Source organism: Mobula hypostoma, chromosome 3 (assembly GCF_963921235.1).
Source record: "Mobula hypostoma chromosome 3, sMobHyp1.1, whole genome shotgun sequence".
In the NCBI taxonomy this organism is placed as follows: domain Eukaryota; kingdom Metazoa; phylum Chordata; class Chondrichthyes; order Myliobatiformes; family Myliobatidae; genus Mobula; species Mobula hypostoma.
Window position 1 is genome coordinate 94,310,461 of NC_086099.1, and position 100,964 is coordinate 94,411,424.

A 100,964-nucleotide genomic window follows, 5' to 3' on the forward strand; every position below is an offset into this window, starting at 1 on the left:
AGGAATAAACTCCCAACCTATTCAACATATCTCTATAACTCAGGCCCTCAAGTCCTGGCAACATCCTTGTAGATCTTCTCTGCACCCTTTCAATCTTCTATCCAAGCTGGTATCTTTCCTGTAATATCACGAGCTCTTATCTTATTAAACAGCCTCATGTGCGGCACCTTCTCAAAGGCCTTCTGAAATTCTAAATAAACATCCACATGTTTCTTTGACTATCCTGACTTATTTCCTCAAAGGGTTCCAACAGCTTCATTTGGCAAGATTTCCCCTTAAGGGAACCATGCTGACTTTAGCCTATTTTATTGTGTGCCATAAAGTACCCCAAAACATCATCCTTAGTGATAGACTCCAACATCTGTCCAACCACTGAAGCCAGGTTAACTGGCCTATAATTTCCTTTCTTCTGCCTTCCTCCCTTCTTAAAGAGTGCAATGACATTTGCAATTTTCCAGTCCTCAGGAACCATTCTAGGATCTAGCGATTCTTGAACGATCATTTCTAATGCCTCCACAGTCTCTCCAGCTACCTCTTTCAGAATGCTGGATGTAGGCCATCTGACTTAGCCATCTTCAGACCTTTCAGCTTCTCAAGCACCTTCTCCCAAGTAAATGTACTCACTTCTGCCCCCTGACACTCTCGAATTTCTGACATTCTGCTGGTGTCTTCCACAATGAAGACTGTCAGTGTGACTGAGTTGAATAATCATGTGCGGTTGCTGATTTGTCCCTAGGCATGTGACAGTTGCTATATTAACACCAGTTTAATGGGCTTCTAGTTGGGCTCAAGTCCTTCCATGTTGTGACATAGGAGGAACAATTCTAACTCAGATTTTCTGCCCCATTTTGTCAAGGAGGAGATTTCTTCTGATCATGTTTTCGTTCTGGTTAGGTAGTGGTATTCTCTGATGCAGCTACTTCTGTGGAGGTCAACCGAAGGTGTTACTGTCTTTTTTTAAAATGTATTTTTTTACGATCACAAGACCCTGATGGACATTAATTTCAACCACTGCAGATCTACCCGATCAGTGAGTTGCTCGTTCGCGGATAAACTGAAGGGGCTGAACTTGGTGTGGGCCATGACACTGCCATAACAGAGGGGCAAAGGAGGTGAGCAGACCAGCAGCCAGTGAATGCCCCAGACACTTCTCTTGTGATCGCAAGACCCTTTTGGACATCAGTGCTGTGGAATACTGCAAGTCCAACTCTTTGGCTTAATGGTGAATGGGGGGGGGGGTGCGGGTAGTGAATCACAGGGAGCTACAGAGCTTTAACCAGAGCAAGAGCTAGACCTCAAGCCACAGTGTCACCTGTTGACAGCTGCCCAGGGGGAGGCATCGGAGTTGGGTACTGCACCAGAGTGCCAGAGGCAGTGTGGTGCTGTGTCCATGCTGGAACTGGTACTGCCCCCTGCTGTTCACTCTGCAGAAGACAAGCTGCATTGTGTTGGACTGCAGACTGCTACAATATTCATGGACCCAGGGACCTGGACTATATGTATTATTTGTGTCACTGTATTTTACTGTTGTATTGTATGTGTGCCTTGTGCTGTGTATGACTATTGGTACTGCATTTTGCACCTTGGTCCTGGAGTAACATTTTTGGCTGCATTCGTGGGTGTTCATGTTTGGCTGAATGACAATTAAACTTCAAAACTTGAACCAGAAAAACAGCATAAGTGGTCAGAGAAAACCATGTAGGAATATACCTCAGGGAGAGTCAACACTCAGAAAATGTTTCAGCAACATTTCCTCATCTTTGACTCTGAGTCAAACCAGAATTTCAGACATGTCTCTGAGCCACTGCTGATTTACAGAAATTATCTTGCCCAAAGACTTGGTTGGGAACTGCAAGGCTGGGTCATGTGGGTGGGAAGCTTCAATCACCGCCTGCACCAAACAGCCAAAAGGCCTCAGGCTCAGAACAGTTCAAAAGTTTGCAGGCATGTTCACTTGGTTGCTGATTCAATCCCACGTCAAAAGGTTATGGGTTCACAACCCCATCATGAAGCAAGCACAAAAATTCTAGGCCGCTATCCCAACGTAGGAATGAGGAAGTGTACGCCTTCAGCAGAGCTGTCTGTCCAATGAAAAGTTTAAACAACAGTGGGTGCAAAAGATCTCATGACTCTGCTTAGAATAAGAGGAATTATCTCGGGGGGGAGATGGTTTCCTATATATATCCCTCAATATTGTTAGAACAGATTATAGCATTATTGCATTTATGAATTAGATATTGACAAATTGTCTGCCACTGTGACTCATTCCCCCAAACTACCAAGTGTGTGGGGGTCTCATCACTGTTTCTACATTGCGCTCGGAACACAATATTGTGACAAGGTTTACCAGAAGAATCACCACCTTCCTAAGGACAGTTAAAGTCAACAATTGCAGACTGTAGTAGCAATGGCTACATCCCATAGCTGAAAGTTTAACAATGGTGGACAACATTAGGTGAACAGAACAATAAAAAAAAAGAGAATGAAAGAATAGTAGAGTGGATAATTAAAGGAAATGAAACCTTGTGTTTACTTTGAACGGGGTTAAATATTATTGTCATAAACTCAAGAGATCCTGCAGATGCTGCAAGTCCAGAGGAACAAACACAAAGTGCTGAAGGAACTCAGCAGGTCAGGTAGCGTCTATGGAAACAAATGAACAGACAGCAACTGAGGCAAAGACCCCTTCATCAGGTAGGGAAAAGGGGAAGAAACCAGAATAAGAAAGTGGAAGCATGGGGGTGGGGGGAGGTACAACCAGCTGAGGGGAGAGATAGGTGAATGGGGGAGGGGGTGAAGTGGGAAGCTGGGAGGTGATGGGTGGAAGAAGTAAAGAGCTAAAGAAGGAGGAATCTGACAGGAGAGCAGAGAGGACCATGGGAGAAATGGAAGGAGGAAGGTGATGGGCAGGTGAGGAGAGAGAAGAAGAGAGGAGCCAGAATGGGAAATGGAAAAAGGGGGGGAGGGGGAGAAATTACTGTAGGTTAGAGAAATTGCTATTTATACCATCAAGTTGTAGACTAGCCAGACAGAATATGGGGGAAATATTATGTCATTAGGAAATGCCGTGTGTTATGATATTAAGGTCTTCTAATCTGTCATGTAATTCCACTGCTTATCATTTATAGAGTTATGGCATTAATGAAGATTTATCTATGTCAAGAAACAACATTACAGTACGGTAGGCTAACACAAACCATGTGTTTGCATTTGGTAAAATCTATAATGTCAGCTTTTCTATTTTCTAGCTTCCTAATCATTCACCAGATTTTCATGGGCTATTTTCTGGCAGATCAGAATCAGAATCAGTAAGACGAAAGAGCTGATTGTGGACTCCAGGAAGGGTAAGACGAAGGAACACATACCAATCCTCATAAAGGGATCAGAAGTGGAGAGAGTGAGCAGTTTCAAGTACCTGGGTGTCAAGATCTCTGAGAATCTAACCTGGTCCCAACATATCGATGCAGTCAAAAAGAAGGCAAGACAGAGACTATACTTCATTAGGAGTTTGAAGCGATTTGGTATGTCAACAAAAACACTCAAAAACTTCTATAGTTGTACCGTGGCGAGCATTCTGACAGGCTGCATCACTGTCTGGTATGGAGGGGCTACTGCACAAGACCGAAAGAAGCTGCAGAAGGTTGTAAATCTAGTCAGCTCCATCTTGGGTACTAGCCTACAAAGTACCCAGGACATCTTTAGGGAGCGGTGTCTCAGAAAGGCAGTGTCCATTATTAACAACCTTCAGCACCCAGGAGGTCTCACTGTTACCATCAGGTAGGAGATACAGAAGCCTGAAGGCACACACTCAGCAATTCAGGAACAGCTTCTTCCCCTCTGCCATCCGATTCCTAAATGGACATTGGAGCTTTGGACACTACCTCACTTTTTTCAAAAATATACAGTATTTCTGTTTTTGTACTTTTTTAAAATCTATTCAATATACGTAATTGATTTACCTGTTTATTCATTATTATATTTATTTTTTTCTTCTATATTATGTATTGCATTTAACTGCTGCTGCTAAGTTAACAAATTTCACGTCACATGCCGGTGATAATAAACCTGATTTTGATTCCCTAAATTATATTAAGCACAAATGAAATGATCAGTTAGATAATATATTCGCAGGATAGTCTGAATTAAAATAATCTGATAAATCTTTTCACCATGTCACCACTGCTGCATGTTTTTGAATCACGATGAATATTCACTCACTGATTTATCTCATTTTCAGATATATTATTAGTGCACTTCAACAAAATAATTTACACACATTAAATTCCAACCCATTATATAAATTATCTCACTGATAATTGCCTAAGAGGAAAGTTGAATCCCAGCCACGCATAACAGAATTTTTTTTTAAATCAGTAAGGTAGATTAACATCACAACAAAAGGAAAATCTATGAAATAACCCAACAAAATTTATGCAAATATAAAATGCAACAGTTGCTGTAAAAAATTACAGCTCAGTCAGATATATTAAATACATGAGACATAACTAATCAATTTTCAGATGCATTTTTACAGATCCGTTATAAGTTTGCTTGAGATCTCAGAGAAAAGAAAATCAGATGTTTATAAAAATTCATTCATGGTATGTTATGTCACTGACAACGGCTGCATTTATTTCCATGATAGCCCCCTGTCTGCCCCAAATTGATGTGGCGGCTGGGAGCCAACTCCATTGGAGGCACAACAGTCAGAAACAAAGATGTCTGCCTTCCTTTCATATGAAATTGTTCTTGGCTGGTACAAGGTGATGACCTAGCAGTGAAGTTCTCACTCTGCATTTCTCAATGATTTGAATTTGTCTATGAAGAGCTCTGCCAATGTATTTCTGAATATGACTGGCCTCTGTTTTGCATCTTAAACTCAATGATCTGTCTCTTTTCATGTGTGATGTGTCATGAAACATACTTTCTCTGGAGGTGGAACAGACTTAAGTGCTAGAATCTCTTGTTAAAAGCACTCAACGAGGTATCAGTGATGTTTTATAAGAGAGAGTGAAACCCTTGGCATTCCATATACCAGGGCAAGGACTCCAGTTATTGCAGTATTGGTATTTGAATTTCAGAAACAAGGGCTTGGGCTAGTTATCAATGATCCCAGATAGCTACCAAGAATTTGATAACAGTGCCTTGAGTCTTCACTGCAAGGTAAAGGGGTGATGTTGTAGTATAAGCATCCAAAGATTGAAGAATGGTAATAAAAGGGTTCAAATTATTTCCTAGACGGAATGACCTAGTAGCTTTAGGATTAATTGTTCCATTAATACCCCTCATTTTGGCTTTCAAAATATCTAGTCCACTCCAATGTGCATATGACTGTTTGGGTATGTAACCTGACCATCCTGTCAACTCCATATTGACAGAGTCTCACGTCTACACTGAGACCCACGTAAACCGAGATCATTTTCAACCTAGTCTTCAGAATCTTAAAAACAGTAATCAGTACATTGATCAGCTTTTTTTCCATCAATACATTCATACAACATTTACCTATAGTTCTCAGAATCAAAATCAGGTTTATTATCACTGGCAATACATAATCTGGGGGGGGGGGCAGAGAGAGAGAGAGAGAGAGAAAATAATAAATAAAGCATAATAATAATAAATAAACAAGTAAACAAATTATCATCAATATCTTCAATATTTTTGTTCTGTTTTTTTTTCAGCTGACAGCAGGTACCAGTTTTTGTTATTTAAAATGTATAGATACCCTTTTTCTCTTAAGTATTTTTGATTTGTGATCCCTTTTGTGAAGTTATTCCATTTGTGCAAAATCCCTTTATTCAGTCAAATACCCATGGCACATTTAAGACATACGAAACATCAAAATCAATATACTGATCAAAGCGATGTTGATTTTTTAAAATACAATTACAGCATTTTCATTAGTTCAGTCTGTGGCGTGATCTGTGTTAAGAGTTTAGTATCACTGAATTAAAGGTATTCAAGTGTGCTGGGGGGAGGGGTGGAGACACACAAACCCATTCTAAACAAAATGATAAATACTTTGACCGACAGATGAGGCATGGCATTACAATACAAAGTGTTAGCAGTACGTGGCAGAGTGGAGAAAGAAACAGAATTCATTGTTTGAACAAAGTAAGTTGGAATGCTGCTCTCTATGATACATAACCCCGATCATACTTGTGAAATCTCTCATCCCACCAGTGTTTGTTAAGTTTATTTGTTTAGAGATATGGCAGGGTGACAGGACCCACCACCCAATTACACCCATGTGACTAACCCTTCGGTAGGTAGGAGGAAACCGGAGCACCCAGAGGAAACCTACATGGTCATGGGGACAATGGATAAACTGGTTATAAACAGCGGCAGGATTATACCCGGGTTACTGGCGCAGTAAATGTGTTGTGCTAACCGCTACCCTGACATCCTTAATGTGGTATCTTAACTTCATAAACCATGTCTGGTTACACTGGAGTACCAGACAGCTTTGTGTGATACATGTGGCAGCAAAGTGCACCATCTAAAATTTCTGTTTCTGGTCAGTGATGATTGTTTTTGCTCTTAAACACAAGGCAAATTTCGGTTGCTATGATATGGTCTGAAGGTCGCCATTTCTGAGTGTTTGAAGTCTCCAGGTTACACTGAGGGAACCTAGTTTGGTGAAGCGATCATGTTCATTAGCTATCGATACAGAAGTCAGAAGTTCTACAATCCTGCAGGTTCACTGGAATTTGGATTTGTTGACATATTAATAAATTTATATCTATTCTCAGGATACTGAAAACAAAATTTTAAAAATTATTTTCACAAAACCTGATCTACATTATCAATGCATTGCTGGAATAACCTCAGATTTCATGACTGTACCATATCAGAAAGGAATCAAGGGTTCATGAGCATTTGCTTTAGCTGAAGCCGGAGCGATTATCTTCAATCGTTCCATTTATTGCAAGGGCGAGCAGAAATACACATTTTCCATTTCATGGGAACTGTGGTTTTTAATTATAGGAAAAACAACTGACTTTGTTTGATGTAACAACAATCGGAATATCACTTTCCCACAGGTATTTTAAGTATATTGAATATGAGCATTGCTCTACAGCACTGCTCCAGTAAGTTAGTAACAGTGAAATTCTCAACTGTTCAAGAGCTTCAATCCGTGTTTAAAATTCACTATTTGCTTTAGACTTTGCCCATTCAAGAAAAAGTTCCGGTAAGTAACAAGGAGGACTATATTGAATTGCAACAGGTACTTTATAATACCATCTGCCAAAAATACAATCAGTGGCCACTTTATTAGGTACAGGAGTGGAACCTGGTGTGGTCCTCTGTTGCAGTAGCCCATCTGCTTTAAGGTTTGAAGTGCTGTGCGTTCAAAGATGCTCTTCTGCACATACGCATTCTAACACATGATTATTTGACTTACTGTCACCTTCCTGACAGTTTGAATCAGTCTGGCCATTCTCCTCTGACACTCTCATTACAGGCCATTTCTGCTGCTCACTGGATTTGTTTTGTTTTTTGCACCATTCTCCATAAAATCTAGAGATTGCTGTGCGTTAAAATCCCAGCAGGTCAGCAGTTTCTGAGATACTCAAACCACCCTGTCTGGCACCAACAATCATTTCACAGTCAAGGTTACTTAGATCATATTTCTTCCCTATTTAAATGTTTGATTTGAACAACTTCTGAGCCTCTTGACCACGTCTGCATGCTTTTATGCATTGAGTTGCTGCCACATGATTGACGGATAAGATATTTGCATCGACAAACAGGTGTACCTAATAAGATGGACACTGAGTGTACTTCTCTGGTAATCAGCTATCTTAACAGCTATGAAGAATTAAAAGAATACCAAAAGGCAACATACTTAAATAAATTAATGTTTATTTAAAATAAGATGAATTTTTAGGTGTGTTTCCAATTCATAAAATTGAGCAGAGAGCAGACAAGCTTATTGGAGTTCTCATACAGGTAACGCTGCATTGCAAGCAGCTATTTCGACTTTTCCCAGAGCCTTGGTCATTAATTGAGTATCATCAAGTCCTCATAATATACTCTTCCACTCTATGTAAATGCACTGTGCTAATCACAGACCTGTGATCTACAAGTCACCAAAGTCAGTGGGATAAACCTGTATTATCTCATATTTTGATCAGACATGCATGTAGTTGGATTAAAACAATACTGTGTGGATCCCATTTGTCCTATATAGGTCATAACATTTCATTGGTTTATTTTTAAAAAAAAATATACAGGCAACATAGATTTAAAAGATCAAGGTGCATTCCCATTTACATAATTTTATCAGATTATATATTGGAATGTTTTGCCTCGTTACAGAAGACGCTATGGAAAAATGCAACGTGGATCGAAGAAATTGTCCAATCTACATTTAACCACGAGTATTCGAAGGGTCTTTGCTTAGATTTTCACATCTAAGTCAGCATAGGTTTGGCCATCATTGCTTTTCATAAAGTATATAGCTGTCTTTTCAAATACATTTTGATATCAAACACCTAGTTTATTAGCCTGGGTGAGGACCACCTTCAGGATCGGCATAAATGCTGAGATCTCACTGAAGTTGCTGGTGCTCACTATGTGTGTGTGTATGCTTAACCCTTCAGTGTAGTTCTGGCTTTCAATGCTCCTCGCTATGTTGTGCAAACCGCCAATTATGACTGGTGAGAGCTGTAAGAAAGGAATAAATTATTAAAATCAACATCACATTTTCTTGAATGCAAAACTTCTCTTGCAGCTAATACAATATTAATAACACCACTTTAACTAATGGTCTTCCGGCCCCTTCCAACAGAATTTATAGCAGGGTCAGCCTGAGAAGACATGGATTCCTGTTCAGAAACCGAGATCAATCCCAAACACAAGTCAACTTGTAGGTTTATCTCCTTATTTTCAAGAGTGAAATAAGTCACAGTTTTAAAGTGAAATTTATTGAAGTTCTGGCATTTTTGTATTAAAATACACTGCACACTTTGCCAGAAAGAATTAACGATACAAATCCAGCACTTGCATTGGACAGTGCAAACTCCCCTAGCAAAGAGAAGCCGGGACAATGGACAGAGAGGTAGTGTGCACAGGGAAGAGGGTAAATAGTTAGAGAAAATATTTGATGGATTACTGCAGCGGAAGGTAATATATGACTAAGCTTCCACCAGTTACAAGTCTTAACACGGCAGCTGTGGCATCTTATTACGGCTGCAGTGAGTCACCAAAACAAATTTCACATCCAGCTGGCCATCTACTGAAATGTGGCGCGCAGCTTTCCTACGCATCTTTAATGTGGGCATCCTCTGAAGGGCTGCATCTGCCATGCAAACGCTAATGGTCCTTTGAAACAGGTCAGCTGGAATGAACACACCAGGACTTGGTAACAAGCAGGAGACTTCATTTCTGACTGGGGGCCACAACTGTTAAACCATATAACAATTACAGCACGGAAACAGGCCATCTCGGCCCTTCTAGTCCATGCCAAACTCTTACTCTCGTCTGGGCAGAAACGAGTGTACGTGAAGTGGTCTGGACATGCTATTTATTTAACACTATTTTCATTCACATCATGCAGTAAAAGGGCTGAGATACTTCTCCTAATGAATTTTTAAAAATATTTTTGGGAATACAGTTTTTTCTTCCTCTCACACAGCACTGGGAAGCCAGTGGCAAAACAGTCTAATATCGATGTCTGCCAGAACCACTACTTAAAAAGTGAACCAAGTTAAAGAAATAATACTTCAAGAAGAATTAACTTGCAATCAGTACCAGCAAAACCTCTGCATATACTTATTCTGAGGAAGAGATACGCCATTTCCTCCACTCACTTAGTAACCCTGACTACATCAGGACTAGTTTTCAAGTCTGGTGCTTATAGGAATTGTACTTGTGTTTTGCAGCGCTGGGGGTGGCTGGACTCCAGTTCAGGATTTAACTCTGCCTTTCACCCAACGCCAGGGAAATGCCTAATTCCTCCTTAAAATGTGGCCCTACTCACTACCCAGGGTGGGGCCACGGGGCACATTTGCAAGATGTCCCTGTTGATGAAATGGCTGGACAATGCTCCCTTCCAGGGCTTGTATGGAGGGAACAAGGGTGCTCTCAGCCAACAGCCTGTTCCACAGGAGCTGCACATGAGCAACTTAGAGAGGACTGCGCACTCTCTTGTGACTATTAATTGCTGAAATGGAGGTAGGAATGTGATGGATTTTTACAGTCCGGGACTGGGGGCCTTTTTGCCCAGCTCAGCTTTCCAACACAGCAACCGAGTCTTCCAACGGTCAAAGAGTTGTTTTTGAGTAAGTTAAACTTCCAACCATTATTCTTTGCTCAATCTCTTATTGTAAACAAGTGAACAATAGGATCGTCATCGGTCCATTATTTATTCAACAGAAAACAATGGGGTCTGGTTCAGCTTAATTAAACAATACATTCACCTGGCCTGATGAATGTACTTAATTAACATCACATGCGTGTGAAGACACCAAGTAGCAAAAAACAGTATAAATGTTACAGAGCAGTAAGGCTCATAAGGAATGGTCAAGAAACGACAAGAGGAATGACAGAAAGACGAAGTGACTAGAATTCATTCCTCCTCCTTCATTTTCTGCAACAGACAACTCGTCAGCATGGTTTTTTAGCTTATAGGAATTGTACTTGCGTTTTGGAAAGCCTTTGTTTTAGAAATGGTTTGTAATTTAGAAATCCTTTTTGAGATAGAATTCCCCTGAGTTTTAAATGTGTTTTAAAAATTTTATCTAAATTTAAATTTAATGTTTAAACTACTTCATTAGCTGGCAGTCTCTCTTCCGTGGTAGGGAGGGAAGACCCGCAACTCAAGTAGTGAGCACTGGCAGCTAAAGCACGCTGTGGAGGATAAACAGGGAAGTGATCTAGCCTTTACAGAGTAGGTGGCCACAGTACAACCTCTTTTTAGTGAAGGTACCAGTAGCTATCTATATTGATTAGGGCTTAAGATAATTGTTTGAGTTCAGAACCTCACAAACAACAAACCTAACACTGTCACAGGAAAGCATTCCTGGAAGTTACATCTGCAAAGAGTGGATTTTAAGCAAATTCCACATGGTGAGAAGGTTTACTGATATTTTTTTGCAAAGTATCACTCTGCAGGATTTGGGGAAATATAAAAATGAAAGTGGTATTGTATAGTAAAGATACAGAAAACATTAGAATATATATTTCTTTCTTCAAATAGATTTTCATTGTCAAATCAGGATGATTAATGGTTACACAAAACCCGTAACAGGATGCAGCATGCCATACAGAAAGGAAACTTGGGTTCGGTCACTCACCACTTGGTCCCGTAGCTTGTCATACAGGGATTCTAGTCGCTTGTTAGCATCATCCAGCTTTCTCTTGGTTTGCTGTACAAAAGTTTTTTTAAAAAATAATCTAGTTAGCAAAAGATAGCAACGGCAGAATCTTTAACTAAAGTTTACTGTAATTTTCCTGTTGCTATTAATGCACTTGCAGGCTCAGCGGCAGTTTCCCTTGCAGGTTGCGCAGCACAGGATGCCTCAGAGTACTGGAAAGCCACTTTCCTTCCTGACTTGGGCTATTATCTGTGTGAAGACTACAAGCTCTTCTTGTGACAAACAAGACAAAATCTGCAGATGCTGGAAATCTAGGCAACACACACAAAACGCTGCAGGAACTCAGCAGGCCGGGCAGCATCTATGGAAAAGAGTACAGTCGACGTTTCGGCCTGAGACCCATCAAGGGTCTTGGCCTGAAACATTGACTGCACGCTCTTCTTGTAGCTGCACAGGTATGCCCCATTTGACAGGCTAAGGGGTGAATAAAAATTATTGTAATTACAGACGAGTGGCAGTAGAATCAAGTTGGGTGGGCAGGAGGGGACACAAGAGGAAAAGCGAGATTGGTGCTTGATGGCTGGCATAGACTTAATGGGCCAAATGGCCTGTTTCTATGCTTTGTGACTCTACAACCCCACGTCTCTTCCTTATTAACTTCAAGTTTTCACCTGCTTAATTTTCATGACTTGTTGTCATGGGGTGATTCATTTGGAGTTTGGTTTGGCAAACCTTTCCCTCTCTTCCATCATCATTCTGTAATAATAACTCTTGCTCAGTGGGAGATTGCTGTGTGCAAGTGGGCTGTCAGTGTTCCTACAGTGCATACACTTCAGAACTGACTGAGTGACCGCATACACCTGCCTTTCTTTGTGGTTTAGTGGCAATCTGGTATCTACAATGAAGAGGTGGTCACAGGGCACCCAGAGGTCTTGTTGACCTCCCTTCTCCATCGGGATAAGGAGGCAGTTGCAACACTGGTATCATGCTTCCAGCTTAGACCAGCAATATAGGTTTGGGACGCAGTTGTTGGAAGCCCACAGTCTCAGGCAGACCATGCAAAGCCCACAGAGGCCTGCACTGGGCCTAGGTCACTCTGGCTGCAAAGCAGCGGCTCCCTCCCCTACACCTCTGTGCTACCCAAGACTGTCATAATGACACAGCTTCACGTTGAGTGTCATATGCTTTCAAAACCAATCCAACCTTTGCAGTGGAGCCCTACGATTGTGAATGCTAAACTGGTGGCTCAGAGATCAATCAGAGCACAAACACATCACAGGATCGTGTAAGGAAATTCACCAGTCCCCCACAAGAGCACTTAACAAATTAGCACAGTTGGTATGTACCGGATCAGTGGCTGCACTCATACATCGCTCAATCAGTCCTTCAAACGTGATCTTCAGAATCGCATGCTCTTCTGGAATGGGTTTCTTGGCGATTTTCTCAGTTGTTACTGGTTGCACTGGCTGAACAAGTTCAAACAACACACAACTTTCAGATAAATTCAACACCAACTCTGACCTTACCACTATACACCTCTCAAAGTTTCCAGCATGGTACATTAAGGCTGTCAGTCAAGAGGAGCTTCAGCAACTGAGTCCAACTGAGGCAGCTACGTTATTCATTACAGAGCTACCACATGATGAGCTGCCTAGGGCAACTGTGCCCCCAAGGTCTGGCATATTATGCCAAAGGCCAAATTTATTCGGTAGGAATAGAAACGTTTGCCGTGATGTATCTGAAACTCAGATGCCAAACTGTGGATATTGTTACAAAACAGGATTCTGTGAGTGCCAGATGTCAAAGACAGAAGAGGTCCAGCCACCTACAATCAGACCAGGGTGTTGCAGTCGTGTCATATCCAGTCTCGAAAAGTGGGGTGAACAATTCAGACAGCTAACAGGGACTGGGGCAGAAGGAGCCTTGTTCAAAACGATGGCAGGATATGATGGGGTGGGGAGGGGAGAGGGGGGAGAAAGAGAAACAATGTTAAAGTGTTTCCAGTAATCTTCAGCCTGGAGTACCAGCTGGATGTCCCAGCCTGCTCTCCACCATTACAATTATCCGACTTCATCAGGTGTAATTTGCTTCAAGGGATATGAAGAAAGAGATAATACACTGGGCACAATGATAGCTAAGCTTTACTGTGAAGGTATGCTCTGGAATTAGCTGTTTCTCAGCCAATCTGAGCCAGTACAGCCACCTGACAAAATGGGAGGTTGCTCGAAACTGTAAGTAGCAGGACAGATCTGAGGCAGCCAGCTACTGGCCATTCAATAAGGAGAAATGCCCAGTTCAGCTTCCACTAGAACCGTGGGGCCTTAACCACAATGTAGCCCTGATCCAATGAATGCACAGCAGGAAGGCGAGCAGGCATGCCTTTGAAATCAAGGCAACACAGACTGCAATAGAGAGCAGAAACAGGGAGCCCAGTAAAAGGGAAGCCCATGGAAACTGGGGACAGGGAGATATCTCTCCACTGGTTGGAGTCATACTTACCACAGATCTGATGGCTTATAGTTTACAGTGGGCAATCCCTCATGCACACCAGTATCCAGGGGTCAAACACTATTTCACCAGACTACCATACGTTCAGTAGCAAGGTTCTCTGAGACGTAGGTTCATAGAGACCTGCAGCATGAAACAGACCTTCGCTCAATCCCAGCTAAGATTCCCATCTAAGCGACCCTCATTTTTCTACATTTGGTGCATATCCCTCTAGAGCAGAGCTTCCCAAACCCCTGCTCCAAAGTCCTTGTATCCATATACCTTTGTTTCAGTACTTAGTACCGGCCTCAGCTACTTCCTCTGCTATCTCATTCTATATACTGAACACTCTCTGGGTGAATGCGTTGCCCCTCAGATTCCTATTAAATCTCTCCCCTCTCACCCTAAATCTATGTTCTTGATTCTGCAACATGACTAGGCGCATTCACGCTATCTATGACCGTAAGACGTAAGATATCAGACCTTTCATTCCTTCGAGTTTGCTCTGCAAAATCATGACCCTCATGATTTTATACACCTCAAGAAGATCGCTCCTCATTCTCCTACACTCTACTGAAAGAAAATCCCAACCTGCAGGACCTCTCTCCACAACTCAGTCCCAATGTCCTGAATCCCAAGTTGCACAATGTTTAGCCCCGTCACCTTCCTGGTCAATGGGAAAGTACGTGCTCATATAGATACTGCCCAGACCCAGGCTGAAGAGCAAATGATCAAATACACAGCATTCAAGAGCGAGGCTCCACCCCATCCTTAGAATTACAATCACCAATCCCTCATCAACCTTCTGGAGATCATAATGGATCCAGAACTTAACTGGACCAGCCATTACAAATATGGCTACAAATCAGAGGCTGGACATTCTGCAGGAAATCCTTCACCTCCAGATTCCCAAGCTTTTCCATCATTAAAATACATGTTATAAGCATTAAAGAATTCTCTTGACAGGTTTGGCATCAACCTCACAAATCCATCGCCAATATTACCAAGGATTAGAATGATAACTGACAACTAACTCACACATTACACGTTATCCTGACCTGGTAAAGTGCCATTCTTCCCTTGTACCTCAGGGAATACCTTTACCTCTCCCAGTGCTTCCGAACAACAGCTAGCAGCTCCCCTCTGTCTTCTCAAGAGCAGTAAGGGCTGGACGTGGATGAAAATGGCTGGTCCTGCCATCAACAACAACTGCCAGTTGAAATAGAAAGCACTATAAAAATAGATACCTGCCACAGCCAAGAGTTTATGTGGAGAGGAGCAGTGGCATAATTGGGACAAGAAATTAAGTGAGGAGACCAAATTTGGAGAAACCTTTCTGTCGTACCTAAAACAGAGCACACATAAAGCACTCAGCTTATGGCAAAATAAATCACCACATACCCTGAACCAGCTTTCCTTCTTTCTAAATTAATCTTCTGCATTAAAGTACAACTTTACCAGCGTTTATAGACTAAACAAACATTTGACAGCCAATTGTTTTGCCCCCTCAGCCTGGATTGTCCGTGTGACTAAAACAGAGATATGAACTAATGTTTAGATTACAACTGGCCAAGCCACCCTTTAGTTAATATACCCGATTCCACCTGAAAGGAGACACAAGGCTGGAAGTGACCTGAAGATTCAGCAGGTTGAGCTCAATCCATTCGGAAGGTGAAACCAATGGCTGTGATGGTGGCAGGTGTGAGATTATACAGCCTACTTACATTGTACATGTTTACGTGGAAGTTTGCAGTACCTGAATAAGTTTACCCATTTTGACTCAGCCAAGTTGGCCCTGGATATGATACAGGAACAGGTATAGAACACGAGAAAGCTGTTATACCAGCATAATGTCACCAGTCGGAGCGCCGGGTGCTTCTTCCGTGCTATGCTTCGGCACCATCGTCGGAACTGCCGGTTGCAACATTCCTTGATATGGATTCTGAGCTCCCGGTTGGTTGGGAAGTTGCTGGGAGGTCTGGAACGAAGTGTGCGGCGGAGCAACAGACTGCTGGCTCTGGATCGAGGCCTGAGGGTCTGCAACTGGGTTCATTATGGGAGCAGTGATGGGTGCAGGAGGGGTGAAGCTGCCGGAAAACTGCAAAATATTGTAAATTAAAGCAAGAGATAAATGTTGAACATATAAAAAAACACAGACCGACTTGCTTAATGTCAAAAATCCAAGAGTAAGGCTAAGGTACATGTAGTGGAAATCCATAACTTTGTGGGATTCAGAGATGTTAAACCAACGGTTCACACATGCAAACACGTGTGCATATACTTATGCAAATATACATGCAAATGAATCACCAATGAATACATGCATATTTAATATTGTTACCAAAAAAACTAACAATAGAAACACAGCAATCTGAATGCAAAATACAGAAGAGAGTAATATTCATCCTGCAATCTGATATCATTAACAGCAAATTCCTGACAACCACAGAGGCAAAATTGCTAGAATCTATTACGAAAGAAATGATAACAATCCACTTTTAATACAAGAGGATAGGGGCAAAGTAAAACAGATTTACAAAAATATAATCAAGTTTGACATTTTAAATTTAGCAGATAGGTCTGGAGGAATCCAGTGGACGTTGAACATCTGGATTTTCAGAATACCTTCGATAAATTGCTATTAACTGTGGATCACCAGAAGAAAATTAAAGGGTGAATTTATTTTTAGGTTGGGAAGGTAATGGGGTCCCAACTATATCCTAGTCTATATCCAAGGAACCCAAGTGTAATATATCCAAGTCTGTTGATCACAGGTGCCAGAGCAAGTTATAGAAGGGTGCAGAGTAGTTTCAAAGGGATATAGACAGGCTTTTTGAAATGGGCAAGGACGTAGTGCATGGATAAGAGGGGATTCTGCAGAGATCAAGCCGACTAGGCCGATACGGTTTGTACTTTAAAAAGGAAGGAAGGTGATCTCAGTAGGGCACAGCAGCATAATCTTGCTTCTGTGTTGCTGACTTCACGTGGGCTCAAGCAGTGAGCTGCACGTATTACATGGAAGCCCATCTCATCGTTTCTGAATGGCTGTCACCTTCAACTAACAAAAGTCTGTAACAGTGCTCCTAGCAGCGACAGATTTCACTTAGAGAGTCCAACTGGGTCATCAAAATTTGTGAAGGAGTTTTGGCTAGGTCAGAAAAACACTTCAGTGGTGATGTCTGTTATCTGTCAAGTAGTGGACCGTGCACAATTCTGATTTGATGGAGAGACAGACGTGAGAGTACAAAGGAGCATCTGGAAACTTCTGAAATGCCTGCTTCGCTGCCGCTGTTACTGTGTAGTAACGGGAATCTCCGGAGCAGAAGGCGCCGAAATCCTTGGCTTTGCATGTTTCAGCGGCCGGGGCAAGGTCGAAGGCGCTCGGCAGAGGATAGCGCTCGGGAGGCTGTATCAGAGGGGCTGGTCAGAAGCTCGAAGTTTTTGGACAGATGGACTCAGTGTCGGCTGTGGTCGGCTGCTTCCAAGGTATCGGCAAGTTGACGGTGCCTGGAGGTTTATGGCAGGGAGTTTCTCCCTTTTGCCGCCTGCTATCGGGGACTCGGGAGTCGATCAACTCGGGGACTTTTGAGACTTTATTTACCGTGCCCATAGTTTATTCTTCATCCAATTATGGTATTGCTTTGCACTGCTGTAACTATATGTTATAATTATGTGGTTCTGTCAGTGTTAGTCTTTGGTTTGTCCTGTTTTCTGTGATATCACTCCGGAGAAACATTGTATCATTTCCTAATGCATGTATGCATTTCTAAATGACAATAAAAGAGGACTGAGTGTTCTCATAATCTAAATCTAAACTTCAAGTTTTTTTTTCACCTGTTATACATCCCCACATTATACTTAAATAACAATTTTGTATAAAGTCACATTAAGAGTTTAGAATTTCCTGACAATTTGTCTTGTTTACTATAATGTCACTCTCCCTTTAGAAGCACAGTGCAGTAACTATACATTTCTTTGCCATCAGATTTATTTCAGTTCCACTAATCCCTTATCTTTTCTCCCCCCATATGCCGGTCATCCCTTCCTTCTCACATGCCCTGGTCCCACCCTAACCACCTTGTACAGTGGCCATTTAATTGAACAACCCAAGCATCTGTAGTAAAAATGGAACAAATTAGAGCATTTGACATGTGAGGGAGAAAGGTGCACCGAACAGCAAGAGTGAACTTGACACCAGAAATCAGGATTGGATCCACATTACTGCGGCTGTGAAGCAGCAGCGTTTGCCTGCTGTGCTGCCCCAAAACGGAAAGGTATAATTACTGTCTAACGGCTGGCTTACACAGATAACACCATTCTAATTGCGGACAAGTAACTGCAACGGAAACTTAAAATCAGAAATGCATAGAACAGCTCAGTCTGTTGCCTGGCCTAATTAGAGTTTGGCCGCTAACACTGGCCCACCTCACATACAATATCTGGCACTGATCCCATGTTCTAGTTAAAAATATTTAAGGATTTGTTAAATTACCATTTGCTTCTTCTTTGTCATCCTACTCAAAGCTGGAGGGTCGTTCCAACCATTTTGTGGTCCTTTGAAAAAGAAACAGCCTTTTTAAAAAATTATTATTTGACAAAGACAAGAAATTACCTGAATGTCCATCTAAAAAGCATGCATCAATTTTTTGCCCCCAAATCCCCAAATGGAGAAACTAACACGGAGGAGTTACTGATCTTGAAGTCAGCAGAATTGAGAGTTGGTTGGTTAAGATCAGTTGCCAGATTTTACTTAGCTATTTCCCCCTTAGTGATGGTGAAGACAGTGCTTCTAACAATTTGTCAGTTCTCCATCAAAAACCTTAAAATAATTCTACATCCACTGACTAAATACGCAAAATTTCAAGCGAAGCTGGATTCAAAAATGACTGTACTGAACCAACAAGTCAAGTAATTTGATATTTAGCAGCAATGTAAGAGTTTACAAAAGTTTTCATGCCTGCTCACTGTTCAACTGCTACAACTTCTGATCTTTTAAATGCCATTGAAGCACACTGAAATGTATTATATATTTCCACATTACATAAATGACAGAGGCAATGCAAAACAACTCCTTTACTATGTGGTTTTCAAATTTTGATTTGCTCTTAACAATTCCTGTTAACCAAGATGCTTTCCAGTCTCCTCTGAAAGTCCTCAAACCTTGCTCCAGCAAAATTACAGTTTTGAAGGTTAAACCTACTTCCTGATTCTTCATATTTATTCTTCAATCATTACACATTCTGAATCATACATCAACAAGCACACTTGCTCAAATTTTATGCTGCAAGCTGCGCTTTTTTTTAAAAGCCTTTACCCTCTTATTGCAATTTAAGGAGAACAGAATTCTAGCAAGGTGACAGGACCTAACCAATAGTTACAGAAATGGGCTTTGAATACTGAAATATGTCAAAGCCACCTCTGCTCCTTATCATAATTTGACCACCTTAACATGCAAGTAATGAGCACTTTGCATTGAAAAACAGGTTCCACTGGACGTAGCAGAAAAAAACTGATGTGGCCAGCGTTTTACTGGTACCAATGGACAACACTGTAATAACCCACAATCATCCACGACCCATGTGAAAAAAAATTGCCAGTTACAAATACTTGTGTTAATACAGCGTCGAAGGGAAAATGAAATTGCAGTGTAATCAATTAATCTCTTGAACCTTGTGATCACTGAATAAAATTATTACAGAAAAACTCTGCATTATGTGATAGATTTTAATCATTAACTCCAGGTGTAAATGGAACGACTGAGGAAAATAAAAATGTCAAACACTATTAGCTAATGCTAATACTAAATACGACATGTTTTGACTGCTACTGCAGTCAAATGCAGCTATGCATTAACTGGAGAATTTGCAGCTGAACACGCAACAGCAGTTTTTGCTCTTTGACCTTGACTAAAAAAAACCTCTTCACACCTCACTAAGTGTGAAATGCTTGAATCCAAAAGCAGAAATATTGTTATTTTATGCAAAACTTCACTGGATTAAAATAAAATTGAACCCAAAGCTTTGCAATTAAGTAACCCTTGCTACACAGAACAGTGCCTGCAGTTTTATTTTCCTCAAGTAGAAGCATATTTAAACATAACACAGTGGTGTGGATCATCATGGTGCTAATGAAATCATACATAACCAGTTTCATTTTAATTAAAAATTGGCATCATTAGGATTATGTTTGAATTTTTACAGATTATTCTCAAATCAAATCAAATCAGATTTCCAGAGTAACATTTCATTAACTCTTGTTCACCTTCTAAGAAAATAATTTGGTCCTGGGGATACACATCTCCTGTAGACAAAAGCAAAGTCAATTCAGAACCAGAGACACACAAATGTAGCTTACCGTTTTGTTAATTGGGTGATGTTAGAACGATTTTGGGGTTTGGGACATATACATTTAGCATTTGGCTTTGGCTACCGGTCTTCACATCTGAATATGGATTGTACATTTAATTTGGAGTGCAGCTCTGAACAATGTGTTCCTAAAAGCAGTGAATCCCAGTCCAGGCAATGCTGATTAAAATTAATTTGGATGTCTGCGGTGTGGATGTGAATCCGGAGGTGTTTAGGTTGTACTTAGTTTCAAAGAAAGCATTGTCCACACATTGTAAATATGGAATTGTCCTTTGATGTTTGGCACATAAAGTACCGAGCCTCATTTTGGCCCAGCGAGACCTTTCCACTGAAAGCACCTCTGTATGATGCCTGCTGTAGCTGGTTTTCTCGAATAAAGAAGCTGCTTTGTATCTACCAGTAATTTTCTCTGGTGACTTCATTCACGCAGCAACAGATGATCTCAATTAGTTTAGTAGTAGGTTGACACAATATGTACATTTACTGGGCACCTAAGCCTGTCAGTGCTGTTTGTGTCTCCTACATTTCTAAAGCATGAATATAAAGGTTAGTGTTTCAATGATCAATCAGCCTGCAAAGTATTCTGCCTACACTGGAGTAATATGTACAAACAGTAACAAACTGGAAGCGTTACAGAACAAAGAGCACAGGCCCCTGACTCCCTGCTTATAGGCTGGTGCTGTTTACACACCACATGGTGACTCTGGCAATGTTTTGTTTGAAAATACACATCCGTTAAGGGCTCCAGTCACACCGCAAAAATCTGGAAGCTGCACTTCTTGGGATTACTTCTAAATTGAGCAGGAAATATAAATGAATAAACTCTTCTCGGGCTTCCAACCGGGTACAAGTGTCCATTATAACTGACATTTTGACGATAAACTCTGCCATCTTCTTCAGGGAGCAATACTGCCCTGTAAAAAACCCAGATCTGGAGAAACACCAACAGAAGCTCCAAAGGTGTCTAAGGGTGAAGTGCCGGAGAATTGGAGAGTGGCTCATGTTTTTCCGTTGTTTAAAAAAGGATCGAAAAGTAATCCGGGAAATTATAGGCCGGTGAGTTTAACGTCAGTAGTAGGTAAGTTATTGGAGGGAGTACTAAGAGACAGAATCTACAAGCATTTGGATAGACAGGGGCTTATTAGGGAGAGTTAACATGGCTTTGTGCGTGGTAGGTCATGTTTGACCACTCTGTTGGAGTTTTTCGAGGAGGCTACCAGGAAAGTGGATGAAGGGAAGGCAGTGGATATTGTCTACATGGACTTTCAGTAAGGCCTTTGACAAGGTCCCGCATGGGAGGTTAGTTAGGAAAATTCAGTCACTAGGTATACATGGAGAGGTGGTAAATTGGATTAGACATTGGCTCGATGGAAGAAGCCAGAGAGTGGTAGTAGAGAATTGCTTCTCTGAGTGGAGGCCTGTGACTAGTGGTGTGCCACAGGGATCAGTGCTGGGTCCATTGTTATTTGTCATCTATATCAATGATCTGGATGATGATGTGGTAAATTGGATCAGCAAGTTTGCTGATGATACAAAGATTGGAGGTGTAGTAGACAGTGAGGAAGGTTTTCAGAGCCTGCAGAGGGACTTGGACCAGCTGGAAAAATGGGCTGAAAAATGGCAGATGGAGTTTAATACTGACAAGTGTGAGGTATTGCACGTTGGAAGGACAAACCAACGTAGAACATACAGGGTTAATGGTAAGGCACTGAGGAGTGCAGTGGAACAGAGGGATCTGGGAGTACAGATACAAAATTCCCTAAAAGTGTCGTCACAGGTAGATAGGGTCGTAAAGAGAGCTTTTGGTACATTGGCCTTTATTAATCAAAGTATTGAGTATAAGAGCTGGAATGTTATGATGAGGTTGTATAAGGCATTGGTGAGGCCGAATCTGGAGTATTGCATTCAGTTTTGGTCACCAAATTACAGGAAGGATATAAATAAGGTTGAAAGAGTGCAGAGAAGGTTTACAAGGATGTTGTCAGGACTTGAGAAACTCAGTTACAGAGAAAGGTTGAATAGGTTAGGACTTTATTCCCTGGAGCGTAGAAGAATGAGGGGAGATTTGATAGAGGTATATAAAATTATGATGGGTATAGATAGAGTGAATGCAAGCAGGCTTTTTCCACTGAGGCAAGGGGAGAAAAAAACCAGAGGACATGGGTTAAGGGTGAGGGGGGGAAAGTTAAAGGGAACATTAGGGGGGGCTTCTTCACACAGAGAGTGGTGGGAGTATGGAATGAGCTGCCAGACAAGGTGGTAAATGCGGGTTCTTTTTTAACATTTAAGAATAAATTGGACAGATACATGGATGGGAGGTGTATGGAGGGATATGGTCCGTGTGCAGTCAGTGGGACTAGGCAGAAAATGGTTTGGCACAGCCAAGAAGGGCCAAAGGGCCTGTTTCTGTGCTGTAGTTTCTATGGTATGGTTCTATGGCTTCCTCCCTGGGAGATGACGGATATACAAGGAAGATGGTCTACACCCTGAAAGAACTGCTGGGGTGGAGGCCTCTGGCAAGCTACCCTCAGCAGCCTATGCCCCAGTAGGGGTGATGGGCTTAATTTCATCCAACCATATGGAAGAAAGTTAAAGGAATAGATTGAATGTTTTCATGTAGCCATTGAGTCATACAGCCCTGAAACAGGTTCCACAGCCCACAATGTTCATGCTGATCATCGAGTACAATTAGCCCATAAACTTCTATATGCCTTGGCGACTCAAGTGCTTCTACATAGATCGATGTTAAATCTTGTGAGAAACACCAGCCAATCGGGCATACTACTGAAGTTTCACCAGTACTTCCCACACTAGTGTCTGGGATCTGCGTCCGACATGAACTGAGTTAATGCACCCAGCAGCTTGTTCAACTTCTCCTTCCCCATCAACTGAAAGCCTTCTCCTGTGTGGGGAGCATAGAATATCAGACCCATGGTCACCCACATCGTTGATCCCCCCTCAGATCTGCAACAGTGGAGCAATGAGAGACAGAGCTTTCAAAGAAAAAAAAAAATGAATCCCTCTTCACACTTAATTTCTTTTCATGCAACACTGTACAACCAATACTTTATCTACCACCAGCTTCAAAAACTTACTATCCCTCAACCAACAGGCTCTTGAATAAAAGGGGATAACTTCACTCACTGCACAACTATTGATCTCACTTTAAGGACTCTTATCCTCTCCTTATTTGTTGCTATTCATTTATATTTGTATTTGCACAGTTTGTTGTCTTCTGCACTCTGGTTGATCTTTCACTGACCCTGTTACAGTTACCATTCTATAGATTTGTTGAGTATGCCCGCAGGAATATGAATCTCAGGTTGTGTTTGGTGACATACGTGTTCTTTGATAATAGAAATTTACTTTGAACTTTGAAGGCCTTTATTCAGGCAATATGTACACATTTCAAACCAGGCTACAACTGGAGCTCTGGTTGGCAGATGAGGTATACCCAGATGTTGCCTGGAATGGATCCTTGAGCTGTGAGATAGGCTGGACAGTTGACTGTGTTTTCTTTGGATTGGAAGAGATTGAGGAGCAAGCTGACTGAGGCATACAAAACGATGTGGGCGATGGAGAGGGGAGATCTAACTTCAGCAGGGATACCTGTAACCAGATGGTAAATGCTTGGAGACTTGAAGGAGGATTTGAGGAAAGATGTTTTGCACCCAGGGTGATTGCTGTAATCTGCCGTGACCTGACAAGATGGTGGAGGGACAGATTCTCACAACACTACATATTTATGCGAAACATCTTGACGTGGAGGCAAATTGCTGGGAAGTGATATTAGTGTAGATTGGTACTTGCGGTCGGCCAAAGGTCTGTTTATTCTAAAACTCCAAGACTAATTCATGTCAATTTCTCCTCCAGTTCATTAAAGAATGAGGACCCCAGCACTGGTTAAATATGTCTTGGGGGGGGGAAGAGGGAGAAGCAGGAGGGGGAGTGGAGGGGGGAGGGGGGAAGAGGGGGAAGAGGGGAAGGGGGAAAGGGGGAAAGGGGGAAAGGGGGAAAGGGGGAAGGGGGGAAAGAGGGGGGAAAGAGGGGGAAAGAGGGGGGAAGAGGGGGGGAAGGGGGGAGAGGGGGGAAGAGGGGGAAGAGGGGGAAGAGGGGAAGAGGGGGGAAGAGGGGGGAAGAGGGGGGAAGAGGGGGGAAGAGGGGGGAAGAGGGGGGAAGAGGGGGAAGAGGGGGAAGAGGGGGAAGAGGGGGGAAGAGGGGGAAGAGGGGGAAGAGGGGGGAAGAGGGGGGAAGAGGGGGGGAAGAGGGGGGGAAGAGGGGGGGAAGAGGGGGGGAAGAGGGGGGGAGGAAGAGGGGAGGAGGAAGAGGCTACAATCTGGAGTTGGGGCAGTTCCACACAAATCCAGGAAAACACTTTTGTAGAACGGTATATGAAAATGTGAAATGTGCTTGCCAGAAAGCCAGTGACTTCAAACAGATTTAAAATGTAGTTGGAAGGAGAGGCAGAAAGAAAAATAGAGAAACGGTGAGAAATTATGAGATCCGGCCGTTGTGGACACCGAAGGGAATGCCACGGATTTGATGGACCAAGTATTTGCCATCTATTCTAGTTTTAGTGAAAATCCAACCGAGTGTGTGTCTTTGCTGTTGAAGTGGAAATGCAGGAGTTAAAATAAATAGGAATTAGTTGATGGAATTATAACTTGGACTCATCTGTCACGGTGCAAAGGGCAACTACCAAACCTGCAAGTTTTTCAGAGTCAAAGTGCAACAGAGAAATGTTCTATTTCACTTGCTCTTGGACAACTATACAAATTGTGATCGTGCTCTAAAGCCATGCCTCACTCTTGCATTGCATAAATCATGCAAGGTTGTGTCTCGATGCAATACGTGTTTGCTTGTTAATGAAGATGGGGCCATATTGAAAAGGTCAGGGACAATGCACAGTAAGCTGTTACTGCCTTTATGGAGGACATGCTTCATCTCCCTCCTGCATATCAACTGCAATGCCACTAATCATACAACGTTAAGTGCAATTCCTGTTGAAAGGAGAGAACGAAAGCCAACGACAAGCCAACGACAGCAGACCTGTTCTTTGTGAGGCAGGCAGTCCGATACTTGCAGCTGCTGTACCTGGTGGTCCTGTTGATGGTGGATAGGCTGCAGAGGACGCTGGAGCTCCTGGTCCGCCATGCTGGTAGGATGCTCCAGAGAGAGTCGGAAAAGCGGAGGCGGGGCTGGAGTCTGGGGGGGACACCTGAGGCTGCCCTGGGTACCGAGGAGCCACAGCCGAAGGCAAAGAGTGAGAAGGAGCAGGAGGGAAATATGCAGACGGGGCTGAAGGTGCAGAGTGTTGATGAGGTTGATAGTAAGCTGGGCCTCCAGCTCCGTGAGGGTACTGCTGTGGCTGATGAGCTATGGAACAAAATTACACCATTAACAAGCAAGGAAGAATAATCAATTATATTAACATCCCACAGTTAAACTGAGAACAAAACCCACCATCCAACTGCAGTACATACTTTGTATTGAAGTGAATCCTGCAAGGGGTTGAGCTTACTGGCACACAGTGTCGGCAGCAGCTGCTGCTCTTTCCGACATAAAGTGCAGCAAATGCAACACTGTAAACTGTGTTAGCCTCCACGTTCAGTGAATATGGAGCTCAAAGCTTCAGCCAAGGTCCTTTGGTAACTCTACACAGCAGCAGGAAAGAGAACCGTCCACCCTGATTTTAAAGGGATCAGCCACTTGTGACAGGTGAATTGCTGGTAAGCACTATTCTTCTAAAAGTGTTTGATGTTTTCTCCGATCATTACAATTTATTAGCGTGGATGAGGCAGATTCTGAGGGGTTTTTGTTAGCTTCAAATTTCTGCCCTCTCAGACACTTGTAGGCACCTTCCTTGGCACAGGGCACAATTAGGAGAATGATCAGAGGGCAAATACAACCGTTAGAGCTGCTAGAAGAGAGAAGGAGACTCTCACCCCAACATCACATTCACCAATGTTATTAAAGGGGAAATTCTCCTGCACAACCCTCAGGGTGCAACGCCACCACTTCAGGCAGTTCACTGCCAATATCCATCAAGGTATTTGTGCAGCTTAATTAAACCAGATGGGTTTGGTTTCTTGGAGCTGGATTCATCACAATATCATTGAGTCTGCCATCTAGTGTCTGTGTAAGGGAATTGCAATTGAAAAGGAGTTAACTACATTCTTCCTGTTACCACATTACTATCTTGACTTCACTGGGTAACAGGCATATTCAGGGATCCCAGATTGCTCAAAAATGCATACTCTCTTCATTGCTACCGTCTGGCCCGACTAAATTTCAATCATTCACTGAATAATTTCCGTGACTTGTAGCAGAGAGAGTGCTCTTACTTGGGGGGAACACCTGACGGGATCCAATCTGGGAATAGATGTTGTATGCAGTGGATGTTGAGTTCGGTGCCTGAATCTGCCCAACAGGATTTGGAATTGCCTGCAGCGCGAATCCTGGTGGTGGGGGGGCTTCACCCTGAGGAATGAACAAAACAGCCTGTGAATATACGGAACCAAACTTTGATAAGATATGTATTTATTAAAGGGATAAACAAGATGTAAACAGCATCAGTCTTTTAGAAAGCTGTCCGATTTCAGATGCCGTTGAATGGGATATCACGGGCTAGCCCTGTGAGCAATTTCATTCAAACACTGACAATGTGGCTTTCTTCTATCAGGTACCAACTTTAAAATAATCTACATTTGTAAAGCTTCTCTTGTTTAATATTGATCTCAGAGCAGCTCTGGCCAATGCAGGCACTGAGTAGGGACAGGAAGATTTTGGAGAAGAGCCAAAGGATAAAGTTCTATTTTTATTTTAGATTGATATGTATTTATTGAAGTGTGCATGGTAACAACTCCGAAGATTCATGGAGAAGAACTGCTGAGGATTTGGAAGCATTAATGGAAACTGAGGGACAGAAGTCCTATCAGAAAATCAAAGTGAGTGCAATTGAAAGTACAAACGCTTGTACTTTGAAAAGCTGTGCAAGTTTGGGTCCAGACAGACAGCCATACAAAATGTATTTTAAAGTTTCTTACAGAGAGCTGAACTGCCATTCCACTCACACTACTGCCATAAATCTAGTTCATTTTATTTTTATGACTTAATATAAAATGGAAACCAAAGTCTTTGTGTAAAGGAACTACGAGACCTTGGTCTATCACCATGGAAGAGCAAGTTACAACAGAAAAAAAAATAGATTTACTGACAAACCATTATTTTTACTTGACAAAGTCTAGCCACATTACTTGAGTAAAGAAATGCAGAATATATTTAATTTGCAACACTTGTCAAAGATCATGTCTCAAACATTAAATATGAAGATAATCTTCCTTTTCACAAATCTAACACATTAAACTTTAAGATATGGTCCGATTTGGAAGACTAAATCAAATTCAGACATTTGTGCATTAGGGGTGATATCTGTGAGTTTCAGTCTGTGCATCAAATTTCATTCCTAAGTGTACAGATGTTTTAAGTCAAGCCAGCATCTTACTTCCCTTAAGCAACACACATCAAAGTTGCTGGTGAACGCAGCAGGCCAGGCAGCATCTCTAGGAAGAGGTACAGTCGACGTTTCGGGCTAAGTCAGGACGAAGGGTCTCGGCCTGAAACGTCGACTGTACCTCTTCCTAGAGATGCTGCCTGGCCTGCTGCGTTCACCAGCAACTTTTATGTGTGTTGCTTGAAATTCCAGCATCTGCAGAATACCTATTGTTTGCAATCTTACTTCCCTTTTTCACATCCATTTTCTCAATTTTTTCTAGATAACAATTTAAACTAATTGTAATTGGTTTAACAGTTTAACAAAACTGTCCCTGAAAAGGAAAGATTTCTAAAATTAAAAAGAGAATAGCACCAAACTTCTGTGGCTTTTTAAAAAAATCTAATCTGGGACATCTTCCAAAAGGAACTTGGAGAATATGGATATTAGAAACTGGATTTCTTTCCGTGTGCTTCAGAACGACTGACAAAAGACTAGTTTGTTGCTCCATCTTTTCACTGCTGTGTGGAATTATTTTTGCGTTCAACAAAAGTGTGCCAATGTGTTCAAGTGTGACCTATTTTTTTTGAGCTCTGCAAAAATAAAATCATCAATAATAGGAACTTGAGTACAACAACTAACAGCTTCTCCAGTAATCAAGTTTAGTAACCTAATTAATGAGACCTTCGCATCGCAGCAGCAACCGAATTTTTCAAGTACCCTCGGCACGTCACTTCTTCATTTCCCTCTGGCATCAAATTCCCTGTATGTGTCCACATACTTGGCGATAATAAAGGATTCTGATTCTCAGTCAAACATTGCTAAATACTTGTCATGGCAAACCAAGCGGGTGTCAAATTCTCACCTTAAATTACAGTTAAATTCAATTAAAACCAACTTAAATACAATTAAATTCTCACCCTAAACAGAATCTCCTGCCTGTCCCTGTGAAGTAAGTTACTATCATGAAAAGTCACAACAATAAGAACAATTGGTCTTAATTAATCTTATTTTAATATTTTTTTTATTTTTCCCTTGTTGGTGTTTGGTGTACTCCAGGAACAGCTGGTGCAGGGCATCAAATCCTCAGCCGACTCCCTAGATGTGATCATTTGTCCAAAGTCAGATGGCTGAATACTAAACCCGCATCCCCCCCGCCCACAAAATTTAAACAAAATAAAACTGAGACCATGCATCACTAAACCAGAAATAGAGCTTAGTCAGTGGGTGAAGCAAATCAAATTGCTAGGACAGAAATGTCTGTTGGTCGGCAGCAGTAAACACAGGATATTGGATCTCACGCCAGGCCCTCAAGTTAACAAATTTCACGACACATGCTGGTGATCATAAACCAGATTCTGATTCTGAAGTTGCAAAGTCTCTGTTTCAGGGCCCACAATTTGACTTCACTTAGGAAGATGGAATTTACTTTCGGAAAACGTGTTGCATTTATAGAACGTGCAACCATTTGGCTTGTTTATTGCTACCGGCCAAGGATTAAATTCTACCACTGGTTTCTGCCGTGAAAAGAGGCTGCTAAGTGAGAGAGCAGGAGATTAACATGGTTGTACCTGTGTGTTAGATGCAGAGAGTGGAATAAAGCTGGGGAGGGCAGTGCATGTTTGATTACTCCATGATGTAACTGTGTGGGCTGCTTTAACCTGCAGCAAACAGAGATAGACACCAATAATGGGGAAAAAAAATAAGGAATCACACAATATACATACAAAAAATAAAGGATGGCATAAAAGCTCCCTTCAGTAACACACAAACAAAAGTAAATAAAGACCAACACTATTAAGACACTTTCATTTGAAGATGAACAATTTTACTGAGCAACACACACAAAATGCTGGAGGAATTCAGCAGGCCAGACAGCATCTATGGAAAAAAAGAGTACAGTCAACATTCTGAGCCTGCTGAAGGGTCTCGGCCGGAAACGTCAACTGTACTCTCTTTTCCATTGATGGTGCCTGGCCTGCTGAGTTCCTCAGCACTTTGTGCGCCTTGCTCGGATTTCCAGCATCTGCAGACTTTCTCTTGTTAATGATATTACTGACCACATTTGAAAGATGTTTAAAAATATTGTACTGCATGCATTCTGTTCAAATCACCACTGCTTTTCTCCTGAAGACACACACTAGCAATTGCATTACAGTGTCCCATAAAGTAAGAGTCCCAGGTTTGGCACCAAGCATCTTCAAATATTCACACAATACTCACCAAGGGTAAACTGTCGTAACCTTTCCCCTCACAACACGGTATCAAAAGCAAGGCGCCACAGGTCTAAGGCGAGATGGGAGTTTTAAAGGGGAATAGAGGAAAGAGAATTTGTTTTTACACACGGAGAGTGGTTTATATCTGGAAGGAACTGCCCAAGGAGATGGTGTACTCAGATATAACCACCACAGTTAATAGCTATTTTGTTAGGCACATCCTCCAAGAGGACCTCAACTTTGCTGTACAGGTTGGAGGCTTGCGTGCCTCAATGACCCGGAGAGCTAAGTCGGCTGGAGTCAAGGCTTTATGGTAGGGTCACCCATGCCAAGTAGGTCAAAGGGTAGAGGTCAGACTAAAAGTGGACCATCAGTCCTCCAGGTTCGGGGGTTCAGCTCAGGGTTAACAACCCTGACTGGTAAAACAAAAATCGTTATGGAAACAGCAATGAAGAATCCTTCTACATCTGAGACTTCACCCGGCTAACTGTAGTGAAAACCGAGGAGAAGCTACTGGCACGATGAACAAAGCCCTGAACACTGCCAACACCAAGACCAAAATTGGTTTTGATGGTGAAGGTCAGGGAGAGAGATGGAGGACCTTCATTGCTGCCCAAAACAGCAGTAAGGACAAGGCTGACAGGCACTGAAATATGCAAAGCATTGGATAGGGACCTCTTGTGGGCAAATGGGATTAATGTAATGAGGGTTGGCATGGAGACAGTCTGAAGGATGACTGTACGACTCTGACCTTATAGCATTTGCTGATATTACCATGTGTGATCAACAAGGGAAGCCAATGGGGCCAGAGCAAACAGCAGATTTTTCAGTGTTAAGTGAGACTTCCAAACCTCAGGAAGTTGTGGATGGATGAAACTCTTGCAATAGAAAACACATAGGTTCTTGATAGCCGGGTCACACGGTGCAGTTCAGGGATAAAATTGGATCCAATCTGCTCTCAGCCAGTGTAGAAATTCAGTGGACTCTTCCCAACTTAGGAGTTAAACAAGATGTATTACTGTTCACCGTGCCCATGAGGAAACCGGACACAATCTAGTCCTGGATAAGGAATGTATGGGCTTTATCCGAGTATCCCGTCCCCAGAGAGATGAGACAATCGGAGAAGAGGGAAATTGCTGCACCGGATTCAATACCTGGCTGCTGACCGGTTTGTTGACCAGCAGGGCAGCGCTGAGGTTACAGTAAGGCAAACTTCCCACATCTCTAGGCCAGGCAACACATTTCCAGCCAACATCTGCTGGAGCTGAGGATATGATTGGATCAAGCAGACCTACATGCACTCAGGTTAAACAACCTCCCAGGGTTTGCCGACAAGGGTCAGACAGAAATTACAGCCATTTCGCAAGGCTTCCCAGACTCTGGCAAAGAGTAGCCTAAAAAACAAGTTTCACTGTATTTCAACATGGTGCAAACTTCTCCTGTCAGACACTTCAGCTGTGTGCAGAGTGATAGAGCAGTAATACAATAGAAACATCCTGTATTTTGAACAAGCATCACCCAGCAGCCAAGCAGATGGAACCAATTCAAAACATATGAACAATTGCTTTTCATATCAAACTGAAGGCACTACTATGCAACGGTGGAAGTGATCATTGAGTGTTTTTAAAGCTGACCACAGAAATTCACCCTCTCTTACAACTGCTCAGCCCGTGATAAGAGCACCATACAGGTCTTGAACTTTGCTCCCAAAACTCAGCTCAAGTTCCAAAGGGGACCAAGTTTCGGAAGCAGAGTTCGCAGCATGCCCTTATTCCACAGAACTTTCAGGATCAACGCTCCCATCTTGCAACTGTCGGTGAGAATGCCTTCTCCCACGGGTTTAGCTTGAAATGTGTCCCCAAACGGCATCAGAAAAAAGGATATAGTAGAAAGGCTACACTGGTTTTCCCTACCTCAGCAGAATATTTAGAAAATAAGAGCAGTAAAAAAAGTCGCAGGCCAGGTAACCCTGCTGGAAACATGCTTCTAGTCCAGACAGCATATACTGGGAAACGTGGAACTCTGTGGCTGCATCTTTGAATCAAGCAGGGGAGCAATCTCTCTCTCTTTTTTAAATCTGGTAGTGCTTGAATCTGCTAAATGATTCCACCAGCTTCAGATTGGTGTGTTGCCGAGCATCGCTGACGGAAATAAAGCCAAGAACGGACTAAGGAGGACCTGTGGTTGCAGAAAAATGTAAAAATAAAGAAACAAATTCAATCATCACAGGTAGGGATGTCTGGGCAAAGAGGTGGCAGATGGAATACAGTGTCGGGAAGTGTATGGTCATGCACTTTGGTGGAAGAAATGAAAGGGTTGACTATTTTCTAAGTGGAGAGAAAATACAAAAAACTGAGGTAGAAAGGTATTTGGGAGTCCCTGTGCAGGATTCCCTGAAGGTTAATTTGCAGGTTGAGTCTGTGGTGAGGAAAGCAAATGCAATGTTAGCATTCATTTCAAGAGGACTAGAATATAAAAGCAAGGATGTAATGTTGAGACTTTATAAAGCACTGGTGAGGCCTCACTTGGAGTATTGTGAGCAGTTTTGGGCCCCTTATCTTAGAAAGGACGTGCTGAAACTGGAGAGGGTTCAAAAGAGGTTCACGAAAATAATTCCAGGATTGAACGGCTTATCATTATGAAGAGTGTTTGATGGCTCTGGGCCTGTATTCACCAGAATTCAGAAGAATGAGGGGTGACCTCATTGAAACTTATCAAATGGTAAAAGGCCTCAATAGAGTGGAGGTGGAGAGGATGTTTCCTATAGTGGGGGAGTCTAAGACCAGAGGACACAGCCTCAGAATAGAGGGGCTTCCATTTAGATCAGATTTGAGGAGGGATTTCTTTAGCCAGAGCGTGGTGAATGTGGAATTCTTTGCCACAGGCAGCTGTGGGGGCCAAGTCACTGGGTATATTTAAGACGGAGGTTGATAGATTCTTGATTGGTCAAGGCATGAAGGAATATGGGGAGAAGGCAGGAGATTGGGACTGAGGGGGAAAATAGATCAGCCATGATTGAATGACGGAGCAGACTCGATGGGCCAAATGGCCTAATTCTGCTTCTATACCTTATGGTCTTATGGGACGTGCAACCAGTGGGGAAAGAGGTAAATTTCCCTTAGGCAAAAGTGTAAACACGATTCTAGAAACATCTTAGCAGTGTGTTACCATCAACACATATAAATGACCCTTTACCCATGAGACAGAAATAGATAATAGGTGCAGGAGTAGGCCATTCAGCCCTTCGAGCCAGCACCAGCATTCACTGTGATCATGGCTGATGCAGCAAAGCAAGCTGTATTCTTCAATCAGGCCCGCTCGTTAATCCTGTCGGAGCTCACACAGCCAGAACGACGGGACCTTAACACTCAGCGGTCATCATCCGAATGTTCTGTCTCAGGTTAAAAACCCAAACGGTGATACATCCAATCAGGAATTGCAACCCATCGCCAAGGAAAGCTTTGGCCACAGGGCAGGGAAACGAAAAACGAGGTAGGAAAAACTGGCCAGAAAAGAAAAATCTGCAAATCTTTTGAGTTCCTGGGTGAATCTAACATTCCACAAAAAGACTGACCCAGATGGCAGCCAGCCTTGCTATTGGCTCAAATTACTACTTCCCCAAGAGCCAATAGCTTAATAATCCAGAGCAACACACACAAGATGCTGGAGTAACTCAGCAGGCCAGGCAGCATCTAGGGAAAAAAGTTTTGGGCCAAGACACTTGTGTCTTTTTAAGTAAAACTTCTGAAGATACAAGTGACCCCCGCTTTTCGAACGTTCGCTTTACGAAACCTCGCTGTTACGAAAGACCTACATTAGTTACCTGTTTTCGCTAACAGAAGGTGTTTTCACAGTTACAAAATAAGGCAGCGCGCGCCCCGAGCAGCCAAGCTCCTCCCCCGGAACTGCATTCTAGCCGGCATTGCTTAAACACGTGCCTGTGAGCAGCCGTTTGCAAGATGAGTTCTAAGGTATCGGAAAAGCCTAAAAGAGCTTGTAAGGGTGTTACACTTAGCGTAAAACTAGACATAATCAAGCAATTCAATTGTGGTGAACGAAGTAAGGACAAAGTGATTTTGGCTTGTGGAAGCTGACAAAGATGATGTTGAAGAGGTTTTGGCATCCCATGACCAAGAACTGATAGATGAAGAGCTGATGCAATTGGAAGAGGAAAGGATAACAATCGAAACCGAATGTAGTAGCGAATGGACCAAAAGTGAAGTCGACCAGGAACTGAACGTGAAGCAACTGCGTGAGATTTTCGCTTCAATGATTGCAGAAAAGTACAACTTTAATTTTGAAAGGGTACGTCCATTTAGGGCATATTTGCAAGATGGTTTGAGTGCTTACAAAGAACCGTATGATAGAAAAATGCACGCGGCTAAGCAGTCAAGCATACTGTCGTTTCTCAAACCTCCCACATCAGCCGCAGCAGACGACGAACCTCGACCTTCGACATCGAGGCAGGCAGACATAGAAGAAGATGACCTGCCTGCCCTGATGGAAACAGACGATGATGAGATGACACCCCAGTGCCCCACCACCCCAACCCCCAGGCCGCGGATCGAAACATGGCCACGGAGAATGCAGCGGTAGCCAGGACGCACCCTGCATTCCACTGCACCACCCCAACATCCAACGACTCAGCCTAACACACCATCATCAGTGTGCTTGGTGCTGACTTCTCGATTCCTGTAAGTGATACTACACTGTACATACATTATTTCTACTTTATATAGGCTGTGTATTTTTATGTGTTATTTGGTATGATTTGGCAGATTCATAGCTTAAAGGTTACTGGAGAGAGTGTTTCTGCTGAGAGCGCTTGCAAGAGATTTTCGCTATGGAGAACAGTGCGGCAATAATTGTAGAAAAGTATTTCTACTTTATATAGGCTGTGTATTTATCATATCATTCCTGCTTTTACTATGTGTTATTTGGCATGATTTGGTAGGTTATTTTTTGGGTCTGCGAACGCTCACAAATTTTTCCCATATAAATAATTGCTTCTTCACTTTACAACCTTCCGGCTAACGAACCATTTCATAGGAACGCTCTACCTTCAGATGGCGGGAGAATTCTGTACTTAGTCCTATAGAAAATAGTAACTTTTCACTACAAGGTCTGACATCCGAATATTTTACCATCAAGAAGGATGCTAAATTTATGGAAACGTGGTCACTGCATCACATCGTTTTGATGGTGAATGTTTAAAAGATCAGCAAGTCCTTATATTATGCAATTGTCAGAAAGAACAGCTGGGCCAGGGTCTTGTAGCTGTGAGAAAACCACTGTAGTTGCACAAAAAAAGAGTTTGGTGGTAAGAACAGGAAGGCAGATTACTATCTGAATAGTGTCAAGTTAGGAAAAGGGGAAGTACAATGAGATCTAGGTGTCCTTGTTCATCAGTCACTGAAAGTAAACATGCAGGTACAGCAGCCAGTGAAGAAAGCTAATGCTGGTCTCGACCAGGTTTTAAATCAACCGCTCCTTCTCAGCCAATGTCCTCACTCACTCCTTCAATTGTCACACCTCGGCTGACCTCCACAGTTTAAGAATAAGGGGTAGACAATTTAAAATGGAGTTGAGGAAAAACTTTTTCACACAGAGGGTTGTGGTTCTGTGGAATGCTCTGCCTCAGAAGGCAGTAGAGGCCAATTCTCTGGATTCTTTCAAAAAAGAGTTAGATAGAGCTCTTAAAGATAGCAGAGTGAAGGGTTATGGGGAGAAGGCAGGAAAAGGGTACTGATTGTGGATGATCAGCCATGATCACAGTGAATGGTGGTACTGGCTCGAAGGGCCGAATGGCCTACTCCTGCACCTATTGTCTAAAAAAGGAGTCAAGTTCACAGCGAGGAGAACAAAACATAGATAGAACTGTCAAAGTCCAAAATAAATAAATCTGGAGGACCTGCATCTACATAGTGAGATGTTATAAACGGCCCCATGTTCCCAAATCTCGAGTAGTCACTCCCAATTACAGGCAATTCACTGTTGTTGCTATGAAATGTTGCTGCTCGGTTGGTGGAAATGAACATTATACACTATGCATCTATGCGACGTTTACTCCACTCTGTGATAAACTCAGGCTGAAGTTGTGGGCCTGCTCCAGGCTTCGTGTCTGAGGACTCACTTTCATTCTCAATACTACCTGCTTACTTTTACTGTTTGCACGATTTGTGCTTTTTTTCCCCTCTATGCACGTTGGGTGTTTGTTGTTTTTTTTAATGGATTCTTTTGGGTTTCTTGTTCTGTGGCTGCCTGTTAGGAGACGAATCTCAAGGTTGTATAATGTATACATACTTTGATAATAAATGTACTTTGAACTATACAGTAGTTATTCTTGATTCAATACTCTCAAATCCAAATATGTTGAAACACAGTACTTTATCATCATCAACCCCTGAAAAGATCTGCTAACAGTCCACAATTGAAAACATGGTGTTATTCAAACAGGTGATTTATGCGTGATCTGGTAACACACCAAGATGGGGAAATAAAAGGAATATTGGCAATTACATACAAACTTATCACAAAATAGAAAGGACTTCACATAATGATTGGCTGCGAATCACGGGTAGGTCTGTGATTGAAAAGGGAAACCCGGACCTGGACCAGGACTAGATACTTGTACTTTCCAGAATATGATGCTTTGAAAGTGAAGGTCATATAAAACAACAACCTCAGATGAGCAGAACACGTGCTTGGAAAAGAATCTCAAAAAGAAATGTAAAATAAGAGAAAATCTGCAGATGCTGGAATTCCAAGTAACACACGCAAAATGCTGGAGGAAGCCAGCAGGCCAGGCAGCCTCCATGGAAAAGAGTAAACAGTTGATGTTTCAGGCAAAGACCTGCTGAAGTCCTGCTTAAGAGTCTCGGCAAGAAACGTCGACTGTACTCTTTTCCATAGATGCTGCCTGACCTGCTGAGTTCCTCCAGCTTTCTATCCGTGTTAAAAGGAATGTACTTTGTTCTTAATCTGTGAAGGCAAAAATCATAGTAAAGATATTAAAAATACTGGAGTTGTGTAAGTAATCTCAATTTGTTAGCTTTGATACACAATTGTCCAGCTCTCCATTTAATGAGAACAGATCAGTTGCACAGCCTGCCAGTGGTGTAGTGGCATCCACACTGGACTTTGAGGTGAGTGGTCCCGGGTTCGAATCCGGCCGGCCCCTTGCACGCTTCCCTTCCGTGTCAGGTTCAGCGTCGAGCTAGCAACTCGGCCTTGTGAAAAACAGATAAACGCGAAGGAAATGGCAAAGTTGCTGCCCAATGTGCCACAAAGGCACAGAGAGGAACGACGAGGAATCGGTTTGCAGTGACGGCAGGAAGGAAAATGAAACGGGGAATTAGACAGTGCGTTTCATTGCTATCACAGTGGGTGGCACTAGTCTACAATCTGTCAGTCTGGTAACATCCAGCTGCCAATCTACACACCTATCTGATTCAGTCAGTGCCCCAGAGGCTCTAATTACAGCACCAAAAACAAGAGATTTAAAACAAAACGAAGTTATCAACAATAATAAAGAATCAAGGCAATGATAAAAAAAACAAAATGACAGCATTTTCCCTGGGAGTGGGGGAGAGAAAAATGGCCTTATTGCTTACAGCATCCCTTCACAAACACAGAAATGCAGCCCGAGGAAGTCCCTGTGTCTATTCACTCATGTCTGAACAGACCCAGTGGACCACTTAAACAAGAAAGTCTGTAGATGCTGGAAATCCTAAACAACACACACAAAATGCTGGAGGAACTCAGCAGATCAGGCAACATCTGTGGAAATGAATGAACAGTTGACGTTTTGGCCTGAGACCCTCCCTCAGGACTGAGAAGGAAGGGGGAAGATGCCAGAATAGAAAAGGCGGAGACAGGGGAAGGTGGACAGCAGGACTGGGATGGGTGAAGCCAGATGGGTGGGAAAGGTCAAGGGCTGGAGAAGAAGGGATCTGACAGGAGAGGAGAGTGGACCGTAGGAGAAAGGGAAGGAGGAAGGGATCGAGGGGAAGTAACAGGGAGAAATAATTCATCTCACCTGTCTATTATTTCCCCTTGGGTCCCATCCTCCTTTCCTTTCTCCTATGGTCCACTCTCCTCTCCTATCAGATTCCCTCTTCTCCAGCCCGCTTGACCTTTCCTACACACTTGGCTTCACCTATCACCTTCTCTTCCCCCCACCATTATATTCTGACGTCTTCCCCCTTCCTTTCCAGTCCTGAAGAAGGGTCTTGACCCAAAACATTGAATGTTTATTCATTTCCAAAGATGCTACCTGGCCTGCTGAGTTCCTCCAGCATTTTGTCTGTGTTGCTCAGGGTGAGCCATTTTCCTGTGAACAAGTGTCATTTGCACTAATTTTTTTTGCCATTTATGTCTTTGCACTGTATGTCAGCACAAATCAACCAATTTCCTGTCATCACGTCAGTCTGATTCGGATTCTAAATTCTTACAGATGCTATATAACATCTCTCTAACTGAATTTACTACGCCAGGATTTTATGTCATGCTTATAATAGTAACGTTCTACAGGAAAAATCCAAGCCAACATTTACTAGAGCAACACACACAAAATGCTGGAGGAACTCAGCAGGTCAGGCAGCATCTTTAGAAATGAAAAGTCGATGTTTGAGGCCGAGACACTTCATCAGGAAAACTTGCTACAGCTTTTCAACTTTCTGACTGGCTTGACAACTCTCGTCTCATTTATCAAACATTTCGATGTTTCTTTGTAAGATGCTGTTATGTACTGTGTCGATGGTGACTTGTTCATTCCTGTTCCCCTATAAGTCTCCCTACAACTGAGCTGCTGGTAGATTATGCTAAATAACTGATCTTAATACTATTGCGGGGGAAAAAAAATTCCATTTCAAATTATGTTCCTAGGTTGAATTAAGTCTTCAATACACAATAAAAACAGAAAATTCAGGTCAGGTAGAATCTTTGCAAAGAGAAACTCAGTCATCAGAATGAAATGTTTAGTTCCCCTTTCCATAAATATGGCTAACTCGCCAAGTGTTTCAAGCATCTGCTGTTTTTTTTCCTCTCTATACGTAGTTGACCTGCTATACATTTATCTATACACTCCAGGCATTTATCTAATGATTATTAGATAAATGATTGAACTAAACAAGAGATGAAAAGACTACTTGGCTCTTCGTGCCAGCCCAGCTCTTCAAAAGAGCGGCCCAATTAGTTTCAGTCCCCTCTCCTTTCATTACAGCATGGCAGAATGTACCCCTTCGATTATTTATCCCTTTCCCTTTTGGAAGTTAGTAATCAATCTACTCCCAGCACCACTGACGGCAACGTTGAGACATGCTCCGATAAGAGTGAAAGCAGCTGGAGACACACATGCTCTGCTGAACTCCAGCTGTTAAGGTGCAAGTTAGCAGGACGAAAGCAGCTATTAAAACATCTTACAATCGCTCGAGGTGTTCAGTAAGAATCAGAGCTTGGTTATTGAAATAATCGGATGATAAATAAGGATGCTGAGTTCCTTGCGAAGGCAAAAGACCCTGCAGCAGATTGCAGCAAGATCTGCGTCAAAAACAGAAATAAAAATTCTTCAAATAATAACCAGTTTTCATATGGGAGAATAAATCATCACCCTCCAGGCGACAGTTATTTCACAATCCTCTCGGGTAGCTGGTCTGCCTGTTCTTCATCTAGATTTGATTTCATTAAAGTGCGTCAACCTTTTTGCACAAATCCAGTGTGTGATAAACTTCTGCACAAAATGAAGCAATCACTGTATGACTGAGCATCTCGTGTTTGAGGTAAGGGCTTTAGGGAAAGCACATCAGTGTTGCACTTGGGTTACTGGAGGTTGAGAAAGGGGAGGGCAGAGGTCATCCCCACCTCTCTAACTACTGGGCAGGAGCCTACAAGTTGGTTTCCTGATGCCTGCCTGATCTTGCTTCCACCTCCAAAACCAAATGGCACGAGTAACTGAGGGCAAAAAGAAAAATCTTTAAAATTTTGAGATAATATTGAAAATGATGCAAGCAGCATTTTCAAGAGAAAAAGGAGGTTAGCAATCTTCCTCAGATCCTTCATGGAAATTGTTCTTGGTTGGATAGTCCGAACCATCTGACTCACTCAACTGTACAGGGTCTCAACGGGTCTGAACAGCAAAAGGCTTCTGGTGGCAGAGAAGAGGTTCTTCCCCAAAACTTCCCCTGCTCAGCCCCGCCTAATGGTGGGAATGTTGTATTGTTATTGTCAAAGGGGAAGCCTTTTAGGACCGAGATTAGGAAAAACTTCTTCACACAGAGAGTGGTGAATCTGTGGAATTCTCTGCCACAGGAAACAGTTGAGGCCAGTTCATTGGCTATATTTAAGAGGAAGTTAGATATGGCCCTTGTGGCTAAAGGAATCAGGGGGTATGGAGGGAAGGTTGGTACAGGGTTCTGAGTTGGATGATCAGCCATGATCATACTGAATGGCGGTGCAAGCTCGAAGGGCCGAATGGCCTACTCCTGCACCTATTTTCTATGTTTCTATGTAATATGTTATTGACTTCAATAAACAACTCCAGCATTCAGATACATACAAATCGGAATGAAAGCAAATGATATAAAGCATTTAAAATATGAAAACAAAATATAAAAAGCACATGGATTAAAACCTTAAAAATAAATAAGTTATTGTCCTCCCTTTGCTTCGTACCTCAAGCCCCAGGGAAACGGAACCCCATGGCAATGCCTGGGAATCTCCGTGAGACCAGGCCCCGGGGTTGGTATCCTTACAGCCGAGCCAACAGGCTGGCTCAATCCTGGGAGCCGAGCGGTCAGTTCTATGCTCCAAAGTCAGTGACTTGCTTTGGTTTCGACAGCTGAATGCTGGTGGTTCCAAGTGGAACCCATACTAACGTCGGCACAATGTGGCCTTCTAACATTTACCCTTTTGATGTGATCGGTAATCCACAGTGCACTTACGGAACAGACCGTTTCAATGTAATACAAGCCTAGCCATTTTCTTTAAGAATAAACTACTGCTGAGAATAAGCTTCATTGAATTCCTCAGGTGCTTTCTGTGACCTTCCATCCAAAGAACAGCAACTTACAATCTACTTTCACTGAGTTTACCAATTATTTGTCTTCACACTCATATTTCATGAAACTTCCACTCCAGCAGATTATTAATAAATATTACTGTATAAAATATGTAAAAACTTAAAGAGAAAATAATGTCAATGTGAAATACCCCTATTAATAACATTATATATTACTTAGTTAAAGGAGATCAACATTTTTATACCAAAGAAAACATATCCAAACCCTTTTTGACTGCCTATTTTTCTGTCATTTGGGATTGTTTAAAAACTCTATACAAGTTGTCATTTCATTACTTCAGTAATTTTCCTTTGCATCCTTTCCATGGGCCTGACATATTTTCTAAACTAGTGAACACGAATGCGCACAATATTCTGTGGTTGAATAGATGGTTCACTGACGGTTAGGATTACCACTGTTACTTCAGAGGCCCATTTTTAAATATGTTCATATTTATCCTTAATTTCTCTCTGGCTTTTTGGGTTTAACAACGTCATATAAAACTTTTATTCTCCTTTCCAACATGTTTCTGTTGAATTTCATCTGCCTATCCAGCATATTAAAAAAAAGTTTAAGGCTCTTGCAACAAATTGTCTTCAAACTTCATACAATCAGCAGTCACTGTTTTTTCCCCTATCAAGCCACAATTTTCTCAAAACAAGCCAATCTATCCTTAACTAATCCACATTTTTCAATACGAATGCTCCTCCTACTTTGTATTACATCTTCCAGAACTTAAACACTCACATTCACTTTGTTGATCTAGCTATCTGATCCCCATTTCTATTTTCTTTTTAAACAAAGCTCAAAAAAACAGCCTCTCTTCTGTGGAGTCTATCTACATTTCTTGTTGCTTCGTAAGGCATCCAATGTAATGAAAGACCTCACTTGCCTAAGGTATGCTCTCTTCTCTCCCTCCCAAAAGCCTGAAAGCGTGTCCCATTGTGATAACACAACTGGACGATAAGATGAGCCCTTGACCACGGTCTACCTCGTCATGGCCTTGCATCCTATTGCCTGCCTGAACTACACTTTCCCTGTAACACTTTATTCTGCATTCTGCTTTTCCTCTTGTCCTACCTCGATGGAAGATATGGTGATATAATCCACGCAAACACGAAGAAATCTACAGATGCTGGAAATTCAAACAACACACACAAAATGCTGGTGAACGCAGCACGCCAGACAGCATCTATAGGAAGAAGCACAGTCGACGTTTCGGGCCGAGACCCTTCGTCAGGACTAACTGAAAGAAGAGATAGTAAGAGATTTGAAAGTGGGAGGGGGAGGGGAGGGGGAGATCCGAAATGATAGGAGAAGACAGGAGGGGGAGGAATGAAGCTAAGAGCTGGAAAGTTGATTGGCAAAAGGGATACAAGGCTGGAGAAGGGAGAGGATCATGGGATGGGAGGCTTGGGGAGCGGAAAGTGGGGGGGGGGAGGGGGGAGGGAAAGATGTCCACTTCCAACAGGATCCCACCACTGAGCACATTTTTCCCTCCCCCGTCTTTCTGCTTTCTGCAGGGATTGCTCCCTACGCGACTCCCTTGTCCATTCGTCCCCCCCATCCCTCCCCACTGATCTCCCTCCTGGCACTTACCCTTCTAAGCGGAGCAAGTGCTACACATGCCCTTACATTTCCTCCCTTACCACCATTCAGGGCCCCAGACAGTCCTTCCAGGTGAGGCAACACTTCACCTGTGAGTCGACTGGGGTGATATACTGCGTCCGGTGCTCCCGATGTGGCCTTTTATATATTGGCGAGACCCGACGCAGACTGGGAGACCGCTTTGCTGAACACTTACGCTCTGTCCGCCAGAGAAAGCAGGATCTCCCAGTGGCCACACATTTTAATTCCACATCCCATTCCCATTCTGACATGTCTATCCATGGCCTCCTCTACTGTCAAGATGAAGCCACACTCAGGTTGGAGGAACAACACCTTATATTCCGTCTGGGTAGCCTCCAGCCTGATGGCATGAACACTGACTTCTCAAACTTCTGCTAATGCCCCACCTCCCCCTTGTACCCCATCTGTTATTTATTTTTATACACATTCTTTCTCTCACTCTCCTTTTTCTCCCTCTCTCCCTCTCACTATTCTCCTTGCCCATCCTCTGGGTTCCCCCTCCCCCTTTTCTTTCTCCCTGGGCCTCCTGTCCCATGATCCTCTCATATCCCTTTTGCCTATCACCTGTCCAGCTCTTGGCTCCATCCCTCCCCCTCCTGTCTTCTCCTATCATTTCGGATCTCCCCCTCCCCTGCCCACTTTCAAATCTCTTACTAGCTCTTCCTTCAGTTAGTCCTGACAAAGGGTCTCAGCCCGAAATGTCGACTATACCTCTTCCTGTAGATGCTGCCTGGCCTGCTGCGTTCACCAGCATTTTGTGTGTGTTGCGTGATATAATCCATAGGGATGGAGTGCAAAACAAAGTTTTTTCCCACTTTACCGCAGTACATGTGACAATAATAAACCTATCCACAGGCTTAAAGTGACCTTCCAGTCTCCTGGCAATACTTTCAAATCCAAAGCCATCTCTGAGATTGCAACTCAAAGCAGCCTGTTTCCATTATCACTAAGATGCACACTATTAGTCCTATTTCGACTCGATCTTAATGCATAATAATTCTCTTGCCCAATAGCCCCTGTGTCCTTCCAGTTTTGTAAATGTATTCTTCTGTGAAAACTGGGAACATCAGACAATTACAGACAGAAGTGACTTAACAGGGGCATCAGCAAACAAATATATTGGGACCTAGATTTATAATATCACATAGCTGGAGTTGGCAGCGCCTAGACATTAAGCTCGATTCATTCAGTGTAACTGGATATGACACTTCACCTTATTCATATATCACCTCGAATGAGCACACGCCCGATTCTCACAAGGAATTTCCACCAACAGAAGACGAACATTTTCCCATTTCATTTACATCTCAGAGAATATAAGAAGTTCTACGTAGGTTGTGCTAGCCTCGGGTGAAAGAGAGAGAAGCGGTCTTACCTGTGGGTAGTACTGTTGGGTGGGGGCTGAAGGCTGCACCTGTCCTTGGTTGAGTGAGTGACCTAAACCAGCACTGCCTCTCGGAGCTTGATGCTTCACGTAAGAGGAAGGAGCCGATTCCTGCCCTGCTACTTGTTCACCCTGGGCACGGAACAGTCTGTCACGTAAATGTAGGATTGTCATCTTTAATTTTAAAAAAAGAGAAAAAAAACTCACATTATCAAAATTGCATAGACCATCTAAAGGTAGTGGTGTTTTCTTTTCGTGCTAGCAAGCTTCAAAACAGTAAACAAAAGCTTCACAGCAATAATTTGACAGACGACCAATAAAAACAAAAGATTATTCATTGTACTTTTGGTTGCAAAATTATTCCATATTGAGCGGCAGACCAAAGTCTACGAATGTAGTAACGTGTCGACTTGCATCAGTACCTGATTTGCGTCAGTAGGCAGATAAGACAAAGCAGCAGCTAAACTTCCCTGGGCTGCCAGCAGACTCGCATACTGACTCATCTTCTCTGCTAGGACGGCCCCTACTCCGTTGTTGTGTGCTCCCTGGGTAAGTTCGATGGCTTTACGCAAAATCACCACTTTCTCTATGAGATCCTGAAAACATGGAACAAAATAAAAATGTACAATGTCAAGATCTTGGCCATGGAGAAGTCTCCTCCTGTTAGATCATCGGTTGGAATGATGCATTGGGTAAGGCATAATGTCAACATTAAATAGAGTATAGTATAGGAAGGCTTGACCCATTTTTATAACACGCCCTTGCAGAATTCCTGATGCACAGGACTGCACACTTTCATTATGTTAACCCCGCAGTGTCATTAACTGCTGAGGTGATCTGGCCAATACACAATGCAACTATGACCTGCTAAGGCAGCTGGTCTTAAGAAACTTAGCTCCCATTCCATGTGCAGGCTCTCAGTCTTAAGAGTGCTTCTTACCCACACATCAGTGGTGAAGAGTAGCCCAGACCACTGGCATCACTGCATCAACCCCTCCGTGTAAGCAGAAAAGTCCACACTAAGACTGGAGAGATCGTAGCCAAATTACGTTCACACCGACCTTTTCCATTTGAATAGGAAAATACATTCTTCTATGACTTAGCTTCTCAAATACAAACCTTTTTAAGAGACCCTCCATACTTGGAACTTATCACACTAGTAGTCAACTCTGTAAACAGTTTTTAACATTCCAACAAATACTTTCTTGATATTGAAGTCCAATCCAAAATAAATCAACAGACGAGAGCTACTAACATCTTGTTCAATTGCAAACATTACGTTGCAGAGTGAAAAGTGTTGTCTTTCAGAAAGCCTATTTTTTTAAAAAAAGAGTCTCCCATTACCTAGCAGCTTGGGGGAATTTTAAAGAAATTATGGCATAATTCAGAGAAGTGAATTCTCCCAGCAAACCAATTATCTTTACTCTCTGAACCAGTCCAACACCAACACATGAATTTGTCACTCACGCCTTAACCTTTGTAGGTTTCTTGCTAAGTGGAAAAAATTATCATTACATTCTAACACAAGATCAGAGCTAAGAGTAAGTAATCAGGGATGTTGGAGAGATACCTAATCAGATATTGTGTAAATACTTAACACAGAGCTGTTTTCAGCACTGCAAGAGGCCAATGCACAGTGCCGTGGAGTGAAGGGGTAACTCGAGCTTTCAATTCTAGCTGCACTGCTGTTAGGAAAAGCGAGGAGTGAAACCCCACAATCTTCCCGAGGAAAAGATTAAAGAGTGGGACTGGAACGTGAGACAACAATAGGTTTTGAAATCTTCCTGTCTGGATTTGCACTATGGCTTAACTTAGATGCTAATATTATGTCATCTAGTCTGTCTTTAGCCAGATGTCACAACTAAATCTTCTCTGGGAAGATGAAGCTGAAAATCACAGCTATTTCACACCATTTAAATAAATGATCATTGAACACGAACTAATAAGGATGAGCAGTCATGTGTGAAACCAGTTTGGAAGGATATTTTTCACCTTAGCAAGTCAAAGGTAGTGCCATCTGGGATCTGCACTGAGATTTTTTTTTTCTTTTACAAACTAGGGAAGAAGTCCCACTGCAATGAAATTCGTCAAAACATTACCTTTAAAAGAAACTATCACCATCTCCTCTTGGAAAATTAAAAACAGAACTGCATCGCCCAAAGGAATTTCAGCCAGACTAACCTGGAGAGCATGGGGAGAGTTACCATTCTGAGCTCTATCCCAGCAGGCAACCAGCTTCTCCACGTTACCGGCACAGATGTAGCACAGGCAAGCTTGAGCTTGAAGGCTGTTGTCCCCTTCTCTCTCCAAACGTGCACCCAAATAATCTTAGGTGAAACAAACAACAAAGTTTTTTAAAATATCCGCTTTTTGTTTAACTTACTTTCAATTTGTACATCTATCTGAGAGAGCCATTCCCAGATCCGTGGCTAAGAGTGTAACCACACGGGTCCCCGGCAGATTAGGCTGTTTTCCAAACACACCCCTCCTTTCAGCTTCTGCAGTGTATTCCCCGAGTGAGTGGCCGACCAACACAGGAACCCACTTCACTCACTGCACACCGAGATTTAGAGAGTTCCAACAGACCAAAACATTGACATCATGACTGAAGTCTGCACTCCGAGGAGCAGTGCGAGTGAGAAGAGGTGCGCTGATCCAAATCTCTGTTGGTGTTCTTAGAGAGTTATACAGTGTATCTTTTAACTGCACTCAGCTGAAGAACTTTTACTTTTAACTCAAAAGGCAAATTTTACCTCAAGTGAAGCGACCTCTCCTAATTGTATGGAGGTACAGCTTGGAAAGAGGCCTTCAAGTCCACACACACTAAAGGCTGATTCATACTTGTGTGTCAAATGTACGCCGTAGGTATGGCATAGCAGCGTACCCTACGCTGTACTCTACGCCAACCCTATGCCGTAGCCTAACGTGCACCTCTCCCAAAATGTAACTACGCGTCGTGGCGTCGCAGACTGCAACAACTGTGATTGGTCCACTTGGTAGCATCGCATTTCCTCTACGCTGCAATAGCTTCCCATTGGGCGACTGAAGGGCAGGGAAGGAACTCTGGCTGCAATGCTTTCCATAATGCTTTACAGACCTCCGAAATTATGGAGGACCCTGTGCTTGACACCAGTTTGTAGCTAGCTGCTACAGCCTGTTGACCTCCACCTGAAGCTAAAAGTCGAATGGTGATTGCCAGTCTCTGATTATACTGTGCATACACAGATTGGAAATAAATGGTTGGAGACGATGAACCAAATCGTCAAATCTACCCGCCGACATCCAAAAATATTTGAAATGCATTTCCTCATCCATGTCTCTCAGTGGCCGGACAAGCACAGAAAATTCACCCTCCTTCAGTTTCAGTCGCCATTGTTTGAAGTTTGAGTTTCTTTGTGTTGAGTTTCAACACGAAGAAACTCAACACAGTGGCATAGAAACCCCACCGCCAACTAGCCTCTTGGCGGTGAATTGCAGAGCGACTCAGACACACCAACGCACAAGTATAAATCAGCCTTAATCCCTTTCTTTTATTTTTCTCACCTTCTCATCATCTTCTGCAGATTACACACCCCCACAATTAACCAACTAACCTGCATGTCTTTAACAAGCGGGAGCAAACTGAAACCCGTGTCACTGGGAGAACTTGCCAACAGGACCCGAGGCAGGGACTGAACCAGAGTCATTGGTGTGTGAGGCAGCGTCTCAACCAGTGACATCACCACGTAGCCACATCTAACTGACTCACAAATAGGAAGCTAGCACCTTGGAATTTAGGGTTCAATATCACATCAGCAGATCCATAAAGCATCTGGAGGATATTCCCATTTGACCTGTATCCTGCTGTAGCCTCAGACAAGCCCTTCCAATCCACAAACTATCATTTTTTTGTGTCATTTTCCTACTGTACCTCCTACATCCACAGCCAAGTCACTAACATACATCAGAACAACAAGGACACCTTAGACACAGACAATTTGCCCATTACTAATCCAAACTTGGATCCAATTAGTCATCTCACCTGTGCCTTAAACTCCTAGACGTGGGGTCTTGTCAAATGCCTTACACAGATAACACACACAGACCAGCCCTCATCTATCTCTTTGCCCATCTCCTCAATACCTCTGGCAAATTGTGACATGGCGTTTAGGACAGCAATGAAGGTCCTCCATCTCTAGCAGTGTCAGGGCTTTCTTCACCGTGTCAGTAGCTTCCTCTTGGTTTTCACTACTGACAGCCGAGCAGAGACTCAGCAATACCGTCACACTCAGATGTAGAAGGATTCTTCATCGCTGTTTCCATAACGATTTTGTTTGACCGGTCAGGGTCGTTAGCCCTGAGCTGAACCCCTAAATCTGGAGGACCAGTGGACCACTCTTAGTCTGTCTTCTACCCTTTGATCTGTTTGGCATGGGTGACCCTACCAAGAGCCAAAGCATGAAGCCCTGACTCCAGCCGACAGAGCTCTCTGAGTCATTGAGGCACACGAGCTTCCAAACCATGATAAGGGTGTGATCCTCCTGGAGGACCTCCTCAACAAACTCACAGATTTCCCTGACAAAAAGCAATGCTGGCCATCCTTGTCGCTGCCACAAGCTGAATTACACAGGGACAGTTTGTCTTCTGCAAGCTACCGTCATCCACACAGGCATCGGAAATAGTGATACCAGAAATTCTGAAATAAATACAGAAAATGCTGGAAATACTCAGCAAGTCAGTCAGCATCTGTGGAGCAGGAAACATTAACATTCCAATTGCAAAGAATGAAACTTTATAATGAACATTCATTGTTTACAGTCAGTTAGAGCTAAGATGGCAGATACTTCAGAACACAGGGCAAAGGGACTACTCACCACAAAGTGCAGCAAATTCATCAGGCCCAGCGTACGTCAACAAGGCAGCCAAAGCTTCTTTCCAATTCTGAAGATCACATGACTGCAGAATTTCTTCCCAATCCCGCGTCACCACAGCATCTATCAACTAAGTTTTATATTCAAAATTTAAGAACAAAATTCTGCGAAAGTATTGTAATAAAGAATGACATCAGTGATCAAAAAGAAAGCCATCTCACCCTGGTGATCTTGCTATTTGTTTTGGCAAAGTATTTTTTCTGTGTCTTGGCCAGCAGTTCCTGCCCGCCGGCTATTGCTAAAATGATGGCGTCAGCCATTCGGTTATCATGCAAGCAAAGATCAACGGCCCCTTCAAAGTTGCCCGTCAACAAAGCCTGTGTGATCAACCCATCAACATCTGTGGAATGGAAAGAGTTTGTCAAAATACATCCTTCTCACCAAAATGCCTTATTCCAAGCTATAGACCACTGCCACAGTTTAGCATCAAGCTGAATGATTGCTCCAGTGTATTTTAAAAGAGGCGTTGGGCTCAGTCACCTGTCTGCTCAGGAGGATATCAAAGACCTTGAGGCACGACTCTCAGGACAACCTCTGCCGGTGACCTGGTCAACACTGTCCCCTCAAGTACTGCCGTCAAAAACAATCCACTGTGTGAAGCTCGTGAGACCATAATCTGCATAAATTATTGACTTATGGTGAAGTGTCGAGTTCTAAAAGCAATCCATTTGGTGCACAGCGCCTGTGACATCCCAAAAACCTGATATGCAAATTCATTCCTCCCTTTCCTACACCAACGTTTACACAGATTTGAAGCTGTGTCACTTGCACTATTAAGCTTTGAAACAATGGTAGGCTCATGATACAAAGCCAAGAAAGATGCTCCTCAGCACATAACTGATGAGGGAAGCTTGGAGTAACTTGAAAATCTGCCAACTCTGTGGCTGTCAGAGCATTTTGACTTTCCCTTCTAGCCTCTGGCTCACCCTCAGATTTCATGAAGTCTTCAAAAGCCTCACAAGATGGCTGTCCTGAAGCTGCAGGAAAACTCCTGCTGATAGTCCAACTCCTGCTGTATATTCAGGGAAGGGAGACCAAGACATCTTCTCTAAGCCACCTAACAACTAAACTGTCATTTACTGGGCTGAAGTGTGTGCGCAAGGTTAAAGGAAATAGTCGCATTCACAGAATTTGACCTTTTGTTGCTTGCATAGGAGAAAAATTTTTAAATTAAATGCAATGAAAGACTCAATTAAATCGGTACATTACAAATTTTAGAAACTGATGTTCTGAGGAATTGGTAGTCTGATAACAGGAAATAATCTCTGCCAAGAACATCCACACAGAACCAGTAACTAGTAATAAATGGAGAAACAAAAAACAAAACCACATGCATTTTGCTCGAATAATATTGCACCTATTTTATCTGCAGATATGCAGTTTGTCACGCACAGAGCTTGCTACACAGACCAAGTGGGATTTCCTTTAAATGTTATTACATCAAAAGGAAACTTTACTAATTTAATGATCGTTAATGATGGTGGTTGAATTCTCTGGATTTTATTGTATGGATTTAAAGCCCGAATAATTTCTGGGAAAGCTATTATTTGTTTATTATTCCAAGAAAATTATTTTATGAAGCAGAGGCAAATATTCATTCTAGTAAGAGCTAATGCAAACCCAATGAGTCAAAATGACCTTTCTCCTTGCATGTTATAAATCTGAAAAACACACAGGATTTTCTTGGAGAACCTGATGATTATATCAACCAATTTGGAGATGCGGTTTGCTGGGTTAATTATTGAGCAAAAATGTTAATTATGCAATAAAGCATTAATTTTTGTCCTAACTTTTTCACTCTATTCAATGACAGAAAGTTTACTCTGCCATTACAACTCATCTGAACACAAATCAAACTTTGTACAAACTAATTACCTCCACTAATAGAGATACTGAATTTTGGTTCTTTCTCAACTTGCTTCTTGGACGTTGTCTTATCCTCGTCCTCGTCCTCTCTGTGCTCATTTTCCACCTGTGGGCATCAAATACACACAATATGAAAACAATCACAAGCAGGTTATCATTGGTACTCATATTTAAAACACAATCCACCTTATTCCATTCTCTAAAGTTTTGAAGGGCATGATTGTCAAGAGTTGTAACTCTTGAGATGAAAATGGGCATCTGTTACACTGCAGTCAGAATACAAGGTTGTCAAACACAACCCAACTCCAAATAACAATGTGCAGGCCTAAATGTACAGCCCAGGTAGATTATCCTTTTCCCTGATGGTCAGGCAGTGAGCGTTGGAATCATCAGAGCACTCAAAGAGGAACGTCTCGATTTACAGTTTGATTCCATTAAAGGCTCAAAGGTTTAACTGAGTCAGCCGAGTAACAGCAAAACTGACCTCAGCTAGTTACAGGAAAATCAGCTATGGTTCCCAAACCAGATCACGACCAAGGAATTCTAGTGTTTCCTGCTTCCTGGAAATGTACACAGCAGCAGGAAAAGATACACTTGCCCTAAATGGCCCCTCACGACGATTAGGCGCAAGTGTCATTTACTCGAGGTACCGGAGGACAAAGTAGCCCATCAAAGTGTCAGCATCTTCGTGGAAGGAAGAGGAAGGGGGGCAATCCCATTTGAAAACAAAATATTCAGATCTTGGGTCAATACTTAACGTCTCCAACACCAAACACAGGTTTCTGAACACTAGTACAACCAGCACACAATATTATCATATTCAGATTGACAAATGACAATAGGGATTGATGTGATACCTCCCCCAGGCACTGATCTTCTAAAGCAGGGCTGTCTTCAGCATTCTCTGCTGGCTGCTCAGAGTCCCTGGGAGCCTTAAAGAGGAAGGGTTATATGACAACATCAGAAGGAAGAGCAGGAAGCACAAGCCAAGCCAGAGATAACAACGTCTGGGATCAAAATAAGATTATTCCACAAGTGATACAGATCATAATACCCGAGTCTGTCAGTAAAACATGGCACTCAAACCATTGAGATACTGGCATTCGTTCAGATCATCAACTGTGATGATTCTAAAGACTTACTTAAAAACATTAATATATTACAATGCATTAGCGGTCCGCGAGATGATGGGGCATTGTCTTCCCCCTCCAAACTCAGCTCCATCCTTAGGGGATGTAGGTCAATGGAAAACTATTACTTAACCCAGAACTGCACTGGTATTGATCTTGGAAGGACCATAGGACGGCTGATGTGACAAACACTCAAACCCTAACTGGATTAGTGTCACCACCCTGAGAATGAAATGCAGCACCCAGATTCGTTCTGGATCTTCTCCTGTCGGAGAGAAATCACTGCTGATACAATAACTTCCCTTATATCACTGCACAAAATAATCAAACCAAAAAATAAAACTACATATTTAAAAATAAAATAGTGAGATGCTCAAATAGTGGTAGTATAGTTTCAAACTCAATGCAAAGTTGAATGTGTCAGAACTGTATCTCGCTTCTGAGCTTTAAAACATGATGGCACTACTTAGCGTGTTGGTTTTTATGGAGCTGACATGCTCCACACTGGAGAAGTTTGAATATTCAGTTCAAGTACACCTGATGATCAGCTTCCCCTATTTGGATAGGCCAATCAGAAACAAAATTACTTAATTGCCCACTGTTAACATTGCCATTTTAACCCATTTGCCCCAATTGCAACAGCCATTGAGATGTCAGGATGCCGTACCAGCCACCTTTCACCTCCAAATTTAAAACCTCCTTTGGTACAGCAAAATTTTATGCCCTCGACTCTGCCTTACTATTTACTCTCCCAGAATTCAGGAGAATATTCTTAACTGCACTAATGTACTTTGCCCCGTTTACCACATCAGCCACCTTGGGATGAAACAACCCCAACTCTGTATCATCAAACTCGGATTTAAATTCATAACACAAAGATAAAAGCCATGCCCAATGAAACCGCTGGTTTAAATAACGATTTTCAACTTGTGGAATAATATTCATCCCATGATCTGTTCAAGGATGCTAATATTCAATACAGATCAGACAGATATAAATTAACCACTTTTTCAGGTTACACAATTATTTGATTTAGTAATTGGTACAATTTTTAAAAAGCTACTTCATCAAATCAAAATTATGAACTGAATAGTAGAGTGCTGCGATTGGAGAAAGAAAGTAAAGAGAAATAAAAGGTGTTCAAAATCACACATGGTTTGATATTTAAATAGGGAGAAACTATTTTCAACAATCAGTGATTTGGTGACCAGAAAGCAAATTTAAGTTAGGTTAGAAATGAGATTTAGATTGGAAGTAGTTCAGTAGAATGCTTCATTGAGGAAAAGTGTTGAAATCACGATCCATAATGGATTTTAAAAAGAAAATTAGGAGCACATCTGAAATCAAGAATTTCAAAAGAAAATAAGAAATTATAATCTAATTGCTTGAAGAAGAAAATTCATTCAGGGGTTAGGGACAGATTACACTATCATTCCCTAACCTGCAAAATTATAGAATTTTACTGTGAACTTTCCAACTACCTAAACTAAAACACTGCAAAAATTAAAGAGTACCAACATGTCTTCCCTAAAAATAATTAGGAAACTTTATTTCTTGTAATAGTCTTAATTCCAGGAAATCAATCTTTATTTTAGTTTCAACCAAGTTGAAAGACTATAGTATTGGGTCTATTATTACTGGAGGACATGAGGAGATTAACAAATATGCTGGGATGTAGAGTCACGGAAATATATCGTACAGAATCAAACCCATTGCCACCAATCCTGCATTAATCTATCTTTAACCGTCATCACAACACAGCAATTCAGGCATAACTGTGACCAGTAACCAACACAAACAATGTCTGCCAAAGGGTTTCGGCCCGAAACGTCGACTGTACTGTTTTCTATAGACGCTGCCTACCCAGCTGAGTTCCTCCAGCATTTTGTGTGTTGTTATTGCTTGGATTTCCAGCATCTGCAGATTTTCTCTTGTCAATGACTAATCCATCTTCCTGGTTCTTACTTGTCAAGACTTCTTCCAATGCTGACACCTTGTGCACCCCCTTCCCTTTGTCCCTCCATTGGGAGGTATGTCTTCAGCCTTTTACGCCAACGGATCTGAAAGCTCCCCCCTTTTAATATTCTTAAAAACTACCTTCTCTACCAAGTGTTTAATTATCCCATCTTGTTGACCAATCATCAATGATCTAGCTTCTACAAATCACTGCACAACTCTTAATTAATCAAAGCTTGCACTTTATAGTCGCTGCACAAACTATGTTGATCCAGGCCAACAACTTAAGACACAAATTCTACTTTTCCCTCTGTACCAATACTAACTCAGACCACTTCTCCAACTTATAACACCGAAATAGAGAATCTTCCATTAGCCAAACGATTGATCCTTTTTCTCCCAGTCCTTGGCTTGGGGGTTCTTCCTTGCGATAGTCTCTGGAGTTCTCGCTGCTTTGCATTCGAAGCCCTTCATTCTTATAACCTTTCCTTATCAGTTCAAATGCTGTGCTTCAATCTCATTGGCTCGAGGTCACCTGCCTGACCTGTGTCAGGCTCCCATTGGATGTCATGCAAGACAGCAGCAATTTGTTGCCCCTTTTGCGAGTGGCAACGTGCACATGCTGCTGAAGGGTCTCGGCCCAAAACATTGACTGTTTACTCTTTTCCATAGATGCTGCATAGCCTAATGAGTTCCTCCAGCATTTTGAGTGTGCTGCTTGAAAAATCTGTCTGCAGATTTACTCGTGTTTGGAACTTGTAATTAATGTCTCTTTATTCTGAATCAGCCAGTTACCAGGCTCGAACTACTCAGGTCAGGCACAGTCTCCCCTGTTCATAAACCTGCAAGTTCTATCGTAGCAAAAAACCCCCTCACAAATAACTTCTTATTTGGAAATTATCTCTAGTTCTGCAGATTATCAGAAGCGTCACTGTGTCAACTTTAAAGCACCTTGATAGGATCATTCCTGAGTGCACAAGACAGCTCACAAAATAAAGTTTACAAAACAGCTGCACAAAACAGCAGCCCCCATTCCTTCAAGCACATGGCAAGAACAAAGGCAATTGGTTTGTTTACTTCCACTGTCCTTGACTCATTAGAGTTCAATGCTTTCTTCCCTATTTTAAGAGCTTCATGACCAACAATCTAATTCCTCCTGCTTTGGCTCTCTTGGTATTTCTCGAATGTCTGTGGAGGTGTTGGTTCAGTTTCTGATTGGACAGCCTACCTAATTTAATCCCCACTGAGACCAATGTCTAGGACTACCTGCAGGACACAGAATGAGGCTGAGCCAACGTAATCTATTTTACAATCACAGCAACGTCACTAGTTTAACATAACAACGCAGAATACTCAGAATGAGTGGTGGTGACAGGAATCATTCAAGAGAAACTCCCGTCTGAGAAAGTTGTTAATAAACAGCAAAGAATGTTGCAACTCTAAAGGGAAGGAGGTATATATTTCAAGCAGAGGACTGAGGGGTTAACTTTATAATTCTTATGAAGAGCTGATACAGCTATAATGAGTTGGAGGACCTCTTCAATGCAAGTTGGAAATAAGCAGAGAACAGGACAATAGTTTTCCCATTTCACAGCCAGCACTGGCAGGGATGTGTGCTACATTTCATCCACTTTACACCATCTGTACCTGATCTGATGGAAGCCCGATCTTGCCTGCCCCACTTTGCAGTGCTGATGCAATCTAGAGTAGAAATTTTAAAAAAACATCAGGGTTAAATGGTGCCAACACAAGAGAAATGTGCTCAATTTAACTAGTACTTATCACCTGGCTCTCCAAGTACATTGTTAGCAATTAATCCTTTCACAAATAGACCCAATAATTACCACAATTTTCATCCAGCCTGTCTTTTTAATCTCAGATATTATCAAGAAATATTCTTCTTACCTTTTCTGCAAGTTCTTCTTTTTTGTATCCTAGAAGTTCCAGGTACTTATTGCGATGATCTTTCTCAAAGTTCACCTGCGTTAAAGACCAAGAAGTCAATATGAGCACCTGTATGTCCTACATTCTGAGCTAACCCAGGTAACCATGTTGTGTTACACCAGGGATGGCCAACCCGTGGTGCATTGAATGATTAGAAGTGGCGTATTGCACCCCAGTGATAATAATAAAAAAGTAAGCCTACTCACGCAAGAAGTATTAACCAAAAACCGATTTGTAGAAAAGAAAATCTCTAACAGGAATTCAAGCAGCTTAGAGCTAGAAATGGGTTTTCCTGAGAATAAATCTAAAACTTAGTGATTATTTTTAGCGATGTTATTATTTCATGCACATCTTTTGGCGAACGTTATCTTCTTTCACATTAATCTGTTTTCAATTTTTAAAAAAATGTTTAATGAGTCAAACTAGGAAAGAAGGACTTTTGTTCTGCAGTTGTTCCATAACTGTTCAATACACGTTTGATACTTGTTTGATCCTGAGGCGCCAGGCGTCTGCACCAGTGGTGCATCGCAGGTTTTTGCCAGTCAGTTTACAATTGACACTCGTGCGCTACGGAGCTGTGCTTTGTTCATCCTCTGTGAATATTTGCAGTTTTGTACTTCTTCGAAAATTAAGCCTTGTTTTTACATTCAGTTACCCATCACAGTGCAAAAGAAAATGATCAGAAGGAAAGCAGAAAGTGATAGCCTGAATTCAATGAACAGTGGGAAAATGAGTTCTTATTTATAGCCGGTCCGTCAGGAAAATTGTTGTGCATTGTTTGTGAAAACACTTTCTCACATAATAGAAGACATGCTCTTAATAGACACTATAAAACACAACATCAGACTGAAATAGAAGGAAAACTGAAGCTAGTGCTTGAGTCTAAGTTACGGAAAGAATATGTGATTAAGAAAAACAAAGAAGTCAAAAGAAGACAAAATATATTTGTTAAAAGTCTCATTAAGGTAAGTAATGTTTATCTTGTTTTTATATTAAATCATTATATCATGTAAAAATGCTAAATATGTCTATATTAACATATTTTTACAAGAATTGAATGGGGATATAGGAGTTGTATGGAGCATCTGAACTCGTGCGTGAAAAAGTTAACGCATGGAATGTAAAAGGTCGGCCACCCCTGGGTTATACAATCCAGCTAACCAGAAAATTTTAAATAATGGAGGTCAGCCAATTGCAAATGTTGGATTCATTATAAATAGAAACAGGAGTAGGCCACCTGGCCCATTGAGCCTGCTCCGCCATTTAATAAGATCACAGCTGATCTGACCACGGATTCATCTCCATCTACCTGCCTTTTCCCCATAATCCTTATTTCCCCTACTGTGCAAAACTGTATCTTAAGCACATTTAACGAGGCAACTTCTACTGCTTCCTTGGGCAGAGAATTCCACATATTCACTACTCTCTGGGAAAAGCAGTCCCTCCTCATCTCCGTCCTAAATCTACTCCCCTGAATCTTGAGGCTCTGTCCTCTAGTTCCAGTCTCACCTACCAGTGGAAACAACCTTCCTGCCTCTATCTCATATATCCCTTTCATAATTTGATATGTTTCTAAGACGCCTTTATTTCTTCAACCAAAGTGACCATACAGTTCCCTGCACTGTATTCCATCTGCCGCTTCAAAGCCCATTGCTTCTAACCTGCCCAAGTCCTTCTGCAAATTCCCTGCTTCTTGTCCCTCCACTTATTTTTGTATCATCCACAAACTTCGTCACAAAGCCATCAACTCCATCATCTAGATCACTGACATATGACGTGAAAAGCGGTCCCAACTTCGACAGAACACCTCTAGTCACCCACTAGCAGCTAACCAGAAAAAGCCCCCTTTATTCCTGCTCGTTGTCTCCTTCCAGTCAGTCAATCTTTTATCCATGCTGGTTTCGTTCCTATAATACCACAGGCTCTTATCATGTTTAACAGAGTCATGTGCAGCACCTTGTCAAAGACCTTCTGAAGAACCAAGTAAACAGGGACACTCCATTGTCTAACCTGCTTGTTATTTCCATAAAGAATTCCAACAGGTTGTCAGGCAAGATTTCCCCTTAAGGAGACCACGCTGACTTTGGTCCACTTTACCACGTGCCTCAAAGTACCCCAAAAACTCACCCTTCATAATGGAAGCTAACATCTTCCCAACCACTGAAGTCAGGCTAACTGGCCTATAATTTCCTGCTTTTGCCCCCTCCCTTCTTAAAGAGTGGAGTGACATTTGCAATTTTTCAGTCCTCCGGAGCCATTCCAGAATCTAATGTTTCTTGAAAGATCATTACTGATGCCTCCACAAACTCTTCAGCCACCTCTTTCAGAACCTTAGTGTAAGTCCATCTGGTCCAGGTGACTTATCTACCATCAGACCTTTCAGCTTCCTAAGCACCTTCTCCTTAGTAATAGCAACAACTCACTTCGACCCGATACTCTCCAGTTACTGGCGCACTGCTGGTGTCTTCCACAGTGAAGACCAATGCAAAATACTTACATTAGGTTTATCTGCCATTACTTTGTCCCCCACTGCAACCTTCCCAGTAGTCCAATGTCCTCTCTTTTACCCTTTATATATCTGAAGAACCACCCTCATATCACTGGCCAGTTTCTCCTCATTTTTCAACTTTTCTCTCCTTTTTGCTTTTTAGTTGCCTTCTGTTGCTTTTTAAAAGCTTCCCAATCCTCTAATTTCCCACTAATCTTTGCTATAATATATGCCCTCTCTTTTCCCTTTTTGATGCCTTTGACTTCCCTTGCCTCATCCCCCCTTTAGAATACTACTACTTCTTCGGGACGTCTCTATCCTGTACCTTCCTAATTGCCTCGTGAAATTCAGCCATCCTGTTCATGCCCCGTCCAATCAATTTTGGCCAACTCTTCTCTCATGTCTCTGTAATCCTCATCACTCCACTGTAATACTGATACGTCCAATTTTAGCTTCTCCCTCTCAAACTACAAAAGTGCAAATTCTAATATTTTAAGAATAATGACTCCTAAGGGTTCCTTTACCTTAAGCTTCCTTATAAAATCTGGCTCATTTCACAACACCACATCAAACACCAAAGGCCCATAAATCTTTCCCCTACTGAGGTCAACTATAAGCTGCTCTAAAAGAACACCATCTCTCAGGCATTCCAAAAATTCTCTTTCAGGATCCATCATGAACCTGATTTTCCCAATCTTCCTGCATATTGAAATCCCCTATGACTATCGTAACATTGCCTTTTCTATCTCCCTTTATGATTTGTACCTCACATTCTGTTCAGAGGCCTGTATACAACTCCCATCAAGGTTTTTTATTACCCTTGCAGGTTCTTTAACTCTACCGATGAGGATCCTATGTCACCTCTTTTTAAAGGATTTGATTTCATTTTTTACCAACAGAGCCACCTCAGCCCCTCTGCCTTCCTGCCTGTCCTTTCAGTACAATGTATATCCTTGGATTCTAAGCTCCCAACTATGACTTCCTTCAGCCACGATTTAATGATGTCCACAACATCATACATGCCAATCTGTAACTGTTCTACAAGTTCATCTACCTTATTCTGTATACTGCGTGCATTCAAATATAATGCCCAATCCTGTACTCATTGCCCTTTTCGATTTTGTCTCCCTGTAACACTGCAACTCATCCCACTGAATGCAGTTCTGCCCTACCATCTGCCTGTCTTTCCTGAGAGTCTCACTACACGCTGCCTCTACTCGTATACCAACTGCCCCAGCTTCAGCCCTATCACTCAGTTTCCCATCTCCCTGCCAAATTAGCTTAATCGCTCCCAACAGCTCCCACAAACCTGCACTCAAGGATATTGGTTCCCCTCGAGTTTGAGTGTAACCCGTCCTTTTTGTACAGGTCACACCTTCCCCAAAAGAGACCTCAATGATCCAGAAATCCGAAACCCTGCCCCCTGCCCCCTGCACCAGTTCCTCACCCATGCATTCATCTGTCAAATTATCCAATTCTTACCCTCACTGGCACACGGTACAGGCAGCGATCCAGAGATTGCTACACTGGAGGTCTTGCTTTTCAGCTTTCTACCCAACTCTCTATATTTTCTCTTCAGGACCCTCTCCTTTTTACTTACTTGCATTGTTAGTACCAACATGTACCAAGACTGCTCACCTGCCCTCTTTAGAATGCTGTGGACCCGATCTGAGACATCCCTGACCCTGGCACCTGGGAGGCAACATACCACCTGGGTGTCTCTTTAACGTCCACAGAATCTCCTGCTGTGGAATCCTTTATCATTACTGCAGTCCTCTTCGTCTCCTCCCATCTGAGCCAAAGCGCCAGACTTGGTGCCAGAGACCTGGTTGCTGCAGCTCTCCCCGGTATCCAAAACGGTTACTTATTACCGAGGGGAACGGCCACAGAGATACTCTGCACTGGCCGCCTGTTCCCGTTCTCTTTCCCTCTCCCGACACTCACTCAGGCACCTGCCTCCTGCAGCTTAGGGGTGATGACCTCCCTGTAGCAGAGATCTGTGCCAGGAGGGGGGAGTCCTTGGAGATTGCGGATGTTGAGGGGTAACTTTAAATAATTACTCTTTATTTAAATATCCTGGCTCTTTTGCAGGGAACAGTTACTTCATTCGGACATCAACTTGGACTTCTTCCCCTTTTAAGATTACCCTGTAATTACCAGGGGAAGAAACTGAACGCGGTTTAATCTGATAGAAGATTATACTGAGCAATGGATGATTCCTGACTTCCCAATTAGTTGCCCTGTTGCCCAAGGAGATGGAGAATTCCAGACAATCCACTGTTATGATTTTCAGACACTATGTGTATATACCTGTTCCATTGCTCACAAACTCAAGGTATTCAAACAGGTACTGCACAACTTTCAGGTTTTATATATAAAGAAATACAGAGACTTGGTCCGGACTATAAAGCTGGAAATTTAAACCGTGTGCTGCAGTAGTCAGCAGCCTTCCCCACAGCTACACAACTATATATCAGAGATCAAAGGTAACGCGTCAGGAGTCTAGCAATTCTTTCTCCACTTGTTCTCACCTTTAAGAACCCCCAGACATTTCTCTCAAAGTCCGTCTGGGCAGCATTAATTTTCGACTGGCAGTACTCCACAAAACTTCCCGAATGGATGGTATTCTGCAGCTCGTTGGAGCGGCTCAGGAGTTCCGATTCGGTCACCACTTGGCTAACAAACACTTGGAACGGGACGTCCTGCTGCTGGGGCTGGGGCTTTGTGTGCTGAAACGTGACCAGCTTTCCTCCAAACTTCGCAGCAAAACCGGTGAAACGTAAAGTGAACGAGAGAGAGAGAGAGAGAGAGAGAGAGAACACGCCACTGGTTAAGTTCATTTTACAGCATTGGCAAGTGCAAAACTAGAGGTCAAAAAATCAATTTAAACTACATACTATAGTATACAATTTGAATACAGCTGCAGTTTCACAGCGGCAGAAACTGCGTGACCTTTGGTATTGTCTGTCCAGAGTTTGTACGTTCTCCCTGTAACTATATGGGTCGCCTCCAGGTGCTCTGGTTTCCTCCCAGTGGCCAAAGACAGGAGGGTCTGTAGGTTAATTGGCTACTGTCTGTTGATGATGGCAGATGATGTTGATGATGATGGAGCCGATGGGAATGTGGGTAATAGCAGAGCAGATTAATAAGTGGCACGGCATATAAAAAATACTGAACCCACACAAAGGGTTTGTCAAGCAAACTCACCCCATAGATGGAGGGGGAAGTCTTCCTTCATAACAAAGAAGTAAACTGAGGAAAATCTAAAATGGAAGGTTAGCACTGACTGAGATCAAACGGCATTAAAATGCAACATGGTTGTTTCACTGCTGATTCAGTAACAGTTCAGTAGCTGAGTACATCACGAGGTTTTCTTCAGGAAGGTCCCAGTTCAAGCTACAAAATGCCAAACTCAACAGGGTAGGTGGTGAAAACAGCCTAAGTGGGCTCTGCACATCAATTAGGAATCAGAGGGAGATACAGTACAGAAACAGGCCATTCTGCCCATTGAGGACACACTGACCATCACCCACTCATCTACACCATTCCTACATTAAGGTTTCAATAGGTACATTTAACGTCAGAGAAATGTATACAATATACATCCTGAAATTCTTTTCCTTCGCAAACATCCACGATAACAAAGAAGTGCCCCAAAGAATGAATGACAGTTAAATGTTAGAACCCCAAAGCACCCCCAGCTCCCCCTCCCAAGTACAAGCAGCAGCAAAGCAACGATCCCCCTCCCCCACCAGCAAAAAAGCATCTGCACCCCTCACCAAGCACTCAAGCGTGCAGCAAAGCAACAGCAAAGACACAGACTTTCAGTACCCCAAAGACTACTCGTTCACCCGGTATTTGACATACCGCAGGCTCTCTCTCTCCCTAATAAGGGAAAAAGAGGTGTCCCCGTTTCACCCATTTATTGTAGTTCCCACATTCTCGCCCCCGATTCTACACACCGAGAATTTCACACAGCAGCCAATGAACCTACCAAACTGCACGTCTTTGGGCTGAGAGAGGAGATCAGAGCACCCACGGGGGTCGCAGAGCGAACGTGCAAACTCCAGACAGACAGCTCTCGAAGTCACGGGGTCTCTGGCAGGGTGAGGCAGCGGCACCATCAGCCGCGCCCACTATGCCATCCTGACCAGCCGCATCCACTGTGCCACCCTGACCAGCCGCACCACCTGTGCCACCCTGACCAGCTGCTCCCCCTGTGCCACCCTGACCATCTGCACCCCCTGTGCCACCCTGACCAGCCGCTCCCCCTGTGCCACCCTGACCAGCCGCTCCCCCTGTGCCACCCTGACCAGCCGCACCCACTGTGCCACCCTGACCAGCCGCACCCACTGTGCCACCCTGACCAGCCACGCCCCCGTGCCACCCTGAACAAGCAGAGCTGCTCGTTCCTGGCAGCTGATAAGGACTCCAGGAGTCAGGCAAAGGTGGGAGCAGCCTTAACGTGACGGCTTCGGCAGTCAAATTCTGCCAGTGTTCGTTGCCCCACATCACACACAAATCCTCTCCAGCAGAACACAATTGTTTTTATTTATTGAGATTTCGGCCCTTCGAACCGCATCGCCCGGAAATCCCCCAATTTAATCCGAGCCTAATCACGGGGCAATTTACAATGACCAATTAACCTACCAACCAGTAGGTCTTTGGACTGTGGGAGGAAACCAGAGCACCCAGAGGAAACCCACACTGTCACGGGGAGAACGTACAAACTCCTTACAGGCAGTGCTGAGAATTGAACCAATGTCGCCTGTACTGTAAAGCGTTGTGCTATCCACTGGGGAACAACTAGAGATATTAGATTCATGGTCCAGAATGGAGGAAGGAGAGCTGGAAAAGATTAGGCATGTTCTAAATTATACACCCCGTCGTAGATTGCAGAAAACTTACGGCAAACGTAGCTCCCACGGGACGGCGGATCCACTTGGGTGGCTTCTTCAGGGGCAGCATAGTACTAGGCTGAGTGATGGACTGAGGGAGCTGCAAGGGAGGGAGAGCTTGTCCCGTACCAAATGGATCCAAATTCCCAAAGGAAGAAGAAATCTAACAGAGGGGGGAGCATAAGTGCACAGTTAGCGACAAGGAGAGGTCAGGTAGGAATTCAGATCAATGCTTACACCCAGATCTCTGCTGAATCCTGTACTGATAATGCTCTCGCCTACAGTGCCTCATCCATTCTAGAAGCAAACAGGTGACAGTTAGTAACAGTGAGGAGGTTTGCACATCTTGCTTGGGCAAACTAAACAGCTTAATCACTGCTTTTCACCTGCACAGCGTCTGTTACCTGTCAATAAAAAAACAATCTTAACACAACTACGAAAGTCAGCATTGAGATGCAACCCAGGTAGGGAGAAGATACCGACGAAAGCTGAGATTACACACATCAAAGTTGCTGGTGAACACAGCAGGCCAGGCAGCATCTCTAGGAAGAGGTGCAGTCGACGTTTCAGGCCGAGACCCTTCGTCAGGACTAACTGAAGGAAGAGCTAGTAAGAGATTTGAAAGTTGGAGGGGGAGGGGGAGATGCAAAATGATAGGAGAAGACAGGAGGGGGAGGGATGGAGCCAAGAGCTGGACAGGTGATAGGCAAAAGGGGATACGAGAGGATCATGGAACAGGAGGTCCGGGAAGAAAGAAAAGGGGGGAGGGGGAAATCCAGAGGATGGGCAAGGGGTATAGTCAGAGGGACAGAGGAAGAAAAAGGAAAGAGAGAAAAAGAAATTGTGTATCTAAATAAGTAAATGACAGATTGGGTACGAGGGGGAGGTGGGGCATTAGCGGAAGTTAGAGAAGTCAATGTTCATGCCATCAGGTTGGAGGCTACCCAGACGGAATATAAGGTATTGTTCCTCCAACCTGAGTGTAGCTTCATCTTTACAGTAGAGGAGGCCGTGGATAGACATGTCAGAATGGGAATGGGATGTGGAATTAAAATGTGTGGCCACTGGGAGATCCTGCTTTCTCTGGCGGACAGAGTGTAGATGTTCAGCAAAGCGGTCTCCCAGTCTGCGTCAGGTCTCGCCAATATATAAAAGGCCACATCGGGAGCACCGGACACAGTATATCACCCCAGCCGACTCACAGGTGAAGTGTCGCCTCACCTGGAAGGACTGTTTGGGGCCCTGAATGGTGGTGAGGGAGGAAGTGTAAGGGCATGTGTAGCACTTGTTCCGTTTACAAGGATAAGTGCCAGGAGGGAGATTGGTGGGGAGGGATGGGGGGGACGAATGGACAAGGGAGTTGCGTAAGAAACGATCCCTGTGGAAAGCGGGGGGGGGGGAGGGAAAGATGTGCTTAGTGGTGGGATCCCGTTGGAGGTGGTGGAAGTTACGGAGAATTATATGTTGGACCCGGAGGCTGGTGGGGTGGTAGGTGAGGACCAGAGGAACCCTATTCCTAGTGGGGTGACGGGAGAATGGAGTGAGAGCAGATGTGCGTGAAATGGGGGAGATGTGTTTGAGAGCAGAGTTGATAGTGGAGGAAGGGAAGCCCCCTTCTTTAAAAAAGGAAGACATCTCCCTCATCCTAGAATGAAAAGCCTCATCCTGAGAGCAGATGCGGCGGAGATGGAGGAATTGCGAGAAGGGGATGGCATTTTTGCAAGAGACAGGGTGAGAAGAGGAATAGTCCAGATAACTGTGAGAGTCAGTAGGCTTATAGTAGACATCGGTAGATAAGCTGTCTCCAGAGATAGAGACAGAAAGATCTAGAAAGGGGAGGGAGGTGTCAGAAATAGACCAGGTAAACTTGAGGGCAGGGTGAGACTAGTTTACCCACATCCTCATTTGGGGAAAATTCAAAAAATATACCAACGACAGCAAAAAAAATCCTGTCAACTTTATGGCAGATCTTCAAAAATCCAACCCAAACGTTTTTCCAGCAAGATATGGATGCTGCAAATGTAAGACTCATCACAGCATGATGCAGGCTGAAATGAATAAATACAACCCACTGACAGAAAATTACACATGAACATTGACGAGCTGCTGTTAAAAGCTGAATTGGTTCAATAATCCCTCGGACGTCGGGGTGGCTTGGCCTGACTGCTTGTGTTCAATGGCCTTACAGAAGCTCACAATTCTGCATCATTCAGAAGACTGTATCTACATTTTAGCTCTTGTCTGAGGGAGCTTCCACAAATGCCCACGCAGCATAAAAGTATCTCCGCGATGGGGCAAGTGACAAAGCACACACTACATGGGAGATGTGTCCCTGCTGGCTCTGCGCAATATTTACTTACGTTGTCAACCTGCTTCTGCCTTTGTGCATCCAGGCTTCCACCCATTAGCGAGTAGATGCTGATGTGGCCGTCGAAAGCAGCAGCAGAGAGGACAGCGGGATTCCTGGGGCACCACTGAATATCAAAGCACCACTGTGTCGCTGTGGGCAGCTCGTACACAACCTAATCACAGTCAGGAACAAGAAAAACAAGAGTAAATCACAGCATACGTTGTTTGAATTAAAATCATACAATATACTTTTGATTTCTGATTTCACCATTGGTGTAAAGATAGAAAATAGCTTGCAGGTGTGTCATCGCATCTATAGCTCTGAGTAGTGTGTGCACAATGAAAAGAGAGGCTTGAATCAGGAGGTTCTTCGGAACATACTGAAATGTGGATCCTGTGGTCTGTTTAAAATCATTTAGAGATGAGGAAAAGTGAATTCAGGATGTTCTTAAGCAATTCAGCATGTTACATTATTCTGCAAAAAGACTCTCAATAGAATACATGATTCTGCTTTCCTATTTTCGGCACAGATTCCTATGCTGGGCTCCAAATGACTGCCCACAGGCCTTTTATGTGGAAATGCACTGTCAAAGAGAGAAAGTGAGATTTTTTTAAAAATCTACATTGTTATCAAAGCTCTATCGGACACGTGGGCACGTGGCCAAGTGGTTAAGGCATTGGACTAGCAACCTGAAGGTCGTGAGTTTGAGCCCCAGCCGAGGCAACGTGTTGTGTCCTTGAGGAAGGCACTTAATCACACATTGCTCTGCGACGACACTGGTGCCAAGCTGTATGGGTCCTAATGCCCTTCCCTTGCACAATATTGGTGTCATGGAGAGGGGAAACTTGCAGCATGGGCAACTGCTGGTCTTCCATTCAACCTTGCCCAGGCCTGCGCCCTGGAGAGTGAAGACTTTCCAGGTGCAGATCCATGGTCTCACAAGACTAACGGATGCCTTTATTTTATTATCGGACAGTACCTTAATACAAAAAAATGCCAAAAAATAAGCTAGCATCTAATAGAGCTTTGGAAACTACATAGATTTTCTTTAATCTATCACATTCTCTCTATGACAATCAGTTTCCACTTAAGAGGCCTGCAGTCACTTTTTAAAATTTTATTTATTAATTTACTGGATGTGGGTGTCACCAGCTAAGCCAGCATTTATTGCCCATCCCTAGTTGCCCTTGAGAAGGTGGTGATGAGCGGCCTTCCTGAACCACTGCAGTCCCTGAGGTGCAGGTACACCCACAGTGCTGTTAGGGAGCGAATTCCAGTGACAATGAGGGAACGGCGATGTGCTTCCAAGTCAGGATGGTGAGTGACTTGGAGGGGGATTGCCAAGTGGTGGTGTTCCCAGGTATCTGCCGTTCTCGTCCTTCTAGATGGTAGTGGTCGTTAGAATGAAAGCAAAGGATAACAAAGTGGATGCTTTTCTGATTTGTGGGAAGTAAATTGGGACAGTTTGCGGACAGTCTCAGAATCTAATTTTCACCTTACTGACATGGAAAGTCCTTTTTGATTGCACGTGCTGACCTAGCACTCTGAGACCCCCCTCCCCTCCACTGAGGGATCACCGAAGCACCCAGCGTGACCGACCTCCGCAGTGTTGGGGTTCCAGCAGAGCATGCGGTTGTCCTTGCCACAGCTCAGCAGCAGCTCGGGGTCTGCCAGGCTCCAGGCAATGGCTAAAATTCCTCTGCAAAACAAAGTCAGTTCACAACTGTCAGCAAGAGTGAAATGCTGCCACTTAAAAAGAGCCTCACAATTTTAGTTACACTGTGCAGTTTTCCTCTCTCCTCTCCTGCAGATCTTCTTGGAGCAGCCCAAATTGCCCTCCTGCGCACGACATCCCACCCAACATGCTTGAATGATTCTCCCAATACCACTGAAAATTCTGGCATCAGTAACGTGTCCAAGGTCTGAGTGGGCCTCAAGTATATTGGGGGCGGTGGGGGGGGAACTGCCTCAGAGTAACACCTGGGAACTCTGAGGACAATGAAAGAAAATCAGAAACAAGCCTCCCTCCACAATGGAGAACAGTCGCTGCCGACTGGCTTTGTACGCTGCTGCACTGATGACTGTAACAGAGAACCAACAGCTCCTTGTGGCAGACTCAGTGAAGGTGGCGTAGCCATGTGTTGAGAGGTGCCCACAGCTCCGAGAAACATAACCCAGCACTGTGTCAAAAACAGGGCCGCGGAGAGCTAAATGCAAACAAGGCTGATACATCACATCCACTGAATTCCAAAGAACGCGTGGGATTAACTGGTCTCTCCACATTGCCCCTCGTGTGTAAGTGAGCAGCAGAATCTGGAAGTGAATGAGAATGTGGGGAGAATTGTAAAAAATTACAATATAACTGTGGTGTTCTGTAAAGGGGCAGCCAATGGTGGGTTTCTGACCTGTCTCTTTCCTGCCAAGTTAACCAGATATGCTGAAAATAAAAAGGACATCTTAAGTAATTAGATTTAAAAAAAAACAAACCACCCCTTTCAGAACCCTTTTTTAATAATCTTTTGTTTATCTGTAGAGGAGCGGAGTTAATGACAAATAATGTTCTTATCCGAGGGAATAGGATATTCCAGACTTCGTTTTCTATTTTTTTTTAAGTTTAGAGGGTTCTTTATAAAACTCTTTTTCATGTTCAATTACTCAGAGATTGGGAGGCATCAATTATATATTTTACTCGAATTATGTTTGTATATGTTAACCATTATCAATGTTATACCGACCTGTTTGTATCATTAGTATTGTTATGTATATTAATCTGAAATGTAATAAAAAGATTGAAAAACAAATTGGATTGCCGACAGCAGTATTACCCGTGAGACTCGGTCACGAACACCTACCTGGTGTGGCTCTCCAGTGTCCGCAGAGGAGACGTCGCAAACCGGAGATCCCACATCTGAATCACTGGCATCCGGTCATCCTCCGAGGCCACGGCCATCTGCGTAGCGATGTCGGGATGCCAGGCCAGGCCCGAGCAGTGCATCTGCCAGCGCAGACAGAACAGTCACACGGGGTGGCACATAGATTGTGGCAGCACTGAGCACTGGCAACTTAAAACCCAGGCATTTCCACGTTGGGGGGGGCGGGGGGGAGAGTGCACCGGGAAGGATGGCCAAAAGGAGAAAGCACAGAGAGCCGTGGGTCAGAGGGCAGTCAGGGGAGGGAGGAGGGGAGGGGAGGCAGGGAGACAGCGAGAAAATGCAGGCTGAGAGATCGAAGTGCAGGTCAGGGAAGAGAAACAGGGGCAGCCAGGAAGGCAGGTTTGGGATGAAATGGGACAGAAAGAGAGCTGGGGTGGTGAGGGTGGAGAGGGTGGTGAGGGCGTGGTGAAGAGTGATGGTACAGGGAAATCCAGCCAGATGGTGAAAGGGGAGAAGTTCAGAGCAGTGGGCAGAGTAGGTACTACGGGAATTGTGGCAGACCACAAGATTCAACAACCCTGAAACACTGTCAAGCACTGGTGGTTCAGTTTGCTTCCGCGCCATCCAGCTGATATAAAAAGCAGAGAACCGAACCAGAGAAATGCAGGAGAGGGAGAACCAGCAGCAGCAAGTATTGGGCACGGCTTAAAAGGATGATCAGACTCCATTCTCCCATGCACATTGTCAGAGGTGTCTATGCTCTGTGATTTCATCTAACAATAAAATCCACTGTCTTTCGGCTGTTATTTTACAGAGCGTCTCGCCTACTGATACGTGTGAGTTACACGTACTGAGTTGTGCACCTTAGGCTGGAGGGACATTGTTTCAGTTGGTGGTAGAAAGGCAGAAACTGAACACAAACTTGAATTTCAACTTGGACATGAGTTGTAAAGACTCTTTAAACGAATGCCTGTCGGTGTAGAATCAGTTCAGAGTAGTGGTGAAGGAAGTTATCCACCTCGATTCAGGAGACTGATGGGTGTAAGGTAGTAACGGGTGGTGAGGGGCCTGAGGCTTTCGCACCTCCTGCCCGACTGCAACAGTGAGATTGTTATCTGTTACCTGACGAAAACTGCCCAAATGCTTTTAACAACTGTTTACATATGTTCTCATCTCTTAGAAAGGGAGAACTGATGTTTATTAGGTTGTCCCATTTAGACTTAACTAATTAGATGATTCGAGTCAGGAGCAGACGCCTTGCTTGGGGAGATCCGATGGTGAAGAGTGTGTGCTGTTGCCTCCTTACCCGAGGAAGGATCTTCTTGCCAGGGAAGGGCAACAAATCCATCAACGTACACATGAAAGAATGCCAGCCATCGCCACCAAAACTGACACATGCAGTGGCTGCCCGCATCGCATTTAGCCCACAGATGAAGTGCTGCCTTCCTGTGTTCACGGGGAGCACTGTTCACCAGTCCTTTTCAGTAGACCACTGAAAGCATACTCTCTGAATTCCCTGGATCCCAGTTACTCAGACTGAAGCACCTCACAAGAAGTGGAAAACTGTTCCAATCTACTCTTGCCAAAAAGAAATACACTGCTCACATCTGCTTCGGAGCAAACCCCCAGCAGGCAGGGAACAAGATAGGATCGTGAAAACTGATTTTAAACACAGAGCTCTGATCAAAAAGGTCCTGCATCACTAATCATTTGCCCAAAAATGTTAAAATGGATTAATCTTTAATGCATTTTGTTTAAGACTGCCCTTCAAGGAAGCTGTGTCTGTTAATTGAACTGTGCTGAGTGGCACAGTAGCAATCAATAGCGGTGCTTCTGGAGGTACGAGGAAGAGTGACAGACACAGTACGTTGAGAACTGTTCGATTTTATCCCAGAGAGCACCCTAGGGTGACGCGCCACTGGGTCACAGCATCATTCTCACCAACACAACACTAATATTCTTTGCTGCAATTAAGCCACCACAAGGGCTGACCTAACGTTTCCCCCGGAAACCCACTTACTCGGTTAGTGTGGTCGCTGACTTTCAAAATGGGTTCATTCTTCCGCAGGTCCCAAACAACGGTGCGGCCACTGGGGGTAGCCGAAGCCAGAATATGCTGCACTTGCCTGTTCCAGGCAACGCAACTGACGTCTTCAAGCGGCTGAAAATAAACATCGATTACAGATTATCAAAAGTACACAATACATATCACCAGTTTGAATATCATCTAGAATTCTACATTAGCTTCTTAATCAGAAAAGGAGCTTCATTCAGTAAAACTGTACTCCTTTGGAATTCAGGTGCACAATGAAGGCACGAAGAAATCACCCAGGAGAGACTTGTTTTGACTATTTAATAATGTCGGTAGCCACAACTGGCTGGAGGTTGTGCTTTTGGAAAAAGTCTTAAATGATCTCCTTAGCTTCTCTTACAATGGCCACACATGCAATGTTTGAGGGTTTTGTAAGGATATTAATAGAAATGGAAAAAGTTGGATTTTCAAGGCACAGTGATGCAAATCCATGATCTGATATATAAATGACATGGGCCATTAAATCTTCATTGAGCAAAGCTCTTGATTTCTTGAGTTAAAAACAGCACTTAAATATATGCTGTCAGGTCTAGACATAAACCACGAATGAATCAATATGGAGTCAATATTCTCCATCGTATAATGAATAACGTTTACTCAGCGTGTCTCTCAAACAAAAGCATCTTGGACAAAAGGAGCTGGTGTTTAACTTTTTTTGGGTAGATTTGGGATGTAATCAAAAACTTAATGAACGTTTTGATTTTAAGAAGTCCTGCTGCACTCTGACAAACTGAAGAGTTTCCTCTCAGAGAAAGTGGCTCTCCTGGAACACCTGAGAATGCAGAGAGAAGTAGTAACTATTCCAACCTCACAAAAGCCACTAATTTTGCCAATTCAGAGGGACAGTGAAGGGTCCTTCTCAGATTTGTCTGCCAGTAGAAATTCACCTTCATCTCATGAGGACACAAGCTGCCTAACCAACAAATCCGCAAAGACCAATCCCAAATTTGCTCCAACACTTTTTTCAAGTCTTCCTCACCACATTGTTGAAACCTTACTTCGAACAGGAATACAAATACCTACATCATCCCACTCCAGAACCAGGATCACCCCAGCTTCAGTCGCCGAGCGACCGGGATCACCCCAGCTTCAGTCGCCGAGCGACCGGGATCACCCCAGCTTCAGTCAGCGAGCGACCGGGATCACCCCAGCTTCAGTCGCCGAGCGACCGGGATCACCCCAGCTTCAGTCGCCGAGCGACCGGGATCAGCCCAGCTTCAGTCGCCGAGCGACCGGGATCAGCCCAGCTTCAGTCGCCGAGCGACCGGGATCAGCCCAGCTTCAGTCGCCGAGCGACCGGGATCAGCCCAGCTTCAGTCGCCGAGCGACCGGGATCAGCCCAGCTTCAGTCGCCGAGCGACCGGGATCAGCCCAGCTTCAGTCGCCGAGCGACCGGGATCAGCCCAGCTTCAGTCGCCGAGCGACCGGGATCAGCCCAGCTTCAGTCGCCGAGCGACCGGGATCAGCCCAGCTTCAGTCGCCGAGCGACCGGGATCAGCCCAGCTTCAGTCGCCGAGCGACCGGGATCAGCCCAGCTTCAGTCGCCGAGCGACCGGGATCAGCCCAGCTTCAGTCGCCGAGCGACCGGGATCAGCCCAGCTTCAGTCGTCGAGCGACCGGGATCACCCCAGCTTCAGTCGTCGAGCGACCGGGATCAGCCCAGCTTCAGTCGTCGAGCGACCGGGATCACCCCAGCTTCAGTCGTCGAGCGACCGGGATCACCCCAGCTTCAGTCGTCGAGCGACCGGGATCACCCCAGCTTCAGTCGTCGAGCGACCGGGATCACCCCAGCTTCAGTCGTCGAGCGACCGGGATCACCCCAGCTTCAGTCGTCGAGCGACCGGGATCACCCCAGCTTCAGTCGGCGAGCGACCGGGATCACCCCAGCTTCAGTCGCCGAGCGACCGCGATCACCCCAGCTTCAGTCGGCGAGCGACCGCGATCACCCCAGCTTCAGTCGCCGAGCGACCGGGATCACCCCAGCTTCAGTCGGCGAGCGACCGGGATCACCCCAGCTTCAGTCGCCGAGCGACCGAGATCACCCCAGCTTCAGTCGCCGAGCGACCGGGATCACCCCAGCTTCAGTCGCCGAGCGACCGGGATCACCCCAGCTTCAGTCGCCGAGCGACCGGGATCACCCCAGCTTCAGTCGGCGAGCGACCGGGATCACCCCAGCTTCAGTCGCCGAGCGACCGGGATCACCCCAGCTTCAGTCAGCGAGCGACCGGGATCACCCCAGCTTCAGTCAGCGAGCGACCGAGATCACCCCAGCTTCAGTCGCCGAGCGACCGGGATCACCCCAGCTTCAGTCAGGGGTATGCAGATGCCACATATTCATACAGGTGGTCAAATGCCAAGATCCAAATCATTACTGACTCATTCACTTACACCTACAAGAAGTTGGCATTTACGAACATACCAATTAGGAGAAGGAGGAAGACATGGCCCTGTTCTGCCTTTCAACATGATCGCAGTTGATCCCCAAAGCAAAGGTCATCTACCAATCTGCTCCAGCTTAATCCCACTCCTCAGTAATGAAAGTCCATTATGAGACACTAAACTACTTCCCACATCTCAGGAACTACCTCTCAACAAAGGCAGGTATCGACAGTAAAAAGTTAACATCAGTCCTTGTGCACCAGTACTGTACAATCTTTGTAAGTTCAAACCAAAACATTGTTTGAAGATCAAGACTGACGTAAAGCCCATGACCTACCATACCGGGGTGACTCCTTCCCTCCAAATCGCTTTGAGGCACAGACTACCCACAGAAGAGATACCACCAACACTGCCTCCACAAAACCTTCCACATCCATTGGCAGAATACACGACATGGAATTCTTTAAATGCATGCAGGAGAGGTGTTTGAGCTAGTGCACGGCACTGGACTGTAATCTTCAGAAACATTGCCACACAATTGGAGGAAATGTCATTAGAAGAATATTTTGCAGATAGTGACTGTAATTCCAAGCTTTAAGGAGGACAAGGACAGACTGGAAATTAAGGTCCTGAATTGGGGGAATGCTTAATGCAATATGTTTACACTTCATGTAAGTACAATGAACCAGGGTTTACTATCTGCAGCTAAACCTGCAAGTGATCAATGGGACGCACTCTAAACTGCAGTGTTTCCATCTGAGTGGAAGGCAAATTTAGCAAGCAAATTCAAGGGTTGGATTGGACCAAGTGTGCAAGAGAGGGGGGTGAAGATAGACTTTTGTAAAGTTTTTAACAAGAGTGCATGAGATCAGTGGAAGGAGAAGTCGATGTTCATGCCATCAGGTTGGAGACAACCTGGACGGAATACAAAGTGTTGCCCCTCCACCCTGAGAGGGGCCTCATCGTGGCAGAAGAGAAAGCCATGGACCAACGTGTCGGAACGGGAATTAGGGGTAGGAACTAAAATGGCTGGCCACTGTGAAATTCTGCTTTTGGCAGATGAAGCAGAGGTGCTCGACAAAATTGTCCCCAATTTACACTGGGCCTCCCCAAGGTGGAGGCGGCAGCACTGGGAGCACTCAACAGAATGGACAACCCCAACAGGTTCGCAGCTGGAGTGTTGCCTCACCTGGAAGGACAGTTTGGGGCCTTGAATGGAGGTGAATGGGCAGCTGTACCACTTAGACTACTTGCAGGGTTAAGTACCGGGAGGGGGGAGGGAGATTAGTGGGGAGGGATGAATGGACAAGGGAATCATGGAGAGAGGGATCCCTGCGGAAGGTGGGGGTGGGGGGGAGTAGGTAAAGATATGTTTGGTGGTAGGATCCCTTTGGAAATGGCAGAGATTGCAGAGGATGATGTGTTGGATTCAGAGACTCATGGGGTGGTCGGCGAGGACAAGAGGAATTCTATCCCTGTTAAGGCAGCAGGAAGATGGGGTGAGCACAGATGGTTGGGAAATGGAGGAGATATGGGTGAGGACAGCATCAATGGTGGAAGAACGGAAATCCTGTTCTTTAAAGGAGGAGGACATCTCCAATGTTCTCAAAAAGAAAGCCTCATCCTAGTGGCAGATATGATGCAGATGAAGGAACTGAGAAAAAGGAATACCATTTTTACAGGAGATAGTGGGAAGAGGTATAGTCAAGATAACAGCGGGAATCGGTAGGTTTTTAAAAGATGTTGGTTGACAATTTGCTCCAGAGATGGAAACAGATCAAGAAAGGGGAGTGAGGTGTCAGAAATGGACCGAATGAACTTAAGGGTACAGTGGAAGTTGGAGACAAAGTTGGTGAAATTGATGAGCTCAGCATGGGCGCATGAAACAGCACCAATGCAGTTGTAAATGTAGGAAGCTCCTGTGTCGAGTATTCAATAATTTAGTACTGTGAGGCAGGCAACACCAATGTCAATTCAAGCACTACATTAATACTGGGGAAGGAGATGGTAATAACAGCTGCACCTTGTCGTTATCAAGGCAACTGTAAGGCAAGCTGGATAAACTATCATCCACAGTACGTGTCCTTGCTGAGTGTGAGCCATAACAAAGGGAATGACTTTGATGGGATGCATTCCATGTGAACTGGTTAGATACTGCTGCTTTGAAAAATACATTATCACATGTAAATTACGTTCAGTTTCTGAGAGAATGTCCATTTCACGACAAGACCCGCAAATGAAAAGTTGCTCAAATGTAAGGAAATGTTAATTAATAAACAAACCTGACATTTTGGTCCTGGTGTCATTGGTGTATCAAAATTATTCAAATCCCAGATGTAGATCTCAGACTCATTGGCTCCTGAGGCAACAAGGTTGTTCTGGTCAAAATGAGAGATTAAAATATTAAGGGTTCAGGAAAAAAAAATTCACAGAAACTTAGGAAAAAGAAATAAGACAATGATTTTGTTTAAAATCGGGAAATATTTGAAATGACAGCAAAGTTGAAACAAAAGTTAAAGACGTTCAGACCCACTGGTGTTTCTTGTTTGGATAACAGTTATTAAGTATTACACTGGACAGCCAGCCCATGCGGTTCCTTTTATTTACCTGGCTGTAACCCACCTGGACAAAAAAGACACGTACGTTCAAATCCTGTCATTAGACTTCAGTTCAGCATTCAACACGATCATTCCTCAGAAACTGATTGGAAAGCTGAGCTTACTGGGCCTGAACACCTCCCTCTGTAACTGGATCCTAGACTTCCTGACTGGGAGACCTCAGTCAGTCCGGATCGGAAGCAGCATCTCCAACACCATCACACTGAACACGGGGGCCCCCCAGGGCTGTGTACTCAGTCCACTGCTGTTCACTCTGCTGACCCACGACTGTGCTACAACACACAGCTCGAACCACATCATCAAGTTCGCTGATGACACGACCGTGGTGGGTCTCATCAGCAAGAACGATGAGTCAGCATACAGAGAGGCAGTGCAGCGGCTAACAGACTGGTCCAGAGCCAACAACCTGTCTCTGAATGTGAACAAAACAAAAGAGACAGTTGTTGACTTCAGGGGAGCACGGAGCGACCACTCTCCGCTGAACATTGACGGCTCCTCCGTTGAGGTTGTTAAGAGCACTGAATTTCTTGGAATTCACCTGGCGGAGAATCTCACCTGGTCCCTCAACACCAGCTCCATAGCAAAGAAAGCCCAGCAGCATCTCTACTTTCTGCGAAGGCTGAGAAAAGTCCATCTCCCACCCCCCCATCCTCACCACATTCTACAGAGGTTGCACTGACAGCATCCTGAGCAGCTGCATCACTGCCTGGTTCGGGAATTGCACCGTCTCAGATCTCAAGACCCTGCAGCGGATAGTGAGGGCAGCTAAGAAGATCATCAGGGTCTCTCTTCCCGCTATTACAGACACTTACACCACACGCTGCTTCTGCAAAGCAAACAGCATTATGAAAGACCCCACGCACCCCTCATACAAACTCTTCTCCCTCCTGCCATCTGGAAAAAGGGACCAAAGCATTCAGGCTCTCACGACCAGACTATGTAACAGTTTCTTCCCCCAAGCCATCAGACTCCTCAATACCCAGAGCCTGAACTAACAACAACCTACTATACCCTCTACTGCAGCAGTCCCCAACCACTGGGCCGCGGACTGGTACCAGGCCACAAAGCATGTGCTACCGGGCCACGAGGAAACGATATGAGTCAGCTGCACCTTTCCTCATTCCCTGTCACGCACTGTTGAACTTGAACATAGGGTTGCCAACTGTCCCGTATTTTGGGCTAAATTAGTTTGTCCCATACGGGACCGCCCTTGTCCCGTATTTCCCCGCTAAGGTAGAGCATTCCTATGAAACCTATCGTGCCGAAATGGTGTGAAGCGAAGAAGCAATTACCATTAATTTATACGGGAAAAGTTTTTGAGCGTTCCCAAACCCAAAAAATAACCTAACAAATCATACCAAATAACACATAAAACCGAAAATACACGTTACATCACGCAAAAAAGATTGGGGACCCCTGCTCTACTGTGCCTACTGTCTTATTTATTATTTATTGTAGTGCCTGCACTGTTTTGTGCACTTTATGCAGTCCTGGATAGGTCTGTAGTCTAGTGTAGTTTTTGAGTTTTTTCTTACGTAGTTCAGTGTAGTTTTTGTATTGCTTCACGTAGCACCATGGTCCTGGAAAACATTGTCTCATTTTTACTATGTTCTGTACCAGCAGTCATGGTGGAAATGACAATAAAAAGTGACGACTTGACTTATTTCGGATTTCTTTTGTGTATCCAACTTGGCGTAAATACATCTTATTCACTCTTTCCTGCTACAGACCCAGCTAGATGAATTGCAGATGTGGAGTGGAAGTGTAATTCTACAGATTAATCAGACAGAGCTATGGGAGACTTATTTTCAGAAGCAAGTAAAACAAGGAACCTTGCTTAAGATTAACAGTGGAGGAAATAAATGACACAGAAAGAAGCATCTGAGAAAACAGGTTTAGGGTTAGGGTTTCACAAACTAGAGAAAATCTGCACATCAAAGTTACTTGAATTTCCAGCATCTGCAGAATTCCTCATGCTTGCGTTTTTAAAATCTGCAGATGCTGGAAATCCAAGCAACACACACACAAAATGCTGGAGGAACTCAGCAGGCCAGGCAGCATCTATAGAAAAGAGTACAATACATCTTAGATTTTTTTAAGCCAGCAGCCTAGTTTTGGAATTTCCAACTTCTTACTCCAGTTTCTTCATGGCCTCACCCTAACTCTAGACTTGTGTCAATACCCATTTTCTTCACTCTGCCTTTGACGAATATACCATTAATTCTTGGCTCTCGGCAATGGAAATTCAAATGATCTTGCACTGTATTGTTCACTTTCTCTGTAGCTTTCTGCATGGGTTATTGTTTCACGCTGTTCTACCTCAATGCACTGTGTAATGATTTGATCTGCATGAACAATGTGAAAGACAAGCCTGGTAAATGTTACAACAATCAACCAATTCCTTTTATCTTGCTGCCTTTCTCATTGCTTATAAAGCCACCTCGGGGACCAAGCTTTCTGTGACCTGTCCTCGTGTCTTCTTTGACTCCATACAAGTTTCTGGCTGTAAAGCGCTTTGATATGCTTTACCACATTAAAGATGTTACGTAAACCTCACATCATTGTCCACACAACGATCATCATATAATATCCTTCAGCAACTAGTGTTTACTCATCTATTGTAGATTTGGTATCTTTCAAACCAACATTAAAATACTCCAATGCCTGTAAAGTACTTTGTTAAGGTCTGGAGCTTATGAAAATTGCCACAAATCCACCAAGACCTTTCTTCCTTTCTTGCTTTCTGTGCCAGCAGTCAGCACACTGGAGATTAAGTTGACATATTGTTCTCCTCTCCACTTAAGGTCTTACCTTCCCATTTCAAATACAACAAAATAATTTTTCTCAATTTTTAAAAAAAATTTTTCCCACTTGCAGTATATTCCTAAGGAGTTTTTTCTTTTTTGTTTCACAACATAACTAGTTTTAGCAGTATTTGTTAAGAGCATTCTGACAGGTTGCATCACTGTCTGGTATACAGGGGCTACTGCACAGGAACGAGAGAAGCTGCAGAGTGTTGTAAATCTAGTCAGCTCCATCTTGGGTACTAGCCTACAAAGTACCCAGGACATCTTCAGGGAGCGGTGTCTCAGAAAGGCAGCGTCCATTATTAAGGACCCCCAGCACCCAGGGCATGCCCTTTTCTCACTGTTACCATCAGGTAGGAGGTACAGAAGCCTGAAGGCACACAGTCAGCGATTCAGGAACAGCTTCTTCCCGTCTGCCATCTGATTCCTAAATGGACATTGAACCTGTGAACACTACCTCACTTTTTAAATATACAGTATTTTTTTTGCACTTTTTAGAAATGTATTCAATATAGGTATACTGTAATTGATTTACTTATTAATTATTATTTTAGTTATTATTTTTTTCTCTTCTATATTATGTATTGCATTGAACTGCTGCTGCTGCTGCTGCTGCTAAGTTAACAAATTTCACGTCACATGCCAGTGATAATAAACCTGATTCTGATTCTGAACATTATGAGATACCTTTACACTAACACTGTGGTTAGCTTTTAGCAATGCTTTGATTAAACAGCACTTTCACAGATGGGCCAATTAGTCCCCCCCTGAACTTTCATGAAAGCAGATTTCAAATTTCTTGTAGTTCCATGTAATTAAAGCTATATTTGTAAGAAAAGGGGAAAAAAATCTAAATCCAAAACAGAACCAATGATTAAAAAGTACAGAAGGCAAGACAGCGACTATACTTCATTAGGAGTTTGAAGAGATTTGGTATATCAACAAATACACTCAAAAACTTCTATAGTTGTACCGTGGAGAGCATTCTGACAGGCTGCATCACTGTCTGGTATGGAGGGACTACTGCACAGGACCAAAAGAAGCTGCAGAAGGCTGTAAATCTAGTCAGCTCCATCTTTGGTACTAGCCTACAAAGTAGCTACGACATCTTCAGGGAGCGGTGTCTCAGAAAGGCAGCGTCCATTATTAAGGACTTCTAGCACCCAGGGCATGCCCTTTTCTCACTGTCACCATCAGGTAGGAGGTACAGAAGTCTGAAAGCACACACTCATCGATTCAGGAACAGCTTCTTCCCCTCTGCCATCCGATTCCTAAACGGACATTGAACCCATGAATGCTACCTCACTTTTTAATATATATTATTTCTGTTTTTTTGCACGATTTTTAATCTATTCAATATATGTATACTGTAATTGATTTACTTATTTATTTTTATTATTTTCTTCTTTTTCTATATTATGCATTGCATTGAACTGCTGCTAAGTTAACGAGTTCCACGGTGCATGCCAGAGATAGTAAACATGATTCTGATTCTGACTCTGAAATGTAGTCAGTACCCATAAAGATACGAAAGCAGGTTACACCTTTCTGTGCCGGAAGCTTTTGACAGAACGAAGTACAAGAGTGAAGGATTTTTCTCCGAACTCACAAGCGAGGAGAATGAAAGGCCAGGTGGTGAAAATAAACAGACCCAACAATATGAACAAAGGGGGCGAAGAGTTTAATAATCTGTAAACTGTTCAGTATAAAGTAAAGTGATCTGAGAAATCTGTGAGTTAATGCAGATATAGAGAAAGAATAAAGAGTACTTTGGGATTAAAAGACAAAGGAGAAGCCTATCTAAAGATTAAATTTGCACCAACTTCCATTAGGCAAGCACGGCACGAGTAAGTGCTGAAGGACAGACCTACAGTTATAACCACAGGAAAGCCCTTCAACCCAACCCACTCATGCCCCCTGATGGCATTTGAGCCATATCACCCTCACTCATTCCACCCTTGTGCCTGTCCAAATGTCATTATTGTACCTGCCTCTCCCACATCTCTGGCAGCTCATTCCATATACCCATTGCCCTCTCTGTGAGAGGGCCCCTCAGGACCCTTGCAAATCTTTAACCTTGTACCCTCAACCTTTCTCATGCCATGGCCCCCTACCATGAAACAATGGGTCTGCAGACCCCAAACTGGGAACCTCTAATTTCAACACTATGCCTTCTAGTTTTAGATTCCTCTACCCTGGGGAAGACTACGACTACCTATCCTATTTATGGTCCTCATGAGTATCAATAGAAGAGATTGCCTAATATCGTAACTCTGCTGAAAGTGTCCACCTTGAGAAAAAGGACATGATCTTCAACCCAAAGAAAATTTCAGCTTTAGAGAAGTTTATATGGAGAATTATGGGCAAACTCCCCTGACCCTCCACATATCATCAAACACCAAACTTCCTGTGCACACGGGCAACAAAGACGAATCACGTAAATGTGGCCGAGAGAAACACCAAGATGCACTGCTCAATAAGGCCTATCGCGGGCTATCATCCCACCTCATTGAAAAGTTAAACATGAATCACAGATAAAGCAAGCATGTTTCTACCTGGTGCACCAGCTTCCAGCCACATTCCGAAGGCCCGTAGGTTGGTAGCTTTTTATTTTGAGTTACCGCAGAGTAACAGGCCTCTCTGGCCCAACCAGGCGTGCTACCCCATTACACCCACACTAACCTGTACGTTTTACGGGAGGAAACCGGAGCCTTTACATGGTCATGGGGAGACATACAGACGGCAGCAGGAACTGAACCCAGGTTGCCGACGCTGTAGTGGCCTTATGCTAACCGCGAGGCTATTACTGTCACATGTACCGAGGGGAACAGTGAAAAGGTTTGTTGTGCACACAAATCACTTCCTCACACCCTCCTTCGGAAATCAATGCACGCTGCCGTAACCAAGTTCCTGTTGAGCAGATCTGAAGCCCAAAGGGAGACCTGAATCTAGCACCACTGATTCAGAAGTCACAAATCAAAGCCTGTGCAACTAAAGATGCCCAGGAGGTTAAAGTTCAGCCACATCCTGGAACTTGGCACAGGCGCTGCCGCACTTAAATTGTTGATAAAGGAAGAAGAGGTGGGTAAGAAAGAGGGACCAGAGAGTAACCAGCAGGTTGTATCGGTAGTGGAGCTGATTATAACGGCAATCAGTTTCATCAATTTATCTGCAACAGGTTAAGCACGAGTAGAGGAAAGTTTTGGGAACAAACTTGTTCTTCCCAAAGATGATTTCCCCAGTTAATGCCATTCCTCATTTTCAGAATTTACAAAATCACTCCTTCACCCCAGGTTTGTTGAAATAACAAGTAGAGAAGATGACATTTTTAATTTTCTACCGAATTACCTGAAAAGGATTAAAATCGAGAGCTCTGACTGGGCCGCTGTGACTATCATTCTGGCCGATCACAACTCCCTCTCCTCCTGAAATAACTTCAGATGGATTATACAGAATGATGTTCCCATTTTCGCCACCAGCCACAAGGACACCGGACACCAGGCCCTCAGATGCATTTCCATGGGTGCCCCAAATCAGCTTGTGGTACCTGAAGAATAGACAAGGGCAAGTATACATTTTAGCACATCACAGGATAGGCCTGGAAAAAGATCAAAAATCACAAAATGCTGGAGGAGTTCAGCAGGTCAGACAGCACCTATGGAAGGGAATAAACAGTCGATGTTTCAGGTCGATACCCTTTATCGGGACCGAAAAGGAAGGGAGAAGCCTGAAGGAACATGGTTTTTCATTCCGGCTGCTTCCCTGTTTCTTTCCAGTCCTGATGAAGGGTCTCGGCCTGAAACTTCAGCTGCTTATTCCCCTCCATAGGTGTTGTCCCACCTGCTGAGCTCCTCCAGCATTTTCTCTGTGTGTTGCTCTGGATTTCCAGCATCCGCAGAATCTTTTGTATTCCGGAAAAAAGGTCGTTAACCTGAAACAGTAACTCTGTTTCTCCCGTCACAGGTGCTACCTGACCTGACTGGGTAGGACGGAAAGGGATATGGGCAGTGGGGGGAGTGAGAGAGGAGGATGGTAAGATGAAAGGGCAACAGACAGTCAGGAGGGGAAAGGGCAGGTGAGGACGAAGAAATGAGGAAAGGTCAACCTCAAAGGATGGGGGGGAGGAATTGGAATCCGCTGTTTTTTAAAATACTTTTTAAAATATTAAATAATGTAGGACTAAAATTGTAGCTTAATCATAATTTGTACTTTTTTTAAAACACCCTCATGCATTTGTCACAGTGTGTGGTGGTTTGTCCCCACTCACTGGCAGAAAGCGGTATAGCTGCTAAACTAATGGTTTATCACCCTGCTCATTTTTCATTGGCTGAGTGTTGGCACACTACCCATGTGATGTAACTGTGCAACCGTTGATTGGTTTACCCTTATCTAAGGAATTTCTGTTATCTGGATTGTAAAGTGATAGGATTTTCAGAGGCACCATCTTTCCTTTCATTGAATCTATTAAATCACTGCCTTGCCTCTCAGATCTTCACTTAGTTTCAAATGTCTGTATCTTTGTTAAACTTTAAAATTATCATTAAGAATGAAAACTCCTTGCTATTGTTCATCCCCAGAAGAACCCAAAGGATCAGAAAAATAATAGCAATCTAACAGGGAGGTAAGCAAGGGGGTAAACAGGGTGTAGAGGTTGAAAAGTAAACAAAGGGTAAACAGGGTGCAGAGGTTGAGAGGTAAACAAGGGGGTAAACAGGGTGCAGAGGTTGAGAGGTAAACAAGGGGTAAACGGGGTGCAGAGGTTGAGAGGTAAACAAAGGGTAAACAGGGTGTAGAGGTTGAGAGGTAAACAAGGGGGTAAACAGGGTACAGAGGTTGAGAGGTAAACAAGGGGTAAACAGGGTGCAGAGGTTGAGAGGTAAACAAGGGGGTAAACAGGGTGCAGAGATTGAGAAGTAAACAAGGGGGTAAACAGGGTGCAGAGGTTGAGAGGTAAACAAGGGGGTAAACAGGGTGCAGAGGGCGAGAGGTAAACAAGGGGGTAAACAGGGTGCAGAGGGTGAGAGGTAAACAAGGGGGTAGATGGGGTGCAGGGGTTGAGAGGTAAACAAGGGGGTAAACAGGGTGTAGAGGTTGACAGGGTGCAGAGGTTGAGAGGTAAACAAAGGGGGTCGAATCCAAAGGGTCAATATAAAAAAAAGTAAAATGTAAAACCCATGCCCCTTGAACCTCAGCTCCCCAAAACATAATTTCACAGATGACCTGGTGAACCACTGATTTCTATGCAAGGCAATACTGATTGGAAAAGGACCTGGTCGAAAAGTCATTCGGTCTACCTTGACAAACAAAGAACATTCAAGAGTTGTATTTACCTGTGATTGGACGAGAAGGTACCACAGGATTTCATGTCCAGGGTGGAATCGGCTAGGTCCAGCTCAAAGATCTCCAGGGAAGCGTTGGTGCTGAACGTCGCGTCCAGCTGCTGGGCTGAGGTACCTGATGAGAACAGACATGCACAACGGAACAGCTGAGCATTCAACTGACCGATCTCAACAACAGGCAGACACCAACAACACACCCAACACCGTGAATATTGCTTTAAAGTTGCTGGACATGAACCATTTCCGACATCCACAAACATCGATTATTGTCAACAAATATACATACACAGGCTATGCAACCAACTGAAAACTATTTCCTCCAGTAATTTTGCCCTAAAAAATCCTACATTTCAAATTCTCACTTCTTACTCTTTGTTCAGGCTCACTGCAACTGGGAAATAGCCACAGGTCCTCTCAGAACTCTTAAATCATCAATCCTGTCTACAAAGAATGTCACTTTTTTATTAAGCTGCATGTTATTTCATAACAGATATGATAGAGAATATATGCATTTATGCCTAAATCACATGTAATAAAAATATTATTTTCTAGGGAAAAGTAACTCGAGTTATTCCAGAGTTTGAAGCACAAGTAAAACCAAATACCGAGGGGCAACTGTTTGTACATGGAACAGACCTTCAATTTATTTGTATGTAGATGTAATTCAAAAATACGTTGTTCATAGAGGAAGCTGGCATCTTGGGGGAAAATAAATCTAAGGAAATTAGGCTTGAAGGGAAATTTAAAAGACTCCAGATTGTGAGACCATTAATTTCATTAAAACTGTAGTGAATACAAATAGAATCACAGGAAAAGTTGGTGTAGCTGGCGAATAGTGGAAAAATTCAGATCAAATTCCTTAGAATAGACTTATACTTTAAACATGAGTAGGACTCCCACATATGACCATTACATCAGACCACAAGATATCAGATACATATTAAGGTTATAAGACTGTTGAAGTTTCTCCTTCATTCTAATAAAAAGGTAAAAATGTGAAACTATTATGTACTTAAAGCAAAGATTCTTTGCTCAAGTTATCTCTGCTAACTTTAATGTGAAATTCACACTTGAAATGATTCAGTTTGGACAATACTACAGTATAAATTTTACTAGGGGCCTCTTTTTCTACAATACTTACAATGATTAGGTGAGGGGTGTAGAGAACAGTGGGTGGAAATGATAATAAAATTGACTGAACTATATTGACTGATTAAAGCAAATCATTTCTCATTCTGTAATTTCAATGGCCAAGGTCAGAGATATAAATTTTATATCGGTACTGATCAGAACCCAACCAATCAGAATTGCCTTTCTCAAGGGTGTGCCAAGTCTAACATTTACAACTGCACTATGCTTCATTTAGGAACACTTACAGAAGTTGAGTCACATCAGTTAAGCACACACATATTAGGGTTTGATTGATCACTCTACATTGAAAGGCATTTGTCAGCAGGATAGTGAGAAGAAATGGAAACAAGGGCTCTGTATTCTCTACCCCCAAACATTCCAAGATAGATATCATAATGCAGTAAATATAATACTGGACTGGAAACCCCCTCATCACAATTTCAAATTCTTAAAGAAACAAAAACTTTAATCCCCCCCCCCAAACTGTTCAAACTCCGAAATGAAACAGAAACCATTCGTGCACAAAGGATGAAAACAAGGCAGCTCAAAATAGAAAAAGAGGGGGGGAGAGAGAGGGGGGGAGGGGGGAGGGGGGAGAACATAGAAACGTGCCCCTCTTCAGCCCATTTACTCCATACCGAACACCAACCATCCGTTTTACACTTATCCCAACATTTATCTCACTCTTTATTCTTTCGAGTCTCAGTCTGGAACGTCAACTCCATAGACACAGCCACACCTGCTGAGTCCTTTCAGAAGATTTAGTGAGTGAGTGAGTGTCTCTCTCTCTCTATTTCCAACAACAGCGAAATCTCTTGTGTTTTTACTCTCCCATTCTCTTTGGCCCCACATCCACCCGCCCACCCAGATTTACCACCCACCTGGGTGCAAATTAACCTCCCAAACCACATGTCTTTGGAACGACGGAAGAAAGCCACACAAGGTCAGGATTGATCCTGGGTTTCAGAAATTTTCGGCACTGGCTCTTAACCTGCTCCGCCACCCCCAGGTGCTGGCAATAAATACTGGCCAACAACTTTTTCTGAATTTAATTTGATTTTCATATTTTCAGTTCCCACTAGCACTGATTTAGCCGAAATCAGTGAACTTTCCTCCCCCCCACCCCAGTGAATCAATGTCATTCAGATAATTTTATGTGAATTACCAGCTTTTTGCGAAACGCACTGAAGACTTGCACAAACAAACAGTTTTCCATTCAACGTGCAATTCTCTTACCTGCAGCCAAGTAAACAGGGTGATGTTGGGAGGGACTCCATGCCTGGATGGCGGTCCGGTTGATAACCTTCAGCTTCATTCTTCTTCAAACTGGGAAGGAAAGAGAACGTAGGGGTGGTGAGGGGGTGAAGAAACTCGGTTCTGGAATAAACAAAAAGGCAACACTAAAAGTGTGCACTGATCCACTGAAATGGACAGAGACATTCAGTTCAGCACAAAATGAACATCAGGGATGGAGCGTAGACGAGCACGGTTCACACTGCTGGGACTTAATAACTTATCAAGCATGCAAGGAGGACGAGGCAGAAAAATTAAACTTGGAAAACATTTTAAACTGCCTTTACTTCCACAGGTGAGTACAGTCTCCTCGGACCTTGTCTGGATGATTGCATTAGTACAACGACAGACAGCAAAATACTTTCCTCAAAGAATGGACATCACAGCCAAACTGGATTCTTTCCCCTCACAAGATCAGTATCCAAAAAGATCCTTGCAGGAATTAGAGTACATTTTCCCAGAGAGACAAATATTTGGTTACAGTAGCAAGTTGATATGGCAGTAGAACAGCAGCCAGAGGTCAAGGAAATCAAAGATCTTTTTAGTGTTTTCTGTGCCATCACATGATACTCATCAAAATCTGTATATTTCGCAAGATGCATTAGATCACACGTGGTCACAATCAGATTGATTATCGCTGTCTTGTGTCTTGAAATTTGCTGTTTTGTGACAGCAGTACAGAGCAGACATAAAAATACTCTGAATCACATTAGAGCAGACAAACTGAGAGGAAAATAGTGAGGTGGTTTTGGTGGGCCATTCAGAAATCTGATGGCGGTGGGGAAAACTGTTCAGTGTGGGTATCTTCCAGCTCCTGTAGCTCCTCGTTGATGAGGAGAATCGAGGAGAAGAGGGCACGTCCTGGAACGTGAGGGGTCTTTACGGTGCGGCCTCTAACAGTCAGGCTGAAGTGCAAAGAGTTATTTTACCAGAATAAAGACCTGATAGATATCTTGAGGACCATGTGAAAGTCTGATACTGCAGATGCAGGACGAAAGGTCCAATTGCTGCCAGAACAAGGATGTGAAACCATGCGTTTAAGATGATCATAAATTAAAGCAAGAGGGAATGCAAGAGAAGCTTATACTTGGCCAGCTGTTGCTCAGAATGTAGAAGTTGCTAAGGAATGGCATAGATTATTTAGAGGGACAGAAAAGGGTACATTATTCAAATCAGGTCAGATCAAAGAAGGAGCTTTAGTAATAACACACGCAAGAGCTCAGAACTGGGCTGAACATACTCCATAAAATTTTTTATATTTTCACAAAAAAGATAAATTTCGAATGACCATTGACTTTGGATCAAAGTATTTTTAACAAGATATGCATTTAATAACTTTGAGAGAGGTTGAGAACAAAAATGTTTGGAAAAGGAACAATTTTTTTTAAAAACCCAGAAGCTATTGCTTATATATCAGCAACAGGTCATTTGCAACGCAGAACCATTACAAAATGGGAGAGAAATTCTTTAAACATGAACAATGCTGAGGAGTTATAGTAAATGGAAAAACGATGCTGAAATGCCACAGAAAATACTTACATTGTTTATTTCTTTAACTACACAAAATATCAAACTACCTCCAAAACGGACATCAGAATTCCAACATCTACTGTTTACGAAGTTTCATTAAGCTCTGACATTATACTCAAAAGTGATTCAAAGTCAGTAGTCATTACCAAATCACTCTTCCCAGAAACTAAGGTAAATAAAAGTTTAGCCAGGAAAGTTGACCGTCTTCTTTCCAAATGCTCAACCAATCTCACAAAAAAAATCATTGCAAGGGTATAATTTAATGTGAAGGAAAATCTTGCCAGATCATCTCTTTTCAATATTTTAGCTGCTTCCAACAAAGCCTAGCACATCCTTCAAGGACAAGGCCAGATTGGTTCTCGGCCTTGGAAGAAAAAGAGCTGTAAGGTATAAAATTCTTACAGACATCACTGATTCATCACTGGAAGAATATTTCCCCTGGCCCATTCCTGAACTCGGAATCTTTTCCTGTACCGCAGGCGATCAGCAATTTAAGACTTGGATAAAGGAAAATTGAGATATTGGACGTTTGGAAATCTTGGAAATTCTGTACACCAGGGTGCCTTTGACATTCCGCAGTTGATGTTGGATAGATACCCGGATGGTAAAGTTGTTGAAGGATAAAAGATCAGGATGGGAAAAACACACTGATCTAGAAGTTCAGCCTCTTCCCTCCAATTATTGAGTGACGGCAAAGTATCACCTGAGATTACCAAGGATTCATTTCCAATTTACAGTATTTCTTTACATTCACGTTTCTTTACTCTTTAAGAGGCCATTCAGTTCACTGAGGTTGTACTAGCTCACAGAATGATCTCATTCCCCAGTTGATTTTCCCTGTTTTCTAGTCTCCCCACATCCCCATCAGTGCTCCTCAGATCCACACTCACTTACACTAGGAAAAATTTGCAGTGGTCAATTTAGCAACTAAACCAAGAGCGGGAACTGGAGTACTTGGAGAAAGCCCACAGAGCCACAAATAGAATCTGCAAACTCCACAGAGCACGGTGGGTTAGCGTTGAACTTTGAGGCACTCGTGTCCTGGCCATTGAAAGAACCATCTGACAGCTTTTAAACTGGCCCTCTTGCTCAACGTCAGAGGCAGAGGAGCAGCCGCAGGGGGGCTTTGGCCGGTGAGCCGGGCTGGGGGGGCTTCGGGCGGAGGCCAGGCCAGGGTGGCTTCGGTCAGTGAACTGGGCCGGGTTCAAGGGCTCAGAAGGCTGAACAAATGCACCACGGTTACCACAGAGTTTAGAAAAACACGCGTGTCCCCACAAAATCATTCAGTCTTCCCCAAACAGAAGCCCTGGATAAACTATGAGATCCACAATCTACTGAGGGCCAGATTAGTAGCTTCTGGCCTGGTAACCAGACAAAACACAGGCAGTCCGGGTACGATCTCCAGAGAGCCATCACACATGCAAAGTGGCAACTCTGGACCAAATGAAACACTGAAGGCTGCTCGACAGCTGAGTCAGGGCTTGAATGCTGTCACCTCCTACAAAGGGAAACCAAGCGACATTGCTTCACTCGCAGATGAGTTCAATGCCTTCTATTCTCACTTTGTGGAGGGACCTTCACAAACTCCCACAGCCCCCGATGACCCCGTGATTTCATCTCTGAGGCTGATGTGAGAGCATCCTTTAGGAGGGTGAACCCACGGAAAGCATCCGGCCTACACAGGGTACCTGGTCGAGTACTAAAGACCTGTGCTGATCAACTGGCTGGAGTGTTCACCGAGATCTTTAACCTCTCGCTTTGGCAGTCTGCGGTACCCACCTGCTTCAAGCAGGCTTCAGTTATACCAGGGCCTGAGAAGAGCGAGGTGACCTGCCTCAACGACTATCGTCCAGTAGCACTTCCATCCACAGGGATGAAGTGCTTTGGGAGTTTGGTGATGAAACATATCAACTCCTGCCTGAGAGACGAATTAGATCCACTCCAATTTGCCTACCATCACAACAAGCCCACAGCAGATGCCATTTCATTAGCTCCTCACTCAACCCTGGAACATCCAGACAGATATCAGGATGCTTTTCATTGATTATAGCTCAGAATTCAATACCATAATCTCCTCAGAATAAATCAATAAGCTTCAAGGCAGTGGCTTCAATATCTCCTTTTGCAACTGGATCCTTGATATTCTCAGTCAGTTTGGATTGGCACGACACCTCCTCCATGATCTCTATCAGCAGAGGTGCACCACAAGGCTGTGTGCTTCACCCCCTGTTCTACTCACTTTACACCAATGACTGTGTGGCTGAGCACAGCTCCAATGCCACATTCCAGTTTGCTGATGATATCACTGCCATGAACAGAGTCAAAGGTGGTGATGACTCATCACACAGGAGAGAGACTGAAAATCAGGCTGAGTGGTGCCACAACAATAGCCTCTCACTCAATGTCAGCAAGACCAAGGAGCTGATCATAGACTTCACGAGGAGGAAACCGGAGGACCATCAGCCAGTCCTCATCGGAGGATCGGAGGTGGAGAGGGTCAGGAACTTCAAATTCCTCGGTGGTATCATTTCAGAGGACCTGTCCTGGGCCCAGCATGAAAGTGCCATTACAAAGAAAGCACAGCAGTGCCTTTACTTTCTTAAGACGTTTGCGAAGGTTCGGCATGTCACTTAAAACTTTGACGAACTTCTATAGATGTGTAGTGGAGAGTGTATTTTCCGATTGTATCACGGCCTGGTATGGGAACACCAATGCCCTTGAACGGAAAATCCTGCAAAAAGAAGTGGACACAGCCCAGTCTGTCACGATTAAAGTCCTCCCCACCACTGAGCACATCTACACAAAGCAGCATCCATATCAGGGAAACCCACCATCCAGGCTATGCTCTCTTCTTGTTAATACCATCAGGAAGGAGGTACAGGGACAACAGGGCCCCCACCATCACATTCAGGGACAGTTAGTACCCCTCAACCATCACTGAACTGTTCCCAACAACCTATGGTCTCACTTTCAAGGCCTCTTCATCTCATGCTCTCAATATTTATTTATTATTATTACTTTTTTCCCCTTTCTTTTTGTACTTGCACAGTTTGTTGTCTTTGGTTGTTTGTCCGTCCTGTTGAGTGCGGTCGCTCACTGATTCTATCGTGTTTCTTGTATTTACTGTGGATGTCCACAAGAAAATGAATCTCGGGGTTGTATATGGTGGCATACACGTAGTTAGTAAGTTTACTTTGAACTAAAGAGCTGATTGCTGACTTCAGGAGGGTGTACGTGGGGGATTGGTGGTGGAGAGAGTCAGCAGCTTTAAATAACGGGGCATTAACCTGTGCCCTGGGCCCTGCAGCTAGACGTAATCGTGAGGAAAGCACGCTAGTGCCTTTACTCTTGGGAGGTTCAGGAGATTCAGCTCGTCACCGAACACTCTCACCAGCTCTTCCCAACAGTTGGACGTACTCCGACTGGTCCCACCGTGGCCTGAATGCACAGAAGCTGCAAAGAGTAATGGAGTCTGTACAATACATCATTGGCACGTCCCTCCAACGTCGGTGGCTTCTACAGGAGCTGCTGCCTCAAGGTCCCCGGCATCTGAGCCATGCCATCTTTTCACAGCTACCATGACACAGGAGGTACCACACCACCAGATTCAAATACAGCAGTCTTTCTTCAACCATTCAGTTCTTGAACCAACCAGCAAAACCATTAACACCACAGAGACTCTGATCAACTCGCTCTAAAACGAGTTTAGTTTTGTTTTGTTCTAATTTTGCTGTCATGTAGGATATATGTTTAATTTGCTTTTCTCTTGCGAAGGCTGCGTGCACATTGCCAGGTCCCTGCAATGCTGCTGCAAGCGAGTTTTCGAATGCACCTGTGCCTGCGTGCACAACTATAGAGTCAGCCGTGTCTTTGACTTCAACAACTTAAATGACCGTCAAAAAGGAGGAATGCTAAAATGTGAATGAATGGGCAGGTGAGGACTGACACTGCAATTCTGTGACATCCACTACCGGCGAGGTTTGACACTGAATGTGAAACTCCAATAAGGGGGGGCTCAACTCCAACAGGAACATTATAGCCACGATACTAATGAAATCTGAGCTACCATACGTGTAAAAGTTTGAGACCTACAAAATCCTGAATTTGATGGTTCAGTGACAGAGTGGGTTTCTGTTGACACATAGTTCTTATTCCCGTACCTGTCACAACTGGGATAAGGTCCCCTTGTCTTTCCCTACATTCCCACGAGCCTCCATATCCAACACCTCATTTTCCGCAACTTCCGCCATCTCCAACGGGATCCTAACACCAAGCACAACTTTCCCTCCACTCTCCCCACCCAGCTCTCCGCAGGGGGCTCGTTCTCCACGTGGCTCTCTCCCCACTGATCTCTCCCGAGATTACCTAACGGAGTGGCTCAGTGGAGTAGCGGTTTGCGTAATGCTAACACACCGCCAGCGACCGGGGCTCAATTCCACCGTGGTCTGGGAGGAGTGTGCACATTCCCCTGTGACCGCTTGGATTTCTCCCCAGTGACTCCAGTTCCCCCACATTCCAAAGGTGCAGAATTTATAGGTTAATTAGTCACGTGAGTATTATTGGGTAGCAAGAGCTGACTGGGCCAGGAGGACCCTCTCCTGTGCTGTATATCGAAATAAGAAATTAAATTAAGTACATTGTCCAAGTATGAGTTTTCTCCTGGTCAAAAAGAAAACCAAAAGTGAGATGTGTGTTAAAAACCACATAAAAATAGGCTGAAGTAGATCTATTATGTAAATCAATAGCTGATGGTCAGAACAGATTTGATGGACCATTTATGATGGGCAATATCAGATTAACTACTTATGAAGATAGTCAATATATTGATATTAATCACAGGATTCCACAGAATAAAACAATTTCATCTTTATTTATAAACTAGAAGGAACAAATTCTTAACAAAATTAACAAATAGGACAAAGGAGAGGCCAATTAGATTATTTGCAGGATGGTGGCACTGGTAGGAGAAGGGGGGGGGGGACAGAGGGGAGAGGAGACAGAGAGGAGAGAGAGAGGGGTGGGGGGGGAGAGGGGGAGGGAGGGAGGACGGGGGGAGAGAGGGGGGGTCAGAGAGAGAGGGGGGGAGAGAGGGGGGGGAGAGAGGGGGGGGAGGGAGATGAAAAAATGATTTCATCTGAAAAATCAATTTCTAAGATTAAGAGCATTAAACTATTACCAAAGGATCAACCTTCATCCAAAACCATTTACCCAAATGAAACTCGATTAAATTCAGTTGCCCTACAAATTACAGCACTCCTGAATGTAAGCTGACCTCGAAATCATACCCGAGAGGGTCTTGTGGATCTGTTCTATACCCAGGTTATCACCTACCTGTCTCTCCCTTGGGTCTGCTTAAGGCATCGTGCTGGTCACAATCGGAGAGTTGCTGGAGAAACCCGGAAGCTGAGCCCTCCCCAATTCATACACAGGTCCAGGACACAAGTATCAGTCGATCGATCATCGTGGGGAGAGTTTGGTCCAAGCACAATCTCACTTGTACACGCACACTGAACAAGTGATAATGGCCGATAAGCCAGAGTACACCAAGAGTACTGCTCACTCCTTAATGCTGAGGGTCCGCAGTAACAATCTTTTTGCTCGTGTACTTAAGAATGACACTAAATTATCTGGAATCTTCAACGTTTACACCAAATGTTGTGGCCCTGCCCCTCACTGAGCACACACAATCAAAACTGCGAGCAGGGACTGAGTAATTTCATTTTGCTGAGGGACCAAACGTAATGTTCCATTATGAATTATTATCTCGTTTCAGACACATCAACTTTGAATGTTCCATTATTAAATTATCTTTTGTTTCAAACACATCCACTTTGACTGTTCCATTATGAATTATTACCTTCTGTTTCAATCGCATCGACTTTGTAGTCAGACGGCAGAGTGTCGATGTGAGTAAGGTTGGCTTCAAACCGAAGTCCCTACATGCTCCACGGACTGTCTTGGCTTTCCCACACGGAGGGTGCTACCATTCCAGAAGGATGGATCTAGATGTAAACCTCTGCCAAAATCCTACCACTGGTCAGTGAGGGAACGACAAAGCCAGAGTGACACTGGTTCCCCCTGACAAACCGCTGTGCCTGTGATAGAGAAACAGTCGCCATCGCTGCCCACGACTCCTTACTAATGTCTGCCTGCAGTGCCAAATGTAATCATTTAGTTTACCACAAAGCAGACCAGCTTTCTCGTTTTTGCGCATCAAGCAACATTTTTTCAGTACTCAGTAAACCATTCAATCTTTGAAAAAGCATTCCTGACTCTGAAAGAGGTACAGTGCCGTTGGTTAGACACAGACCCGCATAGTCGACTCCTTGCGATCATCAAGGTACACGATTTCACTTTGCAGCTACCGTGGTCGTCCAGGGAACCCTGCAACGCAACAGAAGTACAACTCCGATCATCCGACGCCCTTCGAAAGTTCGATGGGGTCAGAATCGCAGACCTTGTGCACTACTGCACGCTGCTGCTATTAATGCCCAAACACACGTTTGCTTCACTTTTATTTTTACCTATTACCCTGTCATACCCTAAAGTTTCCGGTGAACCTGACAGACCTGAGATGATTATTGACTTTGGGAGGTCCCTGAGCCAGTCCTCATCGGGGTATCGGAAGTGGAGAGGGTCAGCAGCGTTAAATTCCTCGGTGTCACCATTTCAGAGGACCTGTTCTGGGTCCAGCTCCTGACTGCCATTAAACAGAAAGCACGGCAGCACCTCTGTCTCCTTGGAAGTTTGCACAGGTTCAGCATGTCATCAAAAACTTTGACCAACTTCTATAAGAAGTGTGGTGGAGAGTATACGGACTGGCTGCATCATGGCCTGGTATGGAAACATCAATGCCCTTGAATGGAAAATCCTACAAAGGGTAGCGGATGGTGGCCCTCGCTGCCTCTCAGCACACCTATACAGAGCACTACTGCAGGAAAACAGCATCCACCACAAAGGACCCCCAGCATTCTCACTTCTTTTCTCAAATCCTTGTGTTCCCTTGTTGAGAGGAATTTCCCCCAACATAGTTTGTCAGGAATTGAGACATTTCACACCAGGTCTCTCCAGCACTGCAAAAAGAGATTTTAAAAAATACGCAAGAAATATTCTCCTCCTTCCCACTTTTCCTATTTTACTGTAGCAAATTACTTTCAACTACAGGAAAAGTGAAAAAGCAACTTAACAGTATGACAGCACTCCAATGGAACCCACTCTGTAACGTCATCACTGCAGAGTACACTGTAACCTCATCCTGCCCCCGTCCCAGACTTACACGTTTTGACATGATAGGAAAAATCATTAGCTAAGACTTCACAAGGCCCTTTAACTAGTTTTACACAATACATTCTGCCTCCTGCCCCAGGGTCTGTATTACAAACATCCATGTTAATTCAGTCCATAATCCAGAAAAAGCACAAAAAATATTCAACACAGAAACCACACCGCTACATTTGTGTCTTGAATGGCATCAAAACAGAAACAACTCGTAAGAAGGAACAATCATTAAAAGTGAGGAGGAGAGGAATGATTTCTGACACGCCTACATATGTCTGTAAACATATCAGATATTTAAATTGAATATTATGGGGCCTTGATCATGTACAGACGGTGTTCGTACTTCAGGGACAGTCTATGCACTAATTAGTCAATGCACGTGAGGCATGTAAAGTAAAACTAGTTGATTTATTCACGCAGGTACTGAGAAGTTCACCAACATAACCACGTGATGACCTCATGAACAACAGAAAATCTGCAGATGCTGGAAATCCGAGCCTCACACACAAAACGCTGGAGGAACACAGCTAATGATCTGATGTTTAACAGTGCCTGTTCAGGAATATATTTTGGCCTGGAAATCATTAAAGGATTTCCTGGAGTGCCACAGGATCTCTTGGATCCAACCAACAACCCATCTCAACGTCTCATCCAGAAAAACGGCACGTTAAAAAGGGTACCGAAACAGTTCAGAGCCAGTTTAGATGTTATGTTTTGTTGATGCAAGACTAACTGAAAGAAAATCACAGGCAGCCCAGGGATAAAAGCGTGCACTAAAAGTGTGTTATTTCAGTGAGACTCACGTATGATGTGGTGCCGTGCTGATGTATGCCATTCACATACTTTTACATACAACCCATAATGAATTATGTAAACAACAAAAAATGCTTGATGAAACAGTATATTTATAATATTACTGAAATATTAAATAGTGCCAGCGTCGTCAGAGGAGGGGTGAAACCGCCAAGCGTCTGCATCAACTGGAAGTGAGCTACCACTGCCGATCCCCAGCAAGGCAATACCACAATTGCACCAGTGAAGAAATATACTGGCATCAGGATTAAGATGTAGTGCATCGTTCCACCTTTGGTGTGGACAATAGTGCTGCTTTCATTGAGTTACTCCAGAGCAAATTAATCCACCGATTCCTCACATTTTCATTTGTCAAGGGGATGGAGGTTATTTTAAACCCTTGCTTCCAGAACTGCATTAACAAGAGACTGTCTTTCACATCAAATATTAAAACAAGGCCCAAGGTGGCTCCCCAGACAGCACCATTCAGAAAGCAGGAGAGGTCTGGCCAGCATACACCCCAAAACCAGGGGAAGAGGAGCAAACCGGGCTCGTAAACCCCGGAACCATAGACAGACGGCGCACAGCTGAGGGTTACATGCACTGCAGGCAGACAGCGCTCTGGAACAGTGACAGAGGGTAACCCGCAGGTAACACAGATTACCAGCCACCTGAAGCTGACTGCAACACCGGCAGGATCACCTGAAGTTGGATTCGGTGCGAGGAAGTGCACTAATTAGGATCTTAAAGCGTAGCAAAGGCAGGATCGATCAGCAGGATAAGGTCCACGAAGCTGTATTAAATGCAATGCCTTCAGTGCAGTGACCACGGCCCGGCAATCCGGCTCCCTTCCCCCGATCTCAGCCCGGTGCGATCCAAAGCGGCTGCCGAGGCCCAAACTCGGGAGCAGGGACTCGGCGAGAGCTCACCCCGCTTCCCCTTCCACTACCCCCCGGCCCCCGGCTCACCTCGGGCTCCTGTCCGCGAGTGCGTGTCGGTGCCGCGGCCGAGCCAGCCCACGCTCCGGTGCCGGGTCCCACAAGTCCACGTCGCCACCAACGTGGCAGCCAAAGCAGATTGGACCGGAGCAGCAACACTTCCGCTTCCTCAGCAGCCGGAGTCCGCCCAGCCCGGCTGCATTGCACACCCAGCAACCGGCAGCCTAGCAGTAATGTGCCCGGTCACCAAACAATGCCGTCCGTAACCGGTTCTGCAAGTGACCACACAGGGGCAAGAGTCTGGGTAACGGCACACCCACATCTACAACACAATCCGATAGTCAGAACTCTGCTGCAACAATCAACCGAGCAGTATCACAGCCATCATCACTTTGTTATGCATCTCCATAGGCTTGATGGAATGGTTACGTAAAATGATAATCCCGTGCTGCCACTGCTCTCAACATTTGAACATCCTATGAAAACATGTTGTCATGATTTTCTCCCCTTTTCAGCACCGCCCTCCGGGGATTAGCACAAAGATAATGAAAAATGGCTCCATCAGCAGAGCCGAGGCACAACTCCGGTAATCCGCAGACAGACGGTTCAGAAATTCCACCGTGGGTGTTGTTTTCACCAGGTGACGTCTCCTGCAGAACTCAGCAGGGCTCGAGGCTGACTGTAAGATTTATTAAGATACCATGTACTATCCAAAAAAACAAAAGTGAAGTGAAAGTGTATTTATAACATCCAATAGTTTGGAAAATCTGTCAGAATATTTGATCTGCTGAATCGGGTAGATGGTGCTTCACCTGCTGAGTTCCTCCAATGTTTTGTGCATCTCTGGAAAATCTGCCAGTCTGACACGACCTCAGTATGGAGCGACGGTAGAGTGATCATTCAGGTTGGGAATGCTGTTCTCCTAGGGGGTTTCTGGGATGTTAGGCTGGCTTCCCCTCATGGAAAACGCCTGTGCGTGACTTTGTTTAAAGGGGAGGGGAGCCACACGGTCCTTGTCAGATCGGAGTCAGGGTCCGGTGCTATGGAGAGCAAGACGCCTGGGGACCCTTCACTGCCGTTGTGATGTGTCATCGTCAGCAGTTTTAATCATAGAGTGAAACAACACAGAAACAGACCCTTCGGCCCAACTGGTCTATGCCGACCACCCCATTCTCCTAGTTACCCGCACACAAACCTTCACCCTACAAGCCTTTCCTTCCGTGTGCTTATCCAAATACATCTCAACGTTTCAATTATACTTCCACTCAACTACCTCCTCTGGTAGCTCATTCCAAGAGCTCACTACTTTCTAGGTAAAGAAGTTGCCTCCCGGGTCTCTTTTAAATCCCTCTCCCGTACCTCGTATCTGTGCCCTCTAGTTTCGACTTTCCAACTCTGGGAAAAGACTACCTTCTCCACACCTCTCATGATTTTATAAAATTATTTGAGGTGGCTCCTCATTCTCCTCTGCTCCAAAGAATGAAGATCCGGTTTGGGCAACCTCTCCCAATAACTCAGTCCCTCTAATCCCTCACAATCTCTTCTGCACATTCCCCTGCCTGACAATGTCTTTCCTATAACAATGACCACAACTGTACACAATACTCCAAGTGCAGTCTCACCGTTGACATGTATATATATCCCACTCTTAAACTTGACGCCATGACTGATGAAGGTCAGCATGCTAAACCTTCTTCACCACCTTGTATACTTGTGCAGCCTCTTCCAGCGAGCTTTCACATCCCTCTGTCCCACAACACTCGTCAGTGCCCGAACATTCATCGTGGTTTGAATGTTGACAATGCATTACCTCACACTTATCTACGTCGAAATTAACTCGCATTCCTCAGCCCATCTCTCTAACTGATCAAGATCATTTTGTAATTCATTGTAACCTGCTCACTGTCAACAAGACTCTCTGGTATGTGGTTATGTGGATTATCAGAGATTTGCAATGCATTGTTTAAAGTGCAACTGCTGAATCTTGAGTATTGTACTCAGTGTTGGAGTATATTGATAATAGGACAATTTTCACTTTCCTCACCAAAGTTTTCTTGTATGTTTTGTGTATTTTGTATTTTATATATCTTAATAATATAAAAGTATATAAGATATTCTGTTATTTAAATTAATATAACAATAAATATATATTATTTAATATCTTATATATACATCCCAGTATTTTGTGTTGTTTAGTATTGATGCATTACCATCATGTACCCAGCATAAACATTACAGCCAGGCATGCACTATACCATGTCTGACTCCACAGCCATAATCACATAAGAACCAAAGGGACTGGTCACTTTCACTTCTGTTGGACAACATGAAACCCAGGAATAGAATCAAGAGATTTTTGTTCATTGTTTTGGAAACTTGACTTCATAACTTTCATTGTCCACCCTCATCTCTTCCTGAGAAGGGAGTGTTGAGCCACAATCTTGAACTTCTACAGTCCTAGTGAGGTTATGTCTGCAGCAGTGTCAGGGTAGATTTAGATTAGGCAACAATGAAGGAACAGAGGTATTTTTCCAAACCAGGATAGTGTGCAATCTGCTGTGCAATCAGCTGGTGGCAGTGTTCCCATGTACCTGTTGACCTTCTCACTAGTGGTGGAGGTCACGGGCTGGAGAGCTGTTGTTCCAGTATCTGTGGTGAATTTTGTTAGTCCGATGGTGTACTGCAGGAATGAATGTTCAGCTAATGGATGGGCTGCTTTTTCCCTGATGGTGTCAAACTTCTCGAGAGTCATTAAAGCTGCATTCATCCAGGGAAGTAGAGAATATCCTATCACATTTCTGGCTAATTCCTTGTAAATGATGGAAAGACTTGGGATGTGAGAAACTAGGTTATCCACAGGGGCATATCTACGGAAAATGGCAAGCACTGAAATTGTGCCCCTGTTCAAACATCTGACACCCATCTTTTAAATAACTTTACCATAATATCAGCTCAAAAATACAAGTCAAGCTCGTTAATTTTTAATTAACAAATTATGGCACCACATGAAAATTATAACTGCACCTTCCTTGCTTTCACTGATGCAAATTGGTCTATGATGTGATCAAAGTCAGTTTTTTCAGTTTCTTCTCTTTCTACACTCAGCAGAGCAAGATCACAGAGTCTGCCTTGACCCATGGAGGCTCTCAAATACGAAAGTAATAGTTTTAACTTGCTGAATGATCTCTCACAGCTGGCGATGGAAACTGCAATGGTTAGCATTATCTGAATAGCAATGTGAAGATTTGAAGACACTCTCTTCTCCATACTGAACAATAAGTTCAAGAAGCTCTTCGGTTCTTGATATCTTCATGTTAACCCGCCTTGATAGCAACATGCTGCAAACCAAAATTTCTTCATATAGCTGCTGTCCATCGACATCAGAGCTGTACAATTCGCCCAAATTTTCACACTTCTTCTTTAGGTCGTCACTGTCGGCGCCGTAACACAGTCCCTCAACATCGAGAAGGAACCCAAACTTGGCGTGAGTTTTGTGCAAACGAGCGAAATTTTTGTCCATTTCTCTGTGAAGACGGTCAAGTGTTCCCTTCATGACTCTTTCCATTTCCTCCTCAGCTGTTAACCCAGCATCTCTCGAGTTCTCATCAGCCATTCATTTCTTTCATCTCTGATGTCTTTCAACTTCAATATTCCATTCTTGACAGAGACCAACTCCTTCCCCGAGTGACTCACTGACCACCACTTCTCTTTCATCATAAAAATGATCTCGGAGAGCTTTCAAATCCAGGGCAGCATCGTGGAAGTTCATGCTAGGATCCTGCAGAATGAATACTTTATTCCAAAATCCTAGCAAAATCAGAAAATCTTAACTCAGCATGTGCTTGCGTCACTTCCTGTTTCACTGGGCTCGTTTTCATTGTCTATCATGTCCTGGAGAACTTGAAGTATCTCCTCAAGGCACTTGTTGATGGGCTTCACTGCTTCTGTCCTTGCACTCCACCTGGTTTCAGACTCCGATTTAACAACCACAGGCACGGTGTTTTTGACCTTTTCCCAGCGCTGTGTTGAATGAGAGAAAAACACGTAGAGAGCTTCGATGGTTCCAAAAAACGTGACCATCATTGAATCCTGCTTGGCTGCATGTACACCCACCAAGTTCAGTGAGTGATTGTTGCAATTCACAAACACTGCCAGGTTGTTTTTCTTACTTATTCTTTGATGAACACCGCCTCTGTGTCCAGCCATCACAGCAGCGTTATCAGAGCACTGTGACCGACAATCTTGTTGCTCCATTTTGTCCTTCTCTAGCTGTTTCAAGACGCCTTCAACCAAGCTCTTAGCATCCTTGTGGCTTAACTGGACAAAACCAAGGACGGACTCTCGAACACAGACTGTTTTCCTCTCAAAATCGACTTCCACATACCTCATTACTTCTGACAT

General features: G+C 43.7%; 1 protein-coding gene across 5 annotated transcripts; it reads right to left on the minus strand.

Annotated features, from left to right (window-relative positions):
• Positions 1–8,216: 8,216 nt before the first annotated feature.
• On the minus strand, positions 8,217–96,953 carry sec31a (SEC31 homolog A, COPII coat complex component). 5 transcript variants are annotated; one of them, XM_063043453.1, is made up of 29 exons: positions 96,594–96,953; positions 85,969–86,058; positions 83,593–83,716; positions 81,611–81,809; positions 75,120–75,215; positions 70,387–70,527; positions 68,346–68,488; positions 67,093–67,192; positions 65,504–65,665; positions 63,154–63,306; positions 60,777–61,001; positions 55,719–55,793; positions 55,461–55,514; positions 51,585–51,659; positions 50,737–50,833; positions 49,023–49,201; positions 48,805–48,931; positions 46,133–46,278; positions 44,374–44,547; positions 43,943–44,125; positions 29,237–29,326; positions 26,518–26,653; positions 25,223–25,549; positions 20,070–20,108; positions 18,301–18,362; positions 15,652–15,906; positions 12,668–12,787; positions 11,301–11,372; positions 8,217–8,670 (listed from the first exon to the last, which is right to left on the minus strand). In XM_063043453.1, exons 2-29 carry the CDS (start codon positions 86,045–86,047, stop codon positions 8,491–8,493), a joined length of 3,813 nt encoding a protein of 1,270 aa, XP_062899523.1. In that variant the 5' UTR covers positions 86,048–86,058; positions 96,594–96,953; the 3' UTR covers positions 8,217–8,490. The 5 variants fall into 5 exon arrangements, with proteins under 5 accessions (XP_062899523.1, XP_062899524.1, XP_062899525.1 ...); XM_063043454.1 differs by having other exon boundaries at positions 25,268–25,549; positions 96,594–96,951; XM_063043455.1 differs by lacking the exon at positions 51,585–51,659 and having other exon boundaries at positions 96,594–96,951.
• Between the last annotated feature and the right edge of the window lie 4,011 nt (positions 96,954–100,964).

Coding starts and splice junctions, on each gene's coding strand:
- sec31a (XM_063043453.1), bottom strand. CDS start 86,047: ATGAAGCTGAAGGTTATCAACCGGACCGCCATCCAGGCATGGAGTCCC. Junction 67,193..68,345: donor ACACTGGAGAGCCACACCAG/GTAGGTGTTCGT, acceptor TTTGTTTTGCAG/AGGAATTTTAGCCATTGCCT. Junction 63,307..65,503: donor GGCAGAAGCAGGTTGACAAC/GTAAGTAAATAT, acceptor CCCCTCTGTTAG/ATTTCTTCTTCCTTTGGGAA.